The following is a 144,179-nucleotide window of genomic DNA, read 5'->3' as shown; positions in this document are numbered from 1 at the left end:
TTTAGCACTACACAAACGTTCAAACAGAATACACAGAACATTTATAACCAAATCAAAATGATAAATGAATATCTTTAAGATTTATAAAAACAAAAGCGGAAGTGTTGCTTGACCAGTGTTTACATCTTGTGAAGTGGTCTAGCCTATTTAATGAATTTAAATGTATAATTAATTTATTTTTAATAATTTATTAATTTATTAATTAATAATTAACTAGTGCCAGTCATTAGCAGTAGTAACTACAAGCAGCTCTAATAATCATCAGTTTTAAAAAATGTATTATTTGCTTGGATATTTTAAAAAGTTCATCTTAATGCAGTAAATACAGACTATCAGACATCCCACTTTTCCAAAAAACATCTTTCTTTGTGTCTGGGGCTTTTGATGGGAAAGCAATACAAGTAGTTTTTCTCAAGCAAGACTTCTGAGACTGTGAGCTGAGGGCAGGGTCTGAACCAGGACTCATAAATGTTTGACTCATATTCACAATGTTGCTGGCCCGTGTTAGTAAGGCAATATCTGCAAAAAAATTTAAGGTATTAACAGATTTTTTTACTTTAATTCTAAATATAAGTAACTTTAGTTATTATTGATTTATTAATTTAATTAGGATTAAATATTCAGTAACTTTTGGTATTCTTATACTGATGAGTTAAGAATTTGAACCTATTAACAAATTATTTAGTAACATTTGGCATATCGTAGTTCACATTGTGAATCTTTGTCAAGATGATGTTTTGAGTACTGATAAATAATACATTTTAAATAAACCTACTTATACAATAAGCCATTTGTAGGCTGCTTTCCTTAATAGGTGTAAAGTTATATTTTTTATTTAATTTAAACACAGACTTTTTTGCAATTACTCTTGGTGATGTTAATGGTACAGAAATTACATAGCTGTTGTTCTCCTTCATATATAAAGCTGCCTTTTGTAGCATCACTCTCGATGTAATGAAATAGATTAACCTTCTCATAATTACATTGGCCAGAAACTGATTGGGGCACGAGTACACAACGCAGTCTGCACAGACTAAGACATTCAATTATTTTTAGCGCCAGCCTAAATTTGATTGCACTGGCTTTTTTTCCAAGCACTGCACAATATCGCAGTGGCCTCGAAAGTAATTTTGCTGGAACTAACAAGAAGAAGGAATGAGGAGGGCACTCCTCACTTCAGTTAAAACAGCTTTGATGAACGACCACTGTCCCACAGCACACATTGTCATTAACCTGACACCAGATAGAAGTGGAAAATGGAAAAATGTATTTAATTGAAATTTTGTCATGGAGCAAACGGTTAATTCCATACAATCTAACCCCACTGCACGAGTGTTGCAAGAGACAATGGCAATTGTATTTCTCTTTATCTTTATTTAGCAGAAATAACAATTTCATCTGATGCTGGCTGGATTAGCTAACAAATTAGCATGCATTAGCAATGAAATGCAAAATGAACGACCAATGAACAATTAAAGCTTTGGAAGAGATACCGAATTTCTACAGCCAAATAAATAATTGGGCAAAGTTCTGTGTGTCTGTATAAACATAATGGGTTTGCACTTTGTAAAGTGGGCAATGAAAAAGAAAACGTAGATTAATCGTGAAATAGTGTCGGGGGAGAGACGTGACAAAGACTAGACAAGACTGGGCATTCACAACCAAGGTTGTGACAAATAGGCTGGTTTCGGAAAGTTACTGCATATTGGTGATGGGAAGTCCAATTCATTTTCAGTGAACCAACTCACCAGACTGTTCAATTCAATGAAAGATTCAAAAAACCTTTTTCGTTTGTCCTTTACATAATCACGCAATTAAGTCACTATGCATTTCTTTTCTAACAACTCAAGTGACATGGTTGAACCGTTTAAATCAGTTATTTGCTAATTCAACATATTGATAATTACTGCCTTTTCATTGTGTTTGAGGTCATTTTCATTCGCTGATACGACAGCCTGCAGCCTACGGACACAGGACACTCAGGGGCACGGCAGGGTTTCTGGGTCCCCTGGCTAATTTGTATTCCGAGCCCCAGCACCAAACGTCATATCTTATTTCCACATTAGTAAAAGACAATAATGTTGTAGATTTGAAAAGTTTATTAAATTAAATGAAAGTATGGATTTATAACTGTATACAAATAATTATATACTGTAAACAGTACATATATTGTTATTTAGTGAGTGGATAACAAGTTTCACACACCAGCACCTTCAGTAAAAGAAATGTGGAAATGGGTTAAAAATTTGTCAGGATCATTGAATCAGTGATCTGCTCGAGAACCAAATCAGTTCTATTTGTTAATGAATCATACAGACTGGTTTTATCAACAACAATGTCGAGTTCACTGAAATGAACAAACTGAAAAAAAAATCAGGATCAGTGCAACAAGTGAAAGGGTAATAAACAATGCAACAGTTCCATCTAGTGTTTGGTTTCAAGAACAGAAAGACAGAAACAAAGATGCATATAGAGAACCAACATATTTAACTTGAAACGTAAAAATCTTACAGTAGATCTTATGGTCTTTCAAAATCATACTTTTAATTATAATATTATTATTTTGCAAATGCAATTTAATGTAGGTGTAATTGGAAGACATACTATGTAAATAATAAGAAATCACACATTTATTAGACATGCAAGTTGTTATATAGACTAATATAAAGTAGGCTACTAAGTATGAAAAAAAAGTTTAAACTAGAAGGAACACATCATATGTTATGATGCAGTGGTGACTACAACATCAAAGCTGCTATTAGGAATTTAGAAGGCACTGGTGGTGCTTGGCACAGTTACGTTTATAATGCCTTCGCTAATGTTCACATTGCCAACAGTCAAGTGGCACACATTCAAGAGCTTTTAACCTCTTTATATTAATTGTACATTTGCCGTGCCTTGTTTCTAGGTGTCATGCTACTGTGGGCTGCACAACTGGAGGCAATTGGAAGTCAGAGGCCCTTGGCATTTGCTCAGTTGGCCTGGGGCCTTAACTATGACATATGTTTTATTGTAAATGAAATAGTGTCAGACTATTATTTTTATTTTATTATCTTGGAAGTGTTCTTGCTGTAACTGTTTCTCTATAAGCATAGACTGAAAAAGTGAGACTAAATTTTGAGAACATTCTTTGACTTCTTGGACTTTCTAAAAATTTCTAAAAGCAGAAACAGCAAATCTAGATCTTCAATTGTATTTATTTCATTCAAATTATATTTATAATTAATTTTATTATAATATATTTTATTATAATTTAATAGTTACATCTGATTAATTAGGTTTGTATTAAATTAATTTAATAATTAAGAATTTATTTTTAAGTGGCAATGCATCTGAATTTGTGGTACTGCAGGCTAAATTGATATCTAAAGTATTAAATACTTATTCATATTTTTGTATTTATTTTACTTCGATGGAATTTGGATAAAAGATACAGCTTATTTTTTATTTTAGCTAAATACTTTTTTGTCATGATTTTTTAACCTTGTTTTTTAGTAAAGTATTTTTCAAGGCTTTTGGCGTGTTGATAGTGGCGACGTATTTTTTTTGAAGTCTTTTGTTATGACGGTGACGTGACCAGGAAGTGCTTCACTCACACTGCCAACGCCACACTCGAGCAGTTAGCGATCGGTGTTGTTGCTGTTTGTATACTGCGGTGAAGATATCAAACTATGTGAGTTTACCGCGTGAACAATTTAGTAATTATTTTGCTATTTAGCACAGGCTTAGTTGAGAGAAAAGGATTATGACCAACTTTACCAAGATGTGTTCATATGCGTGTTTATTCGGGTGCTGATCGTGATGGTCTTAGCAGTTGCTTAGCGTGACGTGTTGTGTGATTGAAGTTAAGCAACATTATTCAGATAATCGATCGGGTCAGTGTTACAAAAGGCCAAAACCGCTTTCATATAAGATTTTTGGTGGAACTCCGGTTTTGCTTTTATGAAGGGGATAGATACAAGCGTACTGCGCTCTAGCTAACAGTTAACGTAACTGGCTAATACACCAATCCACGTAAGAAGGAACTGTTGACATAAAATATTGACGGGGTTTGTTGGTAAACTTTTCGAAGTGACCCAAAGCTGTAGGATCTGTAGTGGTTTAGCAGCTCTCACTGGTGATCGGGTGAAATGGATGACTTCAGCTCCATCAGTCTTCTGTCTCTGGCCATGCTGGTTGGCTGTTATGTGGCTGGAACTATTCCCCTGGCTGTCAACTTCTCTGAGGTAAGCTGGTCTCTGGATTGATGAGTTTATTTAGGAGAGTTGGGGGGCAAGATTCTGCTCATTGAGATTTACCGTGCTGGGGGGTTTAGTTATAGATGGTTTGGGGGTTTTATTATGGTTGGAACTAAACCTTACAGAAACCTATGTCTCTAGGTGCAGAATTGAGCACTGTGCGCTGAAGTTGAACAAACGTTTTAATGTTGAATGTAATGACAAACATTACAGTTTTTACTGTAGACATACGCTGTTTAATTATGCTACCACCCACAATAGTCTAGTTTCTGATGGTGGGGGTGTATTCTCTTAAAAATGCAGCTTAAGCATTTGATTTTTGGACATGCTTTGAAAGAACATTAGAAGTATGGCAAAATAGTGAATTCAACCGAAATTTTGACCAATTCAAAACTAAAGGGGTGGTCCAAAAATAATTAACCAGATTTCAATCGCCAGTCAGTTACTTACTATTTAAATCCCCTATTGATCAACCAGAGGTAGGATCATTCAGGGGAGCATTGTCTCCCTCACTATAATTATTTTTCGGGATTTGAGTGTATATCTGTTCAGGCCTTATTTGAGGTATTTTGTATTATCTATCTAGCATATACATGAAAGAATGTAAAACCAATGACACATTTTTATTTTATTTTCAGGAGAAGCTCAAGTTGGTGACTGTGTTGGGAGCAGGACTATTATGTGGCACTGCATTAGCTGTCATTATTCCAGAAGGAGTTCATGCACTGTATGAGGAAATGCTAGAAGGTGAGCTTTATGTGATTTAATGTGATTTACTCTTTAAAATCAAAAAGCCCAAAACACATTGGTTGCTACCAATATACGCCGGTCTCTGCGTAGACATTCTAAAAGTGTTGTGTGACTGCTGCGTTGTGATGTGTTTCATGTAAGGTTTGAAGGGATTCCAAAGCTGTGCTCTTTTTGTTATGGTGTAGGTGGGCACCATCATGGCCATGGTAAGGTGGAGGCGGAGGTGTCTGATCCGAAGGTTGCGGAAGGAGTTGTAGGACCCAGTAGTGAACATGGCCACGGTCACGAGCAGCTCCACGCATATATTGGCGTCTCTCTGGTGCTGGGCTTTGTCTTCATGTTGTTGGTGGATCAGATAGGCAGTTCGCATATGCACAGCGGTGATGGTAGGTTTGCTTGTCCTTTAGCTCACTGTAACATATGTTATACTATACTAGGGTTGCACGGTGTACCGGTGCTACGGTAGCATCGCAATGCTAAAGCTTCAAAATACCCGCGATGCCTCTCTATTTTTGAAACGGTACTATCCAGAGATGGCAAAAGTACACACATCCTTTACTTAAGTAGAAGTACAGATACTCATGTTTAAAAGTACTCAAGTAAAAGTTGAAGTACTGACTAAACTTGTTTACTCAAGTAAAAGTATAAAGTATGGGCTCTAAAATGTACTCAAGTAAAAAGTAGCCAATACTACTACTAGGGATGGGCGATATGGCCCTAAAACTATATCACGATAATTCCTGGTATTTCTTGCGATAGCGATAAAAATGACGATATATCCATAACGCCATCCACTGCTGTATTTTGCGTCAAGTGATAGTAGCTGCATGTAGTCTAAGCCCTCAGAAAAACAAATATTATCAAAAAGTAAAACTTACCCCAAATCAAACAGCTCCTAAAATATACCTATAGTATTTTTGTAAATATAAAATATAATAGTGAGATTCGACTTCAAAAGGTTGTAGTAAAGAAAAGTTAAATGAACTAAAGCTCAATAAACACATCATGTCATACCTAAAACTGTATACATTCTATTGTTGGGTGGAAACGATCGATCGCATCACGCTGTCAATCACTCTCTCTTGAACTGTGTGAACCTTCTCTTCTCACAGCAACATACACTGAATCTGTCTATGACTCGCGCTACAGAAAGAGAACAGAAAAATGCGGATAAAAGAAATCTAATTAAATAATCCATGCTTTTATACGCTCATAAACGTATTTAAAATAACGTAATACAAACTCGCATGTGTACTGTATGTGAACAGGCAGCAGTGCTGTGAGCGCTGTGTCGAAAGCACGGGACGCTCCGTTCATCCTGTATATAACAGGCAAGAAATCGTATTAAACAATTTGCGCACGCGCGCATAACATCTAACGAATGTTTAAATAAATACTTTTAGCCAAACTAAATGTTGTGGTGTAACGTATTATGACTATCAACGAATACTTAAACGAATTAAATAAAACGAAAGTGAAACTAAACATTAACTCGGATGCATCTACAGTGCCAACCTAAACGAGATTTAGAGCTCGTCTTTTAGTGCAAACTCTTTCTCAGCTTCACGTCCGCCCTCCGCTATACCCGTTTTCACTTCACATATGAGCTGTGAATGGGTCTCACAAAGAAATACGTCATCAACTAGAATTTATCGTTTATATCGCGGGAAGACTAATTCCTATCGTGTGGAGAATTTCTACCGGTATATCGCAAACGATATAATATCGCCCATCCCTAACTACTACCTGTTTTAGAGTCACGCTCGTACCTCACAACTGAACTACCATTATGTAGAACACAAGCATAAAACAGACTGATGGAATAAATCTATTTGCCACTACCTAGGTAGTGGAAAAAAACACAAATTTATAATACAATTATGATGTAAGATAAGAGTGTAAAGGACAAGCGTATTGATAATAATTGTGACAGAATTCCCTTTGTCTCAAGTTCTCAACCATAATTTTAGCTATTCTTTGTGTTGCCTTCCGCCTTGGTCCGTGGCAGCTTCTTAGACTACTAGCCTATGTCTGCGATGCGTAATAGCCAGGAAATGACTGTTTGGTACTGTGATTGTCAAAACATTTTATAACAGAATTTCACTGCTTTCAATTTTAGATTAACTGTCCCTTTAAATTTTAAGCACAGACCATTCATGGACATATCATTATACAAAGGTTGTAGACACTTGGGAGATCTTGTCAAAAAGAGAAAACTGAGAAATAAAGAGATAATTAATTAGGCAAGTCAATTTACTTGGTAACCATTACTGTTTTTCTCGATTGGTTAAACACATTTCTTGAAATTATGCCTCGCTTTAAAATATTAAATGTTTAGCCTCTTACATTGTACGTTACACTCGTTCAACATTAAAACTGATGTCAGTGTTGCTAGATTAGGTGGACGATTTCCAGCCCAAAGGCTCACTAAAGCCTACTCACTCCAACAAAAACCAGCCCAAAATTTTAACTGCCAAAATAATGTGATAGTATTTTATTGCAATGTCAATCAACGTTGATAAGGATCGTTTTTTATTTCCTTATAATTTTAATCATGACAAGATGAAAAATATAATAAAAATCAGGAAAATAGATCAAACAGATCAAACAAGGCAAATGCATTAAGAAAATTAGAAAATAAGACTAATAGGATATGTCCAGAAACCACTTCAAATGGCAATCAGGAAATTAGCGCATTTTTGTGCAAAAGTGCCCACTATAATTAGTTCATCGAAATTAACGCAATGAGCAGGTATTTTTCACTCGTTCATGAACTTAACGCACACACCACGATAGCAAAAAATATGCAATTAATACATACTAATGAACAACAATAATGCGCTTACCTTAACGAGCTGCCTTAACTTCTGACAGAACTACAGTACATCTTTCGTGAAGTATATGTTTGTAGAACATGCGAATAGCTAAATAGCTAAATTACATATTTAAAATCTGGTCCTTTCGCACTAAAAAACCCTACCATTCACGAGTCACCACATGATGCAGAATATCACGCTCGAGATCTGAGAACAGTTACTCCGTCTTCTTTGATTTGATTGGTCACCGCTTTGCTCTGTAAACAGTAACTCCCGCCTTCTTACATTTGATTGGCTAGTGGCCACCTCACACAGCGCTTCGGCTTTTAGGCAGACCTATCATTAGGTTGAAAAAGTCACGCAATGACAAGAAATAATATTGATTGTGCATCAAATACAGAATAAAACTAAAGTAACGAGCCTGGTTTGAAAATGTAAGAAGTAGAAAGTACAGGTATTTGCGTAAAAATGTAAGAAGTGAAAGTAAAAAGTCGTCAGAAAAATAAATAGTGGAGTAAAGTACTGATACCAGAAAAATCTACTTAAGTACAGTAACGAAGTATTTGTACTTCGTTACTTCCCATCTCTGGTACTATCGTAGTGCCGTAGTTAATGTTGCATATGCACATTAATATTTATTTAAACACTTGCATCTGCCTTTTTGCGGTGTTTATCTCCAAAATGAATGTGTGTATTGAATGTCTCGGACGAGTTAAAGATTCAAATTGGCAATTTGAACCAGTTGGTTAAATGATTCACTAACTCAGTGGAAAATTGACGCCACCTACTGGCCGTTTTAGTTCTGCATTAAAGTAAGCCTAATTTTTCCCTTTATAAAGACTGCTGTATCAATTCAATTTGTCCAACATTTGAATTAGTTCCTACGTGAAAAATGATCTAGTGTACTTTAGTATTTACTACAGTAAACTACTACAACTCATAGATACTAGTGTTTTTGAGTCTTATCATAGTAAATATTTCAGTATACTACAGTATTTATAGTATTCACAAATGACTAAATGTAAATGTATTTGCTACAATTTATCCAATTACTACAGTTAATACAACAATATATTCTAGTGTATAGTACAGTTTACTATAGTAAATACAAAATGTTTCATCTAAATCTGTGTTTTTTGTATAGTTTTGAATTATATGGCACAGCATCGTGATACTACTTGGTACCGAGATACTTCAGCTGGTATAGTATCGTAAGACATGTTTATGGTACCGTGACAACCCTATACTGTACTAGTTACTTCACTTACCTATAATTGTGCTAAATCTATTCTCTGTTAGATCCAGAGGCAGCAAGGTCTGCTAGCTCTAAGGTCACGACCACGCTTGGTTTGGTCGTCCATGCTGCAGGTAAAAATGAACCTTGAGTTGCATTGATTACATGTTTTACTTGTGTAATGTTGCATTCACGTGGAATGATGGCAGGACAGGGCGTCAGATTGTTTTTAATCAAATTTATCATGTTACATATCCTGTGTTATGTTAGAGAAGAGATAAACATATCTGATTCCTTCTCTGGCTGTAGCTGATGGCGTTGCACTTGGAGCTGCTGCATCCACGTCTCAGACTAGCGTTCAGCTCATTGTGTTTGTGGCCATTATGTTACATAAGGTACAGTAATTCTAAATCTGTTTCGCCCCAAATATCCTGTTAAAGTATTGTTAAACAAGTGTTTATTTTGAAATACATTTCTGATGTTGCATCAGCTAACAGATTTGTATTTATTTATTTTCTATTTATGTCTAAAATCAGTTAAGTTGTAAACATTCTTTTTTTTACATTTGTGTGTTTTTTTCAGGCCCCTGCTGCATTTGGACTCGTCTCTTTCCTCATGCATGCAGGCTTAGAAAGGAACCGGATCCGGAAGCATCTGTTAGTTTTTGCTCTGGCAGCTCCTGCTTTGGCTATGCTTACATATGTAGGACTCAGTCAGGTATGGTATGAATAAATTTGAATAAATCATGGTATGAATATTTAGAATATCAGTCTAATTAAGTTGTTTTTGATTTGGGCATTAGTAAAGTTTTACCTTTGATTTAATATTTAAGGGGTGCATATTTAATGCAGTGGTTCTCAAGCCCTGTCCCACAGCTTTCTGCATCTTTTAGGTTTCCCCTTTTGTTTAACATGTCCGATTCAAATCATGAGCTCATTAGCAGAGATATTTGAACTGAATGAGTCAGAAAAGGGAGACCAAATGTTTAGTGCTCTGGGTCCCCAGTATGGGATTCCTTTTGTGCCAATAAAAATGAACGCAAACTTTTAAAAAACGAACAAAAATATACAATGAGAAAGAAAAAAAACACTTTGATAATGAAAACAATAAACTCAGTTGCAAGAATGTGACATGATTTCTTAACAATTTTCTAAGTTTCGTTTTAGCAAATAATAGTTTTGAATTCGCTGCTAGATTTTTCATTTGCGCTTTCCGAGTTTTCGTTTACGCTTCTCAATTTTTCGTTCACCATTCTGGCACAAATCTCACATGTGGGCGGGACTTATGGCCACTTTACTCTCATTGGTTAGTGAGATTTGGATTGACAGCTCCCTGACCAGGAAGATGATACTGAAGACAGTGCAGCGGATTAGAGAGCAATCTGTTTGCGGTTTTCTGTATTGTATTGTTTTAGTGTTTGTACTTAAATTACTTTCTTATTTTGTAAGTATATTAGCAGGGTTGCCAACTTTCACGCACTTAAAAGTGGGACACGCTTCCAGGCTCTATGACGCCGTAACAACAAGCCAACGTCGAGCAAATACAGGATAGATAGCCATATTCACATGCACCTTTACGTGGGTATAGAGGCCGTCAAGACAGCAGTCTATAATTTATAATTTCAATGATATCAGGAAAACGAGATGCCTAGTGAGTTTTGAGGAGATATACAATAAAGTGTTATGCTTCCAGTTCATATTTCTAATTTATAGATTATAATCGTGGTGGCATTTTATGTATCGTTTCTATCTTTAAATGTTTGTTTATAATTTAAGAAGTTTCTCTTCTGCTTTTCTTTAACCTGTTTTATGTAGGTGTGTAAATACGTAATGAAATTGTTGTTTGCAAGAGGCAGACTAAATTAATAAAACATTCTGAAGGCCTCTAATTGTGTCACCTTATGAATTTGTGTTGTTGTAGCGTTTAAAAAACATAAATGCCATTTGAATGTATTGGTAGTGTTTTATGAGGTGTACTTTCTGTGAATGTAAAGAAAGGGGTATTCTACTGTACATTCACCATGAGTTTAAAAAGAATGATACAGTACTTAACTTATACGTGGACTTAATTCTTTAAAAGGAGACTGTATGCAAGAGCGACATCGTCATCCTCCTCCTCAGCTGGACACAAGTCACCCTCAGGTACATTTATGTAACCGAGATAATAAAATCGCTAAAAGTTTCTCTGTACAGTAACTATGCAGTTTTCATTTAGCACGTTAATTTCTCACAACCCAATAATCTGTAACGTGTCTTTATTGGATGTTATAATGCAAGTTGTTCGTTCCTTTTTAAGAATATTATCTTAATAGGCCATAAAATAATACCTGACAAAAAATATAAAGCACACAATGAACGCGCTTAGTAAAGACAAAATTGCTACTGTACAGGAATAAAACTAGTGATTTTCTTTATTATCTGAATTACATTTATTTACCTGAGGATGGGGAGGATGCTTGGATCCACACCACGCATGACTTACCTACTGCAAATACCAATTACTAATATACCAACTAAATAAGAAAGTAGTTTTAAGTACAAACAATAAATATAACAGCATGCAGATCGTTCTCTAAGATTCGTTGCACTGTAATGTCTTCAGTATCGACTTTCTTGTCAGGGAGCTATCAATCAAAAACTCACTGGCCAATCAGCGTAAAGCGGCCATAAGTCCTGCCCACACGTGAGATTTGTGCCAGAAAGGCGAACGAAAAATTGAGAAGCATAAACGAAAACTCGGAAAGCGCAAATGAAAAATCTAGCAGCGAATTCAAAACTATTATTTGCTAAAACGAAACTTAGAAAATTGTTAAGAAAAATGGCAGTTTATTTGAAAATCATGTCACATTTTTGCAATTGAGTTTATTGTTTTCATTATCAAATTGTTTTTTTTCTTTCTCATTGTATAATTTTGTTCGTTTTTTAAAAGTTTGCGTTCATTTTTATTGGCACAAAAGGAATCCCATACCCCAGGACCAGATTTCAGAAACAGTATTTTAAAGACATCACTAAAAATTCTGATTTAGATTATAACGAAAAATGTATGTTTGAAGTGTTAATTGTGTAATAATAATAACAACATTTGCATTTGAAAGGTCCACATGTTACCCAAAGGGTTATTTTATTCCACTTTTCCTGAATAATTTATGTTTTTTAGAATAAAAAGCATATATATTTTCACATCTTATCCAAATGAATTATTTGTCCATACATTTTTTAAATACGTTAAAGCTATTGCTATTCAATGGATTAAAAATAATCAAATATTTAGTGACTAAGGCCGTGTTCACACTTGACTTCTTTTTTGACAAGAAAAAGTTGACAATTGCGCTTTTTAGTTAAAAAAGTTAAACTTTTTTCAACCTCAAAAGACGCTCTGAGCTGCATAAAAGACACTGGCGTTTAAAAAAAGTGCTCAGGACTTTTTTTGAAAACACGGTTTACTCCATAGGATTATAATGTAAAACAGACGCTAGCAGCTTCAAAAAAGAAGTCAAGTGTAAAAACTTAACTGCTTTCAAAATGTCTCTAATGCAATAAACCACATCAGTGTTATTGTTTCAACAAAATCTCACAAATAAAAAAAGCACTAACTTTCAATAAATGTGTGAAAATTATATTTAGTAGTAAAAATAAAGAAGGGGTTAATTATAAAAACACACTTGCATTAGTGTATTACCTCATTGATAATGTAATTAATCAAATAGTACTTACTTTATTTGGATAAACCATCACCTTCTCCCCAAATAATTGTGCATTATCAATGCCATTTATATTCAATAATATTTGCTTTTGTTGGATGATTCATCCATGACAAGTAAAACATGAAGTTACTATAGCTTACACCTTTTTGAAGATGCTACAACTGAATAAGGAATAAGTGATGATACAAAGAATGGTTTCCATGCTCATTGGGCTAGTGAGGTTTTAAGTTTGAGTTTTGACTTATGTGAAACTATGTATGTGCTTAATGCTCCTGAGATTGATTAGTTGTTCAGACAAGCAGCAGACTAGTTGATTCTGCAGAATAATTTGGTTTTGTACATCCAAAGTAAAAACAGTTTTCTCCCTAATGTAACATCTGAAGTTACCCGAAAATCTTGTTGCAGGAGTATCATGATTAATTTATGTCCTCAAAAAAAAATGTCCTCAACGTTTATTCAGCAATAGCTTAGAAGCTTGACAAGAGTTACATAACAAGCATTGAGACTTTTCATGCAGGCATCCCATCGCTATAGGAACAGGTTGCAGCAGGAGATTACTCACCTCAGGCTCACCCACTGCTAAATACAAATAAATTGTGTTTTTTTAGACACCATGGCATTTACTGAGATTTAGGAATGCAATGTGTTTGTACTGCTGGCACACGTGAATATCCCTTTTAACAATCCTAAATATTGTCCCTTTTAACAATCCTAAATATTTAAAGTCCTAGAGCTGTGTCCTAGATTTATCCATGATCTAATGCTTTACTTTCATTCTTCCTCCTTTCAGAGCAGTAAAGAGGCACTGTCAGATGTTAACGCTACTGGTGTGGCCATGCTGTTCTCTGCCGGCACCTTCCTGTACGTGGCTACGGTGCACGTCCTACCGGAGGTGGGAGGAATGGGCGGCCACAGCCACTCGCCTGGAGGAAGTGGTGGGAAAGGACTGAACAAAGTGGAGGTCGGAGCTCTAGTTCTAGGCTGTCTGATACCTCTAGTGCTCTCCATTGGCCACCAGCACTAGTGTTCTTAAAGCAGCTTCGGAGTTAAAAACATACCTGAAAGAGTGTGATTGAACAGCATTGGCCAAACATGAACCTCATATTACCGGTTTGAATTATGTCTCTGTCAGTGTGTTCGAGTTGACAACTGAATTGAATATTAAACATTTGAGTCGGGCAGGAGTTGGGATGCATCTGTGGACTCCCAGAACTGGTTGCTCTGGTGCCCTCACAAAGCACTGTGTGCTGACATCTTCAAATAAATCATGTATCGTGTGTCCAACTCTATTTTTTTCTTCAGTGGTGCTGGTTTTAGAAATTTAAAGGATATGAATTAGGGTTGTCATCTAGGCTTCATATTTGGTGTTCTCTCATTTTTTATTTGGAAAATGTACATTAATCTTTTAATACAAGAACTAATACCCGAGTTGCCATTTGCAGTAATGAAAACGTCAATGTTTTTATATTGTCCAAATATGGTAATTACATTTGCCCTGTAAGACTGTATATAACTGCTCCACCTGTACATTTTTTGCACATATCTGGGTTGATTTGTCTTATTAAAACAGTGATCAAATTACAAGGTGTTAAACACCACACAACTATTGTTAATCTGACAAAGAGATTATTTTCTTTATTTAATATTTTCTTTGCCTCTTCTATGATTTTTTTTAATTAGACATTGACAGAATAACAAAGTTTGTTTTTCCACAAACTTTTTACTACCATAATGGTTAATGGGTTACTCATCGAGATGTATTGATAAATATTGGAAAACGTGACATCTATTTTTGGTGGTAGAAACTTCGATATTGAAATCTTTGAAAGGACTTTTATTTTGTTATTTCTTCTGAGGGACCACTAAAGGATCAACTTTCCAGGAGTTTAAACCGTTGCTTTTGACTGTCCTTTTCCAACACTTCAAATGTTATTGTCCAAAGTCTAAGCTGGGTTGAGAGTTAAGTGCATGCACAGCTTTTTTTATTTGATTTATGCCATTACTGAAACCTGATTGGTTGTGTTATCTTGGAAAAAGGATCTCATTGGTCAATCAGATGTTTTGTACTGTGACGCCTGCTCACAGCAGAGCCTGTGTACTGTAAATATGTATTCTCTGTATAAATGACAAACAAATTCTTAAGACAAAAATGAAAGCTCCTCAACAATCTGACATCTTGTTTGAAGTTCTGTAGTAGTTTTTAGTCTCACTTTAGTTTATGGAGTAAGAAAGATAGTAACTAATGACATTGGTTCCATTTTATACGCACATTTTTCTTGTTGTCTTAACTGATCTTAAGGTCAAGGATGAGAAGATAACGTTGTGGATCTGGTCTTATAGATGGTTGCCCATTGGTTACCTACGTTCCTTGAAGGAGTGTTACATGAGCTTGATGTTCATGTTTATGAAGTTACTGTGTCCTTAATTAAAGGTTACAAAACACAAAATAAAGTGTTATGAGGCTTTTGAGGCAAACCTAGACACCAGTAATGCTCATTGGGCTGTATAAGTGAAGTGGGTGGTGAAGATGTAAATACTTTGTCCAGAAATATAAGGGCTCTATAAAACAGTGTCGACCTCAAACATGTAATGTTAAAGACACACTGATGAACAGAGACTTTATGCTGACTTAGAATCATTAATTTTGTTGTTCTCTTTGGAATAAAATGATGTCACTGACATATACATAACAGTTCGGTGAAATTTCGGTGCCATATTGTTTTAAACAGGAAGGTTTTTATGATGATGGAGTAAGAGACTAAATGTGTAAAGGCATTCTGTATATACAAACACACACACAATCTGTAAGTTACTGTTTGGGTTCATTTTAACAGGGCTGTCTGTAGAGAACAATACTACACCATTCTTTTATTATCATGCTATGGAAGTAGGGAGAAGAAAGTATGTGATAGCGCTACACACACAAGTACAGAACAACAAATAGCTTCAAATTTCTTAGTGCTATTTCCAAACAGAAGAGAGAATTCCCTGCTCCCTTCATAGGGCAGAGCTCTTAAAGTAAACTCTGGGAAGGATGTATTAGGGCATGCGTTTGGAACTCCCTTTGTAAATGGACTCAGACCAAATATTAACTAATGTAAACTTAATAATGCCAATCCAGCAGTCACTTGTTGCAAATAAATTTATTTAAAAAAATGATAGTGTCTCATTTTGAAAGTATTCATCTTCTCATTGTTTGGTTAGATTCATCATTTGGCAACATTCAAAATATATTCTTTTTTGTTCTGCGGAATAAAAAGTGACATGGGTTTGAAATGGCATGGGGGACAGTAGGCCTAAATGATGACAGAATTTTAATTTTGGGTGTCCTATCCAGGGCCGCATTAACGCAAGGGCTTACCGGGGCTTAAGCCCAGGGCCCGTCACTGCAAGGGAGCCCGGCCTTTACACAAATATATTTTTTTAAATACGTATTTAAAATAATTATCTACGTCTCTGAGTTGTGACGCGCGGCGCAGCCAGCGGTGCAGTAGATCGTGTGAAAAAAGTGCTGGCTCCAGGCGCAAACCAAACTGCGAAAAGAGTGGAGGTGATTACTGGATGCGAACATCCTTAGCGTGCCAATCATCCCATATGCAGGTCATTCAAAAATTAAAGCCATTTGATTGGTAAAATCAGATTGATCAGATTTCCAATGATTGTGTCAAATTTACATTTCATTTCTTAACCGTGGGACTGGGAATGATTTTGCTGGAAAGTTGAAGAGCTGCTAAAATGTGAGGTTTTGCCAAAAAATGTGAGAGAGGGGCTCAAAAAAGAAAAAACTTAAGAGACAAGCAGCAGCGAAGGCGGGAGTTACTTAATAAGATTCCAAAGTTATCAGGATATTTCACAAAAGCTGACGAAAACGGGGTTGACCGGGCCCATGAAGGGTCATTCTGCCCGCCAATTTTAGGTTAGTTTGGTAGTTAACTTAATGCATAGGCTAGTAATTTTGTGTTTAAACAAACTCTATTATATATATATTCGCTATATACAAGCCAAATTGTCTTAATCAAATGGCTAATGCGTCAATTTTTTTCGAAATCGCCCATTTCAGAGAATTTACAAAAAATGAGACAAACAAAAGTATTGTAGCATCACCTACTAAGGAGAAAACAACTGCAGTCGGTGTTTCCTGTAGCTCAGTGGTTAGAGCATGGCGTTAACAACGCCAAGGTCGTGGGTTGGATTGCACATAATTAGAAACAAATGTATAGGATAATGTAATGTAAGTCGCTTTGGATAAAAGCGTCTGCCAAATGCATAAATGAAAATGTTTCCAAATGTGGACATAGTTTTTCGTATTTTCCTGACATTGCCTCTTACTAACGCCAGCGGGGAACGTTCTTTTTCCAAACTGTCTTTAGTCAAAAACAGTCTTCGTTCAACAATGTTGCAAGAATGACTGAACAATCTAGCATTGATGTCCCTGGAATGTAACATCATCCGATCCCTGGATTTCAACGACATTATCAAGGACTTTTCCTACATCAAAAGCTGGAAAAAATGTTTTTAAGCTGATTTTTTTATTGGAATGTTATAGAATTTACAGCCGTTATTTTGAATGCTTGAAGTAAGGTTTTTGTCATGACTCATGTTGATCTCTTTGTGTAAGTCGTTAATTATTATTTCTTGCCATATAGTTCGTACAGCAACTGTTTTGTTATAAATAGCGCGTATCGAGACCCTCGCGTTCTGCGTTGCGCCTTTAAAAGACATTCCTGAGCGCTGAATTCGCATTTTTAAGCACAGAGATGCGTTCCACATTCTATGGAGGGCCTGTGGTAATTCATAGCCCCGGGGCCCATGGAGGTCTTAATACCATTGATGATTGACGATTGATACGAATGATTTTCTTAAAAACATTTGGATCATCAAATGTCCTTTTAATTAATTAAAAACAATGTATGACATGATAAAAGCATTAATTTAAAAACTTGTACTGATAGTTTAACACAATTTGTATTTATTTTACAATAAAGGCCTTAAAATCTCATTACCATAACCATTTAAAAACTGTAAATCCAAAAGCATGTTTTGCTAAAAAAGAGATGCCAAGTTTTTATTAATCATACATCATTAGACAGTCATGAATTATATTTTAATAGAAAGTTATACATGTAACAATTTTAATATGTAGAAAACTAGCCTACCTGCATTGGTAATGAGAATCAAAAAGTTGTGTACACAGCGTGACAAGACAATTTTGATGTTTTTAGAGAAATATAAAGTAATCTGTTAACCTGGTTCAGGGCACACTAATGACAGATAATATTTAAAATAAAATACAAAATCTGAAAACAAGGTAAATCGAAAAGAAAAACAACACATCTGAAAACTAATGTCAGATAACACAAAAATTCTAAAAACCTATGTTGTTCATGCTGTTACGTAGCACATTTTGATATGTGCATATCCCCTGAGATACATTGTCAGATGAAGCATAATAGCCTACATGGATAAGCAATGTATTTTGAATTTAAAAACTGAAAGTTAATATTTACAAGTTAAACTGAAATTAGTTTACATACAATGAGCTGTGCACATTACATATTACAAATGACATAACTGAGTTGTCTGCAGCACTGATTCTTGGTCGGTGTGAAGTCAGTCACATTTTTTCCCTTAAAGACTTACCTTGCTTGTGTAGGTTTTATGTACATTGAACTGTACAAATCACATTAAAAAAAAACATACAAAATGTGTCATGATCTCAGTCTTGTCGTGGCCTTTTTGTCTTGTGTGAGTGTTTGTTTTGTTTTGTCAAACTCTTGTGGAACCGTCTTGACGGCTCTCCACGTGTTTAGTGTCTACGTCACTAGCCCCGCCCCCGTGTCTCCCCTTCAGGCTTCCCCTCACAGGGTTTCCATCACCTCATCATCTACACTCCTGTAGCTCGTCCCTAATTAGCAGTCCCCCCTGGCTCATTATTATTCACCTGTTGTTCATTCCCCACTGATTAGGTCCCCTCTATTTAATCCCTCTTGTTCTTTTGTCTTGTGTCAGACCGTTGCGTGTTATTGCCAGCTCTGACTGCCTCAGTCTAGCGTGTTCTAGTACTGCTATCTCAAGTCTTGTCTTAGTTATCTTGTCTTAGTTTTGTTTGTTTCTTCATATTGCTCCAGTGCCTTTTGCTTCTCTGTCATCTACTCCTGTGTCCCTCAGTACCCATTGGCATCTCGGACCACTGCTCTCTGCACTACCCGACACCACTTCTCCAGCGATCGCCTCTGCTGTTCGGATTCTGGCAAGGGTCGAGCCTTCTCCCCGCTGAGCGTGCACCTCGGAGGAGCCAGGATTCCCCATTCGTAATTTGTCCGCTGTTTCTCACCGTGAGTGCCGTCGGGTCGAGCTAGCTCTCCACGGACTCACGTGGTTCCTGTTCTCAAGGCTGGTGTCGCCTGGTGATTCTGTTGGACTATTACAAATAAAATCTGTTTCATTACCCGCAATTGAGTCTCCGAACCTTTTGTTCCTCTCCGAGTCATAACAAAATGTGCAGTAACTGCAGGTATCCAGGGCCAGAGCTGAGAACCAATGGTCTACTAAAATAATTTTGATGCCTCATATGTGGGGCATAAAAATATTATACATTTTAAAGCTAAACTTTTTTTAAAGCTAAACTTTTTTGTTAAGAGACAAACAGACTGTGTGTAAATACTTAAAGTGAATCAACAAACATGCATGACTTGTTTTCAGTAAGTATGAAACAAACTTATCTTGACATTCTTGATAAAACACCTACTGCCCTATTAAGACTTACAGTATATCTTATTAGGGCAGCGTATTCTATGGAATTCAGTTCCAAAATATATCCGGTATTAAAAGCAACACTTGGGAGTTTTACGACTTTAAAATAATCTCTCTAAAATTATTTTAGTGGTAGGACAACTCTTAACTGGACGGATTTTACTGCCGCTGCTACCCAGGGGCATAGCCAGAACTTTTTTTTTAGAGGTGGCCAGGTAAGACCCAGTGATTTTATTAGGGTGACCCAAAAAATCCTTACAGACAGAAATTCTTTAACTTCTACTGTAATTTACACCAATTCTTCAATTACACATAGTTTGCTGGTCAAAAGCATACACAAAGAACGTAAAGTAAACCATTTATTTGCAATGCTTTCAAGTGCTAACATTATTTTTAAATAATTTGCTAGCTATCATTTGCAGTAAGTTAGCTTTTTTTAATAGAAAATAATCATTGCAGAACCCCAACTTAAACGTTTGCGAAAATGTAATTAATGAATGAAATCCAGTTAAACAAGACTGCTTTTACTGACCTGATCCTTCTGCTCGTGATGAACTTCCATGGTACACAGACAGTACACTGTCACGAAGTGGTTAGCAGCTGTTCAGCTATAGCGCTCAGACTGTTTGCGTCAGTGCGTCAGCGTATGACATCATAATAACGCGAGAGTAATGGTCTCGCATTACTTTCAATGCATACGCACTCCGTAAACTCCGACAAACATCTTAAAACTGCTTCGCACAACAGAGGTGGCCAGATAGGTGGCCGTCCATCATTCAGGGGTAGCCGTCGCCACCCGTGGCCACCATGTAGCTACGCCCCTGCTGCTACCTAAGCAGCCCTCTATCGGCTGAAATCACACTTGTAACTTTGGTGTGCGGGTAGGCACACAAGCCCCGCCCATCACCTGCTTTACGGTATGTCACGTTTTACTCGTAGCCTGGGTGAAGCTAGCCAACAGCTAACAATAAGACGAAATGATCTAGTTTAACGCAAGTCTCCAAACCATCACCATGGCAGAGCCAGCAAAAAAAACAAAGAGGAAAAGAGATAGAGTAATCGAACACGAATCAATATCTGACGGACTTACATTCGGTGGAGCGAGCTGCATGACGCAACGGGTAGCAAAACAGATGGATACCTAGTCTTCCTGCTACTGTATTTGAAAGTCTTATATGTGTGGCCAGGACCGTGCAAAAGCAATGGCACCGGACACAGGATGAAAAGTCAAAAAGGGGTCTTTTATTCCAGACTACACTTTAATCTGTGCAGCGTTAATTTTGGTACAATTTGGGAATCAGAGAGAGGGCGTGGATTACCACAATCGAATAATGTACGGCTAACATAGACAACGGTAGCAGCCTGCTGGAAAATAGACAAACAAGAGTGTCAAAACAAAAAGTAAGCTGCTGCAATTCCATCAGAAATACATGAAAGTAAAATCTCCACAACATATTCAACTCTTCAGAATGGTCGATATATTACGCACATGTTAAACATGAATTCCCCATTTAACTAATAATTGCTTCAGTAACACTGTACACAAGCATATTACACAACCATACAAATGAATTAATAACAACTCACTGTTGTTTCTTCACGCTGGTGCACAACACACTAACACAGCATGTGACAAACTCGCCTCTTTCCTGTATATAGCATAGCAGACAAAGTACAAAACTCCGTATGAACATTTAGAACCCGATTACATTCAGATTACACCATTTTGTACACATTCCCACAGAACATGCATACACATGACCAACAAACAGTTTTCTTACAAGAGAAATAAACAAATTAAAAACACTCACTCTTGATGTGTCTCACGGTTCCTGGAGCACACACGAGGGCCTTATGAAACACTTTCTACACTCTTAATTCAGCAAAATAACCACATATTAATGCTGGTACCGCAAGTTAAACACACAATACGCTAGAATTTTACACTGATTTTATAACATTGAGTCACTTACGCTCTTCAAAAGCATCCCTTCTTTACCCCGCGAGCACTGTTCGAGCTGCCTGATCAAGCGCGCTGCTCACCGGAGGAACACAAGAGCAAGACTCCTCAGCTCATTATCACCTCTTAAAGGGCCAGCGTAACATTTCTAACAGCGACTAAAAAGGATCGGATAACCCATACCCCTCCTAGGGATCAATTAGTTTTAGAGGTTTCTAGGATTAAATTTGTGACCCGGTTACATATGTAATTAGTGATGCTTTGAAAAAGCATAACTATTGTTATTCGAACATACATACTTCTTATAATTATTCTTGTTCCGCCAAAAGTTTGGCACGCTACTTGTCCCGCAGCTTTTGACGTAGACCCATGAATGAATACATCACATCGACGGGCCTATTCGGGAATGCTGTGCTATGACTTTTATAAGTGATCGGGTGGTGCGATGGGGGGAGAAAAACCACCCGAAAAATCCCATTGACTACACGATTTGAAGGGGTTATCAGACTCTATAAGAACATCACTCACAATGGGGTGTAAGTGGCACCCCTGGGGTATGAGAGCCTCCCAAAATGTCTGTGTACTTATAATGGCGCCCATAGACTCCCTTTCAAAACCTAGATACCTATATATTCACGCGTTATTTTTTCGCTTTGGACCCATGAATGTTACATCAAATCGAGCTGCCCATTGAGGAATGGTGTGTGATGACTTTTGGAAGCGATCGGGTGGAGGGGGTGTGATAGGGTGGGCGAATAAAAACCCGAAAAATCCCATTGACTTAACATTGTGCCCAACTTTGACGGGTCGTAGCCGAGTGAGGATATCGTAGAAACATGAAAAAATACACGATTTGAAGAGGCTATCAGGCTCTGTAAGAACATCACTCACAATGGGGTGTAAGTTGTACCCCTGGGGTGTAAGAGCCTCCCAAAATTTCCCAGTCACAGGAAGCATGCCCATATAAGGCGTAAAACGTCCCGTGTTGAATATCTTAGCAGTACAACCACTTAGAGACAAGGGGGTGGGCTCATTTTACTCAGGCTACCAATCAGTGTGACATGATCATTATTAAGTTATTAAGCCACGCCCATAGCAACCATTTACAGCAACCTAGCAACCGACCCCATAGACTCCCATTATAAAAAGTCCATGTGGATATCTTTGCAACACAGTGTCATAGAGACAAGGGGTGGGAACATTTGACTCACACAACCAATCAGTGTCACAGGATCATCTTGAAGCTATTAAGCCACGCCCATAGCAACCATTTATAGCAACCTAGCAACCGATCCCATAGACTCCCATTATAAAAAGGTTCAGGTGGATATCTTTGCAACACAGTGTCATAGAGACAAGGGGGTGGGCTCGTTTTACTCAGGCAAACAATCAGTGTCCCAGGATCATCATGAAGCTTCTAAGCCACGCCCATAGCAACAAAACATGTCAGCCTAGCAACCGTTTAGCAATACCTATATCTCTGCATCAGAACATCGTAGAGACACGGGGGTTGGTTCTTTACACTCATAGCTTAGAGCATCATCAATTAGCACATGCTAAGCCACGCCCATAGCAACCAAACAGGTTATCCTAGCAACCGTTTAGCAAAACCTATTTCTCTGCATCAGAACATCGTAGAGACATGGAGTTTAGTTTGTTTGACTCATAGCTTAGAGTATTATCAATTGCAGATGCCATGCCAAGCCACGCCCATAGCAACCAAACAGGTTAGCCTAGCAACTATTTAGCTACACCTATATCGCTGCATCAGAACATCATAGAGACACGGGGGTTGGTTCGTTTCACTCATAGGTTAGAGTATTATCAAGTACAGATGCCAAGCCACGCCCATAGCAACCAAACAGGTTAGCCTAGCAACCATTTAGCTACACCTATATCTCTGCATCAGAACATCATAGAGACACGGGGTTGGTTTGTTTCACTCATAGCTTAGAGTATTATCAAGTGCAGATGCCAAGCCACACCCATAGCAACCAAACATGTTAGCCTAGCAACCATTTAGCAACACCTATATCTCTGCATCAGAACATCGTAGAGACACGGGGGTGGGTTCGTTTCACTCATAGCTTAGAGCATCATCAATTAGCACATGCTAAGCCATGCCCATAGCAACCAAACAGGTTAGCCTAGCAACCGTTTAGCAAAACCTATATCTATGCATAGGAACATCGCAGAGACATGGGAGTTGGTTTGTTTCACTTGTGGCTTGAAGCATCATCAGTTGGCAGATGCCAAGCCACGCCCATAGCAACCAAACACATTAGCCTAGCAACCGTTTAGCAAGACCTATATCTCTGTATCAGAGCATCTTAGAGTCATGGGGGTTGGTTAGATTCATTAGTACTTAAAGTGTCATCACCCTAGTGCCGAGTTCCGCGGTTTGCCACGAAAGCATCACTCACAGTTTCTTTAGAAAATTTACTATCTAGTTTTTTTCTAACTGTCCTGTACTTTTGATCTTATTAGTTATTAGGCTGTGCTCAGGTTGTTTATTGGCGCACTAACGTTACTGGTTCACAATTTATAACCGTAAGGTAGACTAGAGATAATGTGATGTTGCCGGGTCTCAATAGCTTACATAGCATGATCGTGCCTCGTCACAAATTTAGTGTTATGCTTGTAAACAATTACTACCAAACCACAATAAATGTTTTATGGTCAAAAGTTGCTGATTCCTTAGTTCATGCACGTAGACTATTATTATCGGTATCTATAGTAACTATACTATGTAGCTAGCACGCCATGCACTAACGGCTAACAACCAGATGCTACCTTAGTATCTAGTTTGATCTATTAGTATAGCCCAGTAGTATACCCCGCTGGAGCCAAAGGAGTGCTTTAGTACATGCACTGTGTAATACAGTTCAATAGAAGGGAAGGAAGGAGGCGGGAACCGGCGAACATTTAAAAATATTTAATAAAAAATAAATAAACAGCATTAAAACAGGCCGGCAGCCCCTCATGGACGACTGCCGGCCACACGAACATAAACAAAACTTAACAACTTCCGGGCCCGGTCCTCTCTCGTCGGCAGTCCCGTCGCTCGTCCTCTTATGCTCCCGAGCTCCCCCGTGAGGCATGCGAGACTGATGTGCATACAGCTGATACTCATTATCACTCACGCCACCGGCCCCGCCTTCCTGCCCCACGGTTCTTGTCCCACCTTCCTCACTACATACCCCCATCGCCCCTCACAGGCCGGGGGGTACCACCGCGCCTGTGCTTACTCCCCCCCGGGGGCCCCCCCTTGAGAGCCCCAGTGCTTGGGGGTACGCACCGACGAGATGAGAGAACGGAGCCGGGAGCACCCCGAGCGACAGGGACGAGAAAGGGGACAGAGGAAAAAAAAAAAAAGTCTGGTTCCCCAACACGCTGTCGTTCGGTCCTCAGCCAGCCGAGAGGCTATTCTTCGCAGTACCATGCGGTGGTACTGGATGCTTGGTGGACATCCCGATCCTCCTCCGCCTCCTGGCGGCCGGCGATGGCTCCTCCGGCTGAGGGCAGCGGGTCTCCCGTTCCCTGCTCCTCCCCTTCCTGGAGGATGGCAGCAGGCTCCGGCCCAAGGCAAACGGCGCAGACCCTTGGCTCCCTCCCGGACGGCAACCATCCCACCTCGGCCCACGAGGACGGTCGCGAGGTCTTCGTCCCACTCGACCGACGATCCAGCACCACCGCCTCGGGCAGCCACTCGCGGACTTCCCTCCTCTGCGCTGCCCGAACTCCGCAGCACCGCGATCCCACTCAGCGACGAGGACTCTTTGACAGCATGTCCCTCCTTCCTCCCGGGTTTCGGCACCAATGTAATACAGTTCAATAGAAGGGAAGGAAGGAGGTGGGAACCCGCGAACATTTAAACAAAAATAAATAAACAGCATTAAAACAGGCCGGCAGCCCCTCATGGACGACTGCCGGCCACACAAACGTAAACAGAACTTAACAACTTCCGGGCCTGGTCCTTTCTCGTCGGCAGTCCCGTCACTCGTCCTCTTATGCTCCCGAGCTCCTCCGTGAGGCACACGAGACCGGTGCGCGTACAGCTGATACTCATTATCACTCACGCCACCGGCCCCGCCTTCCTGCCCCACGGCTCTCGTCCCGCCTTCCTCACTACACACTGTTTATGACATGATGTAACAGCGGTTTCTCTTTTGTCAACAAATTCACGTGTATTGGATTGTCCACGGGGAATCTTATACAGCGACAGTATTTACGACACTGATAACAGACAATTGCGCTTATCATGTGGGAACCATAAGCAAAAGTTCTCTATAGAGTTGCTTTAAAAAAAATACTGAAGTTTTACTTCAGTGCAAATGAAATTTAAAAATTACATAAAAATGCTCTCTTTTTATGTAAAAACGAGGTCTAGATTCACAAATCCAGAAAGATCAGACACCATGAGTGAGGTAATCTAAATAAATTAATAGCTTTTAAAATATTGCATTGACATCGCTCAGATTAAAAAAACACTATTCCAAAGCCTCTTGGTCTAACCCTCTCCAATCCCTCCCTCCCTTTCTGATTTTATTTCCACATTGCTGCATACCAGCTGATGCCTCTATTGGCAGATACATCATTCCATATTGTTGAACTACTGGAGGATACGCTCACATGCTTTGTTTGATCGATGTATGTGGGGGATTACTGGAGCGTTTATATGCGGTTATTTTAACTATATTGACATTTCACCACATCTCTTCGTCCCCCATTTCCTGTCAGAGTGTCTGCTATGTTCTCCTCGTCCAAACCCTCCCAACTCTCGCCCCGGACCTCCATGGAGCAAGCTGACTCAGACACTCTGGACATCAGCACTAAAGTGCAACTGCATGGGGTTCTGTGGAAGAGACCTTTCGGGAGGCCCTCAGCAAAGTGGGCCCGCAGGTAATTTTGTGAATATTGTACAATCCATTTAAAAAGTAAGAATTATTGGAATATTGTTTTTTGGGGGGAATAAATTAGTTATTGCATTTAGTATGGATTTACAACTCCCATCTCTTTTTTAAACATATACTTTCAACATATATTTTATTGTGGTTTTCGAAAATAATGAGGTGTTTTATGCTGAAAGTGTTGTGACAGTGGTAACCAAAACTGATGACAGGAAGTTTGGTTGCATGAGTGAATGCTGATAGTGATTTGTGATGTCAAAGTTTCAAACAAATGTTTGGGCTGATATGACATTTTCATTAAAAAAAGTTGTTAAATTATGAAAATAATTTCAGAATTATATGAAAACGTTTTGCATCACTGTACCCTAATGTTTGTATATTGACAACATAGTAAGTCATAAAGAGCGTTACATTTTATGATTTCATTGCTGTTTCTGCTTCACAGGGAAATGTATGTGTTAAATTTAGAACAGTATATTTTGTGTGTTGCTTTGTGTTGTAATGCAGTTTAAAAGCTTTTATAGCTTTGGCAATATCCAGGAACCCATCATTATATACAGCAGCTTACCGAACAGAGATGCATTAAATGTGCCTGTAAGCAGTAAGTTAGATCAGAGTAAGTTAGATCTATGAGAATGTTCTGTACTGTTGGTGAGTTTAGGACACGCAAGATCAATTTATAGATGGTACACAGTTATATCATCTTTATCAAATCAGTACTGTACTGTCATAGGAACTTCTAGCTTTTATGATTATTTAGAAAGTTAATCATAAACGATCAGTAATGGATTTAAGATAAACTTTGTGATCGCAGTATATTTGTTATCTGTTATGGTTGTGTGTTACTTTTGGTTTTGTGCAATATTATAAATACGTTTCTGCTTCTGTAACAGATTTTTCATCATCAAGGATAGCTTCCTGCTATATTATGCAGAAAATGAGAAAAAAAACTTTGAGACAAATCGTTACTTCAACATTCACCCTAAGGTACACACACAAGCACGCACACACACACGCGCACACACACACACACGCACACGCTTTGGTTGACTATCCCCGTGGGGACAGTCCATAGGCGTAATGTTTTTATACTGTACAAACTGTATATTCTATCCCCTATCCCTAACCCTATCCCTAAACCTAAAGATCATAGAACACTTTTTGCATTTTTAGATTTGTAAGAAATATTGTTCTGTACAATTTATTAGCTTTTTTGCCCCTGGGGACCTCAATTTTGGTCCCCACGGTGACAGAGTCCCCATGTGTTGGTGTGTATTCAGGTTTAGGTCCCCACAGGGATATACAAACATGAACGCACACACACGCACCATTTACATTGGTTACATTCCACAAGAACATATTGATTTTGTATTTCTATTGCCTGTGTATGCAATTCTGTTAAGTGCACATGGAACTAAGTAAATAGGCTCAATACATCATCATGTATTAATCATGTGTGTATAAATATGTCATTAAAATTTTAATAACAATTTTTAACTCAAAAATTAAATTGTGAATGAATGAATTGATGAACGTACAAACAAACGAATGGCAAATGGCAATTCTTTATCATTACTGAAAAATGTCGCGCAATATGGCATATCCTTAACCATGTTTGACTGTTTTCTGAATGTTTTGCCAAATTATTTTATTTATTTATGTAAAAATACATTTGTTGTTGAATTGATTTTATATTATATTTTATATTTATATTAATTAAAAATGAATTATATTGCATTGTTAAATATACCAGCGTATTCATATAGTGTACCATAGAGAGAGAGAACAGGCCCGTTTGATATACATACAATTTACAGATTTACATGTACACATTATTAACATATTTCTGTTTATATCTCCTGATAAGGGCGTTATCCCATTAGGTGGATGTGTCATTGAGCCAAAAGAAGATCAAGGCATGCCGTTTGCCCTTGTTATCAACCATGAGGACTTTACTGTAAAATATAATTTTTCTATAGTTTTTGATGTAATTGCACTGTTTTTAGCAATATGCACCCTTTTTGTATCATCTGAATCTTCATATGGAATTATACTTCAATGTTGACAAACAAACTCTAAGATTTTTTTCTGCTTATACTGTTCAGGGAAACATTGTTTTCGCTGCTGAATCGGAGTCAGAACAGAGTCAGTGGGTGGAGATGCTGCAGGAGTCCGGAAAAGTGTGAGTGATGCCACCCTGTCTCCAACTATACCACTGTGTATGTTTAAACAACATGTGTAGTTGCTTCAAGTTAAGGCATTCTTAAAAGTAATTAGATTTGTTTTAAAATGTTTTTAAAAGGCATATTTGAGGCTATTAATGTGCTACGTGAGATTGTGGCCTAGCATTAGTATTGCCATTCTTATTGTGGCGTGGTTTGCATTTTGAATCCTCCTAAGCACTTGGAAGAATGCTCAGCTGGGGGAGGCTATGATCGAGAGTCTGGAAGCTCAGGGCCTACAACTGGCCAAGGAAAAACAAGAATACTTGGGTAAAGATCACAGCACAATACTTATTCATATAAATGCAACTTTTTAATAATGCTAATATTATCTATATTATGTATTTGTTTGTTTTTGTTAGATAAGCTCATGGAGGAGACTGAGGAACTATGCTTGCAGAGAGAACAGAAGGCGGTAAGTTATATTATTTATGATAAACTTGCACCCAAAAATGTTTAAGGGTTTAGTTTGGTGGAATAATGAGTAACAGTATATTTTAATAGCAGCAGTGTAAATTCAAGCATTTGAGGTAAAGGGAGGAGTACTATTTCACAGGCCTGTCAGCTTCGTGTCAGAGCATGATGTTTGGCCTTTTTCCCTTGTGGTGTCAGGAAATTAACTCATGATTTTTGTCTTTTGTGAACTGTGTATTTTTATGTGCATAGTTGATTTTCTTCTGCCCTGTGTAAGCACATGGCCACTGTTTTCTATGTGCAATGCGTTCTGTGAATGTGTGTCTAGGAGCTTGAAAGAATGAATCAGCTGCTGGAGGACGAAAAGCAGAAGTTTGAGGAAGTTATCCAAGAACTGAGATCAGAACAAGAACAGATTAAAGTGTAAACGCTCTCATTCAATTAAGACTTTTTATTTGTTTGTTTCCTTTTTTTAATACCTTACAGCATATTAGATAAAGTGTAAAAGTGTATTTGTATGCAAAATTGTATTTGCTAGGTCTTTAATCCATGTATTCACATAGGCTGCATCTGAATTTTGCTATTGCTCTGTTGGTAGGGATCTGGATGGTACTGCTCAGTTTATGAAGGGAGTAGAATCTGAGAAAGAGGAGCTTCATAGCCTCACCACACTTCTGCAAAAATCTTTAGAGGTATTAAGGAATATTCAAACAAGTAATATTCTAATATCAAGTCATCCTCATACTAGTTTTAGATCAATATACTAGTTTTAAATTATACAGATGAATGAATTATTATGTAAGGTAAAATAAAGCCACAACAGGGAAATCAGACTACAAAGTAGTCTTAGATCATCCCGTAGGGATTTATTTTGCAATGACTGGCAGATTCTATATTAACCTGCTTATTGCATGGCTTACAAAGTAAACAAACAAACAAATAAATTAATGGACATGAAATATTGATTTGAGTTTAAATTATTTTATTAGCTTACTTGTAGTGGCTGCTGCAATATATATACATATATACAAGAAAGGCTACTGTATTGAGGAAATATAGATTTCCTGAATGAGGTTTCAATGATACAGTATAATAATAATTATAATATTAATAATAAGTTTTCATGTGTCTTGCATGTTTATAGTCTTTCACATTGCTGTTGAATGATTTTATGTCACTCTAGAGTTTTGATTTTGATTAAATTCAACAGACACTGGACTTCAATGGCCACAATATCTCTAGAAATTCTGATTGGCCTGATTTGCCAATGTGCCATGAGTCTGGGTTATTTTTCATGTGAAAGATATGTCTTTTCAGGAGCTGTCCCAAGAGAAAGAGCGGACTCTTGAGCTGTTGAGGGAAAGGAAGCAGGATGGTAACAAAGCGGGAACTGATCATCAGGCCTCCTTAGACTCCCAGCATCCAGAGGTGCAGCTTCAGGTGAAACTGCAGCATATCGAGGAGCAGATGAGGAACCTGCTTAAAGAGAAGGAACAGGCAGAAGAAAGGTGAGAAAATCTTTTTACTAATGATCCTTTCTGCAATTAGAAGTCGGTTTTGGGCAAGCTTTTTTATGAGATCTTTTTTCTATCAGAGCATTTGTTTTACACACAGAACTGATCATTTGTAAAGCCATTGTCTGGCCTGAGAGCTGAGTTAATGGAGTGTTGAGACCACGGCAATGGAAATGTACATTGATCCCTGAATAAGCCAGTCTATTGATCAGAAACAGTAGTGACACAAAAGACAAAGATTGGATAGACCAGTGGATATAAATGACCTCAAAAGTAGGAAATGCATAAATGGTTGCTATGCTGTAAGGACCATTACGCAAGAGTCAAATCAAGTCACACCACAGTTTTCTGTTGTACACTGTCATGAATTACGCTGGAAGAACCCAATAGCAGGCAGCCGTGGTGATGCTTTAACAGAAAACGTTTATTTAAAGACAAGAATAAAACAAAAACCCACAATGGGGAGACAAAACACTATAACCAAAGACTTCTTAAAAGATAAACAAAAACTTCCCACAAGGGGCAAAAACGAGAACTAAACAACATAAATCAAATCAATTAACAAAACGGGCAAGGCAGGACAAGGCAGGAATACGAAACTACAGGAACATAAACAAGAGACTACGTGCAGGAAACAATGAACCGACACAGGACTAGAAATACACAAGGTTTATAAAGGGGAAAACAAACGAAGGATGATAACACAGGGAGGGTGACGGGCAGGTGACAGGGATCAAACACTAAGGAGAAGCTAACGAGGTAACGAGAGGGCGACACCGGAGAGAACGCATATTATTGTCAAAAGGACAATAATATGTTTCTCTCCACATATAACCAAAGGCTTTGTCACTTCTCTGCCACAGGACAAAGAAAAACACGACTAAGTGAGGCAGAGCCATGACATACACAGTATAAAAACAAAGTTGCACTGTTTATAAAATTTATTGAATATTTGAAGATTTTAGGGCCCAGATCCACCACCAGATCCATTTACGCATGCAGCTGAAAAAGCCAGGCGCTGGCTGAAAACGCTGGTTGCAGGCGCTTGAACTGCGTTTTTTTTAAACGGAGGCGCATTGGTTACTATGATACGATATGATAAGCGTGAAAAAAATGCTGAGTGCCAGCGCTGAGCCTGTGGAAAAGAACGCCAGCTAATGCGTTTTCAAAAAAAGTGGCGTTTTTACGTTGGAAACAATTGAAAAAACACGCTGTACGCCGGCAGAAATGCCTGGTGGACACAGTCCCTTAGTCTAGGCCACAGTCTGTAGCTTATCACATAGCACACTGTATGGTAGCTATATATTCTCATACTGTGGATAAAATGCAAATATTCTATATGCATAATCAGAATCAGAAGGAGCTTTATTACCAAATGTGTTTACACACACAAGGAATTTGAGTTCGCGACAGGAGCTTAGTGCAGAAGAAAGTGTACACATGGTGCAAACATAGTGCAAATATGCATTAAGATAGAAAAAATGAGAATTAAATAAAAACAATAATGCACTATATACAAAAAGTGAAAATATATAGACAAAAAACAACATATGATTTGATTTTTGAGTGTACAGATGTGTTATTTACAGGTTTAACCTATTGTTTCTTACAATGTACAGTTTCCAGATGCTATGTGCAATGTGCAAGTGTGCAATAAAAAGTCTAGATTACAAAAAATATTAGCAAAATTTCAAATTAGCCTTTAGTGATAAACTGTAAACAAATTCATGTGATTTTTCACGATATGACATCAGAAGCACATCCACTCACAGAATTTAACATATAACATAAAAAGTGAATGTCAGCAATATACATAGCATTATAAACATTTATCACTGCATATCGTGTACATACCTCTTCGGATGACGTAAACAATGCTGATTCAACGCTGGTCCTGTTTCAGTAACAAAAATGTTTAAACAAAATACAACCAACAGTATATTTTAACTGATTTAAAATGTTATGCAAATATTTTTAAGATTTAATAATAAGAATAAAAATGGAAATAGCAGTGCTTCCGGACCAGTGTTTACATCTTGCAATGTGGTTTATAATAGTATAAAGAATATTGTTAAAAATAGTCAGTAAGCAGAAAGTTGTACGCTAATTTTCTAAACATTTCTCAAACTTTTATGAAAAACCAATGAAATGACACTCCGAGGACAGCATCTCTGCCATAGTTTACACAAAAACAAAAATTCTTCCATCATTACATTGTCTTGATCTTTACCCAAGTCGTACCCACATGCCATTCAATATATATGTTTTCCTTTTTCCAGCTGAACACAAAGTTTTTTTTCATTTTGACTCATTTAAAAATCACTTCATGTGCATAAAATGTCAAAGCTCCAACATAAAAAATAATCCAGAGGACTTCAGTGGGTGTGTGGAAAAAAAGATTAAATTAAATAATTAAATTAAATTAAATTATTATCATTAAATTAAACAGAAATTTAGCAAATCTGAGAACTGTTAAATACGGAAATATTGGTTTTCACGATGTGTTATTGGTTTGACATCATTTTCATTTTGGAGTAAACTATTCCTTTAATGTGTAATTCCTTCCACAAATTGGTTTATTCCCTGCTATAGTTAATGGGATTTCTTTGTCGCCCTCTGCAGGCTAAAAGAGAATGAGCTGAGAGCCAACGTTTTGCAGCAGGAAACAGAATTTTATTCTTCTCAAGCTCACACACTCCAGCAGTCCCTCATACAGCTCACAGCAGACAAACAGCACACTGAGGAGGAGCTGAAGGTGAGAACCTAACACCTGAAGGTGTTTCCTTTCAGTGATAAAAGCAATTCAATTGAAATTCTTTAACTGATTATTTGTCCCTCTCCTGATCTTGCAAGTTTAAAATGTATTTCATTCATGTCAGAACTTCATAATCTACATGATATGTTGTTAGTCTAAATGTGTTCTTTTTTGTGTTTGTCAGGCTGAAATGGAATCTCGTGTGGAACTGGAGTGTAGGCTGAAATTGGCAGAGGAGGCCCTGCGAGATCTAGAACAAGGTCTAAATGCAGTCGAACGCACCAGTGAGAGAGATGAAAGAATGAGAGGGGATGTCAGCCATCTCCGCAGTGAGTTTAATCAACATGTACACTAAATACTCCACATATGTACCATGGCCCGTGTTCCAATATTGACACAGTATTAGTTTAATAGTCAAATGTTCTGAATTTGAAAAGGAAATTAGTGTAATAGTTTTGTACTGAGACATATACTCAAGCTTAAACCACTGTATGGGTTTGACTGAACTGGTTTGTGAAAAGAAATCAGCTAAAAAAGACACACAAAAAAAGAAACCCCTTAATACTGTTAAACAAGCATCTCAGAATGCATCTTATTAAATTGATTTGAAGAGAATGCTTGTACATTGTTCTAATCCATGTACTGTAAAATGACTACTTCAAAGTGTTTTTTAACATAGTCCCTACATAATTTGCATATTTGCATTTGTGTTATTTCAAAGTTTTGATGACTAATCTTTTATTAATTAATTATGTATTATTCATTATTATAATTAATTATCTGTAATTATTAATTAACGTAACACCTGGCCTCTTATATTCCAATGTAAATTAATAATACAGGTGGGTTACTAATGGCCCACCAGTAGTTAGGGGTTTGAGCTAAAATGTTTTGCTTTGTGCTCCCAGAGTTCTTTGAGGAATGCATCTGTGCTGCAGAGATCGAGGCCAAGTTACCAGCTATCATGAAAAATGCAGTGTATTTGCACAAAGCGGCTGCTCGCCGCATTAAAAGCTGCCGCATACAGAGACGGGCTTCCAGGCAGCAGTGGTGTAAGTGTTATATGGACGTGCACACGTCCACACATTATACTGTAACAGCACTATTGGGAATCTGGTTAATATACATTTCACATTGAGCTGACACATGCAACGGTTGAAAGGTATTCTGGGAAACCATTACCTGGCACAACAATCAACTTTGCTCTATATTCAAAGTTAAATTTCATTTCTTAAACTAAATTAACTCACTTCACCACCTCTCTGTATATGCTCTGTTTTTCCCTGTGTGCAGTGAAGCACTCTCAATCATTTGCCTCCTCTCATGGTGAGGTTCACGGTCTTGAGGAGCTGAGAGAAACCGCTCGACGTCTGACTTCAGACAGCTGTTTGAGACAGCGGGCCAATAAGATCATCACCCGACAGAAGACCGTTCAGGCTGATGACTAAGAATAAGAAAAAAAAACCTGAGGAAGGATTTTGTCATCCTGCTCTTTTTAGTTTAATAAGAAAATGTCATCTTTGGGACAAAAATCTTTAATAAAACCGTAATATGATATAACTAGACAAAAATAATATATAAAAAATATATAAAATAAGAATCTTACATTTATACAAATAAACTGTTGAAAGTGAAGTCTATCCCTTCTAAAGACATTACAAATAAATTGACACAAGTTATTTAGTTTTTTTCTCAAAGTGTTTTTATTCCGCCATCTTCAAATTTCAACCTGCAAGTCCTTTTTACCAAGCTGCTTGGTAAAAAACAGCGCTTTTTGCCATCAGAAAACATTTTAATGGTGATGATAATTAACCAAACCAAACTAAAATACATAAACCATAATGTAAAATCTTTGATAAAACTTTTACACTCCAACTAAGAATGCTACAATCATCATGGCATGGCTGGCAAAGTTTACAGCTAAAATCAGTATGCAGACATTTAGCATAAGACCTACAGCATACAGGTCTTAATCTTCTAACCCTTAATCAATCATTGTGTTATAAACCTGTAGTTTACTATTTCTTAGTCATTGGTAGATGTAAAAAAAATATGATTCATGCATGAACCTGTTAAGGTTCCACTACAACCTTGAGATGATGAGTAATAAAACCTAGGCAGGAATTGTTGATCATTACTGATTAATCGGCATCACTGTTTCATTCTCATTTTTAAAAGCCCTCTAATTTATTCAGTGATACATAAATGTACATGACATGACTTATTTGGGCCTTTTATGCTCTTAAAAAAGGGTGTTGATATGTTTATTTGGAGATGCTGGAGGTAAAATGGCTTCAGTGTTATTAACACTTCCAATTACGTCATGCATAGCTGAGTCATTGCCACAAGGGAATTAGGGCCTGTGATCAAAGTGAAATGTCATTTGCAGTCTATGAGGGGTTATTAAACTGAATCGGCCCTCAGATGTCAACACCACCTTCGTCACTGCCAAACCTGCATTATAAGAAACAAATAAAAAAGAATCAGATACAAGTTAATTATTTAATAGAATATCAAATAAAAACTATTAAACAGGGTTATATGGTAATAAATGATAACAGTAAAATTATACCATAACTTAGTTTCATTTTAATCAGACAAAGAGAGGATTTTATATTTTATATAAAAATATTTGTATAGTTTATATATTATATATTTTTCTTAATCTATTACAGGTAATTGCTGTTCTCTTTTCACAACAGAAATGTTGTAAAGTAATAATTGCAAAAATTGCTAGCACAAAATATAAAATATAGTTTTGTTAGGGTCTGAACTGCTATATAGTGGAAAAAAGCCTGTGGCAGGCATGACAGGCATCACTGTGGCCTAAGCTCTCATAGAAATTCATTGGGAGGTGTGTCCAAAACTGCCTGCATTGCTTTTCTCACAGATCTCAATGTGTGCTCTCCTCCAATACTGTTCTCTACCAGGATATTGCACTTTTAGCAATATGGGAACTTGCTTATATCCACTTTCAATCACAATATTGGGTGCATTCACACTTGGCTTTAAATGGAGTTTATTTAACTAAATTCAGGAGCATGACAATTTAATCCAACCAATCAGCGTGGAGTAGACGCTATATAAAGCCGTCCCTCACCTCTGTACCATGACAGTTTAGCAGCATCCCTCCTCCACCCCATTGCCTCACTCTCTACTTGTATCTATCCCAGTTTGAAGGGGGGAGTACTCTGGGTTCGGGCCAAAATTTTGAGCTTGGAGCCTTCCCCTCGGACAGCACGCCAAATATGCTTTATGTTAATGCTTTTTGTTAATGCGAACTAGTGATTGTTTAATCTGACAAAGTCCATTTTTTTACATTTTAAAATACAAAATAACCACATATATTTTCAAGATGATGACTGGATGCCACTGGATGCCAACAACGTGATAAGGTTATGTGACAACAATGTAGCTTACTATGGTTTAAAATGTTGTTGTCACATAGTACCGTACTTGCTTAGTAAGTGTTTTACTCATATACTGTAGGCAGTATACGGTGTATACTGTACAATATTCAGTGTGTAGTAAGCAACATTCCATTCCTAACATATTCATATATTTATGTACAATGCTCAAAATAAAGTTTGTTATGAGAAAATTGTAAAGTAACAAGCAAATGAACACACCTGAAGGAATGCAGGGGATGTCAGTGTGATTTTGTGAACTGACGGTTCTGTTGCTGACCAAAGACTCCTGTGCTTTATCAGCAGTTACACTGTACTGACATAATTTGTTGACATGTTCTTATTCTAGGGTGTAACGCTTATTCAGCATTTCACTAGTCTGGTTTACAGACTGTCAAGTCAGGGCTCACCCTACTGCAGCCTACAGATACAGTAGATTCAGGAGAACAGGAGTCTCCCACAAACAATTTATTTTTGTTAAAGAACCCTATCCCCTCTGCTTCTTCACTGCCACTATAGAGAGCATTCACTGTTGCCATAGTGCCAAGCTTGCTTGTAAACAATGAACTCTTTATATACTGTACAGTTCTCAATGCAACACGCTTGCCAAGTTACGAAAACAATCATGCCCAACATAAGACCATTCACACATAAGCAGAAAGGTCTTCATATAACATTTAAATGATAAAAATACAGAAAACAAATCTTTAAATGAGATGATGAAAATGATCCAGCATCAGGATTAAAGGAATAAATATATGAATCTCTGTACAACACTTGAGGGCATGACCGTCTTGTTGTAGTCTAGGGATGAGGCAAGCATGTAGGCTGAAGCACAGCTTATTTCTAAACATATGTGCACGAAAAGAGTGAACGTTTCACTGCTAAAGTGCTCACTTCTCAATTAAGTTTGCTTTTAACTGAGCCTCCAGGGCCATCTTGTCAAAGGTGCGCATATTAGTCTCTTCGCGAACGCGATCCCGCACGTGGAAAGAGGCGCGTGCCACCAACCGGGCACTTTCCAACACCGCTCGCTTTTCTCTGAAAATCTGTTCACTTTTTTCCAGTTTGCGTTCGATAGACTGCAGCAATTCGAGTCGCCTCTGTTTTTCCTCCTCCTCTACACGCTGACGGTTAAGCCTTTGAAGTCGTTCCTTCTCTTGTCTGCTCTGCACTGCGCGTTGGGCCTTCTCCCGTGCCCGCTCTTCGGCTATTTGTGCAGCTTGTTGTGCTCGTTTTTCAGCTTCTTTAGCCTTTGCCTCTGTCTGCTCCTTCTGCTGCTGTTCACGTGACTCGGCGGCCCGCCGTGCTTTCTGGATCTGCTTCTCTTCTCGCTTAGCTTTCTCCTTTAACTCTTGCCCACGCCGTTCCTGTATCTGTTCATAGTTCTCCTGGGACCTGTTCAGCTTCTGTTCTGCAATTCTCCTCGCTTCCTCTCGCTCGTCCACTTCACGTCGTGCAATTTCTTGAATGAGAGCTGCGTGTCGTCTCTTTTCAGCGCGGTTGAGTCCGCGACGCTCCTCTTGGATTTGGTGCTCTCGTTCCTGACGCTTCAGCTCGGCGATGGTCAGTTTCTCCTTCAGGAGAAGTTTCTCCTGCTCAAGTGTAGCAGATCGCTCCTCCTCCAGAGATTTGAGGTTCTGCTCCTGCAGTGCCTTCTTGTGTTTTTCCTCACGAGTGGCCTGTTGCAGCTTCTGCAGCCTGCTGCGCTCTTGTTGCTCGGCCAGCTCTCGCCAACGTTCCTCACTTTCCGCCACTTGACGAAGTTTTGCCTCCGTGGCCTCTCGCTCCTGCTGGTTGAGCCAGCGCTGCCGGGTAGAAACTTGTGACTGCCAAGCTCGTTGACACTGCTGTACAGCTCTCTGTTTCTCACGGTCTTCACGTTCTCGTCGTAGCTCCTCTAGTCGCCGCTCGCTGTCCCATTGCAGATGTGCTACGTAGCGCGTCTGGCTCATTATGTCCTCCTCTTGGTACTTGGCTAGCATTAATGCAGCAATCTTTCGGTCACGTTCGGGAACAGCTTTAAGTCCCCTGCGTTTGACCTCCTTTACAATGCGTTCCACTTTTTGAGTTGTCTGTAAAGAGTGACTAAGGTCTCCCAAGCTCAGACTGCGACCCATCAAGGAGTTAAAGGTGGCTAAAGTGCGGGCACGAGGGCTTGATGTCTTATCCCAGTGATCTCTTGTCCCATCCCAGCTATAGGACGAGGAAGCAGATTCTGAAGAGGTACATGTGGTAGTTGTAGTGTTAGTTGTTGAAGCAGTAGAGGAGCAACATTTTTCTCGTCTCCTTTGCAAAGACTCTAGAGAGTGGCTTCTGCATCTAACCCTTGATTTGGAAAGAATGTGTCCGTTGTGCTGTGCAAATGGACTGGTGATGCCATTGGCTGGACTTTGGATAGCAGATTTTGACACTACTGGAGCAAGTGAAGTCGCTGTTCTTGGAAAAGAGGAGGGTTTAGGTATTGATCTGGGGAAAGTATTTGCAGCTTTTGTGGGAGTACTGGAGAGTCTCTTGGGGCCCTGACCTGCTGGATCAGACTGTACTGACCTTTGGATTACTGAAGCCTTTGCTCCTTGAGTTTTTTTATCAGATTCAGTTTCGAGGGACTTGGATTTTTTTGCAGAAGTTACTTTAGCAGTATTAGCAATGTTTACTGTACTAGGTTTTGAGACAGGAGGAGAGCTGGATGTGGACACTTTTGTTAACTGTCCTTGTTCTTGTGTTGTGCTTTTAGATATTACGGTTTTCTTTTTGGGTACACCAGTGCAAGCAGATAGCTTTTGGGGGGCTGGGTTAGAAGTTGTTAAACTGTTATTGTTCTGCTCAGACAATCCAGCATTTACAGTTTCCTTTGACTTCTCTGAACCCAGTGGACTACTATTATTGTTGATAGCAGCCTGCAGAATTCGTCTCTTCTCTTCTCTGATAATCCGCTCTCTCTCTTCCCTGCACTGTCGAAGTTTAGCATGTCTATCTCTCTCGTATATCTCGAACATTCCTGTGGCGACACGCATGCTGCGTCCTGGTGCCTCCCGGGCAAAATCCGACAGTGGACGTGGCAGAAGTTCCACAGGTTTCACTCCACAGCGTGCGCATGCCTCAAGTGAGCGAGGGCTTGTTAGTACATACCGACTGCCTTCTGCTGCTGGAGTATCAAAATTATAAAGATCCAGATGTAGTTTTTGCTCTTCCGGTTGACTGTGTTGTTGACATAGGTCCTGAGGGCTTGGTACAGGCTCAGAATTGACCTCTGTCTGTGGGCAGGGATCCAGACTAACATCTTTCTCGCTGCCATCACCTGTATCAGGTAGAGGAGGGGCTTCAGAGGCTGCAGTAGGGGTTTCAAACCCGGGCCCTCTGAATTTGCTCTGGTCATCAGGTTCCAGAGGGTCCACCATGGTTTGCTGTATACAGGAGAGAGAGAGAATGAATACTGCAGTGCTTCAATGACACTGCTGGATGACCCTCGCACAGAGTTTCTAAACTGGAATCACAGGGATTATTGTGTTCTGATAAGAGATCAAAGCTTAAGAGTGCAATATGAGGTTGAAGGACGCTACAAAGCTTGCACATGCATGCATATTTTTACACTCTGCTTTAGTATGTGATGACTTTTCCCTGCTTCAGGCTAATAACATATGATTACACATCTTATGTGCAAGCTGGACATCAGTAAAAAAACGTACATAGTATCGTTATTTTTGGAAGCAGTGATTCAGTGAGGCAACCATGCATGCATGTATGCATCTGAGACCATTTAAATATCCATAATCTCTGCATTATCTATCTATCTATCTATCTATCTATCTATCTATCTATCTATCTATCTATCTATCTATCTATCTATCTATCTATCCCTTCCTGAAAATGCAGTTAACAGAAGGTCTTTCATAATATAATTTCTATTTTTTACTGTGTTATGTCCAGCCTGTGTTGCACTGTATGATGCTGCATGTAAACATAAGATGTACATTAGCCTACATAAAATACAAATAGATCTCAAACTAAATTAATTAATTTATTTTAAATATATATACTACATAATTATAAGCCTACACATTTATACTAATAATACTATGGGTTGTTAATTGCACGGACCGAGATAACATGTATACATTTCTAGGCCCCAAAAAGACAGATGTTGTTTCTACGTTATAGAAACGTCACACACAGGTATAACTCACCCAAATAGCACAAGCACAAATCACGTCCACACCAGATGCTTTGATTTTAGGTTAAGTATGCGTTCTCTAGCACACCCTGTGCAATAATATCTGATTACATGAATGCGCTAGAAATCAGCTAGCCCCGGCAACGCAGTGCAAGATGATATTTTGCCAAAGATCTTGCGTCTACAGGTAAAGATGCTCACCACTATCGAGTCCCGTGCATTCAGAACCGACCAGGTCACTGATAATTCATGTTTTTCCTCATCAAATGTGCTGTAGATTTTGTGGTCGGTTCGCTTTCTGTCAGTTTCCACCTGCTGTCTGACACTCGCATCCGTTGCCGTCAAGCATCCACGCTCCGCCTCCGTGTGACAAGCTGCGCTCTAAAAATAACGAACATATTCATCCCTTTGTCCCCTTGTTATGACTCTTGCCTACAAGCCTATATATTTCACATTTAATATATAAATATATGTCATATGTTTGGATTTCTCTTTTCCTCTTTCCCTTTATTTGTGTTTAAATGGTGAAACATTTTATAGGCTTTGAATTCATTGAAGATATGAAAATTTGGGCAGAACTGTACCAAAAAACCGTAAAACAGTATAAATAATAATAATAACAACAACAGCAACATCAAAAATGAAAATTATTTTATATTTTCTTGTGGAATTAATATTTTGACGGCGTCAATCTATCGTAGTAAATACAAGCAAACACTAGGGGACGCCAAAGGCATATAGATGGGACTAAGCAGAACGATGCTGCCTAGTTGCCTGAAAACCACTTAAATCAAGAATTACTTAAATCAAACATCGATGTAAAACATAAATCCTTACTCCTATGTTCACGCAAGTGATCTAAATAACATATATTAAAAATCTTCCTCTGGTTATACATTTTACTCTGTGTCTAAGTATCATGACGGCTGATTCTTTTATTTATTTATTTTAGCAAATGCAAAAAAAAACATTAAAATGATTAGATATTATATTATTAATAATCAATAATTAATAATTGACACCCTGCCTTTGAAAACCCAGCTAAGTCATTTTTTAGATGTGAAGTTTGATATGGAATCATCCTACATAATGTAAAGAACATTCTGTAAAAATTTGCTCTTGATATCTTTAATATTGACTGAGTAGGGGCGTGTCAAACATTTAAATCATTCTGAAATTAATGCTTGAAATCAAACTTGCTCGTTATCTCATAATAAGATGTTGAGACTTTATAACCTGGTTTTCACAGGCATGGTCACAATGAATAATAATTAATAACAAATTGCTTTAATTTGTTTACAGAAAACATGCATTATTAGTAATAAAAAAAAGAAAAAAGAAAGGGACAGCAGTTCTCACATACCTTATTACAAACAGATACAGTACATATAAAGTCTACTAGAAATCTACATGTGTGTATTTTATACAGTTAATTACCTTATTACCTGATGTTCCCCCTCAGAGCAGAGCTTATGGGCGTTTATTATATTTTTAGTCTTGTTATTTCTGTTCTGTCTAATCAAACATCCATCAGATAAAATAAAGCATTTTTTCAGACACTTAGCATTGTAGCCAAATATGCCAAGAAAAAAGTCCACCTTTATAAGTGTTTAGCTTTGCATACATACTCCAAACATAAACATATTCCTGTGGCATCAAGCAGCCAGACAGGTCATTGTGCCTGATGAAGACCTGACGGTCGAAACGTTGCGCTATTCAAATAAACTTTGAAGCATATTATACCAGTGTGCGGACAACCCATTTCTTTATTTAGCCAGACAAGTCTTCTCAGAAAATGGGATAAGATAACTGGATGAATCAGTGGTGGTGGTGGCGGCGATAGTGACCCACTAAAATTTGACCCAGTGCAATAACAGTGTGAGTAATTGACCCTGTTCATGGATTCTATCAAAAGCCTGTGACATCAGGCAGTGTAATGGCTGCCTTGTCATTGCAGGGCATGGGCATCCAAAATTGGGGTGTATGGGAGTGGGAGATGTAGTCACAGCACAGTTCATCAGTGCAGTGGGATGCCCCCCAAATTCTTAGGGTGGGGGTCAAAGAGAGTTTTCTTGGTGAAGTTATGGAACACTGAAGCTGGTTGGAGTTTGCTGATTAAGACAACACATATGGAAAAGTTTCCATGCCCTAATCAAGACACAAGAGTTATTTTTTTAAAGCTTGACTTTTATTTTCATCTGGATTGCATTTCAGTTGTGAAAACTATTAACGGATTGAATGACATCTCCTTCATTAACCATGATGTCCAGATTCCTGCTAAATGACAGTGGGATACAAAAACCTGATATAGTATAAATGGCACATATTAGTAGAATCCTAGAGGTTACTTGATTCACATTGGTGCAGTAATCAACAAGTAATCAAATTATAATTGTAATTTTACTTTTGCAATTTTAGAAGTGGTATCAAGTGTTGGGGCACTTTTGACTACCATTGTCATTTTTCTTAATATGGTAGTCAATGGGGTCCAAGAACTGTTTGGTTACAAGCATTCGTACAAATATCTTTCTCTGTCTTCAACCAAACAAAGAAATTGATACAGGCCAATATAGGGACCTAGGCCAGCTGCTCTTCAGAAGGCATTTTTTAATAGACAACAAAAAAGGAGGATGGAATCCAAAAATAAAGGATGTGTATGTAATAATAAGAAATATAAAAATGAAATTTTGCTCAAAAGGAAATGTTATTCTCCACTCTCTCGGAATAAAAAAAAGTAGTCTTCACCTAAAAAGTACAAAATTCTCAATTTTAAACATTGTTTGTTACACTACTTAAAAAAGTCAATGCAAAGTGGTAGGATGATCATGATAATGTTATATATGCTTAACTGTCATAAAATATGTCTAAATGTCCCTTTTTAACATTGATTCTTATTTGATGTTGAAATGTAAAAATGTGACCTGGCCATGAAATTCGTCCCTTGACATATTTCATGAGACACTGTGTGAAAATGACATACTCCAGCCAGCTTTAGGACCCAGTGTTCGCAGGGCAGGCCTGTCCTTCCGAAGACCGGGACCTCTGAATGCCCCCAGTTCACATTTCTAGCTTGGTTTCGCCAACAGCAAGGGCCACGCTTTGCTGATATTTTGACAACTTCCCGCTCTCGACCCCTTGCTCTTCCCCCCTCCATCAGGCTGGCACAGAGGGAATGAATCCCCCCTTTACGGTGGGGTGAAGGTCCCTGGGACCAAGCTGTTAATTCAATCAGTAGGGTGGTATGCTCAATTAGGCACTCATAAGGACCCAGTAAGGGTCTGAGGCCACAGCAGCGGGCAGGCAGCCCTGCCCCTGAGACCCATTAATTGTTGATGACAGTGTGTAAACACTTGGGTGAATAGGCAGTGCAGGTGTTGGACACACCAAGCATTGGACACGGTCTCAATAGTTTTTCACACCCCACTTTCTTCGGAATTTTCTCTATTTATGGATCACTCAGGGGCGTAGCTACATGGTGGCCATGGGTGACCACGGCTACCCCTGAATGATGGAGGGCCACCTATCTGGCCACCTCTGTTGTGCGAAGTCGTTTTAAGATGGTGTCAGAGTTTATGGAGTGCTGCGCAGATCATTTAGCGTATGCACTGAAAGTAATGCGAGAACATTACCTCGCGTTAATATGATGTCATACGCTAACGCACTGACGCAAACAGTCTAAGCGCTATTAGCTGAACAGCTGCTAACCGCTTCGCGACAGTGTACTGTCTGTGTACCATGGAAGTTCATCGCGAGCAGAAGGATCAGGGTAGGGTTGCACCAGCCATTCGTAAATTCTTTCTTAAACGTGAACGTAAAGTCCACAGTAGAGGCTTAGTAACTACTACTATCTAGTTTGTAACTAAATCTGTAATCTGTATGTTATTCGGTTGCACCATTTGGTTTTAAGGCAGAACGTAGCTAGTTCGTAAGCTCTCCGTAAAGTAATGCATAGTCGCATATGACGTTTACCTTCAACAGTCCAATAGCAGCCTTTAAATTCGTGAGAAAAAGTTGTGTTGAAACGTTGTGAATTTCAAAACATTCTTGATTTAAACTTATTTTAACTCACATAATAACGGTAAAAACGCTATATAGAATACTACCTTTCATGAATAACAATTAAAAGTAGATTAATAAACAAATGCTGTTTAAAACAATACAGCCTAATGCAATAATAAATGACATGCAACATGGGTGATTTCATTTTACTGCCAACCGCCAATTAAATAAAAATGAGATTATTTCATTTTGATGTGCACAACACAGGCAGATATACACACACGGAGGCGCACTAGGACAGTTCGTGTTAGAGCAGTCAAATTAAATGTAATCACATAATATTCTCTTTTTTAAAAGGTAAGTGACTGTAAATGTCAGCATTATCATGTGTAAATCATTGAAGAATGTCGAGTGAAATAAGAGCTTATTCCGTTAGTTCAGAGAGTAGCCTATGCTATTTTATTCCTACAGTTATTCCTGATAGGAGGCTTCCGTAAATATTTTGTTTATACATAACATTACGCTTCAACTAAGTTGAATGGTGCAACTCAAAAATATTTTGTTGTCACGAAAACACTAAGGAAAGAACCCAGATGCAGGCAGGCAAGGGAGACGAGGGCTTAACAGACAAGACTTTAATAACACAAAACAGGGCAAAACAAAAGACCCGCGATGGGGTACAAAACTAGGACGAGAAATTAATAAAGATAAATCACCACACGAAGACTCACTGAACACTAGACTAATAAACACTAGACGGAGACTAAACTAACACTTACTATAAAAGAAGAATGGCAACAGGACCAGTCAAAAACAGGAAACATCAGACCACAGAAGCACAGGTACAAGGACCGTAATCCACATCGTTGAACGCACACCATACACAATGACCGAACACAGGACAATGAAACATGAGGGCATTAAATAGGAAAGACAAACGAGGGATAATTAACACAGGGCAGGTGTGGGTAATAAAACACTCAGGGAAAGATAACAAGGAAACGAGAGGGGCGGGGTCAATGACGAGACACTGGAGAGAACGTATATTATTGTCAAAAGGACAACAATATGTTTCTCTCCACACATAACCAAAGGCTTTGTCATGGCTCTGCTACAGGACCAAGAAAAACATGACTAAATGAAGCAGAGCCATGACATTTTGTAGTGCGTAAGGTAACTTAGTGCCCGTTTAAAGGGGTCATATGGCGGAAGTACGTGTTTTTCTGTGTTTTTGGTGTGTTATAAGTTGCCCATGCATGTATTAGACACGTAAAATTGCACAAATGAAAGTGTGGGAACAAAAGATGCATTCTATCTTAAAGCGAATGCTCAACCAGACTTGCCTGAAACGCCTCGTGTAACCACACCCTGGCGAATCTACGTAACTTAGTAACATGATTTGACTAAGACCGCCCAAATCTACACGTAGTTAGGGTGGGCGTCATTGTAAATCTCATTGTATCGCGTGTCAGTACAATTGCTTTGGACCTGATGTTCCGAATATGGTAAGAGGTGTTACATTTCCGTGAAATGCTTGCAGTATTTGACCAATCACTACGCACTGGTGAACTGGCAAATCATAGCACACCTCGCTTTTCAGAGCGATGAGCTTTGTAAAAAATCTGCACGTTTCAGAGAGGCGGTGCAAAGAGGAGATACAAACATGCACAGTATGTGGAAAATGCAACGTTTTTTTAAACTTTAAATTGTGTATACACATTGCGTTACATCTAAAACAAACAATAATATTTGTTTTAGCCGTGCAATATGACTCATTTAAGTCAAAACTACAGTAGGCTAAGTTGTAACTTACGCACAGCTGGTGCAGCCGGTCCCAGGTCAGTAAAATCAGTCTTGTTTAACTGGATTTCATTCATTCATTATATTTTCGCGAAAGTATAAATTGGGGAACTGCAATGTTTATTTTCTATAAAAAATGCTAACTTACTGCAAATGATAGCTAGCCAATTATTTTAAAATAATGTTAGCACATGAAAGCATTGCAAATAAATTGTTTACTTTACATTCTTTGTGTATGTTTTTGACCAGCAAACTATGTGTAATGAAGAATTTTTGTAAATTACAGTAGAAGTTAAAGAATTTCTGTCTGTAAGGATTTTTTGGTCACCCTAAATAAAATCACTGGGCCTTACCTGGCCACCTCTAAAAAAAAGTTTGGGCTACGCCCCTGGGATCACTCCTCCTCTTTTTGAAAAGGTGATTGAATGATATGTCTGAGTGAATGATAAGTTCAATAACTGGACCATCGGACTCCTCCAGATACGGGAGCTTGTGAAAACTGCAGCCAGTACATGTAAAAGACATGGAATTCAACAAATGAAATCCAGATGAGGGATTTTAAAGCAAAAGGGCTCTCCATCTGACCTTGCATTTCTTGTTTGAAGTCCACTCTCTGTCCATATTCCTCCTGTCTTTTCCTTATTCTTCTCCGTTAAGGTCAAAAGGGTGCTTGTGAGAAATATGGACGAAGACATAGACACTCTTCACATCTGTAATTTATCATTTATGAGTCCACAAACACAGCCCATTTTAAACTAATATGCCAGTAAAGAACGCTCTAAAAAATGTCGGGTTATTTTCAACACAGCCCATGGTTGGGTCAAAAAAGGACGAACCCAACCATGGGGTTAAAATAACACAAAAAATTTTCATATTTGACCCCACAATGGGTTGAAACAGCCCAGCATTTTGGGCTGCATGGGTTAAAAATAACCCAGCATTTTTTCAACACACACACACACACACACACAAACACTCAAACACACACGAAGAGCAAAATAAATAAATTCATATTTAAAAAAAAGGTTACATGTTTTTCTCTCCAAAACACTAATAAGATAAACAGAGAGAAATTGCAGACATATTATTTTTGCATCATACCATCTCCTAAAAAAAAACTGAGTAAACTGTCTCCGAACAGGTTTTAGAAAAGAGCTCAACAATACTACAAACTGTGCACAGATTTACCAAGACAACAAAAATCTGGAAGAAGTACATCAGTTCTATTTTAGGACAGATTTAATTTCATACTGTAGATCTCACTTAACTAACTTTAGGTCATTTTTTTACTAGACAATAATGGATACTTGCATGAAACATAATTTCAAATTCTGTGCAACAGACTCTGAGCAACAGGATTTGTCTCTGGCCACACATTCTCTGGGAACACACTTACCCATTTACTCTGAAGAGAATGTTACACACTTTATTACACACATTTACACACATATTAATTAAACGTCTGGTAAGAATATGTGCAGAAGACAGCAATTTCTGTCAAGGCCAACTAAAGAACCGGCCTTGGAACATTAATCTCAGTACTGAAGTTGAAAATTCCCCTTTTCTTGGTGAAACCACAATAAAGCTCAGTCCAGATGTCTAATTACAAAACCTGTAAATGGGTTTAACAGCAGTAAGAGCCACACAATTTAAAGTACAAAGGTATTAAGGACACTTAACATGAAGTGGGCCTGTTATGGTTATCTAAGACATCATAATAATACATGGGTGGGGGCGGGGGAGACCTCTCTTCTGTACTGATGTGTTGAATAATGCCATGAAATGTGCAAAGCCTGGCAATAATTGTGTTTTGAGTCGGCAGGGTGTCCGTTGGTTTGGGCTGGCTTGTCTTGTCTACAGACACCTGCTAATTTTCTGTCAGCTTTGCTTGCTATAAACAGACAGTGAAACGCTATTGAGGATCTGTCGAAAGGGTCGGTGTGATAATTGGGCAGCACAACCCTTTTCAGCTTGTTTGCCCTCTCTTGTCTCTCTGGCCCTTGTCAAACATTTGTTTCAAGTTCAGCCAAATGACAACAGCCATCTATGTTGGTCAACGTTTCTCCAACAACAAATTTTCACACACCAGAAAGTGTCTTTGTTTTGTATGAGGGCACGGTTAAAGGAGAGGGCAGGAGGAAAGTGGACACAAAGTGATCTCGTTAACATTCCATTAGACACTCCTTTGCCTGTCCCCTCCCCCAGAAAAACTTAACACAGTCCTGGCCGGGCAAGGACCAGCTGGCACAGCCAGGCCCCCGGGGAGAGATCAGACAAAAATCTGACTGCAGATCTTTGGCACATCCCACATCGCCATGTCTGATAGCAGTGGAGGCAGTAGAGTCAAAACTGAGTTCTGCTTATCTGTTAATCTCATGCAAAAGAATACAATGATCGTGCTGCGTTGAGATTGTTATTGCTTCACATTTTTTCCTTAAAATTGGATTGTGTTGAGTAAGTGAGAGTAACGTTCCAACCAAACATATAGACAGTTGCCTGATCTTTGATTTTGTCGGCTGTCTCGTTCAGCTCCTGCAGATAAATCTAAATATCATCATTTTACGCTTCATCTCTTAATCACATATCATGAAAAAAATGAGCGATGATGATGTGCAGCTAATTTACATTTTAAATAAAATCGAATAAAATCGCTTTATTGTCACTTAATCATATATACGTGTGTGTGCTTTTTTGGGCAGCAGTCATGACAATGATGAGACAAATATCAGTTTACAATAGACATCACATATACAAAACAGCATTTTAATTTCTCTATACACAAGATTCCAGACAACACAATACTCAAATAATAATATAATATAAAATACATTTTATCCAATGTGCCATTTGTACAATTTATGTGCAAAGCTATTGTATTTTTCTTGTATTTTATAGCTATACGAATGCAAAGTGTTTAATATAAAATGTATTGTAGACTTATTTATAAAGTCAACTTTTTATGTAAACGCACCATAAAGCTGTTCACCCAAAAATGAAAATTCTGTCATCAGCCTCTTGTCATTTCAAACCTTTATGACTTTTTTCTTTCGCAGAACACAAATGAAGATATTTTGAAAAAAGTTTGTAACCGAACAGTACTGGACCCCATTCACTTCTATTGTATTGTATGCAAGTGAATTGGGTCCAGTTAACAACATTTTTCAAAATATTTTCTTTTGTGTTCTGCGGATGAAAAAAGTCATAGAGGTTTGAAATGATAAAAGGGTGAGTAAATGATGACTGAATTTTTATTTTTGGGTGAACTATTCCTTTAAAGTCTTGATTACAAAAAAAACGCTATATTGACCAGGAAAAAGATACAATTCATACAAATCATATAGCTGTATTTTAAACATTAGCAGATGTTAACAGTTATCTTGGGTTACAATAATACAACTATTGATTTGGCCAAAACGAAATGATCAGGTACAAAAATACACATAAATCTCTGTTTTAATACAAAACTGTCATACTTCAATAAATATAAAACACGAAACAGGTAATAAAACTGCGTAAGAGAGCCTCAAACGAATCCACAGGGCTCGTAGAGCTTTGTGCGTCATTAGACTTGCCGGTAACCAAACCGATGATCTATCCGCGGACTTTTGCACCCCCCACCCCGTTAAATTGTCATTGGACTGTTGAAATGTCAATCTCACCGAATAATCCCTCCTCCTATGGTTTTAAACACTTCCCAACGTGTACGCCACTATTCAACCTGTAGCTGTAAAAAGGACCGTACGTCCCTCGCTGTGGAAAGAGTGTATCACTTCGACTATCACCATCTTGAGTCCTCCTAGGCACTATGAAAACGAATACTTATTTACAAATGTAAAGGAAAACCCCACTGAGGACGAATACATTTGGGAACAAACTTTTGGAATTTCTTGCAAACTTGGGACCCTGCCTGTTATAAAGTTTTATTATACAGTTTTTATATTTCACGATCAGACAGAATGTACTCCCACAATCTGGTCCTTTTTGTACTGTTATATTCCCTCACCTTGCTGCTGACGATGATGTGCGTCTCGCCAGCCTCAGCGCAGAACTCGAATGGTCCGAGGGTAAGTCAGCGCGTAACTCCGCTCTCCACCGCATGATCAGCTGCGCAGATTTGCGCATTTCGAAAGTGCACTTTTGATAGCTTACCTGCGTTATTTAAAGTTGTCAGCGCTTAGCTATGTATTAAAACCTTGAAACGATGTTCAAAGTATTGCTAAACCAGGCATCAATTTTGACGTTGTGCAAAATCAATGATGCCAATAGTGTTATCAGGTGAATATCTCTGTTTCCATACACAATGTCGTTACATTAAATTAAACTACGGTATATTACATTGTGTCGTTAATATCTTACCGTGATTGTCATGTTTTGTTTAACCCTCTGTACTAAATTTTTTATATGTTTGTATAGAATGCATCTTTAAGGTGCCATATAGGGTAAAGTACAGTGAGATGCAATTAAAGTTACCACAGTTTATTGCATTGCATCCTAAATATTATACTTGCAATCCAAGTCATTTCACTCGCTAAGTTATGAACAATAAACTAAACATTGAATGCATAATAACCCACTAGCAATTTCACAGCATATTTTAGTGATTCAGCTGAATAGTTGGGTTTTGCTTGCTGAGGCACATTGTGCTGCAGGATTGTCAGCGAGACTTGAGTACACCCATTGACCTTTTGTCATAAAGGTCTTTTGCTTCCTGTGCACCCCTCTGAGCCCAGAGAAAAGAGGACCATTGCCTTTCCAATGCAGCATTTCATACGATTTCAACAAAGAGCGTGTGGAGTATTTCTTTCTGCAGCTGAATAAGTTTGCAGACAATGTTGAATAGTACTGCTTTACGGTGTGTTTAAAATTGATCTCTCACACAAAAACGTAAGACTTTGTTTTAGCATCTGTTGGGGTGTCACGACCATAAGTGGGATGATTTGTGAAAGGCTGATGAGCTGTTCCCTTTTTAATTTCATGTGGGCCTTATCAGATTAGTAAGATTAATGACAAATAAATGAGTTCGTACAAACTGCCTAACACTTGCCAAGATGTAAGAAAACCTTCCCCAGAAAAGCTTTCTTTTCTGCCCTCAGGTTTTTGAGCAATTCAGATGGCTTGTCAAGATAGCATCAACGCAATAAAATGTCCATTCAAAGCTCCACTCAGACCATTGAGATTCACTAAATATAGTGGAATTGGAAAAAAATGAGAGAGATAGCAACTGAGAAATTTGTGAATGCAGCTGAGATTTTGTCATAGTTGTGTTCGGCTGGTGAGTAAGGTTAATAATCAGTTATCTGTGTGATTCTCTGAATGTCACATTTTTCTGAAAAAAGTTACGGAGTTTAAAAAACGTTTCCAGTTATGGAGAAGAAATGTGTCTCTTTATAATTTTTAAGTATGAAGTAGTTCATTAATTAACTTGATTAACGTGATGCTTACTTGACACTGGCTGCTAAGAAATACTGGAAAGCAATGACTTTGAGCCTTTTCCTTTTTTGAGCTTTTTGTCTCTTTTTGACTCAGCTTACTTTATTTTATACCATTCCAAGCTTTAATCTCTTGTGATATAATATCTGTTTACCTGTGTTCTATTGGCAAGGGTTATACAGCGTGAAATGTAATAGTATCTACTTGGACCGTTTTTTTTATCACCTCCATCTAATAATTACAGGAGGTTAGAAAGGTTGTGTTAAAAAAGCTATTAAAAATCTCAAATTAAATACTTCAATGGAGTTATACTCCCTATAGTGGCTCATTTGTAAAAGCTTATCTCTGTACGTAGTCAGCTCCAAGAACCAAATGCTTCGTGAGGATTATGGATGCTGAAAGATATTCTTTGGCCAATATGAGAATCAAGGTCTTTTTTGAAAGCCAACTGGGTGACTGCATTTATTAAAAGTATAACGAATTCAAAGGAAAGAAAATCTGAAAGGAAAAAAAGTAGTGTCTCTTGACAGCAGAGATATTTCACATTTCTCTTTCCACATTTAACACAAATTTAGCACACTGTTCCATGGACAGAAATTTAGAGCTGTTCTACCAGGCCAGTTCTGATATCCCACAGGTTTGGAAGATAATATTTGTTTAGGATTAAATGTCAACAAGCAGTGTTTGGGAACAGTGAACGTACCAACTTGTCAGTAAGCATTGTTTGGTTGTGTTCTTTAAAAGAACTGGATAGAACTGGAAAGACAAGGGAACTTTTTCTGTTATTGACCTGTTAACAGTTTAATAAACAAGATTGTAGTGTTATTATGACATCATCTTTGCTTTAAAGGAATAACATATGAGAACTTAAATAAGATGTCTACTCTGATGTTATTACTTATATGTGACCCTGGACGACAAAACCAGTTTTAAGGGTCAATTTTTCGAAATTGAGATTTTTACATCATCTGAAAGCTGAAGAAGCTTTCTAAGCTTTCTATTGATATATGGTTTGTTAGGATAGGACACTATCTGGCGGAACAACAACTATTTACAAAGCTGGAATCTGAGGGTGCAAAAAAAATCTAAATATTGAGAAAATCGCCTTTGAAGTTGTTAATCTGAGGCACTGTAGCAGGCCATCCACTCACAAAAATAAAGTTTTTATACATATACAGTGGGAAATTTATCAAATATCTTCATGGAACATGATCTTTACTTAATATCCTAATGATTTTTGGCAAAAAGAAAAATCGTAATTTTTACCCATACCATGTATTTTTGCCGATTACTAAAAATGTTCCCGTGCTACTTAAGACTGGTTTTGTTGTCCAGGGTCACATATGGCTTGAACAGGTGACTGTTTTTAGAGCTTAGTATACAATAATGTGAAAATGTGATCTACTTTGAGTCAATCTAGTGAAACTAGTCTGACAAGGTCGTTAGGACAGATAATGAGCAAATTAATATTATAAAATATTTGTATATTGCTACAGTAGTTACCATTAGAAACATATGATTTAATCACCTATTATACCAGGGCTTGCATACATTGACAGAAACTGGCTTGTATGTTGTAAAATTGTTATACTCATTTTTTTCTCCCTTAGTAACATACACCATGAGTAAGAGATCATGTCACACACAACAAAAAGCAACATTTTTGATATATGGAAAAACATCAAGACCTTCATGTGTAGCATTTGCTCAACATTCAATTAGAGGCTGTAAAATGAATAGCATAAAAATATAGACGAACAATATTTCAAATTAGACACATCTGAAAAACTCATCAGTCAAAAAAATGAAATGCTTCAGATGATTGTTTTTGGCCCTAGAGCTAAAAAATGTGATCCTGTAGCAAATGTTCTTTTTAATTGCTTATAAGATTACAATTGTTGTGCAATTATGAAAAACTGTATAAATCAATACATTGATATTATTTCCACGTACTGTACTATAGTTAACAGCTAATATTACAGTGTATTACTGTATGTATTGGCAACACTATCCATCGGCTACCCTGCTCTCTGGATATTAATTGTTTGTGGCATTAAAAACATATTATTCGACTACAGTTATAAACCAGAAAGTTACACCATTAGTTTCTTACTGAGGTGCACTAAAACGTAAAAATGCACACCCATGACTGCTAATGTTCACATTGCCACATTGCTTGATAACCATGCAGTCTACAGGCTAATGACCTATTATTTAGTTTTACTCATTAAATTCTTCTTAGTAAATTATTAATTACTCTTTTATTCAAACAATTTGTTTTCATTTTGCTACCATTTTATACTGCAATAAGTGTGATTTTGTTTGTGGTTAAATGGGAACAGCGATGACTGCTTGTCGTTATTTCTTTAATATAGGCTGACTGTTTCATAATTGGCAGATTTGTGAGCTATTTGCACATGGAAAAACTTTAACCGTTGACAAGAGTTCTTATATTTTACAACTTTTTCTCCATTATTTGGGTCCTTCTCTCACGATCCACACAAGCCCTGCTTAGAACACTTCATTATGTCTTTTCCTTTGAAGTTTGGACTTAATAAAGTGTGAACTTCTTTCAACATGACAAAGCATAGTCAAATCTGTTTTCATTCAGTAGCTGAATTAAATAGATGACAAGGAATTCCCCCAGCATTTAGAAATTCAGAAATAGCTGTCATAATGAGCGAATGCTTTCAAGACTGATTCAGTGCTAGCCCAGGTCTGTCAAGTGTTTCATTACACAATTCATGTATTGCTCATTTACATACTGAATCTGACCTTCAACTCTACTATACATTTTGTGGTTCTCTACTATGGTCAAGCTGTCTGGCAAATGTAAAACCAATGCACAGTGTGAGTGACCGAGAACTTCACTTAATACTTGAATGGTGGGCAAGGGATGTAGGGCATAAAACATACCTTGTTGAATGCATCACCACAACCTCATAAAGCTGTGTAAAGAACAAATACAGTGAGACCAAGTGCCAAGTGCATTCTCCCAACTCTGCAGATGGGAGCCAAGCCCCCTGCACCCCTCCACTCTGCTCTTTTTATTAGAGCAGCGGCCCACATCACACCCAAAACTGCAGGTGTCAGTGAGCTGTGTTTTAATGGCTGAGAGTGAATTTATGTGCATGTCACAAACGAAATGTCTTGATATTTAGTATGAGATCGCAGAGTAATTCAGATCATTGTGCTTGTTCTGAAAAGCATCTTAACGGCTTTTCAGAACAGAGTATGTAAGCGGTGTAGAATCAGTGTTGTGCAGGATGCAGAGTGGTCTGTAGGAGAAAGTTTTCAGCACTTCAGTGCTTCCACCTGCTCTAGAATCATTTCAGGTTTCTCTTGCTAGTTAGCTGAAATCAGAAAATGGAAAACCCAGAGTGGATCTCAATCTGATTCATTGCAGATTAATTGTTGTCGCTTCACTGTACTCATATACGCAATTCTATTAGTCCTTAGTTGCTTGGTTAAAGGAAAGCTTAATGCTGTACCCTATTTTTATTGGCAGAGAAGAAATATATGAGCTAATTGGCCAATTTTGAGGTGTGAATTACTTGTTCAATGATGTCTATCATTGCAGCCAAACTACAACTGTGGTGACATGTGATATTGCTTAAATAAATTTGGCTGTTACAAGTCATTAGCAACAAATTGACACAAGCCCAGTGTGTCAAATAGTGAGCAGAACTAATTGGCTTCTGCAGCTTCTAGTGCATGTGTGTATGTATCAACTAGACTATACTTGTTGTGCACCATTTAGTTATCATGGCACTGTTTAAATTATTTGCACTAGTATTGTTTTGATTCTTTTTCAAAAATAATTTTCCTTGTGCATCTATTTTACAGTATTTAGCATCGAAATAACCAATGAGCATTTTCAGGATAAATTACACTAGGCAGCATAGGCGTAATTTGCGGGTGGGACAGGTGGGAAATGTCCCCACCACTTTTTGATAGAAATTAAGAAATCCTTGCGGAAGGTGTGTATTATTTAGGGGCCATTAACATCTAAAACTCGTGGAAAACTCAGGAAGCGCCACTTTCTCACCATCTCCTATTGCTCACACTCATAAGTTATATTTGTGGAAGACCGAGAGCTGCGACTCCAGAAACGCGGCCAGTATAAAACATGCGGGTATCATCCGCGCTTGCTTGTGCATCCAGTGTCCAAGCACAAACACGCGTAAACCAATGAACAATGACATTTTTAGTCATAGGAATAAACTGTTTTTAAGTGTTTTAAGTGTAAACAGCCAAGTGACCTTCCCCAAATGACCGTTTGGAAACCACATACTGTGAGAGCTGAGACGAAAAGTGGAGTAGCCAATGGATGGACCGCCCACTATATATGATAAATATTCCCAACGAGCTATTACAGAAACAATTTATTAAAGTTTTGTTTTGTCATCTCTGTCCCCACCACTTTTCATAACAAAGTCATGCCACTGCTAGGCAGACACCAGACCTGGCCAAGAGCAGGAGGTGACAGCAAATAAGAGAGATGGTGAGAGTGAGACAGAGATGGATAGTGAAATAAAAAGAGATACATTTGTGGGTGAGAGAGATAGAAGGAGAAGTAGGCAGAACAAGTTGGAAGACAGAGTCGGGGCTGTTCTCCTTGTGTGGGCCAATACAGTCAGGGACAGCTGGGATTTGGATAAGGAAGGTTTTCTGATGGGGGAATGTGTTCGGGGTCAGTGCTGAGGCATCTCACTGTGGAGAGATAGCAGCGGCTCTCAGCGTTTAATGATATAGGTTACTCTGAGAAAATACAGCAGATGACCAGCCTTCCAGAGGCTTCAATTACATCCCGATAAAACTAGTGTCTCTTTATCCTCAGCGGACAGCTGGGATTCATCAGCTGAAAATCATGCTATATTGACTATTGAATGGGGATGTTCTCTTCTCTGAATGTTTTTGTTAACTACAGATCTAATTGCGCTACTACACTGGACAAACAACGATGCCATTTATTTAGTCTGTGCATGGTTTTGTTTGTTACTACAAGCTCAGGGGAAATCAAAAGCAATTGTTCAACAAGCTGAAGTCAATGGACAGCATTGTATAGGTGGACCACATGGAACAACGTTTACACTGTAAAAAATGACACAGCTATTTACTGTTACCTTAAATTAAGGTAACAGTATTACACAAAATATTTTTAAGTACTTTAAAGCATATTTTTAACGCAATATTCCACGAATAAATCAAGTAAAATTACCTAAAATATTTAAGCACGTCACATGATAAACTTTAAAAAATCAAGAAGAAATACTAATTTGAGCATTGGAGATAACTTCTTGATCTTTTTTAACTTCAGTTTAACATTTATTATTGTTTATAACATACAGTATATGCTGTACAAGTAAGCTGAGAGTTGACTCAGTACTGACATTAGCAGCATTACTGTTCACTGTGTGAAAAAACAAACAGCTTGAGCTCTCCCACAACCTAAGCACAAGCACCACTCTTCTGAAAGATGGTAACCACAAAACTCAGAAGTACAAACAGAATATCTTCTAAATCTTAAAGACAACTGAACAGTAAACACTATCAAGTCTTTCATTTTATTCTAAAGCACATAAAATAGCACTTTTTCACAAAAATGACTCTCCTAATGCTGTCGCATGCAGAGCATGCTGGGAACTCTAAATTCACTGCTCAGTTAGGGAAATTAACTTAAATAATTCATGTAGTTCCACCACAAAATAATTAAATAAAGATCCTTTATACAATTTTAAGTGGGTTGAACATGATAAAATTAAGTTGAATACACTCAATTATTTGTGCATTTAGAATTCCAAGATATTTCTATAATTTTAACTTAAATTTTGGTTAAAGAAACAAGGACACAATTGTATTAAGTCAAGTTTACTCAATTAATTTCATGAAATCTACTACGAAACAGAATCATTTTTACAGTGTACTATATTGTGCAGTTTAAAAAAAACACAGATTTATTGTTTGTTTGTATGTTTGTCTTTAAGATAGTTTGGCATTATTAATAAACCCGGGATTTGTTGGTGTAGACTACTGTATGTAAGTAATAATGGTTAAAATGGTTAATGGTTAAAAATAAAAATGGTGGCTAAACAAGAATTTTTCCATGATGGTGATTTTAGATGTACTCAGTGCTCCAGGCATCCTAAGACCTGCATCTAGACCAATACCAGACACCATGATACCTAAACCAATACCAATCCCATATGGGGAGCAGGAAATAGTGTGAATTTGGAAGATGTTGTCTGTATTATGATGCCAATAGCGGCCTTTTATGTCCACCTAAGTTGTGGTTTCCTTTTATAAATGTTTTTGTGGGTGGTCAAACAATCACGGAGGTTCATAGAAAAAGTATTGATTGTTCCGCAGCCAAGTTGTAGCTTTAGAAGGACAAAGCAGATCTCCTATTAGTCTGGATTTAATTAGTTAGTTAGGATTTAATTAATCTGACAGGTGTTACTGAATCATTCAAAGATGTTTCAGAAAGCTATATGAAGCATGAACAACAATGTTCTCACATTCTGTGTAATGAATAGTCCATACTTTGATCTACTGTAAAACACTGTTTTAAGATTTTACTTTTTGCAAAAAAGTACCATTGTGTACTATTTGAGGAAGTATTTAAGAAACTTACAGATAACTTGTTTAATGCTAAATAACTATTGTAGTGGTGTATATACGTATGTAGTTAGAGGTCAGGGTGGCCTCCAACCCTAAACGTAACGCGACTGTCGCGAAAACAAATCATATAAAAAATGTACCGTAATAGTTTTGAATTACCGTGAGATTATGTAGATTGCGGAAATGTATTTGTTACTGGTTTGTTCAGTAGTAGATATTGGGACTGGGAACTCTGGAAATTATTTATGCAAATATAACACAGCTGAAAATCTATTTTATGCACATTTTTAGGTTCACTGGCCTTAGAAGATGAAAATCTGCAAATTCCTGTTTGAAACTGAGTTCTAATTTGAAACAGAATTCTCACCTTTTTGAGAGGTGCCAGATGTACTCGGCTAGCTAATTCCATAGTAGCCTATCAGAAGTCAGCTTTTGCCGGTTATTTTTTGTTGTTGTTCCTCCTAAAGGTAATGAGCGCTTCACACGTTACAGAGAATAGTTCTGGCATTGCCTGTGAATACCACACACATACGCACACGTGTAACGTCTGCCAAGAATAGAAATCCATCTGTGCAAAGAGATTTCTCTTATATCTTTAGCTCTTCCAGAAATGTTCTATTGTGAGGAATCCAGGCCAAACTTAAGAGTAAGAGTATACTCATTCTCCAAATAGAATACTAAAAAGAAACATTTGTAGAAAACCTCAAATTGAAAATTGAGAACATGTTTTGGGGTCACTTTTGATTAGAACAATATGCTTGACATATTGTTTAATCAAGAAGGACCATTTCAAATCATTTACACAGAGAGTTTAGAAAACTTTTGTAAGAGAACTGGTGGTGGTTAAGGATTGTTGACTACTGTGGACATTTTGCTGAATGATTTCTGGGAAGAAGTGGCTTGTGTGCTGGTAGAGAAACCTAATAATATTCAATTATCTATAGTGTTTAAGAATGGGACAGACTGTGTAGGGTTAATATAAATGACACTGTAAACCCAGATAAGTTGAGTGTACTTCAACATTTTGAAGAAACCGATTGCCTTAAAAAATTAAGTAATGTGTATTTGATATTTGAGTAAAGTGAACTTAAAATGTTCAGCTCATCCAACAAAAAAAAGGGCATTGAACTAAATTATAAGTAGACTGAACTTAAAATAATTAGTAACATCAACTGCTCTGTCAAACTGTGAAATGTAATAAGTTGACTTTACTAAAAATAAATGAGTAAACCGATTGCACAAATATTTTTAAGTAAAGAAGTGTTTTAATTTTACGTAGTAGAACTCAATAATAATTGTTGTCTGAACTTACTGATCAAGTATAATTAAGTACTGCTGACTCAAAATCATTACTTAAGTTAACTTATTATAATAGTGTTCACTTTACTAAAGAAATATTAGGAAGTGAGTAAACTACCATTATGGTGATCAGTGTTTGCTTTAGTTGGGCTCTTGACTCTTGGCTTCTGTTAAGTTAATTTCTCTGTCAGTGCTTATATGTGTTTCAGAAATAACACTTGCGCATTGATTAAAAAGAGATCTTTAAAAAGGTCAGTTTGGAGTAGATTTCACAATAGGTGTCAATTTTTAATAAAGTACAGAAGCTGTTGTAAATAGTAATGAGTTTGATCCTTTTCTTATTGATGAAAATGTTTCAGTTTATAAATGCACAAGGATTGTGTCAAAATAAAGGATGATTTAATGACACATTTAGACATTAACACTCATACAAACCTCAACAATGGTGACAATCATCAAACAAATTCAGATAAACAGATCAACTGCAATGCATGCTGGGAATTATGTACTATGATGTTACCCAGCATGCATTGCAGCATGAAGTTTCATTTTGTTGATTGTCAGCATTGTTGAGTTTCATACACTGATTATTCATGTCTAATTTATTTATTAGTTAAATGTTTTTTTTTAGCATATTTAATTTGTCTCTGAGGATATGACAGTCATAACACTAATCTGTAATATCAAAGCACTTCGCAACGTAATAACACAACACACTCTTAATCAGTGATTCATAAAGATTAAATCACCAATTGAAAACAGCTACCAGATTTCTTAGCTTTTTACCCCAAACAAACGGGTTTTTAACTCACTGTTTCAGTGGTTAAAGAGAACCTAAGCAAATGTTCTAGTGGTAAAACACAAGAGTCAAGAGCCCAACTAAAGCAAACACTTATCACAATAATGGTAGTCTGGTTAAATTTGAAGCTTTTAAAAAATTTAATTAAATGGTTGCTTACTATCTGGGACACTTTAAAGTTTTAAGTAGAGATGCACCGATTGAAGTTTTCTTTGCCGATTCCGGTTTCTGATTTTATTACAAGTGAAACCTGCCGATGCCGAACTTTTCTTCAATACACATTTTTTTTTTTTATTACATAAATGATTTAACATTACAATTTCCCCAAATTTCCCTAAATGCAGTTCTCCAAGCTGCATTAAATTACAGAATCTTCTCTTTCCCAAACAACTCTTAAATTAAAGAACTCTGTGACTGAAAAGAAGTACAAATAATAAAATATAACCAAACATGTTACTTAATTTACCTTTCACATTTTTGTACTCATCTCACAAAAGTCTAAGATAACAATAAAATACTTCAACTTTATTCTTGTCTGTTTCTGTTTATGAAACTAACATTGCTTTATTTCATTTTTTCTGAAATGTAAAATAAATTGTCTTTATCTTGGGTCTGTATTAAAAGAAGTGGGTTGATTTTTGCTGCAACTTCAATAAAAAAGTTAAAAATCTTATGAGTGAATTCTACTCTGAAGATGTATATGTATTTGCTGGTTTTTGTTAGTAAAGAACTCAATCTATATATCACATATATTGGTTGATTTATTCATTTTTTATATTTTGGATTTTTAAAAACAAGTAGAAGTCGTGTTGAATGTCATTTTACCTAAGTGAAATGACCACAGTTTTAACGTAAGACAAGCAATCAGGTTGAATGGAATTTACGTTTGTTTTACACAGAGTGAACGACTTCAACATGAGTTTAGCATGTGTCAGAGTTTAGCATGATGCTAATAGCATCACTGTTAGCATACATACCCCATGTAGACGGAGCAGCGAGAGATGAACTACAGTGCACCTTTTTGTCTGTACAGTACATGATGCGTGTGCACACACGTGCAGTCAGCGGACATGAGAGATGCGCGTCAGTCAGCAGAGACACATGCGAGCATAAACTAGCCGTGAAAGACAGGCTGTGCGAGCGCACGTTTACATGTTTACTTGCGGCTTTGAGTGTATGACGGCTGTGAGTGTGACGGCAACAGAAGATCGGCTTGGAATCGGAGAGACGTGAGACTGACTGGCCGGTCACCGGTCCGGCCGATCATACGAAAAACTGGCCGATTCCGATCTCTTTCAGTTTTTAGTACTGTTAACTCATTTTTAATGAGTAGATTGTACTATTCGGGAATACAGTGTATAATAGTTTCCTACTATTCATTAAATTAAACTTCTGTCCACAATTACACAATATATGTGGTTAAATTAATGTTTACATTTGAGATAAAACGTTACCATACACACATGTACTAACACACATCAGTATGCAATACTTTTAGTGTAAGGTGATGTATTGATTGTGATTGTATTGATCATCTACACCATGTCAGTGAGGTGTGGCTTTTAAAATCTTGTTTCTTAAGTCTACTACATTATCACTGGGAGATGTTTGTGCCTGTAAGATAACCCAGAGATAGAGGAGAAATAGAATCTGTGTTAGTGCCTTTCTGTGATTCCCAATTTTTTTTCAGATACCATTATCTCCTAGAGCCATAGGAGGGAGATTGTAATAGGGTTGTCATGTCATTGAAAAGTCCTCCTATGTACTGCAAAAGCTCAAATAGCATAAGTGAGATTGTAAGGATAAGTGTTGGCTCAAGAGTTCACAACCCCCCCCCCCCAAAAAAAACACATTATGTGTCATCATAATTCACCCTTATGTTGTTTCAAACCTGTATTTTCTCTCACAGAACTAAAAGGTTTGAGATTGCAAAATGTCCTGGCTGCTCTTTTCCATGAAGATCCATATAAATGAGAACCAGTGGTGGTCATTACAAAACCATGTAATATGTGTACTATGTTTATGCTGAATGTAATGCCATTTTTGGACCATACCAGTCAATAGCAGTTGTGACATTTATCTTTCTGTTGCGTGGAATAAAGAAAATGATTAGAAATGCACAGATATATCGGCCAATAATCAGTATCGGTCGATAAAAGTAATTCTTTACACAATCAGCCAATAGTTAAAAAACAGCTGATGATCAGGACCGATATATCCTGTCAATCAAAAGAGGACAGATAAATGCAATTAATTTGTTCTCTGCAGAGAAAATGTTAAGAAACATCACCAATTTGATGTTCAATATCATTATATAAATTAATAACATTCAGAAAGTTAAGAAATACTGATTTAAACTTCAGAATCGGCATATATATAATAATCGGCTATCAGTATCGGTGGAGGAATTTTCTAATTATATGACAGATTTTTTATATCCACTAACTCTTGATGAAGATTAAGTGTCTTTTATCTTATATTAGAACATTTTAAAGGCAAATTTCAGTATAAAATAATCAGTTAAGAATTCTTGTTAGCAAAATGATTTATAATACTCAAAGTTTCCTGAGAGATCTTCACCTTGCTTGTCTGTGGAAGCTTTGGCCCTTGCTGCTGCATTCCTTTTCAATATAACTGTTTACCATGTGAGACTAAATGTGCCTAATGTATACTGTATGTATAAATTAATAATTATACAAATATTAGATACCTGTACAAGTATATACTTTTTTTAAGCTAAGTGCGAACCTGTTGAAAAGCAAATGTCAGTACAGTTTTAACACAGGTAAAGGTTTGTTAAAATCAACAAGTTTGCTGCACGTAGGCCATCTTCAGTGTGATCTATTGCTACATTGTCAAATATTAAGCATGGATTGATCAAGCTCTTTATTGATAAGAGAACCTGACCACAGTTGTTAAACACACAGTCAAATCTACAAATGCATTACACAATGCTGCACATAAGTCACATTTTCAGACTTAGAAACAAATGAAGAAACAGAAGCTGGAATATTGTCCAAAAAGAGGAGTTTTTTTTATTTATGTACTTTTAAAACAACACAGCTCTTCATCAGACATTAACACAGCATCAGGTCACGTCTGATGTATCAGTAACATTTGGTCCCATTTGACTAATAGCCTAACAACTGATCTTAAGAGACTTAATTCTAAAGTTTGTCATGTGTGTTTAATGAGAAATGTTCAGTTTGTTCAGCTGGGTCACATTAAAATGGAAAATGTACCCCGTGTTCCTGCTGTGCTATGAGCTGCACTGCGTGATAGGCCAGCAGCTATCTGCATGTTAAGTCTGACATCATGCACTATCATTTCTGGGTCCAAATGCTCTATCAGAAGCCAAAAGCAACCAGCAAACGATGCTTATATTTACTTATGGTGTGAAGGAAAACTATAGAAAAAACAAGATTGTAACTTTTATCCCCACAAGGAAATCCCAGATGGGCCAATATAAAGTGCCCCTAAACAATCCTGAACTGGTTTCTCTTTTCATCCTTGTACCACCCATACTGGCCTTGTATATGTCAAGGTTTGAGAAAATTGAATGTGATTACTGTTAATACAGTGGTTTAAAGGGAATTGGATGTCAGACAAGTATGTAATGTGGCGTGGAAACAAAATATTTTGTTGTCTGCTGGGTGATTTTGAATCTTTCAAGTCAACATTCTTAAAGATGTATATCTATTCTGGTTATAAAATGTAAGTTTGGGGCAACTATTTTTTTACACTGTAATATTATGAAAGTAAAATGGGTTGCGAATAATGTTTCATATTGATTTTGGACCTTTTGGATCCATATTAAATATGTATTTCCATATATATCTGGCTTGAATAGATCCCTCTCTCTTCTCCCATTAATTCTGTCTTTTTATATAATTTTAAATACAGTACATCTTCTCTAAGGCTGTATGGGATTTGACCTTATTCTCGCAGGCACATAATTCATTTGAATAGCAATTGCACCGAAAAACAACGAGAGCATCTTGATTTTTCCTATCAAACCTGTGAAACTCATTGAGTTGTTTTAATACTCTGTAGCTGTTTAATTTATGACACTGTTATTATGGGTTTAGTCAGGCTATTCTGTCAAGTGCTTCATGGCTTATTATACTGACATGCCTTCCTTGCTCAGTAAAAATCTACTTTATATACAGTATGTATGCACGTGTTTGCAGTGGCTTATAGGGGACAGGGAGAGCCACTGTGCCACTGTCTGCTCCAAGACCCATGGCAAACCTGTGTGTGGTTCAGACGGACGCAGTTATGATACCAGCTGTGACCTACAGAGGGCGAAATGCAAGGACCACACTCTTAGCCTTGCCCACAGGGGGAGATGCAAAGGTTAGTAAAAATCAGCCATGTTTGATTGGTTTTAATAACAGGCATCAATTTATATGAGAAAATGTCAAATGAATACTATGAAACGAATAGTTCTGATCATGAATCCTGATTTTATACAGTTTAACTTAATTATTGAGAGAAACCCAAAGTAAAAATTAAATATTTTTAAGGAAACATACCTTAAGCTTTTTTATGTTATATCTGCTCATTTGGGTAATGCATGTTTAAGTATTAGCATAATGGCACTAGTAAAATAAAACATAGCTAAAATAAAAATGTGTTGATTTGTATAATTGTCGTCTTGTTATTGTTATAACTTCAGGAAAAAACTTTGTGAGAATAGATCAACCTCCCATCCTCCCAGCACCTACACTTGCTTCAGAGAGCAAAGGGGTGGAATTGAAAGGTATGGTCTACAGTATAAGTTTGTAGAGGGTTTAAAAACACATACAGAATATACAAGACACAAAAGCAGGGAACTTTGCACACGTCTGTTCCATTGTGTTCCATGTGAAACAAAATTGCATAATCAACAAGATAAAAATGTAGAACAGGACTTTTATTTATCTTGAATTGTTTAGATTGTGAAAAGAGTCCATTACAAACCATAATTGTGTGGTTGAATGGGAATTGATTGTTCTTTCAGAGGCGGATCACATTTTGATGCCATTTCAAGATTTCACTGTAAATTGATTGATGAACATTGCAAGAAAAACACCAGAAAAGGGCATTAAAGTGATAGTTCACCCAAAAATAAAGATTCTCTCATCATTTACTCACCGTCTTGTCATTTTATACCTGTATGACTTTCTTTATTCCACAGAACATAAAAGAAGATATTTTGAAAGATGTTGTTAACCGGACCCCATTCACTTGCATTAGTGTCCATACAATAGAAGTGAATGGGGGCCTGTGCTGTTCGGTTACCAACTGTCTTCAAAATATCTTCTTTCATGTTCTGTGGAAGGAAGGAAGTCATAGAGGTTTGAAATGACAAGAGGCTGATGACAGAATTTTCATTTTTGGGTGAACTATCACTTTAATAAAGAACATGACAGCTTCTACCTCACACTGCGCACCATTTTAAAGTTTTAAAAAGAACCATCACACACATTTCCAATTCTGTTGCTCAAGGGATTCTGGGCAGTAACTGAAAAAGCATGTAAAAAGCACCAGATTTAGTAAACAATCCAGTCACCTTTATATATAAGTATAAATACAATACTAGTTTGACTATGTACACAAAATGATTTGGAACACAACAATTTAGCATATTTAGAACGGGCTGTATTATTTGGTATTGTAAAGGTGGCTAATCCCAAATCAGCTCAGCAGAACACAATGTGTGTGTGTGTCAGTCTAGAAGAATACAATCCCCAGAGAGAACATCTAAGGAAACACACAATGCCCACTGGTATGCATGTAAGTTTTTGCAGACCGTGTTCAATGCCAAACCCTGAACCAAAAGACAGATTGACTGGCCTGAAGTCAAGGTCAGTCTGCTTCAGTTTCTCAAAGCGTCGGTTAAAGGTGCCAGGTGATGTTGTTGTCATTTTTGTTTTTAGGAAAAACAGTAATTAGGATCTACTAACAAACTTTCCCTATATTTTAACTTGCTTAGCACTTAATAGAAACCTCTGGTAAATTACTGTGATTTACCAAGAATGACGCTAATATTTACAAAAGGCCAGCTAACCAAATAAGTAAAACAAGGTGTAATGGAAAGTTAGGCTTCTGTGTTTTGACTTGGAAAAAAGGAAAAGGTCAGATTAAGATTTAAAGGGATAGTTCACACACAAATGCATTGCCAAAATTTTCTTCTGCTGAAGACAAAAGAAGATATTTTTAAAGAATGTCTGAACTGATGTTTTATCAATTGACCCTTCGCAAAACCCCGCCCCCCTTCGTTCCTGTTGCTATGTCAGACAAGCTTTTGGTATCACAATTTGTGCACTCCCCGCATGGGGAAATAGAGAAGAATTTCTGGAAAAATGACACGGTCTGCAATATGCATTCAAGGGATACATTCAGGGTTTGAGATAACTGTAACAATAATTATACCTATATTTGTGTCCACACCAGCAGATGATAACATTACGTTAATTTTAAATTTGCACGATGCAGTAGGCTACTAACATTAATGTCACACAAATAGATGTATAACTAACCTAAATGTGGTGTATTAAGTGTGAGAGAGAGAGTAACTTCGGGCAGTTTTTGTCGGCCGTCACGTGATCCTTCTTTGAAAATGAAAGTAAACTTTTAAGTATTAGTTCAGTGTAGAAAAGAATAACAGTCCAACAGTGTCTTAATCTTTATTTGTTTTAAATACAACAAAAACAGTACAGCTGTTGCTTTACGACGTCATTGCTGAAAACGTCTTTCCTGAAAATGTCACTGCAAATGCTGCTCTCTGAAGGCTGAAGATGGGCTCATCATATCACAGGGAGCAACAGCATATCTTGCCAGGCTCGACCTGATTTTGCCAAGTGGTTGATGTCCTCAGGGCAACATATTTTGTTGACCGAAGGACAACATTCTTATAAATAAAACCTAAACCCACACCAAACCCCAACTCTAACCATAACTTACCCCGATAAGTTATGATAAGAGGGAAACGATAAGTGAAAAACAATGGTCTAGAAGCACCTAATCCTGCTTGGAAGATTAAACTTAAAATAAACTGTAAACTTATTTCTGAAATCTGATTGGTTGATTTAAATGTTGTCGCAGGGTCAACATGATGTTGCCCTAAGGACATCAACCACTTGGCAAAAACAGGAGAGCCTCATGCCAGCTTGCTCATACATGTAATATTTAAGTAATATATCAATAAGTATTATATCAGCCTTAAAACACCACTTCCCGAACGTACATTAATGATTTCAACAATTTTGTTTCTCGTATGTGTATTGGTATAACTGTTAGTTGTGATGTGAACTCCGCTATCCTCCTTCATTTAGAATGATTTTTAAAAGTTATAACTTAGTTATTGTTTATCTGTCATGGTTCTTCTCCATCTTGTCTTGCTTTTCTTGATCTAGTGGCAGAATCATGACAGAACCTCTTGTTTCATGTGGAGAGGGGCATTTTGGCAGTGATGGCCTTCCATACTCTCCGGTCTCGTCATTGTTCCTGCCCTCTTGTTTCCTCGTTAGTGCTCTTTATGATTTCATGCCCCACACCTGTCCCCTCTTGATTTTGATCCCTTATAATGCCCTTGTGTTTTCTGTCCTGTGCTGGTTCATTGTCATTCGTTTGATGTGGGTGAGTCCTTGTCTTGTTAGTGTAGTCTAGTCTTTTGTAAAATATGGTGAATGTTATTTTTAGTCTTGTTAGTGTAGTTCGTCCTTGTTCCTGTTCCTGTGTCCTGTTATATCCATGTTCTTGTTTTACTCCCTCATGGGTTTTTGTTTTGTCTTTGTTTTATTTTATTATTAAAGTCTTGTTAACCCCTTACCCGCTGTCTGCACATGGGTCCTCTGTCCTTGTTCCCTCACCGTTCATGATAGAATGAACCAGCCATTCCAGGACCCACCAGACAGAGGATCGTGAGGGGGGGTTGATGCCACCGAGTTCCCCTCCAGGGTCAGGGCCGCCGGGCTGCCTGTCAGAGTCAGGGCCGCCGGGCTCCCTGTCAGGGTCGGGGCCGGCAGGCTCCCTTCCAGGGTCGAGGCCGCCGGGCTCCCTCCCAGGCTCGAGGCCGTGAATGAACCAGCCATTCCAGGACCCAGCAGACAGAGGATCATGCGGGGTGGTTAATGCCACCGGGTTCCCCTCCAGGGTTGAGGCCGCCGGACTTCCCTCCAGGGTCGAGGCCATCAGACTCCCTGTCAGAGTTGGGGCCGTCAGGCTCCCTTCCAGGGTCGAGTCCTCCGTATTCCCATCCAGGGTCGAGGCCGCCGGGCTCCCTTCCAGTGTCAAGGCCATCGGATTCCCCTCCAGGGTAGAGGCCGCCGATGTCCTGTCCTGCCACAGATCCCTGCCGGCATCCCAGCCGGCATCCAGTCCAGTGCAGCCAGCGATCCAGCCGGCATTGCAGCCGGCCTTTCCAGTCCATGTCAGCTGGCAATCCAGTCCGTGTCAGCCGGCAATCCAGTCTGTGTCAGCCGGCAATCCAGTCCGTGTCAGCCAGTAATCCAGTCCGTGTCATTGTGTGGACTTTTGTGTTTTGCCCTTGTTTGGACTTCCCCCTTGGATTCTTGTTCCCCCCAATTTGTTATGGTTATTGTTTTATCATGTAGCCCTGTTTTTGTTAATGTCAAAGTCTGTCTTGTCTTGTTTGTGCCTTGAGGAGCGTCAGGTTGCCGCTCCTTAAGGAGGGGCTTCTGTCATGGTTCTGCCCCATCTTGTCTTGCTTTTCTTGATCTAGTGGCAGAATCATGACAGAACCTCTTGTTTCATGTGGAGAGGGGCAATTTGGCACTGATGGCCTTCCATACTCTCTGGTCTCGTCATTGTTCCTGCCCTCTTGTTTCCTCATTAGTGCTCATTATGATTTCATGCCCCACACCTGTCCCCTCTTGATTTTGATCCCTTATAATGCCCTTGTGTTTTCTGTCCTGTGCTGGTTCATTGTCATTTGTTTCATGTGGGTGAGTCCTTGTCTTGTTAGTGTAGTCTAGTCTTTTGTAAAATATGGTGAATGTTATTTTTAGCCTTGTTAGTCATTGTTCCTGTTCCTGTGTCCTGTTATATCCTTGTTCTTGTTTTACCCCCTCGTGGGTTTTTGTTTTGTCTTTGTTTTATTTTATTATTAAAGTCTTAACCCCTTACCCGCTGTCTGCACCTGGGTCCTCTGTCCTTGTTCCCTCACCCTTCAGGACACTATCGTTATAGTGTGAACATCCATAAAGGCTTGATATATCTCTCTGTTTTACTATTACAATAATTAAAAGCTTATTTTTCATATTAATCACCAAAGCTCTACTAGTATGCTAGCTTGTCGGACTGGTTTGTTTGTCGGACAAAATGGCGGTCAGTCACGGGGGCACATAATATCGGCGTTATGATTGGTCAGATCGCCTGACCCTTGCGAAGGGTCAATTGGAGTCATTTTTACCACAATCCATTGTTTAGAAAAAAAACTTGTTTTGTAGACCTCACAAGATTAAACATTTGAATTTGAAATAAATATGTGAATCAATGAGCACTTTTCCACCATCACGCCGAATCGTTCTTGTTGCTTAATCATTCCACACCGTGCCATTCCATGCCAGCCGGTGCGTAAATGGTTTCATTTTCCACCGCAGGGCTGATAACGGAAATTCTTAGAATGTAAACACAAACACGTCACGCGCTGCCTGGTAACACAAGAGACTGAGCTATAACGGCTCTGCGCGCATTCATTAGCACGATTCAACCGTGCTGAAAATTCCGAGCTGAGAACAGTTTGTAATCGTGTCGTGTCGAACCAGGCTCACGTGGAAACATAACTGTAACCGTTTCAGACTGTGCTTAGAACGATTCGGCGCGATGGTGGAAAAGCGCTCAATTATGACAGAAGTGTGTGGGTAGCGCTTTCCCCCTTTAATTAAAGTTTTAGTTTTGATTATTTCATAAATGTCTTGACATGCACTGGGGGACTGACTGTAGCCCTCCTATCCGGTCCAGTCACGGTCTTTACAAACATAGCGGGTGTTTGTAAATTCTGCATTGGCTCACAGGCATGTTTATCTGTCTGAATGCTGATATTAATACATTTTAAAGTCGGAATGCAAGTAATTTTAGTTGTATTTTGTGAATTTAAGTTAAAAGTGCTGATGTTGCACGGCAGTCAAACCACGCAGTCCAACTAAGTGTTGTCAGGCCCGGATAACGAATTCAGGGGCCCCTGGGCACAAGTGTCTTGTAGACCCCCCCCCCATACGCACGTACGCACAATAAAGTTTTGAAATAGCCTACAGGGTACTACGTGTATAAGCACCTCTATCTTATACAGGATTACATTGGCAAGTTACAAACTATGATCACAACCTGAAGGACAATATCAACACCTGTACACATCCTCCATCATACAAGATTTACACCACAACAATGCTTTTCTGGACCAGCAGCAACAATATCAAGACATTTCCCTGCATAATGAAACTCACTGGCATTTGCAAGCACACATGCCTCACATCTACCTATTAATTCAGTTCTATCAGATTCTTCCATAATTCACACACAAACACGCCGGATTCACAAAACTGTTCTTAAGAGAAAATATAAAAACTTTATTAAGATAAATTATAGGACGTTCTTAAGAATATTCTTAAGTAATATTTTCTTATAAACATTTTAATTTGTCTAAGAATAAAAGGGCAGACTTTGTCATTGATTATACTATAAGAGTAATTTGTCCTTTGGTTAAACATTGTAAGCACCTCGCGACTCACGTTCTTATGTAAGCGTTTGTGTTAAACGGCATTAACGAATATTATAGGTATACTTACACGAGTCTGTGTAAGTAAACATTTTGCAAAGCACTCTGGATTTTCTAATAACGAAGGCTAAAAATCGGTAAAGTAAGGCAGTTAGACCTGATCATATCAAAATTCATTATTGGCGAAGAAACACCACCAAATACATGTAAACAACTGTTACCTTTTGAGATTTTAAAGACAACCGTGAGGGTATTCTAGCCTATGGATTATATTTACAACAATAAAGCCGTTTTCATTTACATATTTTCAGTTTAGTGACTTAGCGCGACATTTAACAAATCACCATAAAAAGCGGCGATTTTGGCTACATTCTTTCACACAGCCTCTGTCTAGGTAACCATACATATTTACAGACGAAATGTGTTCATGTTTATACCAGAACAAGGCAAAATAGCATGAGAGCACAATTTAAAAAAAGTTCAGACTAGAGATGACATTTCTGTGAGTGATTTACTAACAAGGTGCACATAAAAAAACACAGGTGCATATCTCATTCCCATAATGACCAACACAATCTACTAAGAGCAGCGCAAATTACCGCAGGGTTTAAGACCGCTACAATACCAATAACATGACAAGAGCAACTTTAGTAAATCGTGTTGCATGATTTAATTTAAATACTCTTCTCCCATAAAGTTTGCGTCTGAAGAGGAAACTCCTACAAATGCATATGCGATAAGGTCAGTCTCCAAAACAGCTGTGTCCACGCATTTTTTTGCGCTAATTTACACTGCGTGTCTTTAGTAAATACCGGCAATAGTTTTTTTTTTTTGTCAAAAGAGGCGTTTGAGCTGCGAAGCTTTTATTAATTCTGGCCCATTCTTCTTTTTAAAATAGCCAATAACAAAATAATAAATGTCCCAAATACAGACTTTGCAAATGTTTTGGAGCACATTAGTTTATAGATATTCTAAAACAAAACAATATATATATATACACATACACACACATATATATATATATATATATAATTACTTTTCACTTGAAAAAGTAAAGTAAGGGATTACTCTTATTTTTCTGTAACAGTTACTTCTGATGTAATTAAACTAAATACTTTGTGTAATATGTGTGTGTGCAGAAGATAAATTTACATCAAAATTCAAAGTCTAACTTTAAAATCTGTGCTTTAATGTATAATTCTCACATTTGTAATTAATAATAATACTTTATGTAGTATTATATTATTTATTTGAATGAATTAAAAGAGCCGTTTCATGTCTATCCTTGAATCACTTAGCTAATCAAGGTTGATGTAGGATATAGAAAGTAATTAGTAATAAGTAATTAAATACTTTTTGAAGAGAGTAACTTGTACAGTAATCTAATTACATTATCGAATGTGTAATTAGTAACTAGTAATTAATTACTTTTTCAGAGTAACTTACCCAACACTGTATACTTTATATATATATATATATATATATATATATATCATTATTATTTCAGGAGGACTTTAACATTTATTTAACTTATTACTACACACTCTTTTTTGGTTGTGCATGCCAAATAATTGTATTTACCATATTATGCTTTAAATTATACAATATGAACAAGTGTACTGATGTAGTAGGTTATATCAAACTGAAAAAAGACTGATAAAAAAGGTTGGAAGTGTGCGCATTTGTTAATGTCCCACGGAAGTTCCCAGTAATGATTATTTACAATTACATTTGCTGTTTGTTTTCATTTATATTTTTTAAACCTATGACATTAGCATTAATGTTTATAAGCACCATGCTCCACTATTTAAACGATAGTCCATCTATGTACTAAACTAAACATGTTCTCAAACTGAAATGACGTGCATACTTCAAATATGTATGAGTTGTTTTTGTGTCCAACAGAAACAGGCCAATCCAAATGTCGACTGGAAAGGAGCCAGGCTTTGGAGCAGGCTAAGAGGCCACAGGAATCTATTTTTACTCCACAATGCAATGATGATGGAACATTTGCACAGGTTAGAGTCAGAGTGGGACCACTGCGTTTTATACGTTGTAACACTATTCACATTACTTACATTAGTGAATCCTATATAGCATTGCTTGGTGGAGAAATTACCCATCCAAAGTCTTCCCCAGACCTGATCTAAATCCAAAAAGCATTACATGCCTGTGTTTCTCATCAGTATGGTCACAATTCTGCTTGTTAAAGTGGACATCCAGTCTAGGCTCAAAAAGGATTGGATTACCCATACATTTTATTTCTATCATCATTTATTCTCACTCATGTCAGTTTAAATTTGTGTGACTTTCTTACTTCCATTAGACACTAACACAAGGATTTTAAATACGTATACTGGTCACTGTTTGTCATGCAATTGCAATGAATGGGTACTAAATCTTTTAAAAGTTCAAAAAGAGCAAACAATCAAAAATGCAAACATTTACATGAAGTTTCATGAAGTCTTATATGATAGTTAAGTTAACTCATATTTCTAGTTGCAATGTATATATAATGTAAACAGAATATAGTACACAGTCATGGACTATATGACTTTGTTGCTTCTATGAAAGCATGAGTCCCTATTTATTGTAATTCAACAGAAACACTGACCAGCACAGTTAATAATGACACTCACATTCATCATTAAATGCCTCATCATTTACGAGAGCCATTTTTCACACCGGATAGCTGTAGTCCCTCAGCACAACTGCTGGGGCGTTTCGTGAGGGTCATCCAGGAGATACGAGAACAGTTACAAGAATTTCCTCTCACCTCTATCTGTCTGTCTCTCCTCCAGGTCCAATGTCACACACTCACAGGGTACTGCTGGTGCGTGACAACAGATGGCAAGCCAGTCAGCGGTTCTTCTGTCCAGAACAAAACGCCAGTGTGCTCAGGTACTGTATGTTTGCTGATAACATCTCTAGACTGTTTGCTTGGATTATCGCTTTGTGTTTAGGTCATGCTGAAAAGCAGAACCCCCAAACCTTCAGGCTGTACTCAGGTGCCTTGCTCAAGAAGTTGTGTCTGTAGTTCATCACTTTCAAAGCTATTAGACTTTGTTTGATTCACATTGTGCTCTTTGTTTTGATGGAGTCAACGTGATGTTAAACTCTAGCCACTGCTCTGTTTAGTTTACTTCTACTGTGTTTGTGCATGGAGCCAAAAGGTGATGGATTGTGTCCTGAAGGACTTACTCCGACTCTGAAAGTTCATGCGTTTTTCTCTACTCTTTGTCTGCTTTACTCTCTTCCTGTCTTTTTCCAGATTCACACTCAATCAATCTTTTATCTTCATCCGTTGGAGTCTCTATGGCTTTTCCCTCTTCTCCATTTTTGCTTTTGCTCTTCTCTCTTTCTCTCTTTCTCACCCTCTCTTTCTTCTATAACAGTGGTTTCAGTGGAAGGTTGGAACGAGGGAACTGTTCTCTCCGTAAATGAATGGATACACTTTGCACTAATAGCCCTGGTTATTCTGTTGGAGATAACAAGACAGACTCCTGCCAGATTTGGATTACATTTTGATTGGAGCACCTAGTTCTAGTCTTCTAGGTTTTTTCATTTGTCTTGACATTTTATGATTACATAGCATCACTTTCTTACTTAACCTTGATGCTACATTTCTACAATCTTTCAGTTTATCTGTAGCAAATTGCAGAGACACCTGTGGAACTTTTATTGTTGCCTGTTTCACTATAAATCACTGTCATTTTGTTTCTTTATGAATTATGAAATATTTTAGCCTAAAGCTATTGTATAGAATAAATAAGCTGCTAGTGATAACAAATGGAATTGCTAAAGTAATCATACTGGCAATTTCCACAAAGTTTTTTTGCAAACACACCCTCATCTCCCTTTGTTAAACAGACAGTCCCACCCCTAACTCACACCAGTGGTTGAACAACTGTGTCGGGCCGCTCATATAAACAGAGCAATATTTTGATAGCACCACATGTGAAACAGCATGCCATACTACATCTTACATCTGTATTCACAATATGCATTTGTGTATTGTTTTATTTCTGTATTTTTTACATTTTTCAAAATGTAAAGTACACAACAGGTCATACCTTCAAATGCAATGCGCTTGACATGACCTTCCATTTCCAGCATGTCGAATGAAGCTGCAATGACTATTACCTGAGATTCCTAACATCTTTTTATTAAATCAGACTGCAAAATCTCATTTTTACACTGGCTGGGTTCAGCCCCTATATTTGTGCCCTAAACTCCATGAATTCTAGCAGATGGATTTTTTTTACATATTTTTCATTTTAAAGTCAATAAACAGTATTTACGGCTCTGTGTGCTAGTTCTCTATTATATCAGCAAATTAGGCTGGGATAGGAGAGATGTGTTTTAAAATCAATAAAAATATTACACACATTAGCTGATGAGCATACGTTGATTATTGTGTAACTGCCTGTATCCTGCTCTTTTTTTCTCTTGTTGTCTTGATTCTATCATTTCATTATTTTTTCTTGCATAAGTAAAAGAATCACATTGAAGTGCCCACAATGATGTTTGATGTCATAACATCGTGTCTACACCAGACACGTGTGTGACATTTAAAAACCATCCCATACAATACATTTCATGCATATTCACATGATGGGCTAGTCCTGTCCCAGAAGTGAATCCCATGAATCACCACATCACAAATGTCTCACACACGTTTGCAGGAAACTTCCGTGAATTTATGGGAACTCAAGCTGGGACGAGTGGATTATCAGGTAGTAGATTCCATTTCAAATATACTTTTTGTTCACAGATCTGCCCCTCTCCAGCATTTTAATTGGTAACGTCGTAATCTTGCATTTATGCATGCCTTTAATCCAGAACATTTGCACGTACTTGAAACAATGTGATTGTGAATTGTTTGTGTATGACTACTTTAGCAACCCTCGTATCAATATTCTGTTTTGTGTCAGTGTGCAAGGATACTTGATATTGGAGATCTTTCTTCATGCAGAGTTTAGCAAACTTATCGAGCAGTCTGCATAGGGAAAACAGTCATGCACTGGCCATTAGGACCAAACCCCCCAAAATCTAAAACAAGTTCTCTTGTGAAGTAGTCTGGGGCCCTATAAATTAAGTTAAAGAACAAATGACTGTTATTTTGGTCCTACTGTATCTTATAATCCTCTGAAGCTCCCACTCTGCAGGGCAATACTTTTATGGAGAAGAGAGCATGGGTTTGGTCACCCACAAACAGAACATATTGAGGGATTCGCTTAATAGTTGTTATGTTAAAACAATGTTACACTAAACTCTACAGAATGACAGGTCTCCATTAGGGCCGAACATCAATATGAACAAATGCACGCAGCGCATCAAATTGACATAATGAACTTATTTTTGGGGTGGTTAAAGCATTCTTTCATCAGTGATTTCAGGGTGCACTGTTGGTTTTGGTTTGGTATAAACACTGGGGACAATATTTATTGTTTTTATGTAAATGAAGATTTTAGAGTTATTGCATTTTTTTCGTTGTATGTGATTTTCCAAACTGCATGCTTTGTTTTACAAGTAAAATATTTGTACAGATGTCAACCCGCTCTACAGAAGTACTGCACTGTGAAGCAGTTTCTGTACTGTGCTGTAGAAGTTGTGTAAACATTTTGTTTTTCTCTCTTTAAAGGGTCAGTAACCGATAAGCCACCAGGACCTCCTAGTTCTGGCAGAAAAGGTGAGTTGAGTTTCATGGAAATGTGTGTGTGTGTGAGAGAGAGATTTTCTAGATATACTGAAATACACAGTTTAGAGATGCTAAACTAGAAAACCACCAAACGTTTTTTTGCGATTTTATTTTGTAAGATGAAATGTGTTTTAGCAGAACATCAACTTGTACCTTGACATATTCATTGGTCTGACCCAACTCGGTGTCAAATTTTACTTGAGACTTAGCACCGTACAGAATGAAAACCTAGTCTAGATGTTTTGTTTTATAGCCAGGGATCATTTCAAAGACTGAGCTCTACCAATGCCGCACTGGTCTCTATTACAGCAGTGAAATCTCAGCTAATATAGATGTTAACCGCAGTAATGGCAGGTAGCTACTTTTGAGGCCTGTAGCTCAGGAAAGCCAGATTGGCATTTACAAGTCTCAAGGGTGGTGTTGGTAAAGGTTGCAGTGGGAAGGGGTTACTGGGAATGTGAGGTGATATTGTAGGGTCTTCAGTATGGAGTGTGCATGTGGTTTGGCTTTGGTTCTGTTTTTTCCAGATCTTGTTTCAGTTCTGCTGCACTGGGCTGCACTCAAGACACACACAACAGATGTTTGTATCACCAGCAGGTGGATGGTGCTCATATGTTACTGTAGGCTTGCTCTCAGCCCTATATAGCTTAACATCATAGGGTTCAATAAGTAAAAGTGCCATTCATGTATCTTCACACATACTTATTTTAGGCAAAAACACATAAACCTCTCAAGACAGACCTACTGCGAGCTTTGATGTACAATACAAAGTAACAAAACCCAGACTGATTCGATTACAGATACAGTAAAGGATTAATTAATCCTCTCTAAAAGCTGCCAAGTACATTACTGTTACTATAATGTGATTTTTTTTTAATCCAATTAATTTGTTTAATGACTTAAAATTCTTAATCAAACAGTTTTGATATGGACGCAATGAATGTGTGGCAGTCACTGTTGCTCTGTTACTTTGATCTAGACTTGTTCTTCCATTAAAAAACATACAGTAGGCTCTTTGCCAGTGTATATCGCATAGCCACCACTTATTATGAGTGTATGTAAAAGACAGAAACAATAAAATAACATTTCAAAACTTTGTAAATGTAGACAGGGGCGGTTCTAAGGTGGGTGGATATCCGGGGCTTAGCCCAGAGACCTCTAAATATGTATTCAAATACAGTGGCGTAGCAAGTCAGGTCCGGGCCCACATGCAAGAACGTTTAATGGGCCCCCTCCGTCTGTTCGCAACCGCATTGCACATAACTGGGCATCGGTTGTGTATTCAGGTTTGTTATTTAAATGTTGATGCGCATCAATCATGCTCAAATAGTAGCAGACCTCTAGAGAGTGTAAACTCCCAAGCGCCAGAAAGAGTGAAAAAGTGACGCAGCCAGTGTTTTGCACGTGTTTTCACATGCGACATGTGAACAGCCCGAACATTTCAACGCTAAAACAGTTGTCAAACATTAAACATTTAGCTACTTACATTGCGCTGGCTCTTTCTCAGTTAAAGCGGACTTTAACCTCGGCTTCTATCCATAGCAAATCCCGCCTTCCTTCTGTTTTGCCACCTCAATTAGATTGATATTGACGAGCTCATTCAGAGTCCATATAAATTAAACTTAATTCCGTTTCAACAAAGCAAGGTAAACAAAGTAATGTTGTACATTATACATTATAATAATAAGAGAGTGTAAATGATTATATGCATTAAAATTATGAAATAGATGACAACTAATTGGGACAATAAAGAACGTCTTGGTTACGGATGTAACCTCGGTTCCCTGATGGAGGGAACGAGACGTTGTGTCGAACCGACAGAATGGGGTTTGTCTTGAGAACCTATCATCTTCTGAGTATTTAGAAAAGGACAATGAAAATTGGCGAATGAAATTTGCATGCTCATTCATTCACCTGTTGGTCTGAGGAGCCTAAAGCATCCTCCCCCGACCGCTGGGGTGGGCGGCCAGTGTTGTGGCATGAGGGACACAACGTCTCGTTCCCTCCATCAGGGAACCGAGGTTACATCCGTAACCAAGACGTTCCCTTTCTGTCGGTTTCTCGACGTTGTGTCGAACCGACAGAATGGGGTTCCTATGGAAAACGCCACAGCACTGAGCCGCGTCACAATCTCTGCGGAGCGACGTTGACTGGCGTGGGCGAGTCAGAAGAAGACGCTAACACGAAATTATGACCCTCCAGTGGAGAGGTAGGGGGACCCAGAGCTTTACACAAAGTTGGGAAGCCCCTATCACCGGCCGTCACGGGCGGAGGCCAAGGCACCGTAAGGGCCACTGGGTAAGCATTATTCCCCCCTGGGGGAAAAACGCTGCAGAGGCCACTACCTACCGTAGGGAGGAATTAGTGGAGACACCACATGGTCTCACCATCAGGGGAGAACTCATGGGAGGAAAGTGCGGACTGCAGGAGTTAACCGCAAGGTGGGAGTCCACCTGGGGAGGTCATGGGTTGCCAAGGTGGGAACCATTCATGAGGATACTTCAGACGGAACAGCCCACGGAGGGGGGGTTACCACGTCTGGAGCACTAGGTCCGGTTAGAGCTATGTGGGAGATAACTCAACTGTTCCCCGGCCTAAGGGGGCAGGGCTGCTCTGCCCAGCCTGTCCCCTGGAAGGGTGCTTAGTGATGGATGGAATGCCTGTTCTTTACCCGAGGGGAAAGAAGTGAGGCGGGATCGCCACTGCTCCCCCCGGAGGGGGAAGGGCTTCCGCAGGCGTATGCCCTACCGGCTGCCGGTCCCACACCTTGCCAGGATGCGGGCTGACACCGGTTCCGCGCGTAGGTATTAGAACCTCACGGAGTTGTTGGGCATAGCCCAACCCGCAGCTCCGCAGATGTCTGCCAGAGAGGCGCCCTGAGCCAGCCACGAGGGGTGTGCCTCACCCCCAACGGGCAGGAAAAAAAGATCGGTATGCCCTAACGAGGGCATCCACGATCCAGTGCGCCAGCCTCTGTTTGGAGACAGCCCTCCTGCTGACCTCCGAAACAGACAAAGAGCTGCTCAGAGCTTCTGGGCTCTGCGTGCGGTCCAAGCAGAGGCGCCGTGCGCGTACTGGACAAGCACGGATAGGTTGGGTCTTCCTCCCCGGTGGGGAGCGCCTGCAGGTTCACCACCTGGTCTCTCGGGAGAGTGGTGGGAACCTTGGGCACGTAGCCGGGGCGGGGTCTCAAGATAACGTGAGAATCCCGGCCCCGAGTTCTAGGCAATCTGTGGACACGGAGGGTGCTTGTAGATCCCCTACCCTCTTGGAGGTGAGCGCCATGCGGAAAGCCGTCTTTATCAAGACTGAGAAAGAGCGGCAACCCCGAGAGGCTCGAAGGGGGCGGGGCCTCTTGAGGCCCGCCACCTAGGTCGCAAGAGGGTACGGAGCGCGGATAAGGTGGTCACCCTCTCGCGCCCCTTAGGAACCTAATGACCAGGTCGTGCTGTCCCAGAGGCTACCCAGCACTTGGGTCATGATGAGCGGCCGTAGCGGCTACATACATTCCCAGTGTGGAGGGGGAGAGGTTACTCCCCCGTCTCTCTTGAGGACGGGACAGCTCGTACCCGACCGAGCAACTCCGCGGGTCTTCTCGCCGAGAAGAGCACCAGGACGAGAAGAGGCGCCACCTATGGGCGTATAGCCGCCCAGTGGCCGAAGCCCTAGCCTGAGTGACGTCCCAACCGGACCGGGGGTGGGTCACTCAGGATCTCCTCGTCCCGTCCAGACATGGAGACCAGGTTTTGCCTGGGATGCCGTAACGTGCCCCTTCCCCTGGGGAAGCCGTTCGCCAGGGGGAGCGGCCAGGGGGGAGTTGTTGTCAGAGCCTCAGCTCCGAGAACCAAGTCCTGGTTAGGTCAAAGGGGCGTAAATAGTACCACGTGATGCTCCTCTTCCCTGGCCTTGCACAGGACCTGTGCAATGAGGCTCACTGGGGGGAAGTGTACTTCCGCTTGTATCGCGGCCAGCTGTGCGCAAGGGCATCCGTGCCGAGGGTACCTCGGACAGGGAGTCCCAAAGCGGACAATGCCCCAATTGAGCCGGCTGCGCGGGGAGGGAGTCGCCACTCTCCGCGAGGCGTCGACTGACGAGAGAGCGCATGGGCTGTCTGGTTCAGGACACCTGGGATGTGTGTGGCTCGCAGGGAGCTGATCACCTGCTGACTCCAGAGGAGGAGGCGTCGGGCGAGTCATGTTAGCTGCTGTGAGTGCGCCACAGCAGCTGTGCTGTCCGACCGGACCAGCACGTGCTTCCCTGCATGAGAGGTAGTGGCCTCCTCAATGCAAGTAGCACAACCAACAACTCTAGGCAGTTGAAATGCCAACGCAGGCGGGGGCCCGTCCACCGCCCCGACACTGCTTGCCCGTTGCACACGGCACCCCAACCTTGCAGGGAGGCATCCCAAAGGGGACCCCTGTCCGCAAGAAGGTCATGGAGACCAGGGGGTTAGGGTGTGTCGGCAGAAAAGCGTGTGACCATACGCCTGCTGCCGGTGTGCCACGCTCTCCAAGGAACTTGACTCTGCAGCCAGGGTTGGAGCGGTCGTATGTGCATCGACCCAAGGGAGACCACCCCCGCCGAGGATGCCATGTATCCCAGGAGCCTCTTGTTACAGGGGGACTGCTGACTGTCTGATCTTCAGGCAGTTCAACACTGATCGGGCACGCTAGTCAGTCGCGCTGGGCTTCCTCGTTGCGGGTCTCGCGCCTCCCCCCCGGGGGGTGAGCGGGGCCGCTCGTGAGGACAGAGTCGAGTTCCATACCGAGAAAGAGGATGCTCTGCACCGGGGAGAGCTTGCTCTTTTCTCAGTTGACCTGTAGCCCCACCGATCTAGGTGCCGGAGCACCAGGTCCCTGTGTGTACACAACAGATCTCGAGATTGTGCCAAAACCTGAGCCAGTCGTCGAGATAGTTAGTACCCGCACACCTCCTTCCCTACGGGGAAGGAGGACGGCTTCCACGACCTTCGTAAAGACTCGTGGAGACAGGGACAGACCGAAGGGGAGGACCCTGTACTGATATGCCCGTCCCTCGAACGCGAACCGTCGGAACGGCCGATGTCGAGGGAGGATCAAAACATGACGTACGTGTCCTTCAGGTCGACTGCCATGAACCGGTCCTGACACCTGATGGACGTCAGGATGCGCTTCTGCGTGATCAACCTGAAAGGCAGCTATAGTGTAGGTGCCTGTTCAGAACACACAGACCCAAGATAGGGCGCAACCCCCTGCCTTTCTTGGGGACAATGAAGTACAGGCTGTAAAACCCGTTGAACATCTCGGCTGGTGAGACGGGCTTGATCACTCCCTTCACCAGAAGGGTGGTGACCTTGGCCCGAAGTACGGGAACATCCCAGCCCCTGACTGAGGTATATGGCATGCTGAACTTGGCGGGCGTGAGGCGACTGGATTGCGTAGCCGAGACGGATCATCTTCCCTAGCCAGTCTGACAGCCTGGGAAGCCGGACAGGCTCCCAGAATGAGATGGGGACTAAGGTACGATCTTTTCATCGTCCCCCTGGGGGGTGGTTCGATGGCTAGCAGTACGGATTCCTTGCCGGGGGAGGTCCCCCTGGGAGGAGATCGGCTCTGCTGTTTTTCCTGCCTGGCGACTGCGCAGCTCAACGCTCAACGTCTGACTGAGAGTGCTGAGGGCTTGTGTTTATACACGACATTGCGCTTCGCCATGACGCAACGTCGAGTTTGCCGTTCACCGTCGTGCAGAGGGTGAGAGCGGCTGTGGTAACCCAGAGAGAGAGGAAAATCTCCTTTTTGAGAGTAAGTGGGCGCTAGCCCCCCGGAGGGGGCCAGCAGATGGAGAGATGGGGCAGGATCCGTCCCTATCCGACTTCCCAGCGATGTGGCTGGGGTCGGGCCCAATGGTAGCCTCGATACCCCTGAGGTCTTCCCATGACAGCCGCTTCGCCGCGGCTGCTGATGGGGCGATGGTCTCCTCTTCGCTGTCTCCTCCAGGGGAGCCGCCTGAGTGGGGGGCGCCAGAGCTGGAGGGCATCGAAGAGGGCCAGGGCTGCTGGGAAGCAGACAGTGCACGGGACTCGACGGCCGAGGTGGCCGAGTTGCGGCACGGAGGACTGCTTCTTACTGTCGAGAACCCTCCGGTGAGGCTGCGTGCGGGTCTCGCGCTCCCCCCAATGGGCGGGGGGGGAGCGGTGCCACTGCGGCTCGACAGTAACACCAACCAGCCCCCCCTTGCGAGACGGGTGCGTCGAGAAAGTGGACCTTCTCAGCGTAACTCATCTGCGCAAGGATCGGCCAGAGGAGTTTCTCGTGGACCACAAGTGTGGACATCGTCCGACCCAGGGCCCGCGTGGTCACCTTGGTCGCCCGTAGAGCGAGGTCGGTGGCGGCACGGAGTTCCTGCATAAGCGCTGGGTTGGTCTTACCCTCGTGGAGCTCTCTCAATGCCCTGGCCTGGCAGGAGCCATAGCGTGGAGAGAGGAGACAGCTTGGTCCATCGCAATGTAAGCTCTCGACACCAGAGATCCCGAGACACCACATGCTTTGGACGGGAGTCTAGGTCGAGCCCCCCCACGGCGGCATACTCCACCTGGGGGACACCGACGTATCCTCCAGCTGTCTCAACCTCTAGGGAAGAGAGGGTGACAGAACTTTGTTTGACGTGAAACGTGCCCGGAAAGGGGCGTTCCAGGTCTTACAAAGTTCCTCATGCACTTCCGGTAAACACGGCACTGGGGGCGGGCGCGGCTTGGAGCCGCGCTCAAACCCGAGGCGCCATGTAGCCAGCCGCGAGCGCCGGGAGAGGCAGTGCGGGCACTGCAACCCAACACTCACGGCGGCCCGGGAAAGCATGGCCGACATCTCGACGTCCGCTTTTCCCTGGGCTCGACCCCCCGAGAGAGGGAGCCCGAGGAATCGTCAGAGTCGGATGGCAGTACGTCACCCCCCGATGGTGCAGGAGACATCTCATCATCACGCATCGTGTCCGAATACGTGATTGAGGAATAAGACGGCGGACCGTCTCCTGGGGAACGGTCAGACAAGCGAGACGAGGTGTGAACAGTCCGTGAGCCCGTGGCTGGCGGATTATCGCTCACAGTAATCCCCATATCACCCTCGCTGCTTGCCGTAGCGGACGGCAGGGCCTTAGTCCTGCCGCCATGGAACGGGGAGCAAACGAGGTGGTGGCTGAGTCCCGTGGGAACACAGCCACCTGTGACGCAACGTCTGAATCGTCACCGCCCGCAGTGCGGGCAGGACGTATCCACAACGTCTGCCCCAGCGTACTGGAAGCAGGCATTGTGTCCGTCCCCCTCCTTGATGAGTGTGTTGCACCCATGAGAACAGCGGGACAAGCCACGCTTGAGAAATTTGCTCTTTTAGAAAAGGAAATTTGCTCGAACACCTCTGGAACTGCCGACACGCCCAGGGGAGAGTCACTGCAGGAAGGGACCGTCCACTGTCCACGTCGTAGATTCCAGCAGAAAGAATGATCACCAAGATCGTAGAGAAGCTCATCAGATGCGTAGGCTCTGAAGAAAAAAGGTGAATGAATGAGCACGCCGGCTTCCCCATTCTGTCGGTTCGACACAACATCGAGAGACCGACAGAAAGGGATCTCTCTACTACCCTAACCTCACCATACACTTTATTATTAACACGTGTTAGCCATTTTCAAATATTTTCTTCATTTTGTAGAAAAAAATGCCTGTATGATCTAATATGAGATGTGAATGTAGTTCGGCAAAAGGTGGATTCATTTACGCATTTATCCAAAGCGACTTAAATTGTTTCTAAGCATACACAATCCCTGGGATCGAACCCACGACCTTGGCGTTGCTAACACCGTGCTCTAACCACTGAGCGACAGGAAAGCTTTCAATCTTGCATTCATTTGTAGCATCAGATCTACTTTTCACGCGACTTACTCATTATACCACAGAAGCTGCTGGGAAAGTCACGTTGTTTTTACACTCTAAATTGTTTACGGAGAAGGAGCCACTCATGTTTGTCCATGGGTAGACATGCAAAAAGACACAAAATGTAAACGGACCCTAAGTGATTCGTACACGGCATAGTAATAAAACATTCAGGGCTTTACTGAAAACTTTCGGGGCTTCAGCCCCCTTAGCCCACCCCTAGAGCCGCCCCTGCATGTAAATACTTGACTTTCAGTAGTGGACAGATAAAGATTACAAAGATTACAATTGAGATCATATCTGAGCTCAGATACATAATTCCATTCCTTGACCTGGCTTCCACTGCCAGTAGTATTATAGCTTCCCCCCCTCCACTGCTAGGGCTACAGTTACCCGATGAGGGCCACAAAGAAATCAGCCAGAATGCAATAGATCATAAGAAGGTAAGTACAGTAGGAAGCTTGAGATTTCTCGGTAATCGTGACTTTAATTGACTTTTATACAGTTTTATACATTTATGTACAATTAAATGCCTCTTTATCTAAACCCCAGCATTAAATACAGCATTAAACATTATTTACAGTATAGTATATATGTGTTTGTTTTGTGTGTGTGTTTATCTTATCTGAATGAGTGAACACTCAATTATCTCTGTCTTTTTCAAAACTGTATTTTCTCTCTTGTAGCCCTCTATTGTCAGCCACTTTATTTTCTGTGCTATTGGCCGGGCCATGTGCAAATCCCAAAAATTCAACAGTTGTGGAGAGTAGATTGTATTAACCTCAATAATGGTAGTCTCTTTCCGTTTCTTTCTCACCCTCAATCCAGACGATGGCTCCAAGCCCACTCCCACTATGGAGACACATGTTGTGCCAGAAGGTGAGGGTAAGTCTGCTACTTTTGCAAAAAAAGCAACACCAAAGTATTAAATATATTATGGCTCTGGACTGGAACAAAGGTAAAATGACAATTTTATATTGTGTTTTGATCACAGAGATTACAGCCCCCACATTATGGATAAAGCAACTGGTTTACAAAGAACCCAAGCAAAACAGTACCAACAGTAAAAAAACAGGTGAGGATCAATCTGTCTGTCTATATGTTTCTGGTCATGTTGCTTTTTCATCTATCAATGTAACTATGCCAAGCAAATTGCTTAAACACCCAATGGAATGCCTTGATATTTTTCACATTTTTGTAAAGAAAAACACGATTGCCAAAATACACATAAACAAATACATTTAGATGCTTTTTATGTGCTGACACATGAAAGTGTTGTGGTTAATCTACACAGTTGTACAGAAATATTTAAAATCATCGCCATCGCAGCGTCCAGGTCTCTGCATTCCAGTGCCACTCGATTGTGCAACAGTTCTGCTCCAGTTTTAGACTCAATATTCAGCATGTCCAAGAATGAGAAACCTAAAACCGATAGAATTATGGCGCCCCTCTTTCTTTATTTGTCTCAGCTCTCCTCTGTGTAATTTGTTTAGCTTTCTGTGTCTCCTTTACAATTTCCTTCAAATGTGTCGAGCACCCTCTGGGCATGCTCAGTCAACTCTGCAGAGCTCTGTGTCCAGGTGTGTACTTATTGCCAGTGTGGTTTGTAATTGATTGGTATTACAATTCATTAAAAAGAAATTACAACTTGAACAAAGGAGGGAATATAAAGTATACTGCGAGTCTTATTGTAACAGTACTGTATAGAGCCATATGCTTTGTCCCATTATCATCTGCTGTGCATCGACAATGTGCACCATACATTCGCAGTCAAAACAAGGGGACTCAAGTGTTTTTTTTGTTTTGTTTTTTTGAAGAAGAGAGTTGGCATCAGGCTACTTTTATAGACCTTATTCAGCCTTCTGCAATGTTGATTTCAAAACGAGGCTGGGAGAGATAGAAGTCCAGAGTGCTGCATTACACAGCATTGATTTGTACCGGGATGCCAGCTGTTCAGCATAATTTCACTAATTTCCACAGGACAGAGAATTAAGGAAAACATGGATTATTTAAATAAGAAGGGTCTTGGCACCTGATTTTGAGATAAGAGTAGTACATTTTGTGTATAAAATCGGTTTTGGGCTGACTTCTGATGGTGTTAACATGTTCACATGTATTTAAAACACTAATCTAATGTTACAACATTATATCTTATGACAACAAGTTTACATCTACAATTCGTATTGATTACAAAGAACGCAAGCGTGTGTCACTTTTTGGTCTCAAGCAAGTTTTTCCATTGCATCGAAGCTGAGGGTTAATTCCTAAATAATAGCACCTTGTACATGACTTTGAGGTTTCAAACGGGTTCGTACACAACATTGTACATACACAACACAAGCTATCACATTCGTAGCTCGTTATCAGCATACCTTACAACACTCCCGGTTCTCCCGTCGTTTCTCCCAGTAAACTCCCGGAACGTGGGTGCGAACAGGCGGACGCTCTCCGGAGCTCTCCCCTTGGACACAGAGCAATAGCAAACAGATGGGGACTCCCCCAAATGCTATTGCATAGACAGGGACTCCTGGGAATGTGAACGTGAATGGATGCTCCTAAATTCTATTACCCAAATCTTGACAGGTATTAAAAGTTCATGAGAAACTTTTTTTTTGGAACACTCTTGTATTCTTTGCAATCTATACAAACTGGAGACATGTATAGCCTACATAGTTGATGTAATAAAGTACTGTAGGAAGATAAACATGTTTAAAACAATAGAATGTAATGCAGCGCACCGGGCTGCTATCCATCTCAGCCTTGTTTTGAAATCAACATGGCGGCAGGCTGAATAAGTTCTATACTGCCCGTGCGCGCATGTGTGGGGCCAATAGTTTAAATTGAAATACTAAGACATTGTTTTTATTGCTAAACATCTTGAATAAAGCCAAGTTTATATCTCTCCGTGCCAGTAGCGAACCTTGACATTTGAGCCTTGGCCCTCTGCACACGCGCAAACTCCCCCCCAACAAACACACTTACCACAGTACAGTAAGGTATTTTACATTACTGTGCTTTCTTATAGAAGTGCGCATACATCATTATACCATCACACTTACCACATGATACATTTACAATGCTACTCCAGACTGGAAACACAACAAGCCGAACAGCACAGCACAGCAAGAGAGTTATCACCAAAATAACACTCAATACAAATACAAATCATTATTACACATGCATTATGATCGGCGTGCCGGTTGTATGTGCTCTTCAACGGAATAATGAACCTGGTTGCACACACGACAGACACTGCCTCCCAGTCTGATCATGAAACCAACACAGACTAACATACACAACACCTCATGAGAGCGCTCTCAGCAAAGAAAACCGGTGACTACACCAGCAGACAGTAAACAAAGATTCATTAGCGAATAAACTATGATTATAATAAATCTTAATATTAAACTGGTACAGTGAACTAAACGTATGGAACTGACCATAGTAATTTACAATTTTTCTGATAAAATGTCACTGTTATGCAGAATAACAGCAAATATGCAAAATATGTTAAATTTAAGATTTAAAATCACTCGATCAAATGACTTGATAACAAAGTCTTCCTCCTGTTATTTTTATTGAACAAGGCTTATCAGCTTTTCTCTTTTTTTCCGAGACTTGATAACAAAGTTCATCCACATGCTGTTTTGAATGACGTTTTCCACATTTCTTCTTCCTCTTGTGAAGTTTTATGGTAGTTGGCAAACCAACTTCTGGTGCTTCTTCCGCTTTACAAGACTGCTGGTGAACAACCCCCCAGATGGTGGAAAGTTAGCAAAAAACAAAGCGTGCCTTTTAAGAAAGCTGATATGATTGGTCAGTTTTACTGTCACTCAAAATTAATCTCTATCATTGATTTACTATTGTACTGTCAGCAGTAGCCTCATTGAAGGCCCCTGACGTAAGCACACGTTCGACTGCTCCGTGATCTTGAATTACTCTCGTGAGACTTGGAATCTTACTTGGATAGAGTCCGCATGTCATGAAACAGTTGAGAAGAACCCAATTGCAGGCAGCAGTGAAGGGGTTAACAAAAACAAGACTTTATTACATAAAGCACAAAACAAAACCGACGATGGGGAAAAACTGATAAACAGGAAAACAGGATAAACGGGACGAAGACTAACTGACACTAAACTGAACTAAATCAACACTTGACATAAACTAAACTCAAACACTTACTAAGACTTCACGGGACAATCCACACAGGAACACGAACTTGGGAGAGACAGGTAGCCAGGGTACATCAACACATAGAACGCAGCAAGACACACCAAACACAATGACCGAACACAGGACAATGAAACATGAGGGCATTAAATAGGAAAGACAAACGAGGGATAATTACACAGGGCAGGTGAGGGTAATGAAACACAGACGGGAAGCAATACATGAAACGAGAGGGGCGAGGCCAATGACAAGACACGAGAAAACACATGAGAAGTAAAAACATAGACAACTCGTGGTTTTCTCACATAAAACATAAGGCTTTGTCATGGCTCTACCGCAGGACCAAGAAAAACATGACTAAATGAAGCAGAGCCATGACACCGCATTGATCCAGGAAGTCAAATAATAATCTAATAGGGAAAATCAGCCGACTTTTATTGAAAATAATAATTTAAAGTTTTAAATATTTTTTAAGATAGTTTAGGTCATCACAGAGGGCCTAGAGGGCCCTGAGGGCTTGCTACAGCTCAGTGCATTGAGTGGTAGGCTATGCATCAGTAATACGTTTCACACATCAGCTGGCAAAGTTCTTGTATAAACCCTGAACATGCTCATGTGAGTGTAAATGATGTGTGACTACAGTAATGGGGTAAATGCACACGGAGTGATAACTTCCTTCCGCTAAAATCTCTGCCAGCTCTGTTACATCCGGCGCCATAGGGAACAATGGCGTTTCGCTTCAGGATGCACATAGGATTACGATCAACAACGTGAGTCTAATTATTCAAACACTTTGCCATACGTTGACAACCAAAAAGGAGAAGCAGGCCAATCTTGAAACAGGATCTGTTTCAAGGTACATCAACAAATATGAAAAAAGCAAAGTGAACTTTTGCACTTACTAGAGGCATGATCACAGAGGCACTTAACAATGCTCACCCGTAGTGCTGTCGGTTCGCCGCAATTTGAATGTTTTCTTACTAAACACATCATTATCACTTGGTGAAAAATCCCCTTAGTGCTATGAGAGTGGAAGTGACCTAGCAGGCAGAGATTTAGCGGAAGTACGTCTTCGTCCCATGTGCATACCTATTGTGGTCGTTCGTTTATGTATTCTTAATACTTAATAGTCTGAACAACCACAATTAGCAAGCAACATTTTAGTTTCCTTCATATTTACAGGGGGTTGAAGCAGTGTTAAGAATTTGGACTAGCTATGGTCGGCAATTTAGTCATTCTCATGAAAAGCTGCTAACATTTCAGGGATTTTTATATTAATTATAAAAAGAGATCTGACAGTGTTACATGTTAGCAGCCTAACCAAAATGTTAAAGAAAAGCTAACGCTCTACAATACTTACTCACAATAAATATCGTAAATTGTTTGTATTGCAATAAATCATACCACAATACACTATTTAGGCCTATAATTACTAACCCTTAGCTCAACCCTACATTTCAAGCTCAGCACAGATTTTGGTGGGTGTTGGAATAAATTTCAGTATGCTACTGCAAATGAGCAACGGCATGAATCTCCACATGCCTTTTGTTCTCCCCTTTGTAATTTACAGTAGCTTTAGGAGAACATGTTTCTCCTAAAATCTCCTCCTCCTCTTCTGCCTCATCATGTAGGCTACTCTTCTGTTATTTTATGTACGCAAAATGCATAGATCCAAGACAGAATTGATTATTCAACAGCTGAAACCAATTGGTAGGATAGCGAAAGATAGAAAGCGTGAGTGAGAGAGGACAAGTAACAAAATAGTAAGTGAACGACAGAGCAGAATGTTGTGTTTACAGGAAGCTGATAAGTCTGAGCACTTCAGAGTTTCAAGCTATTTTGTTTGGCCAGATCTTGGCGCGATGAGAAGCATGACGCTCTGATTTAAACCCAGATAGCAAGGAAATCAGCACAGTTTACCTACATCATACCACGCATAAACTAATCAATACCAGCCTGTAAACACTGAGAGGCAGGCAACAGCAAAGCATTCTGGGTAACAAAGAGCTCTCACCTCAGCTGTACTCTCGATTATGTCTGTTTGTTTAAACACCACTTGTGCGACTCACTCGTCCTTGGAACTAAATAGAGAGAACACATCAAATTGACTCAGCAGAGAGAGAGGAGCATAGGATTACATTTTATGATCTTTCAAAATGAATGCATAAAAAAGGATTAGTATTAAAGAGAATGTGTCACCGTCCATCCTTTTCATTCCTATTTTATAGTGTTAGGGAGAAAGTGAGACAGAAAAAAAACTATTTTCTTTTGAGAATCCCAGCTGCTTGGCGCCAGAGTACCCTCACTACAATAAACAGTGTTAAATAATTTAGATATGAAGCAACCTTGACGGGAAGCGCGGGAGTCATGGACTGTGCCATGAATACTTGCGAGTGGATTGTGAGCTTGTGGAAAAGAAGACATATTAATGCTCCTTTAGCCTGTAACTCCCCCCACTCGTGCTGTCTTAGCAGTCAGGTCCCACTTAAAACACTCCGGGCCTTGTTCCCGATCACGCCAACGTCATCAGTCCCCTTACCAGAACTGTTTTGTAATAGAAACAAAGCAAAAACAGCAGGTTTTGGTTACACTGAGCAAGGTTATAGCTCATGCTTTTCATTTGGAGTTTCAGACAAACCCTTTGACTGGGCAGAGCTGTTCTCTCTCGCCACTGTCTCACACCCCACAACATCTCCTACCTCAATACCCCACCTCTCTTGGCTGGAAATTTTATTTTTTGGTTAAAATTCTTTTGGAAACTGATTTGGAAACTGTTAGATATACTGTATATTTTTTATCTAGCAAAAGTAGGGAACAGGCTGGAATAGTGGCCTTGTGATTAGCACAAATGTAAAAGGCCCATTAAGCTGTGGTGCGCATGCAGGCAATGAAAATTCAAAACAAGGATACCTTTTTATTGTGTTATTTATAACAACATTGCTAAAAGAGTTTGAGCCAGGCATTAATAATCTTTTATCAACTGACAATTCTAACATATATGAAGTAGGCTGCTTATGCATCTGTGCAGTCCATTCTTTAGGTTTTGGCAATGCGGTTATTACAGTTGGATATTTAGAAAGGTGGGGTTACAGGATAAATCTTCAACTGTTGATGCACCATGATGTTCAGCAAACTGATTAAAAAAGGACATGAATCAAGAGTGCTAGAAAGCTATTCAGCACCCTGCTAGCTGGATTAGCCTCAACATGTGGCGCTGTTATACTTGGCCTCACTACAAGTGAGCAATGTGCTAAATGGATTTCAACATAAATAGAGATTTATGAGACAAGGCGTTAAAACATTTAAAAGACTGTTTCTTAAATGTCCAAGTGTTAATAAATACAAGAAGGCTGAAATCACAGGATAGGGACCCTTCAGTGAAGGGGAGAAGACACCTTTCGAAAGTATTTCTGTACTTTTAATGTGCTTTAATATACTGTACACTTACACTTTTTTGTGATATCGTTTGGCAGCTTATTGGGCTCTTGTGAAGCAGGTTCAGCTCAGTCTTATTACTGTAAATAATGGCCATTTACAAAACACTTAAGCCCGGTTTCACAGACAAGGCTTAAGGGTATAGTGCCAGACTAAAATTAATGTTTGAGATGTCTAAACTGCCCTGACATATCTTCAAAATGTCAGTGCCATTGTTTTGTCTCAAGATGCACACCAGTAATGTTTGATTCTACTAAGAATGTTTTTAAAAAGTGACTTAAATATCCTAATTTAACTAAGGCATCGTCCTGGCTTAAACTAAGCCTTGTCTGTGAAACCGGGCCTTAGCTTTCTTGTACCTAGCTGGTAATTCAGACACTAGCAATGCTAATATCACTGGTTTGATCCCCAGGAATGCACATAAACTCATCAAATTTATTTATGTCAAGTTTAACACTAAAGAGTGCTGGGTTATTTTTACCCAGCGTTTGGTCAAAGTGCTGAACCCAACCATTGGGTTAAATTAACCCCAAAATGTCTATATTTAACCCAGCAATGGATTAAAACAACCCAGCATTTTGGTTACTCAGAATAGGTTAATTTATTAACCGTTAACACAACGGTTGGGTTTGTCACTTTTTGACCCAATGTTTGGTTGAAAATAACCCAGCATTTTCTAGAGTGCACCCTAACTGCAAAGTATGCATATATAAATTAAGTCTATGGGCCAAAGCATTGTACAGGAATAAACATTAAAGTCCGGGTAAAGAGAATTCTGAGAATTGTTTCTAAACACATGATAAATGTTAGAAATGTATTGCTGAAACACATTACTCAGAAGTATGTAGTACTGAATTGTGGAGTTAAACGTTTAAACAGTTTTTCACCAATTCTCTTTTCAGGATTTTTTGGGCGGGGCTAAAACAGGGATCGATGACGCAATGGAGCGTCCGAGCATGCATGGCCCCTCCCCTATCACTAGAGCGCCTAGCATCAGGTGTCTGCTCAATCACAAGCTCAGGGTTGTAAGCTTTTCGCACACGCTTTCAGGCTCTCACTCTGCCCAACTAAACAAATCTCACGCCAAATAACAGACAATCCACCCGGCTGGTTCGCTATCAGCAATTTCAGCATCTACCTTATCAGCTCAAGAGAACCACTACAAATAGACAAAGCTGTCTGTGTTCAGAGCTTGACTTCTTTATTGAAGCTGCTAGTGTCTGATTTAAATTATAATCCTATGGAGTAAACCGTGTTTTCAAAAAAAGTCCCGAGCGCTTTTTTAAAACGCCAGTGCCAGCGTCTTTTTCTGCAGCTTGAGTGTCCTTGAGGTTGGAAAACAGTTCACCTTTTCTGAAAAAACATCCTGTCAAGCATCTTTTTCACAGCTAACCAGTGACGGAGACCTGTCGTTTCCATAACAACATGCCAGGAACGTGATTGGTCGAGAAGGCTCAAGCTCGAAAAATAAAATGGCGGCCGAAACGCCCATTGGAGCATAGTTTTGTATAAATGTACATTTAATTTTAACTTTCAATAACTTTTGATTGCATTTCTAGCGAGAAATTAGTATTGTAGTTTTTAAATATTTGATTGGTTATAGCAAATATGCTCTCTGTTTATAATTCAAATGGACTTCCGTTACGCTGCCTATGAAGCCTGTCTCTCTAAGCTGCCTCCGTGCACATATGCTATCTTGAACATTGCCGGGTGCTATTTGTAACCACAACGTGCTCTGGGTTCGGGCTAATACAGTTCGGTCTAATACATTTTATTTACTTGGATGTTTTTTTCTCCATTCAAATTTGGCTGGGTGGTTAATAACACAATTTTCTGTTGTGTGACAAACTCAGAACACATATTTCAATGTCACTCTACTCGGACTTTAAACTGTCAGGTAAGTGCTGTTTACATGGAGCAAAATTAAAGCAGAGGCATTACAGCAGTAATGAATAACTAAAAGTTTATCGGCCTAGAGCAATAGTCTCACTTTAGACTACAGCTTAAATTAATAAGTATTTCAACAAATATTGTAAGTTAAGCATCTCCATAATTAAACTGTGCTATGTCTTTGAAATATTTCTGAGTGTGTTTCTTGTGGCTTTAGAGAAGATACCTTCTTGTGACCAGGAGAGGCAGAGTGCTCTGGACGAGGCTCGTCAGAACCCACGGGAGGCCATCTTTATCCCTGACTGTGGCCTGCTGGGCCTCTACAAACCTGTCCAGTGCCACCAGTCCACTGGTTACTGCTGGTGTGTGCTGGTAGACACTGGACGACCCATACCTGGAACCTCTGCAAGGTTAGTCTGAGAAAAGGTTTTCTTATCATCAATTTGATAATTCTGTCAGTAGCAATGCTTTTGATTCCTGAGTAAGAGCATTTATTAAATGTTCTGTAACTGGATTATATTCACAACATATTTATGGATGAAATGGCATGTCCTAAACATCTCTAAATGTTTAAATATGAAAATGATTAGAAATACAATCCATTGTGACTGATTCGTTTAGTTGTGGAATGTGTTATGACAATCAGCTTTCTCTCCAAACCTCGGCGTCTCTATTTTTCCATGAGCAAAGCTGTCAGAGCCGAGTTTTGTTTAAAAAGGACTTTAAACTGAAAGCGTGACATGTCTTGATGCATTTTTTCCCCTACGAGCGCTGATTTATTTTCCACTTCAAGAGATGTGCTGTATATGTGTAAATCACTGTCCTTTGCCAGTTTTGCCCTGGAAATGTTGAGACGACTTAGGCAACTAGTTCCTGCCCTTTTCTTGCTGTAAGAAGTTTGCAATTTGAATTCAGGCACTGAGCCCATCTGTCTCTCCTCAATGCTGGGTATGACCATATGTTGTCATTGTCCTAGTGTGAGTCTGCTTTTACGTATGTGAAGTGCTTATCTTATTTGATTTTTGCCATGAAAACTTGTTCAAACAATGAAGCATTTCTCAACCTTCAGAAGTGGTTTGCTGGTTTTTAATTGACAGCTAGGACAAATCAAAATTGGCAAACAAGTTTAAGAGTAGTTTGTTTATTGTCTGACTTGGTCTTCTTATCTGACTGTTCATTTGTGATAAGATAAAAAAATATTTTCTTGTTTATAAAACTATATTAAAACTGAAACATGAGGTTTTTGTAGAAAATGTGTGGTCTCTTCTATAAAGAAAATATATTTTTCTACAGTATATATGAACTGTCAGTATATTACTGTACATAATTTACAATAATATAAATTAGAAAATATACATTGTTAATATGTTACAGTATTAGAATATACAGTATTAAATAGCTAAAACATAAGGAACTGACACTTTTAATATATTGAAAAGTATAAGCACTTGGTTCCAATATATGGAATTGGATTATTTAATATATTGGATTATATTTTCCAGTATTTTCCCACATATTTTTTTTGTTTAGTAAGGGTTGCTTTGCCACATATTTTTTTTTGTTTAGTAAGGGTTGCTTTGCCACCATTATACAAGGGTATTATTGGGCGCCAGGGCATTGCTTTAGAGTTGTTAGGGTTTTCTGCTAGTTTAAATCCATATGATATGTTGGTTGTTCCATCTATGTTTTTCAGATATAAGAAACCAGAATGTGACAGTGCAGCTCGTTCTCGAGTCTCAGAGATGGAGGATCCTTTCAGAGACAGAGATCTGACAGGTAAGCACAATGGTTATCTACTGTAAAACTAGCGCTCTCTCTTGATCACAATATCACTCATACAGTATTTGTGTGTTTATAAACACCTGTGTTTATATATACACAATAAAAAAATCATGCTGATACGGTGTACACTGCTAAAATACATAATAATGTCTTAAAGGCCCACCCACATTTGTATTTCAAAGCCAAAAGTCCCCAAAACCCTTACCTTAATAAATAAATAAAATGTGCACCATATGAACTATCTGTAATTTTTGATCGACAGAGCTAATATGTTTCTTTGAACAAAATATTTTGTTATGTTTCACATGTCCTGATTATGCTTACAAAAACAACATTATGAATTTTCTGTGCTTTTGTGCTTGCTAACAATGTTTGACAAATAGTTACAAGAACAAGCACACGAATATACAGTGCCACATGTAATCATTTAAAGATGGTTTTCCCTAGAAATATTATTTGCAAGGTTTACAGACCCTTTGGCTGCTTTCTGTCTCTTGCTTCTTTACTTTGCGCTCAGAATTACATTGTAACTCCTTTTTGATTTCCCATCTGGCAAGTTTACCGAGTAAAACATGGCTTCTTACTGTGCAACAGATGTGTGGGGTAGTTTACGACGACGTGGACCACTGGGGAGGACAGCAGTGGGGGGGGAGGGAGAGGTGCTGTCAATGTCCGGGGGGAGTTTAGTGAAATTATTTTTATGTACTCTACATGAGTGCTACCTGGCACCAAAACAAACGATCTCGGCTTCATTCTTAAAACATGAGAAGGGGTAAAACAAGGAACCTTTCGAAGGATGCAACTCCACAGGCCAAATTACACTAAACACCTGCAACATTACCATGCTAGTACTAACAAACTAACTCAAGACTGATTCACACGAGAGCTTTCCAAATACTGTCGTTTTTATACACTGCACATCTGCCGAGTACAGTAAGGGAAGACTGAGGATATATCTGATACCATATGTTCTAATTTAACACTTGGGCTAAAAAGTACTGAGCCGGCATGTCATCACACTTGTCCAGACCTTACAGATAGCTACTAATTAGAGTCACCTGGTGAGCTATAACAGCCAACCTCCCATACTGCCCTTAGCCAGCCAAATAAGTGAGACAGAGACAAAAAAGAGGGGGGTTGGGTGGTCGGTTATAGAGAACCAAACTAAACGCAAGTGAAAATGTAAACTGATATTACTTTATTACATTCTCCTGTTTTAAGTTGGCCTTAAAGAGACACAATTAAGGCAGGAACACTTGCTTAAGTTGAGCGTGCCATTACAGCCACGCATCTGGGACAGTTCAAACAGTGCTACCCAAGGTGTTCCTCAATGTGTCGTAAAGTTAATGGGGCTATGGTGTTCTGCGAAAGCACCTCATCACCTCGCAACTCTACACTTTTTGCTACCATACATTTACACGTACACAAAAGCATAGATTGAGCTGGTGAAGTACTAAAATTTATGAAAATTCACTACTCTACTCTCTTCCTCTATGAAATGAACACTCAGCTCAGATTAACAAATAAAAGGAATCAGTTATTAGGCATACAAACGTACAACATTGGACTGTCTTTTGTTTGGTCTTTAAAATATGACAACAGTGAACCCAATCCAAACTCAAGCAGACAACAGTAAAAATAAGCTCAAATTGCATGTGGCCATCCCTATTTCATCAGCTGATAAAGCATTAGAATACTGTACAAGTGGGTACTTCTAGGTTGCTGTGAGTAACGGCCGAATATAGATACAACCTTTGATAACAAGATTTTAAAGTATTTTATAATGTTTGGATTAATGCAAGACTAAAATAAGTAGAGCAATTTGACACAACTGTTGTTATGGCTTGGTTGTAGAAATACTCTTGCATTTATGCGCAATATATTTTATAGTGCTTTGGGTAAAAGATTAAGGTAAATATGAAATGTTATGACCCCTTAAAGGGATAGTTCACCCAAAAATGAAAATGCTGTCATCATTGTTATCTCTTGTTATTTCAAACCCGAATTACTTTCTTCTGCAGAACATAAAAGATGATATTTTGAAGAATGTTGGTAACCAAACAATGGCGGTACCCATTCATTTATTGTACAGACACAAAACCAATGCAAGTGAATGGATACCGCCGTTTTTTTGGTTTCCAACCAGTGTTGTAGTCGAGACCAGCTCATTCAAGTCAAGACTGAGTCCAGAGTAGGTTGAGTTCGAGTCAAGACCGAGTCCAGAGTAACATATTTCACTGACACACACACTGACATCAACACTCATCATACAACCCTCAACAATGGTGACAATCGTCAAAATAATTCAGATAAACAGATCAACTGCAATGCATGCTGGGAGTCATGAATGAGTTTTGTACTATGTTGATACCCAGTATGCACTGCAGCATGAAGCTTTCTTTTGTTGATTGTCATTGTTGAGTTTCATATGCATATTCTTGATGGCTTTGTGTGTTAAAGTGGTTTAGCAGATTGTGAATATGTTAATTCCTAAAAAATCACAGTATATCAAACTACAGATCCACAGAGCTGACTGATCCAAACAACTTAAAAATGTATACATTACCATTCAGAAGTAATTATCTCTTTGGCTGAAGGAAACCTAATTTAACATTAAAATAGAAGAGCCAAGAGCTCAACTAAAGCTAAAAAAGATCACAATAATGGTGATTTTTGAAGGTACAAAAGTGATACTGATTCAATGCAATGAACATTACAAATCATCAATTTTTAACCTTGATTCAATGGTTGCTTGCTATCTTACTGCATTCAAATCATTCAACTCAGTTTATTTAAAAGAGTCTCACTTCATTTATTTCTATATGCAAATTGAAACTAGTCTGATAAACTCAAAACTTCAACCAGTTTTTACTTTGTACAGACTGGACATCAATATTAGACAATCAGGAGACGCCATGAAAAGCCGTAGAAACAACATTCATGTTTGGCCCATAAAGGGACGTCTTTTCAATGTGTTTCATATTTTTGATGGGACTCGAGTGGACTCGGGCATAAGTCCAATTCCGAACATGTTCGAGTACGAGTCAAGACCGAGTCAAAATGCACACAAGTCCATGACAAGACCAAGACCATTAAAATAGGGTCTCAAGACCGAGTTCAAGAATGAGTCTGAGTCTCGAGACTTCAACACTGTTTCCAACATGCTTTAAAATATAGGAATGATTTCTGTGGTTATGTGGATATTTGTTTAAATGTTTCAGGGTGTCCAGAGGGAAAGAAAGTGGAATTCATAACCAGTTTGTTGGATGCCCTTACTACTGACATGGTACAAGCTATCAACTCACCAGCCCCCTCTGGTGGTGGGAGGTAAGAGTCTTAAAAGAATCACAAATGTTTCATTCAGTCAGACGAAATAAAATGTTAACTGTAAGTCTTGAAAATACACCAGCACTGATTACAAGGGAGAATGCCATGACAAGCTTTGTGGATTTCATTGATTACACAATTTTATTAAATTTGACAATACTTAGATTTTTTTATTTTAGTCATTATTTATTTTAACAAAATTGAATTAGCGGAGCATGCTAGAGCAAGTCTAACTCAGTATCTCTAAACAAGTAGGAATGTATCTCCTGCAGGTTTGTTGAGCCTAACCCAAGCCACACACTGGAGGAACGGGTGGTTCATTGGTATTTTGCCCAGCTGGATAACAATCGCAGTCACGACATCAACAAGAAGGAGATGAAACCCTTTAAACGCTATGTGAAGAAAAAAGCCAAACCCAAACGATGTGCCCGCAAGTTTACAGACTACTGCGACCTCAACAAGGACAAGACTATCTCTCTTCAAGAACTCAAAGGGTGCCTAGGAGTCAATAAAGAGGGTGTGCAGTTTTGCAGAATATTTTATTATATAAACACAGAGATTTACGATTAGATCTGATACTGAGAGTAGGAAATTGAGAGGCTATTTTGTTCTGAGGTTGTAGAATTTAGCCAACTATGACATTGTAAGGGAAGTTACTTCATTTCCCTTGGCACTTCCTGACTTAGTGAATGCACAATATACACAGTGTTCATATAAACTTCCTACCAGTTTGATATGGTGAAAAAGAGGGTGATATCAAGATGTTTACAAAAAATATGGTTTGAACAAAAAGTATACTATTGTAAGCATAGAAATAATCCAAACCAAGAACAATGAAAAGCTGTTCTTTTCCACATTTTAAGTTCCTGTACAATAAATCGAATTCAGCAATGCAGTTTAAAAGAAGCTGAAAGCATTCAAACAGAAATCATAAATCTTCATGACCTGCTAAAATTGACCACATTTTTTTATGTTTGAAGTCCCAGAACAAAGAATGCTATGATACACAGTTTAACTTAAATGTAATAGTAATACATTTTAATATGTTTCTTTTAATTAAAAGTAGACTAAACCAGTAGACACAATTATTAAAGCTCCACAGCTTAATCTTTGATCTTCTGTAGCACAGTGTAAACATGCACTTTTACAAAACCAATGTGTTTTCTCTGTTTAACCCAAAAGGAATCTGTCTGAGGTCAGCATGATTCTAAAATAAAAATGAGGAAGAGTAATTGAGTATTAACCTGATATCTATATGCAAGTTTACACTATCAAATCGTGTTTTATGGTCGTGACCTAAATAAAACATGTCACACCCCAAAAAAACTTTTTGTTAAGGGATTTAATGCAGTAGTTTTTAAGCTTTTAAGAGAGTCTCTGAGGCCCCAGATAGTACATGATGGTTAAGAAATCTGATGGAAAACAACTGGAAAGATACTTTTTAGGCCCTTTTTGGCTTCTGAGAAGTGACTGTATAACACGAGTAAAAAAATTGGACCAGTGACATTCTTGTTAGAGTTGATAGAGGCTTAGTGCTGGAAAACATCAGTGGTTGAAGCATTGACAGGAGAGGAACTTGTCTGGAAAAACATGTTGCTCAGATGCCTCCCTCAGTGTGTGTTCCATTGTTAATCTTTGTCTCTCGTGTGTGCTTTTTTTGCAGGTAGTACTACAAGCAGCAGCAGTCAGGGTGCAAGGCAAGGGACCAATTTGTTCAGTAAGGCCTGACTAATTGCTTTCGCACTAACATTTGCCTCAGCAGCTGCAGAGAGCAATTATATAATATATTAACAATACGAATAGAGTGCAGGCGGTGTAATGTAGTCCCTTTCACAATGGAGATGACGCCAACCACGACACGGATGATACATCTTGACGGCCACCCACAGCGTGTGCATGCATGTATTCATTGTGAGCTAGATTCAATAGATGATTACTTTAATCATAGGTTTTCACGGCCGACGTGGTGCTCTGTGTAACTGAGTCAGAGGTGAGCTATTCTCAGACAATAATCAGGCAAAAAATAAAGATAAACAGAAAGTGACATCATGATGGAAAGCATTTCTGAGAAACATACTCTAGAGCCTGTCAAACTATCGTAAACTTCATCAGCCCTGCTAAATTCATCTGGAGCGAAGGACATCTGTTGGCATTCCTATTCACTTTAATGTCAGTTGAGTACACTGGGAGTATATGCAATCACAATTCGTCTATCTTTGCTTGTGGGTACTCACATCCACATGCAATTTTTAATCCAACCTCCTAATACGTAAATGCATGAGACCGAAATTTAATAAGACAGAAAAATGTCTGATAAAGCTGATGGCACCGTGAACACCATGGCACCTTTCTAATATAAAACTGTTCATTTCATCCTCCAAGAAATATGCTCCAAAACAGTGAGTATAAAAACAGTTTTTATGAAATCCTTGCATTTTATGCTCTTTCAAAAAAAAAGAACTGAATTAAGTTTCTTTGCTTCTAGAATAATGTAGCTATAGCTAACCAGTCAAACGTTGACCCCTTGATTGGGAATCATTTTTTCCTCAAATGACCAGGCTTGCAGCCCACAATTCACTTGATCCTAAAATACAATTTCATCCTACCATCATACGCTCATACAATTCTGCCACTACATCACAGACTGAAATACTTTGCAACTTAAACTATTAGACGGGATGTCTTCTTGTAGTATGTTGGACAAAACTTCCAGGTTAAAAGTTATTCACTTCTCCTTGCACACATAATTTGTTCTGGTTTATAGATAAGCAATGACAAGTGCATTAGTAGGTCTGTAAAATGTTTCCAACCTCATAAATCTAGTAGAAGAATATACAGTTTCCAATATAACCACCAGAAGTCACGACCCTTTCTCTTTTCCGTTTTATTGTGAATATAATGGCAAATATATATTCCTGTCATAAGCTCATTGTATATTACAGGGTTGTGAGTAGGAAAGTGTGGTTTTGATATTAATCCTGATGTTTTTCTCTGTATCGTCCTGCTCTGGTTTGTGGTGTGCTAAAGTGAAACTTTGGGGAAGAAATTATTTATCCGAATGCTGTAATTCAGTGTGTCCAGACCCACCTGTTTCTCTTTGCTAAATTACAGTGTGAGGCTTAATTCATCGGGCTCCTGTGTGTAGACGTGCACAAGTCATGCGCAGCTTTATAATTGAGTTGAATAAGACTTTGTGGCACAATTTACCTCACATTTGATTAGTGGTAGTCTTCAGCGATATTTTCTTTAGCTCCACAGAACAAAAATGCACTTATTTAGAACTATGACTGTTTACTTAAAATGATGATGGCAACCGTAATAGCACTGAGACCGAGACTGTCTCACTTGTGTTTTTTTAACCGTCTGAGAGACAGAGACACAGAGCAGAAAGCAAAGACGCTCTGTCTCATAGCATGATGACAACTCATCCCTTTGCTCCTCTGCACTCACCCTCTGACTTTAGTCTGTTTTTCCCAGCCATAATGTTTTGCTCGTAGTTAGGTGTTTAGCGTTTGATGACAGGCTTGCTAGCCTAGCGCTCTCCTTTGTTTCTCGCCAGCTAGCTCTCCTACCAGTGGGATTCCCTTGTTATTAGTCGCATAGCTGCTGTTTACCCTGGCTTGTGGGCTCTGGTAGCCTAGCAGAGACGCACCGAGGGCCCGTCGAGGGCTGAGCTCATGTGTTTACCCTGGCTCTGCCCACTTCAACCTAAAAACAGTGGCCGGGAGTGGGCAAAACGGCAGGCCCAGTGGATCGTGACTAGCACTGCCAAGAGAAACAACTGGTTCGTTTGGAGAGCTGAGGGGGCTTCTCCTGCCCAGAGCCAACGAGTTTGCTTTTCGACATCCCCTCCTGTATACACACTTGAGGGTTGATGGATTGCACCAAGCTTCTCCTAAAAGACAGTTTTATGTCTTGTCGTGCTGTGTGCTGGCATTAAAATGGATGAGTCTAAGGTGGTCAGGATTTGGGACTACAGACTGCCAAAATATCTAAGATGAGAGCCAGTGGATATTTTCTTGATTTGGCTATAGTTTGTTTAATATGAATGTATGACAAATGGATTCACATGTATGCATTAATAAAGAGATTTGGTTGCATCACACTGGATCCGTACTCCTTATAAGCAGTAACTAATGCAGTACATTTATTTATGTGCACATTAAAGTACATTATCTTTTTATTAGTTACAATACCAAAAAAAACCCATGGAATTTATTTTGAATCATGTTTCAAATAGAAATGCCCGTGCTTTGGGTGGGAGAGTTTAAACTAATTTTGCTCAACGATGCCAGGACCTATAAAATGCCCCTGTCCATGGGTTTTTATTACGTTTCAACATTTGCTGTTAATCTGCTTACAGTAAAAAATCATAACACAGTCTTTCAGAGTCATAAAAAGACATTCCTACAGTAGTTTTCTAAACATTGTACTTGACTGTCAATAATATGCAGTACAATCTTCCTAAATATGCTTATATTAACCTGGAAATATGCATTTTTCGTAAGAAATTCATTGCTGCTGGTTGAAGTTGCATTCGCAACATGTTTAGCAGATTAGTAGCAAGTGACAAGTAGAACACTAAGTAGTAGACACACACATTGAGAGCATGTGAATTTCATTGTTCTTTGGTTAGGCCAGTTTTTGTTTTATGGTTGTTTAAGTTATTATTATTATTATTTGCACTAAAAGTACACACTAGCTAGATAAAATGTTACCTGTTTAAAATACACAGTCAACAAACTACTTGTTAAATGCTAGATAAAGAAAATAGTTTGAAGAAAATGTCTAGGAAGGAACAGTATCAACCTTAACCTCTTGAGACCAGTTCGTGGGCGGTATTGACTTCACTATCTTTAACGTTTTTTACAATGACTATATATATAACGGTCTGCACACCCCCTTCAATGGTAACTTCAAACAAAGGTACTACCTCTACGAGCCACAAAATTTTGCCCATAATCTGTCCACTTTTTCCTTTGCTCTGTATTTTTGTTATTACACTTTGGTAACATTGCATTGGTCAATCCCAGGTGCACAAACTGTGAAGTATTGTGAAATAGCCTAATGAAACCCGCTATTAAACAGGCATTCTTTTCATTGTATGTAAGAAAATCTGAACCGAATTCACCAATTATGAGCCTTTAATGCTTAGCTTTTATGTCTTTGTTAAAAATTAAAAGAGTTCTTAAAACAGGTGGACCATTCTTCTAGGCTAATTGTTTAAGAGGTAATATCACTATATGGGCCCCACCTGCTCTGCACATTTTAAAGGATTCTGCTGATGGATCGTAATATTTATTTTGGTACTTTCTCTCATTAACGCAGCATTATTTGAGCTTGTTTAAATTAAACCATCAAACTGATTTTACTGTTAAAAGTTAAAAATGACCAGCTGTACACCTGTACTTGTTAGACAAACAAAGAAATAAAGACGCTGGAGAAGATTAAGTTAGGTGAAAACATATTTTTCAGTTTGTTTACATGAATGCTGACAACAGATTTTGTCTCGCTTTCAACTCTTGTTACATGTGTAAGAAAGAGGCTTTGTGTGTAATTAGCCTTGTGGAAAAAAACAGCTTTTAAATGTTTGGCTGGGAAAATGTTGCAGACACACTGATTGTTGCATCTTGGTCATTTGAGATAATTATAGATGACATCATGGTGATGTTTTCTATGGAGTATGTAAAAATGGAAGCAAGCTTCTAGATGTCTTGGTTGGGAAATTTGGCACTGCCTAAGAGTAAATTGCTCTCTCTTTTCTAAAGCCCTTTATATTCAAGCAGAAGTCTGTTGGTGTATTCACATAATACTGTATAGCATTCACTTGTAATTTCCCGTTTTATATGATCCTACATTTTTGTAAGACGTTTTTCTGGATAGTTGTGTCTGTAGTGCCATATTCAGTACTAATAGATATACATAAAACCTTTTTTTTAAATATCACTTTATGATTGCTTATACAGTATATTCAGTTTTAAGCCATTGGTTCTCAGGTGGTGGGTTTTATTCTCAGTTATTTCTAATAGGGGTATTCACTGCTTGCGAATAATAAAACGAATGCAATACATATATACATGAACTATATAGATGCAGATAAACAGTTTAATAAACATTAAACAATAAATGCAATTTAAATGCTTCCCATATTGTTTGTTTTCTTGGTAGAAACTTGATTGTGTAAAATACCCTTGTTTTCCATTGCTAAATCGTAAACAAACATTTCAGCCAAACTGCTAAGACGATAAACATAATATGCACAGGGCAGTTTTGTAAGTGGCATACAGAAGAAGCCATGCGAAATCATATATAAGGTTGTTGAATCAGCATCAATGATACCTCATTGCACACCTTTTCTGCCACCGGGCACTAGCTTGCCATTCCAGGTCTCCGGTGTACCACCTAATCAGAGATCTGCAGTCAGGTAAGCCTGCTCTCAGACAAACTGGATCTGGTTTCCTCTGCCTTTATCAGATGAGGGGGACAGGGGTGAGCAGGGAGAGGCATAATGTTCTTAATGGCACAGTCATTTTATCGCTTTACCCCTCTGAAAGAGTAGAGGCCAAAGTGGACCCTTTTTCTGGTGCCTGTTAATTACCGAAGGGAATTGAGCTTTTTAGGAGAATGAGTGCACAGACACTGAGAGCTAAAAGAACTCGTCCCGTTAGGGGACAAACAAGGCAAACTCTCAAATTCGCTCCAAAACTTTCTCTGCACGACTGAGAGTGACCTCATGACTATATGGCTCTGTCTGATAACAGTGCCTGTTTATGGAGGACTAAACCTGCAAAAATTATAAATAAATAAATGTATAAATAAATAAATATATAAACGAATAAATATAATAATATGAAAATAAATAAAGGATTGATAAAACTGTAATAAAATCATCAATAAGTGCATCTAATCTGAATGACACACAGTCGTTTGATGCATGGTTATCGACTTCATTGGCTAAATGCTGTAACTCTCTAGCTAATTGTGAGCCCGCCATAGTTACTTAACGTTATACACGAAGCAAACGATCAGTGAGTAACGTGACGTTAGTCCAAAACAAGTAAAGAGTAATCAATCAAACGCTTCAATCTACGCTGAACCAATAGTAGGCAAGTCCAACCCATCTAATTATCATACAAGACACAAAAAAGTAAGAATAAATTCAAGAATAAATAAATAACAGTGGAAATAAATTCATGCGATAATAAATAAATATAAAAATAAATAAACGTATAAATAAATAAATGGAAAAATAAAAGGAAAGATAAATAAAAAAATCTAAAAATAAAAAAAATAATTAAAAATAATTAAAAAATGGACACAAAAAATAATAAATCAATTTAAAAAATGAAAAGAAAAGTTAAAGCTAAGATCAATAATAGCTAAAACGAATTATTTTGTTTTATCAAAAAATTCATTCCTTTATTTATTTTCATATTAATACATTTATTCGTTTATATATTTATTTATTTATACATTTATTTATTTATAATTTTTGCAGGTTTAGTCCTCCATACCTGTTGCAACAAATTCATAATGTGTCTGTTTCTACAATGTGTCCAGTTGAGCTAACGGGAAATTATGTACTATAATTAAGTGGTTAGCAAAGCTGCAAGTTACTAACAGAAAGTAACTTACCACAATAAAACCAATGGGGTATATGCAAACGGGGTGATGTACTTCCTCTAAAATCTCAGCCAGCTTTGTCACATCTGGAGCATGTAGTGTTTCACTCAGTCGCTTCAAGATGCACCCACAATTACGGTCAACGACGTGAGTCTAAATATCCAAACATTATGTCATACATCTACAACAAAAAATCAGAAGGGCTTCACGCTATACAGTACGTTTCAAGCTACATCCACAAATCTGAAAATAAACTAAGTACACTTTTGTACTTACTCTAGGCTTAATTACAGAAAAATTTGAACGTTTTTGTTATGTCTTGCACTTTCATAACATTGTATGATGTATTAACACTTGGAGACCAATCATGACACATCCAACTTCAAGGTCACATTCTTATTCTGCGTTTATTTGCAAGAACACAACGACTAACGATGAGTGGTAGCAGTGCCCTCTACAGGCTCTATGAGGAATAACATACATACATAACATTTCCTCCCCTTCTAATCAAAAAGCAAAACACAAAGCATACTTAACAACTTAAACATTCTGGTTGCATACAATGCATTTTCATCAAGACAAATATTATGATTTCAACTAAATGCATTTTCATCAACACAAATATTCTGATTTTTTTTAGTCTAGCGGTAGAGGGTAGACTGCCTCTTGCCTCGAGCCAATTCGGGGATTATTCTGCCCCACGTCAGAACAGGCTCACTAGCATAAATAATTGCAGTTCAGTCCAACAGACTTTTATTGGTTGAATTAGTCTATAATGTCAGACGATCAGGAGGTTTGATCACTCTGGCTGGATAACGTCTGACCTGAGTTTTGGGAATATCAGGTATGTCCGGGTCGGTCTTAGTATCTACTGGGGTGCCACTGTTACCATCTTGTTCCTTTGTTGATGGTGCAGAATTGGCACTTACAGAGGCCTGTACTGGAACAGACACATCACTGGCGTTAGGCAGCTGAGTGACCTGAATCTCAGCTCTTTGCTTTGGAATGGACAACAGTTGATCGGCATGACGTCTCTATTCCTCAGAGGCTCCTTCATCCACAGTGTATGATACTGGACCACTTTGGGCAGTCACCACACCGGAAATCCATGTCTCTTTCCCCCTGTAATCACGGGCAAGCACAGCCTCGCCGACTCCAAATTGTCTTGGCTTTGAACGACCAGCTCGGAGGTTTGTGAGAGTCGTACAGCAGCTGTAACACTGGGTCTTAATGCATCGAGACGCGTGTGCAGCTGGCATCCCCAGACAACAGGAAAGGAGTCTCCCTGGTCATAAGATATGGTGTATTGCGATAAGTCAGCAAGAATGTTTCAAGCCGTTTATGCAGCGTAGAACAACCCTTAGAGGCCTTTAGTGCTTGCTTCAGAGATTGAACAAATCTTTCAGCCTGCCCATTAGTTGCCGGCTGATATGGAGAGGATCGAATGTGTTTCACATGATTGGCCTTCATGAAGGTTGAAAACTCCTGTGCCACAAATTGCGGCCCATTGTCAGTGACGAGGACTTCTGGCAACCCATAGTGACTGAAAAGATTTCCCAAAACTTCAATTGTCTTTTCTGCCGTCGTTGACTTCATCAACTGCACCTCCGGCCATTTTGAATGTGCATTGACCACCACTAGTAACATGTGGCCTTCACATGGCCCAGCAAAATCAACATGTATGCGCTCCAATGGTTTGCTCGGCCACTCCCATGGGTGGAGGGGTGCTTGGCATGGCGTTTTCTGTATCTGTTGATGTGACTGACACATTTTCACTTGTAGTTCAATGTCAACATCCTGGCCACCATACATAGCGGAGTGCTATGGGTTTCATTTGGACTATACCCGGATTGTCAGCGTGTAATTCTTCCAGCACTCTTTTATGCAGCTTTTGGGGAACAACCACTTTCATGCCTCGCATTAAATACCCATGTTGGACAGACAGTTCGTTGCACCTGGAGATGAAAGGTGTGAGCTCCCTTTCATGACCAATTCGATGACTGTAGATAAGGTCAGGCCAACCATAGTCTCACGGTGGATATCGGCTGCACTGACAGGAAGTTTCTCCATATGTCCAAGGTAGAACAAATCTACAGCATCCTTTTTCTTTTTGTGCTCCACATGTAACGGTAGACATGCATGATGTTCAGCTCTTCTGTACTCAATGGTGCAGTTATGTGCAGACAAAAGTAAGGCCCACCTCTGCATTCTCGCCCCTGCAATTGATGGAATTCCTTTTTGGGGACCAAAGATTGTGGTGAGAGGGCGGTGATCAGTAAGAAGCGTGAACTTTTGTCCGTAGAGATACTGGTGAAATTTTCTGACCCCAAAGACTATTGCCAACGCCTTAAGCTCAATCTGTGCATCATTTTGCTCTGCCTTACTTAGTGTGCGGGATGCAAAAGCTATAGGCTTTTCTTCACCTTTGGGTAACACATGGAAAATGACGGCACCAATGCCATAAGGCGATGCGTTGCATGCCAGCCGAATGGTATTTTCAAGATCATAGTGTGTCAAGACATTTTTTGACACCAACTGTTCTTTTGCCTTTTTGAATGCCACGTCACATTCGGGAGTCCACTGCCAACGCTTTCCTTTACACAGCAGAACGCTCAAGGGATTAGCTGTGGTTGCCAAGTTTGGTATAAATCTCCCTTAGTAGTTTAACAGGCCTAGAAACGATCTCAGCTGTGTGATGTTGGATGGTCTTGGGGCATTTATAATTGCACTTACATTTTCAGGTGACTTGTGTAGACCTTCAGCATCAATTATATGACCTAAGAAAAAGTCACATATGCTTTTTTCAACATGCAAACCAAACTGCTCCAGGCGTCCAAGGACTGTGTCCAGGTTTTCCTGGTGTTCAGCTTCAGTCTGCCCGGTAACTAGAATGTCATCCAGGTAGCAATGGATATTGATACCTTACAGAAACGTGGCAGACCTTGCAAAACGTGGTCCATAGCTCTCTGGAACATGGCTGGCACCAACGCGATTCCGAAAGGCAAGCGGTTGTATTGGAATAAACCTTTTTTGTGGGAAATTGTAAGATATTTCCTGGATTCTTCATCGACATTCATCTGTAGTTAAGCATGTGATAAGTCTAGTTTGATGAAGCACTGTCCTCCTGCTAATGAAGAAAACAGATCCTCAATGCGTGGTAAAGGATAGTGTTCGATGTGCAGGACAGGGTTTACAATCACTTTAAAGTCACCACAGATGCGCACTGATCAGTCTTTCTTAACAACAGGGACTTTTGGAGTAGCCCATTCGATGTACTGAACTTGTGACAATACCCCAATTTAGAACATATAGCACAATTCTGGGCTGACAAAACTTTGGTTTGTGTTCCGCTTTCAAAGTTATTTTGGCTTTGATGCTCTTCATTTCCCCCAACTGCTTTGAGAAAACAGCTGCATGTTTTTGCAACCCGGTTTCAAGTGTCTTTAACTTAACTGTTCTTATTTCCTTCCAATTCAGTTTGATCTGACGTAACCACTCTCTGCCATAATGTGGTGGGTAGTGCCTCTGCTCAACATACAATGGAAGAACAGCTGTCTGTTTGCCTATTTTCACGTGCACATAAATTACAACTTCAGGACGTAAAGTCTGTCATGTGCATATACCCCATTAAGAGAGTGTGTGACCAAACTATTTTACGAGGTGGCTAATTCATAAGAACCATACAAAAACACAGAATTATTAGAACAAACAATGCCAAAGCCCCTCCCCTAACCCCACTTCTAAACCTAACGTCACTAGCATGAAAGCAAACTGTACTAAACTGTTTGAATTAGATGGTACGAATTCATACAAATTAGCCACCTCGTAACATAGTTACGAATTCGTGTGAGATTGCGTTGTAGTGACAACATTTAACTCATAATATAGCAAAAATTTCTAAATTAAGTTGCTAGTTCTTACATAAGCACCATTTACAGCTGAAACTATTGCATAAAAGGTAGTCGGGGAAATAGTTTCTTCCCAACACTGGTTTCAAGTTTGTATGAGTAGTAAAATCAGCATGTCTAATAAAACAAGACCTTTGGACTGAACATCCACCTGCATCCCCACCCCCAACATGCCTGCTATTGACCTCACACAGATACACACACATCTGATGGACTCTCCAGCGCCTAGAACCCCTTCTGTCTGTCAGGCCCTTCCCCCATTGGGTAGAAGAAGGGTTCTTCACTGGAACTCTCATACTCCCTTCCACAGCAGCCATCTGCAAGCAATCTGTTTGCTTTACCCATCTCCCCAATTCCTCAGTCTCTCCCTGATTGATTGCCCCAAAAGGAGTCTTACAGCTCAACCTGAAGACACTGGATGTGCCTGTACCCCTCCCATCATGTTTCAATTACATGGCACATCAGTCTGTCACAGCTTGACATGAACTAAAATGTCTTATGCACAATATATTGTTATGTTATGAAAGCAAGCATAATTCTGCACAGCAGCAATTTGCATAAAGCAGCAATGATTTGTGGGATAACGTCAAACGTCCCGACCTCAAAGGCAAAATGGATCAGAAGTACGAATAGAGGTTGAATAATACATAAAAGAATCACACATCATCCGTAGGGGATGGATCTGTTTTCCACATGAATTTCAAAAGAGAGACCAAACACGCTCTCTCAACCTCAAAATCCACATTTACATGCTCACACAGGCAACATATTTTGAATGAATCCCCTGCATCTTGGGAGCTGACATTAAACATATAATCCTGAATGTGCTTTGTGTTTTGTACATCTGGAGAGGCTTTGCTTTCAGGCGAAGCCTATTCTCCCACGCATCCACCACGCAAATTTAGCTTTGCCCAACACGCTGTTTGTCCCATATATCTCTTCCTATTTATCATGTGTGTGTGATTTACTCTGAGACAAGATCTACGACGTATGTACGTTTGCATATTTGTACGTGTGCATGCATGTTGCAGATATCTGCAAGAATGCTGCAGTCTTGTCACGCTATTGCTGTGTGTTGGTACATCTGTTGGCCAGCTAGCTTTGCGAAGATACCTTGCCAAGCATCTCACCAATTCTGTCTGTTCTCCAGTAGGTCGTCTGGTTTGAAGACTGAAAGTTCCAGAAGATGAGGCAGTTTTGCAAAGCACTGTGGGAAGGCATCTGTTCACTGCTGGGGGAGTACAAGGAAGGATTCTGATAAATAATTGCGAGGTTCCTGAAGAAAAGTCAAACGATGATAAATGATAACAAGGAACCAAAATATTTGCACTTTCTCATCCCATTGTTAGACATTTTACTATGTCCTTGTTTGTGTTTTATTAAATGTTTTATTAATATGACAAAAATGTACAGTATGTGAGAGAGCACAGACTAAGTGTGAATGACTACCTGCTACCATCCACATCCATGCTCACCGCCAACTCAATCAGTATTATATAGTTGTGTTTAATGAGACTTTTTAAATGGGAAATTCAAAAAATCCAAGTTAAAAAACTAATTTAAAATCAATCAAACACTCCTTCAGTTGATATTTGGTTGTCCAGAAATGCGGTTTTGCAGTTGTTTTTGTAAATGTCCACTCAACCAGTTTGTATACCCTTCTGTTAACCTTGGCAACAGAACTAATGGAGCATTGATTGTGAACAAGAATTGGAGCGAAATCGTTTCTGTCAACAAACATTAGCTACGGTCTCCCAGACCTGCACCTCAGGACACTAGTAATATTTACCGAACCATCGCCTGAGAATGAGCCGTGAGTTCCACATGATTTATTCAGAAGTCAGAGGTCAAAAACACTATCACCCAAAATTAGTTTTGTAAATGTTACACAACACTTCGCTAAGCTTCACTTAATGAAATTAATTATTCAGTGGGTACATTTTGCGTGAGATATTACTGCTTTTTACAATCCTTTAATGAAATCCTATTCTTTCCTAAGAGATTAACTTATGATCAATATCTCTCTTCTGCATAAAAGGTTTATAGCATTCATAAGAAGTAATGTAGCTATCTCATTTACCGTATGCTAATCAGAAAGTGTCATAGTTCAATCGTAATACAGCACAGTACTTCTGTACCTGGTATACTGATACCATGGGATATGCCTGTAAATATTGTAATAATTTGTACCACCTTACAGCATGTACATGGAAAATACTGTGGTATTGCAATACATCTGGCGTCACAGTACCCTGTGTGAGGGTAGGCCTTCATTTTGAGGCTCAGGTCCTGAAACAAACATACTTGCAAACTGCTTTTTTGTATTTCTTAAGGTATGTTGCATACCTTTACACTTCACTTGGTTTTTCGCCCCGTTTGAAAATGTTAGCTGGAATATTTGATTTAACATTTTTTTTCAGTGATATTTATGCTGTAAGAGCAAAATAAAAAAGACATAAATCAACATTGAATGTTAAGACAGTGACCCATTCAGTGAGTTTTGGAAAGAATTTTCACTCATCCATTATTAAATATAGATACATATATTTACTCTGAATGTTAATGACATTATCTTTCTGCTTTAGGAAGGATGTGGTTTGTTGGTCTTCATGTGTGGTTGTTTGTTTGTTTGTAATCATGTATGTGTTAATGTGTAAGGAAGATTTTAGATTTTTTTTGCTTATGGACATACTTGGAAGCCTTTATTTTGGCTCAAAAAGTAAAGTGTCAAGTTGTGAATATTTATCATCATACTGTGTGTGCTTTTGGGCTGTTCACAAAGTCTTAAACTCTTTTAGTGTCAACATCAATTAGAATATATTTTAGAGTAAAGTTTCTAAGTAGCCTGTTGCATCATAAAATTGCTGTTTGTGAAGTCTGTTAATCACAATGTAAAAATGACAACCAGTGACAATACACATTTAAAAAGAACTTAACTGTGTCATCTTGATTTTATAAGACATTCATCAAATGTGACATTCTGTGGTAACGCTTTAGATTACGGCCCACAATGTACCGCATAATTAAACAGGATTTACAGAGTAACTACTTGTAACAATAATGTACCTCTACAGTACATTTATGTAGATAAAAGGGAACAATATGTAAAGATTGGGGAACTGAATGAAAAAAATCCAAATCAATCCGCTCTTGAACTACTTGATAATAGTCTCAAAAGATCAACATTGATTTTGCACATTTTACACATTAAAACTCATCAAAATAACTCATAGTGACCAATGATCATAAAATCAATAAAATAAAAATGAATCCTAAAGTTAAAACTCTGTCAAATGTACAGTTGACAGACAGTCTGTCATGCTGTATTGCTTGCGCAAAAACTGAACGCATCAATTCCCCTTATGTCATGTTTGCTATGATAATAAAATAAGAACCCCGTACTTAATGGATATCCACAATAGCTTATTTATGGGTATATTGTGATTACAAAAATGTAGTGTATGTTCATGCTAAGATTGTTGTATAGCAAACTGCAGGTCATGCATACCACATTATATTAAAACAGTTACCCCTTAGTTTTAAAATAGGCTACTTACAGTATAAATAGTATTTTCTTTATTCCCCAAACTTTGTATATTGTTCCCCCTTACCTACAAATATGTACTGTAGAGGTACATTACTGTTACAAGTAGTTACGCTGTAAATGAGTAGTTACATTGTAACTATAAATTACGCAGTACATTGCGGGCCGTAATCTAAAGCGTTACCCATTCTGTTTAGTGGAAAACAGCGGGTGTTTATCTCTTTGTCTTTTTATGAGTTCTTTTTTTAATATAAATCAAACCCGGACAGAACATCTAACAAGTTTAAAGTTATGTGCAAAAGTCATTGCAGTAAAATTTTACCAGGAGTACAGACAATGTAATTTACAAACAATAGCATCAGATTGCATTTTACAGCTATAAAGTATATGTTGTTTGATCATAATTTTTTGCATACTTTTCTGTAGCATACATTTATGACACAATGATCAGCTACAACAAATTCTAAATTACACACATGCCTGTAAGATCTTAACCACCATTAAATATTTAAATGGACTGAATGCTCTAATAAAAAGTCCTTTGTGATGACTTGGGACATTTTAACCATTACGTTATTTGTGGTCAAAGTTCATGAGTAAACATCTGACGCTTGTAATAACCCTTTTGTATTTTTTATCTTCAGCAACTTTCCTCTCAATTCCCACTATATATGATATTTAATACCATAAAAAGTAAATGTAGCAAATGTAATTTAATGGTTTATATCTAGCAATAATTAAAAAATGTTATGTAAGCAATTGTTTTGAGACGTGAAAAGTGTGTCTTCTGACAAGTAAACACACACTTGTTCACAGCTGCCCCCTATTTTCTCTTTTACGGCCACCTGAAACCCAGGGCTGTATGCTCCCTGAAGTGCTTCCAGACCTTTACTGGGACCTCATCATGTTTTAAATGTTTCAAATTGTTTGGCCAAGATGGAACGGCCATAATCACAGCCAATCAAATGAGAGAACCAATCTGGATTGAGGCACAGATTACAGTTAATATCACAGATAGACAGAAGGTGCCTCAAAAGAGAAGCGATTAAGGCTCGAATTGACCTAAACTAATTCCATTCCAACATGGCCTTTCCGGCAGCAGTAAAGTCAGTGCCACATGTTCGGAATGTACAGAACGACAATGAATTTATTTAAAAGAGGCAACTTCCATTTCCCAGGTGCACAACTAATCAGATGTCTAGCGATACATATCGAACAAGGACAACAGCCTTTATCCAAAGAGAACATGTGACCATTTTTTAGTGTTATCTGCATGGAGATAAGTTCTAAGGTGTCAGAGGTGGGGTCAAGGATTTTGGCGGGGGTGGCGAGATGAAATAAGGGTTTTAAGGCAGCTGCAATACATGTGTCTAACACTGACACATGTGGCATTTGACTTCCAGTGTGAAGTTCAAAATAAATGTATAATGACGCAGCTGCTTAGAGATGTGTACATAAGAGAGTGTGCTGTTCTCTAGAGAGGAAGATAATGTATTTTCATTGTGCCAAAAAAGCTTGACTCTACAGTAAATGAAATGCTGGATTTACGCAAAAATGTCCACACATTTGTATTAAGTAGCATTCAGTGAACGTTAATATATACAGTATACTGTGTCTGCACTATATATTTTTTCATACATTTCAAAATATGAGATTGTAAGATATTATGTAAGGTAGTTAACATGCGTTTAAATTTGAATGTAGGTGTTCTTATTGATTTGGAAAGATTGTTACCTTACATGGCCATTGGTTGGACACTATAGGTTGTAATGTGATGAGTTATGGTAAGACATACATTTTTTTGTTTTTAATACAAACAGCAACATATTAATTTTCAGCACAAATAATGTTTAATGCAAATGGAATAAAGCTTTAATGCAGAAGTTACAACAGATACAATTGTCTGCCAAATATGGGTAAATGTACTGTAAGGGGGGACTTGTCATTTTTCTGTATATTGAATCCCCTCCAAATGCATATATCTAAATGACTTCTGATCTAACAGAACAGTTTACCATTAAAGTCTTAAATTGTTTTACAAATACCCCATCTGAGAAAAATCACAAAGATTTGGTGAAAAGGAAAAGAGCAGGTTGCAGGTTGTTTTTATTGTATGCATAATTTAGTGCAATTCAATCCAAATGGTATGATTCACTTGTTTTAGTTTTAGTGTGAAATAATGATCTTACATAAGCAACTCTGCACATGCATTTATTTATTTATTAGATATTATTTATTATAATGATCTTGCTTGGTCTATAAACACCATGCACTGTGCTGTGTTTTACCTTTCTGTGTTTTTCTTATTTGCTCCTGTAAAGCTGCTTTGGAACAATGCACATTGTGAAAAGCGCTATATAAATAAAATTGAATTGAATTGAATGTGAAAACTCTGTATTTTATTATAAAGCACATTTATTTAGTCTATAATGCACTTAATAGTTCAAGTGAAATACCATGTGAAATTGGAAAGGGTCAGATTAGGTCCTTCAATGTGAGCCATTTGTTTCTGACACCCTCCAATCTGTCTGGAGCAGCACCTGCCCAACAGGCCATGCTCTTCAGGGCCAGGGGTCATCTGCCAGGAGGCCTAGGTTAAGGTCAAAGGTCACGTCTCAGACAAGCATGTGTGATTGAGAACACAGCTGGGCTAACAGTGCAGGTGTCTGTCTGTATTTTACTCCTCATCTTGGGATGTTCACAATGGAATAAAGCATACCTTTTAGTGTGTATATGTGTACTCTTATGCTGTTAATGTAAACCACGTCTTAACAGTAGTGGTTTTACATGTTTAATCCAATTTCATGTTAAAATGTCTTAAAAAGAGTGTTAAATGTATTCAATGTGAGCATAGCCTTGGTCTTTTTTTGGGGGGGGTGGGGTAATATTATGTTATGTAGATACATTATGTGCTGTATAGAATTATCTGTTTTTGCATTATTTGACGTCTAGGAACTCAAATTTATCTGGAATTAGCTTTAAAACATCTGTATGTTATGACGTTAAACTCTCATTTGCTGTCTTGGATGAACAGTTTCATTGATCAACAGCATTGCCACTTTGTAAAGTATAAAAAGTTTCCTGTTTAAGAATATCTTATTGCTTATTTGGATCATAAAAATATATAAGGGATTAGGTCACGAGTTTAAATTTACATAATGCTCTCTCTTTTAAAATTATTAACCTTTCACCAGCCTTATTCTAAATATAAGAATTCTAGAAATTCAAGATTAAAGAGAGAAAATATATGCCTGGAGGTCTATGTTTATGTTTATTATTGTAAACAAGAGAAGCAAATGAATGTTTTGAAATGTTATGGTCTATTAAAAGTTTATAATGACAGATTTTCTGTAGTTCTGTGGCAAGTCATTTTGTGTGAATGTGGGCCCCCTGTTGGGGGAAAATGAAAAGGAAATGTCCCCCCAAATGGACCCCAGCATGAGTCAAAGTGTTGAAAGTTTCTCTTTCTCAAAAGATTTTTAATGAAATAAATTAGACAGTTTAACTTAAAGTTAAGTAAATTAAGTAATTTAAACACAATGATACAGTATATACTGCTGTATGATGACACAGATTATGTTATTGCACATGTTATTGTAACAGCAGCTGTGATGTGGGCTATGGATGCGAGATGTGGTTTACCTGGAACTCAGCATCCCTGAGGGCATTTTAACTCTATAGCGTTTTTATCCACTTTTATTGTAACAATGTTACTGCTGCCTCCTCTTTTTCATTCCCCTAGATTGGCTGTGCATATGAAGTACCCTGAGAATTCACCTAATTGGCTTCATTTCCTCTGTCCATTTGAAGTGGACAGTAAATCATGTTCTGAAATCATAATGAATACTATTAGTGTATTAAGCTAACATTTAATTATATATGGTCTCTTGTTTAATATTTCAGACACAATTTAAGAATGAAGCCTAAGTAAAGTGTTACCCTAAATTCTTACAGTAAATGCAGATGTCTGTTTTTTGTCCAATTACAAATAAAATCAAATGCAAGCTTATACATTTTAAATATATTTATATGATTACCTTTTTACATTTCAGCTTCACATCATAACAAGGACCATCTGTGTCTGGAATTGTATGGCTTTTATTTTCCTGGTAAACCATTTTGAATTCAAAATTGCTTTGATTGTATTACTTTGATTGCCTGGCTTAGTGGTGACTGAAATCTGATTACTTAAAGCCCCAGTGAAATCAATATGAATGTTTTTTCCTTTTATTAAAAATAAGTTAGCCTTAAGGACGTCAATAATCTGATATGCTCCTACGCACTGACAAAATTCCCATTTAGAAGATATACAGTATGCGTTCAAAACTGACAGTCTGGCACATGTGCTCAAAAAATCTAGAAGTTCCATGACATCACACTACACTTCAGCCTCTAGTCAAAGTTCTCGTCCATTCAAATCCACTTTAGAATCCGAAGAGTCCCACCCACTTCCCTATGAGAGCTGCGGAAGCGGCTCCTCAAATCAGCCACTTGTTCGTACATTTATTATGTCCTACATGGTGAATGATGCATAATGCATTAGATGGGAGAAAGGGGAGGATTCAGATAGTGTAAACGTTGACAATAAAATCTTGATTTCACATTAGTGTCACGTGAGCAGTTGCACGTTGAGTGTCCTCCGGTTCAGAGACATGATAGCACAGAGCAGATCATAGCCGTCGATCATACTCGCTTATCCGCTAAGAAAACTAAAAATATCTGACTCGTTTCAAGTCTACACAGAATATGGAATGTTAAGGCTCATTGGGAGAGATCACACATCGCAGCCTTGATGAGTAAAGGATAAGACAACACCAGTGTAACTTACAAACTTAAATAACAAGCTTCAAATGATACATCACTCATATCTGTCAGGAAACGTGGTGAGACACAAGGACAGAGGACCCAGGTGCAGACAGCGGGTAAGGGGTTAACAAGACGTTTAATAAATAATAAAGACAAAACCAAAAAACCCACGAGGGGGTAACATAAAACAAGGGAATATGATAACATGACAAGACAGAACTAAGAATAACTAAACTACACAAGAACTATAGTTTACAGGACTGGATGCCAGCTGACACGGATTGGATGCCGGTGGACACGGACTGAATGCCGGCGGACACGGACTGGACAGCGCTCTCTGGCGGCTGTGCAGGACTGGATGACCGGCTGTACCGGACTGGATGGCCAGCTGCACCGGACTGGAATGCTGGCTGGGATGCCGACGGGAGTGCCGGCTGGACTGCCGGCGGGGATCTGTGGAGGGAATGGGATACCAGCGGCCTCGACCCTGGAGGGGAACCCGATGACCTCGACCCTGGAAAGGAGCCCGGTGGCCTCAACCCCGGACGGGAACCCGACGGCCTCGACACTGGAAGGGAGATTGGCGGCCTCGACCCTGGAAGGGAGTCTGGCGTCTTCGACCCTGGAGGGGAACCCGGCGGCCTTGAACCCTCCCGCTATGATCCCTCTGTCCGCTGGGTCCTGTTGTGGCTGGTTCATTCTGTCAGGAAATGGGGGGTGGTGAGATACAAGGACAGGGGGTAAGGGGTTAACAAGACATTTAACAAATAATAAAGACAAAACCAAAAAACCCAAAAGAGGGTAACATAACAAAACAAAGGAATATGATAACATTACAAGACAGGACTACGACTAACTAAACTACTCAAGAACTACAGTTAACATTGTAAAAATGTAAAGGGCATTGTAAAGGGGATAAATCAAGAGGGGAACAGGTGAAGGGCATGAAACAATAAACGAGCAATAACGAGGAGACGAGGGGGTGGGAACAGAGACGAGACCGGAGACGGTGTATAGAAGGCCATCAGGGCCAAAATTACCCCTCTCCACATGAAACATGGGGTCCTGTCATGATCCTGCCACTAGACCATGAGAAACATGACATGATGCGGCAGAATCATGACAGAACTAGTACTAGGGTACTAGGGCAGAACCCTAGTTCTGATCTTACTATTCTTTTCAAGAGACTTTAACACCACTGTGGCTATCACACTGTTAAATGCAACTTTGCCAGGCTGACTGCCGTAAATGAAACGCTATAGGTTAATTTAAAAGGGGGTGGAGCCACTCTATATGCCTCGCGCTCTCTGCATTTTTCAGTAGAGATTATGTCCACACATCAAATAATGCTGTGCGTTCCAAGGAGTTTCACTGGGACTTTAATGTTACTGTGATTGAGAGTTGTCAATCTTTATGCAAACCAATGAGAGAAAGTAAATAAAAATTGTGTAAGGGAAAATGTGTGCAATCCCTGTGAGACTTGCAGTTACTGTCAAGACAGTTACCCCGCCTGCCATTGTTTGGTTAATAAGGTCTATACAGTGTTCGAATTGTGTCAAGGCTCTTGGGGGGTCCCCTAACCAGTCCTCAAAAAAAAAAAAAATGACGGAGCTGCCAGTAGATGGGATCAATCACATGATAGTTGCTGGCTAACATTCAGTCACTGGACAACAAACTCTGTGAACTGCGGGCATGCATCTCATACCAACGAGAAACAAGGGACTGCTTCATTATTTGCCTCACAGAAACCTGGATGTCTGCAATGGTTCCAGACTCAGCCATCGAGCGTAAGGGGTTCTCCGTGCACTGCTCGGACAGAACGAAAGAGCTCACAGGGAAAAGCAGAGGTGGGGGCATTTGTTTCTTTATCAACAACTCGTGGTGTGATGAAAGGAACCTACACTCTATTAAAACCTTCTGCTCCCCTGATCTGGAATTTCATATGCTGTGTCGACCATTCTGGCTACCGAGGGAATTTACAGCGATCATAATCACAGCTGTTTACATTCCCCCTCAAGCCAACACAGACCTGGCACTCAAGGAACTGTATGGGAATATAAGTGAGCAGGAAACTGCGTACCCAGATGTGGCGTTTATTGTTACAGGGGACTTTAACAAAGCCAACTTCAGAACAATAGCTCCGAAATACTTCCAACACATCACCATCAACACGCGTGGTGATTGTGTTTTGGACCACTGTTATTCTCCATTCTGGGACGCCTACAAATCGCTCCCCCGCCCACCTTTCGGCAAATCGGATAACTCTTCTGCTCTGCTCCTGCCTGCTTATAGGCAGAAACTGAAACGAGAAGCACCTGCCTTGAAGCACCCGAGCATGCGCATTCCAACTAGCCGGTGTTTTCACAGACATTTTCAACCTCTCCCTTTCTCTGTCTGTGGTTCCCTCATGCTTCAAAAAATCCACCATTGTGCCCATACCATAGAAAAATAAAATCACCTGCTTGAATGACTGGAGACCCGTTGCTCTGACACCCATCTTCAGCAAGTGTTTTGAGAAACTCTTCAGATACTACATCTGCTCTGTCCTGCCTGCCTCACTGGATCCGCTACAACTTGCATATCGCAGCCACTGTTCCACAGACGATGCTATTGCCTTCACCCTGCTCTCTCCCACCTGGAAAACAAGAACACTTATGTGAGAATGCTGTTTGTGGACTACAGTTCTGCATTTAATACCATCGTGCCTGCCACACTGGTTGCGAAGCTCCAGACTCTGGGACTAAACAGATCTCTGTGCAGTTGGATCCTGGACTTCCTGACAGGCAGAAGTCAGGTGGTCAGAATGGGCAACAAAACTTCATCCCCGCTGACCCTCAACACTGCTGCTCCTCAGGGTTGCGTTCTCAGCCCACTCCTGTACTCCCTGTACACACATGACTGTGCAGCCACACACAGCTCCAACGTCATCGTCAAATTCGCTGACCACACAGTGGTGATAGGCCTGATCACCCACAACGAGACGGCCTACAGAGAGGAGGTGAGTACCCTGACTAAATGGTATCAGGAGAACCACCTCTCACTCAACATCGACAAGACCAAGGAGCTGGTAGTGAATTTCAGGAGACAGAGCAGAGAACACACACCCATCACCATCGACAAGACACCTGTGGAGCGGGTAAACCGCTTTAAGTTCCTCGACGTTCACATCACTGAGGATCTTACATGGTCCGCTCACACAGATGCAGTGCTGAAGAAAACACATCAACGCCTCTTCTTCCTGAGATGGCTGAGGAAGTTTGGAATGAGCCCCAGCATCCTCAGAACATTCTACACCTGCACTGTGGAGAGCATCCTGACCGGCTGCATCACCGCCTGGTTCGGAAACAGCACCGCAGGCAACCGTAAAGCTCTGCAAAGGGATGTGCGAACTGCCCGCCACATTGTGGGAGGTGAGCTTCCCTCCCTCCAGGACATCTACACCAGGCGGTGTATAAGGAAAGCCCGGAGAATCATCAGTGACTCCAGCCACCCGTCCCACAGACTGCTCTCTCTGCTGCCCTCAGGAAGACGCTTCCGCAGCATCCGATCCCGCACTAGCCGACTGAGGGATAGCTTTTTCCCTCAGGCTATTAGGCTAATGAACAGTCAGAACTAATACACCCCACAGCATACTCCCACTTTTCGGTATGCCACACACTGCACTTTAACTCTGACACAGTTCAAACTGGACTACACGTACACACTGCACTAATACAACAATCTATCTGCTACCACTGGATACCATCCAATGCACATCCATGACATTCGCGTATCCAGTTTATGTATAATCTGCTGCACCTTCGCATATTATTGTGTGTATATATGTGTACATAATGCAGAATGTGTAAATATGGTGTATAATGTGTATTGGTAACTGTATGTCTAATAGTACACTGTGTGTACTGAGTATACTGTATGTATGTGTACAGTATATTGCACACTGTCATGTGTATAAGTCTGTAGGTATGTAAATAGTACTGTCTATATGTAAACTATTTCTGCACTTTCTGGAGCACGCTCTCAAGAATTTCACTCACCAAGGCACTTGTGCTGTGGTGATGTGACAATAAATGTGATTTGATTTGATAGTTTGGATCATTGTAGTAATTTGACCACATTGCACGCATACATGTCCTTAACATGCTGATAATCCATTAAAAGAGATCCACATGAGGGAGAGATTAAAAGACATATTTCTTTGTTTTTTGCAGTGACCATCCCAAATAGCAGACGGACTCGGCCCAAATGTGGCCTCATAATGGCACTGCTGGCGCACTGCAGGCACTGGCATGCAACATGTCAGCCAAGTGTGGGCCATGTGTGGCAGTGATGGTACTGGATGCATGATGGCAGACAACAGTTGGGCCGATTGTGGATGGGAGGTATGTGGCCCAAGATCAGTATGGTGATTGAGGGCCAAATTTTAAATAAGTTGATTTACTATGAATAATTATAGAAATTTAAGGATTTAGGTTTGCTAAACCTTTTGAGAGAGAGTTATATGATCAGCTGATGATCTTCCCTTTGTCTAGAATTAGCATAAATAAACAATATTTTTTAAAGAAAATGGTAGTTTTGTAATGGTAGAAAATATTTTTGCACAGTTAAAAAAAATGCACAAGTATATTTTGTCTACAACATTTAGGTACAACATCCCCCCCCCACACACACACACAAACACCCACTCACACCCATTTTTTATATTATAATATATTATCGAAATGTGTAATAAACTGTAATTTAGCTGCCCTGTTAGAAGCACCACCTTATTCTGCTCTTTGAATTTAAATTTAAATCCATTTTGTCATTTGAAATTGCGCGATTTCCATGGTAGGACAAGTAAAATTCTCTTCACACTCCATCACAGTAGGTGGCGGTATGCACCTATAAGTTTTATAAAAGAAGAATTATTTCTGACCCAGGTAAGCAAATCTATTATAGTGTATGCTCTATCGTTAGATAGAGTACATAGCTAACGAGATGTTTTATATGTATACTTGAGCTTTGCTGTCCAAACAGTTCAGTATGTTTCGCGTTGCGCAAGATAACTTGGTTGTTGCGAAACACAGTTTCATCAGCATTTGGTTTCCTATTCAGCTCAAAATTACATGACAGTTATTGTGCTGCATTTCTTAACACACTGTAATGTACGGAATGTGGTTATGATGACAAAAAGTAAAAACGTTACATGAAGTTATCTGTCATAGCAGTCTAAGCGCTCGTCAATGTAATGGCCAATCAAATCAAATAATGCAGATGATACTGGCCAATCATATAAGAGAAGCTGGGCTTTACCGTTAACGGAAGCCGAGCAGTAGCTAATCAAAGGAAAGAAGAAGGCGGGCTTTCCTGACGATCAATGGCAATGCATTCAGGTTTAACTGTGCGACAAAAGGTGTAAGCTAAGTATCTAAACTTTAATTGTTGACAACAGTTAGGAACATTAAACATGTGACAGTAAAGTACCGGGATGCAAAATTTACGTGAGTCATGTGATGTAATGCGTTTTTGTAAGATGAGACAATGAATATAAACGGAGAAGTTTTCATCATATTAGACACAAGATTAAGAAATAATGTAATCTGTAATACTGACATTGTATTTGCTTGTCATATCTGTGCTCTTTTTTTGTATTTCACCTAAAAATTAACGTTCTCATATTCTGTTAACACTATTATGTTGTTTTAGAGTCAGTGACTTGTAAAAACAACAATGAAGATGTAATAATGAAGACAGACTATAAACATTTGCCTTGCACAAAGGTAAGATGACAGAAGTAGAAGTGCAGTGTATACACAATGGAAAATTGTAATTTACTTTTGCTCTACTGTTGTCAAAGTTGAATAAATGGATAGACACTCAATTAAAAATGTCAATGTAAAATGAATGTTGGGGGTTGTGTTCCTCTTTGTATTTATATATCAAAAGCATAACTCTAGATGACTGAATAGTGATATGTTGTGATTTCAGAGAAAACTTAGAAATAAGGAGAAGGACAGAGACCATGACAGAGGTGACAACACAAGGTGAGTGAGCATTTATCTTAAAGCAGAATAAACAAAATGTCCGCACACTGAAAACTGCTCCACAGGTTTAATAAATAACCAGCAACATTTCGACCATCAAGTCTTCGTCAGGCACAAATCAACAAAAGAATAGAGGAAAGTCTTTATAGACATCAGGTGATCACTCATTTAATGGTTTTTGTCCTGCACCTGAGCCCTTGTGGTGTGTGGATGAGCACACCTTTTTGTGTTTGAGAATTTATCTTAAACAGAGAGCCAATGTCTGGAAAACCGAAAACACTGGACTGGTTTATTTGTACCTTGCTCTAACATTACATTAGTTACTTGGTTTACATTGCTTAATTCATGTGTAAAAACAAATACTGCACAAGACCATGGGATATTTGGGAATCATTTTCTAGCAATCTTGTTTTCGCTTGCTGTTTCAGGATAAAGAGAGCAAGAGAGATAGGACAAGAGGATACTGACAGGCCAGAAGGAGCTGACATTCAGGTATTGATTTTTATTAATCTTGACAAACTGTATCACTGGGAAGTGTCTTCTTGGTTAAAAATTGTGGATATTCCATAATATAATATTCAGTTATTGTACATGTAATGCACATGGTCTAAACAATAAAACCAATTGTAAAGTGTTTTTTAACGTCTGTGCTATACATTATTTAATACTTTTTACAATTAGCAGAAACCTTTATCCAAAGCAACTGACAAAAGGAAGGGAAACAACCAAGAGTCATCCTAAATAGGCAATAGATTAAAAATAGCCAGTGTCTCGTTGATTTGTGTAAATAATATGCTGTGTACTGACCTGAACAAAACATTTTTGATGACTTAAGTATACATAAAATTTCTTCATTGATGAAAATATCTTCATATTATATTCTTAGCATGGTTAACCAAGAAAAAATACTGCAGTATTCCATTCTGCTCAAATTGTCTCTGAATTGGTCTTTCCATTCATTTCTGCTGAACTTTGGCTTTCTTGGCATATAATTTAATTGTCTAAACCCTACATAGTTTACTAAAATGAAAGTTTGAAATGTGTCAGTTTTATATAAACTGATAAATACTGATTTGCATCTGTTTTCTTCTATTTTTAATAACAGGGAGCTGCTGATGTTTTCAGATTTTTAGAGAGCAAAGGTGAGTAGAAGAGAGAGGCTGCAGAGCTGTTCTTCACTTGTTGAGGACAATCTTAAACTTTCTCAGCAGACACAGATATTAAAGTGTTGAATTGTTCATGTTATTAATTTTGTTGTTTGTATTTGTATATTTTTACAAAGTAATTTGTTTCAAGAATATTTATTTACTAAGGGTAAAGTTACCTTATAATTTAAGTTTTTACTGTACTGCCTTTTTTTAAACTAAAACGTAAATTTGTGTATAGCTGGCAGTTTACAGTACACAACTAGAAAGGTTTTCGAAGACACACACAACTGTAGCTGTCAATTGTTTTTGTTTAATTAATTAATTTTGATTCCAACTTTTATTTATCTAAAGATAACATTAAGTTTAAAATGGCAATGTTAGATTCATGTCATGTGTAGACGCCTTATTGACTTGTTGAAAAATAAAAATTCCAATTTATGAATTCAGTTTTCTTGTGAATGATTTGTTCACACAATTTGGGCATGATTGGACTCTATGGCTCAGTTCCGGGAGTTCTGGTTAAAAGCTGGTATTAATACGGTTTACTTATGGCAGAGATATGGTACCCATGCTAAAACCTGTTCTGGCCCAGTTCAGTGCCAGTTACGGCTTATTAACTGGCTGAGTCTCGGCCCATATGTGGCCCTCCACTGTAATACAGATTCTGGCCCACCCTAGGGCTGTCATTCTTTGTTGTATGTGGGCCGAGGGAAAAGGATTTGTGTGGACCGGAGCTGGGCCAACACATAATTGCTATGTGGGATGCTATTGATCTTGCTGTTAATTTTTTTATTTTGCATTGTAGCCTAGATATTTTTAATAAGATTGCCTAGGTTTGATGTCTTTCTTGCTGAGATTTTACTCATTGTAAAATCTCTTAAATTTATTTATAGAAATAAGGATAACAATTTTTTCGAAGTTTATGATAACATTTTTCTCACTAATTGAGATTTTCCTGTCCTCTTATTTATTATGTTTTTCTTGTCCTTTGATTCTTGTTCTTTATATTATTGTAATGCGGTGCTGTTCCCTTTTTTTGGAATATTAATACAAAATGAGTGAGGACGCGTCACCTTATATGCAGAAGCATATGTGCATTTTAAACTTGTTTCATCTCCTGATAATGTAGATCAAAGTATATGAAAATAATCCATATGAACCAATGCAGAAAAATGAATGTCATCCCTTTGGGCAAAAGGAGAAGCCTTTTTGTCAAAGTCAGAGCTCATGTTTCCAGAAGGGAGTGCAAAATAATCTCTGGGGAATGCGAAAGTTTTCTGAGGGAAAGAAAAATATTCTTGGGGAAACGCAAACGTTTTGCAAAGGAACGCAATGTTGGGGAGAGCAAAATATTTTAAATATTTTCACTCCCTTTTTTCCACCAGCTGTATGTCCCTTTAGTGGCTCAGTACCGTGTCGCATCTGTTTTGACAATGTGAGATAATATCGTACATAAAGAAAGACTTGCATATCAAAATGATACTAGCCTAACTAAAGTTTTAAGATAAACACTTTCAATATGAGAGGATCCGCACACAGCCCGTGTCTTCCTGCGATATCTCTGTACATGTCTTCATTGAACACTGAGTGGCGTGCTTGAGCATGCATGGATTTTTCAGATAAAAATGACATTTTAGTTTTATGAAATTTGTACAAATAATGGACAAAAGTGTTGTTTTAGCATGATAAATTGACAAAAAAGTTTGTGTTTTTAGTTGTCTAGTTTTAATAAAAAACCAAGGGACCCCCCAAGTTCCCTATTTTAGACCTTATGAGTAGGGCTGTAGTCAAGTCCACCATTGTCGAGTCCAAGACAAGTCCAAGACCAGGACTAGTCAAGACCGAGTCAAGTCCGAGTCCAAAGAGGTTCGAGTCCAAGTCAAGTCCGAGTCCAAAGAGGTTCGAGTCCAAGTCAAGACCGAGTCCAATTGAGACAGTCAAGACAGAGACAGAAAAAAATCATGACTACAAGACCACATACTTAACTATTGATAATTTATGTGATGCAAGAGACAGCATATCTTCTATTCTAAGATAATCATTTTCATTATTGTTTGTAATGATCAAAAAGCAGATAAAATAAGGTCATTTTATTTTTACTATATAGGTATAGCACTAAAGTCACAAAGCCGAAGTGTAACTGTTTATTACTTTTTTAAGGAACTTTTTTATCAGCCCTCCTAACAGCAAGGTTGTGCAGCAATGAACACTTTTGTGCGTGTGTGTGTGTGCGTGTGCGCGCCTGCCCGTGCACGTGCGCGTTCGATAGAGGAGCCGCTAGAAAGAGCAGAGGCTCAACGGCTCGTTTATAAGCACGTTTATAAGCACGTCGGTGCCCATCCTTAAATAACATGTTCATCACAATGACAATAAAATACGATCAATCTTATCTTTAAGCCCTACTTTCCAAACTGTCTAAAATACTCAAATGCAATGCTAACTCTGAAACATGGCATTAACTTACCTCTCTTTGTGATGCCTTTGCAGGTGTCTTACGAAATTGGATGTTGTCCCACATGTTTCGGGGAAAGTTTTGTTGCAAAAAGTTTCCTTTTAAGCGCACTGTCGATACATTTATTATGGTTTGTAAAACCAATATGTATTATGCCGCTGCTCGCTGACATCGTGCCTGATGAATGATTGACGCTGGTTTGCGCCGCGGACGAATCGTTCATTCGAACCGGTTCTTTCTTTTTAGTGTACCGGTCGAACCAGTTCAGCTGAATCGTTCCTGTTTAGCATCTCCCGTAAACACTTAATATTATCCACAAATTAATTCAGTTATTCACTTTCTGGCGCGCATGACAGTCCCGCGAACTTGAACCAATATACCGGAGTTATTTAATTACAACAACAGCACACACTGAACTGAACTGCTGTGTGAAAAGGAGTCCGAACCGGACTCGAGTACTACAGCACTACTTATGAGAGGTTCCTTAAGGCTTATGAGGGGTCCGGGACCGCCCCAGCCCCCCTTCAATTCGAACCCTAGGTCTGTAATACTCAGAACTGTTCTTAGCATAACCATTTATCTCAATGATAATTGTTCAGGTGACAAATGCACCACAAGAAGTATGTGACCTGGATGCTGCTACAAAACATAAATGCCACGAAGAAGCACTAAGAGCTGGGTGGGACCAGTGGAGAAGGAAGTCAAGCATAGTGGAAAGAATCTGCATGGATGCTGGGAGAAATGGGCTCAGAGTGGGACCAAGTTGTCCAAAGAACCCATTCGAGCAAGCTAGGGTAGTGTTTTCCACACCAACGCCAACACACCTTAACTGGCTTAAAGGTGAACAGCACAGAAGGAGCAGACTTCAGAAGGGACATAATGATCTCCTCCAACGTCAGGATGGACATAATGGGCTCAGGATGGTGGGCTCTGACTAAAGGATGGAGCCCGCACAGGAGCTCTCCACGCAGCGCACACTCACCTGGAAAGGAGAAACACCTATGTGAGAATGCTATTTGTGGATTTCAGTTCAGCCTTTAATACAGTTGCTCCCCATAAACTGGCTCAAAGCTAGACAGCCTAGGATTAGGCAGCTCTCTGTGCACATGGATACTGGACTTTCTGAGTAACAGACCACAGGAAGTCAGGATGGGAAACCTCACATCATCCACTCTCATCCTGAACACTGGATAATATGGACCTAAACATCAGCAAAACCAAGGAAATTATTTTGTAATTCAGGAAATCAAAACGTACAGAGCACTCCGCCCTCTGCATACATGGAGAGGAGGTAGAGAGGGTAGAGAGCTTTAAATTCCTCGGCCTGCACATCTTGGCCAACCTCACCTGGTCCACACACATCTCCCAGCAGGTGGGAAAGCCCAACAAAGACTTTACCTCCTCAGGAAGTTGAAACACGCTCGTCTACCTAAAAACCTGCTGACCAACTTCTATCATTCCGCCATAGAGAGCTTGTTAACTTACTGCTGCACGGTATGGTACTCCAGCTGTACAGAAGAGAACAGGAAGGACCTGCATTGGGTAGTGAGGGCAGCTGAGCGTGTGACTCGTATGTCACTGCCCATACTTCATGACATCTTCACTGGCCGACTTCAGAAGAAGGCCAACTGCATTTCAAAAGACCCTGCTCACCCTGGATATCATCTGTTCTCCCCCTTACCTTCTGGGAGAAGGTACAGACTGATAAAAACCAAAACCAAGAGACTGAAAAACAGTTTCTATCCCCAAGCAGTTAGATGCTTAAATACATAATCACTTACACACTCCCAACCAAACTAAAATGTGCAATAAAAACTCCTATAAAGGTGCAATAACCCTCCCCTACTATATTATTCTACTGCACTATTGCTTTACTTGCACTGTCACTGCACTACCTCAGGGGATTTCTTTTTTATATTATTGTGTGTATATATACCTTTGTTTATGAATGTATGTCTTGGCTGTTCTGACATTCAACTGTATATATTTTACGTCTAGAACTTTACAATCGTGAAGAGCTGCTAAACTGTATTTCATCGTATTCCCTAAACAGTGACAATAAAGTTTCTATTCTATTCTAAAGTTCTATTCTACATGCTGGGTGACTGTGACCCCATGGCTGGAGGTTGCTCAAACTCATGATGCAAGGCGGACGGTGGCTCAGGCTCTTGTTTTTATGGCGGACCCAGACAACATCACATAGTCAAAGGTGTTTTCAGGAAATACTCCACACAAGACAAAAAACAACAACAAACCAACTCAGGAAACACAGGAGAATACAGTACACAAGGGTAGGTTAGAAAAAGTAAACAAGACACAGGTGGAAATAATCAGTAATGAAGGTAACAAACAGGAACTAAAACAAAAATAAACTGGACTGTTAACTTATTAAAGTTATATTAAACTAAATTGGCAGGGAATAGAGTGATATTACTTGTGTAACTATACAGTGTATATGTTGCCTAGAGTTGGGTGCGCCAAAATGACACCAAAGTACATGACAGACCATTCTAACACAGAGAAATCGAAAGCTTGTGCGTTGTTTAATTTTTAAACACTCAATATGCTGTTAATTTACTTACCGTTGTGTGTATGCGATTGTTTCTTCAGTAGAACAGTAAAGAACATTTTCAGCTAAAACATGGTCCTTGCTGATTCATTAAATGTATGTCTATGGGTGACATTACTTTGAGACTCAAAAAGCATATACAGGCAATACAAAAATCAATTCCTGCCACTCCTGATGATTATTATTGAGGTCTCAGATTTTTTACATTATAATTGTCACACTTTAGGACCACAAGGGATGACGTAAACACTCCACTTACTGATCAACAGGTTTTAATGGTGCAAACAGGGGTAATTGACAGGCAGGTAACATCCACGGGTAAGCATAACATCCACGGGTAAGCATAACATCCACAGGTAAGTATAACCTCCACAGGAGAGAGAGAGATCACAAAGCGGTCTGAGCTAGCGACACCAACAGACAATTAGACCTGACGCAGAAAATGTGTCCCCTCCCAGTCCACAAGATATTCCAACCGGCCGCCTCGAGTCGAGGATCGGCTCCACACGATAGATTTGCTGAGTGACATCGAGGGGTGGAGGAGGGGGAGGCTCAACCCCGGCATCAGGCTCTGTGGAAGGAACGGACACAGGGTTATGGTTTGAGCAGGGACACATGAAATGACGTTGATATTCTGTAGTGTGGTGGGAGTCTGGTGCAGGATGGTAAATGGGCCGATGTACTTTGGACTTTTTTGCAGGGCTGCCACAAGCGCAGGACTGACAGAAGGAGTTCTGTGCATACTCGGCCCAGGCGAGAAAATGGTGGCAGCTCTGTTGATGGTCGTGGCAGTATGAGCTCAGGTATCGCTGAGACAACACTGCACCCACTCCAGTGTTCGAGGTGTCGACTTCGACGGTAAAGGGACGTTCTGGGTCAGGGAGACAGAGGGTGGGTGCCGAGCAGAAGGCATTCTTGAGGTGTTGAAAGGCTCGGAGGGCTTCTGGGCTCCAGGACAGAGATTTGGACCATTTATTGATCATGGAGGTGAGTGGCGATTGAGCTGAAATTTGTGATGAATCATTGGTAGAAATTGGCGAACCCCAGAAAGCGTTGCAGTTCACGGACGGTGGTGGGTTGTGGCCATTTTTTGACAGCGTCCACCTTCCCCTGGTCCATCTTGACTGAATTATTGCTGATATGGTAGCCGAGGAAGTGGATGGAGCTGGAGTGGAATTCACAGTTTTCAAGTTTGAGGTAAAGTTGGTGCTGACGGAGGCATTGAAGAACTTGAGTGATATGGTCTGTGAGATTATGGGAATAAATGAGGATGTTGTCTAAATAAACTATAACAAAATTGTTGAGCATGTCTCTAAAGATCTCGTCCATGAAGTTTTGAAAAATGGAGGGGGAATTGAATGCAGGTCCATCTTGGTGAAGGTGGTTGCATTTCAGAATTGTTCCAGCGCTACAGAGACCAGGGGAAGGGGATAGGAGAACTTCTTTGTGTGAGAATTTAAAATCCGGTAGTCGATGCACGGTCTCAAACCTCTGTCCTTTTTGCCCACGAAGAAGAAGCTGGAAGTGGCAGGGGAAGTAGATGGTCTGATGAAGTTCTGCGCCAATGCCTCACCTACATAATCATCCATGGCCCTCTGTTCCGGGATCAAAAGGGGGTAGATCCATCCTTTAGGTCTGAGGTCCCCAGGCAGCAGTTCAATTGCGCAGTCCCATGGCCGATGAGGGTGTTTGGTAGCCAGCTGTTTTGAGAATACGTCCTGGATCGCCCCGTATCCTTGGGAATTTTGAGCTTGCGCTGCATCTCTGGGCTTTCCACCATTGTCAAATTAATCGGGACAGGACTGAGATCTGTGCAGACTTGAGTGCAGAGAGATTGAGGCAGCGAGATCGGCAGGCATTACTCCAGTGTAGAATCTGGCTGGTATTCCAGTTAATGTGGGGCTGATGGAGTTTTATCCAGGGGCATCCCAGGACGATATCAGCAATCGAACCCTCCAGAACCCAGAAAGAGATAATTTCAGTTTGCGAAGTTCAGACTTGAAGGGATATTGTGGGGGAGTGCAGAGGTGGGTAGTAACGCGCTACATTTACTTTGCTACATTTACTTGAGTAACATTTTGGAGAATATGTACTTTTTAAGTAAAATTAAAAGTGTGTACTTTTACTCTTACTTGAGTAAATTTCTAATAGAAAATCTGTACTTTTACTTCGTTACATAACTTACATTGCGTGACGTTCCTTCGTTCCTTCATTTTAAAATATGCATTATAAAATGCATTGCTTATTTCAAGGTTGTCGTCTCTTTTTACGGGCATTCCCGAGTGATCGATTCTTTTGAGTCGATTCTTTTGAAAGCATTAATTGAACAATGGGCAAAACCATTTGAATAGGCTAATGAATCAGTTCAAATGATTTGTTCAGTTCGCAGCAAGATCTGAATCATCTGAAGCAGGATTACTCACTCCTCGTAGCGCGAAATTAAAGAACACGCAGAACACAAAGAGCGTTGGATGAAGTGGATATTAATCTATATCTATACAATCAAAACTGCAAATGTGTCATATTGTTTGCCAGCAATGATAAATGCCTGCCATATGCGCGCACCCGCGCGACCCGTTCGTCAGACACAGCAACATGCACGTTACCTGTCAGACACAGAGACTGGGCTTGCAGAAATGTACATTTGAAGAACAGAAGGAAGAACACTTGTTGATGGGCGTGTGGTTCATTGTTTACTGTTTGTTTACAAGTAAGAGCGTTTCACAACACACACGTGACACAACACGAGAAAACATGAGCTTTGTTCAAAAATGTGTATTTCATTTAAGAGAGCACTGCAGATGTTCTAGATCATCTTAGGGAATGCTCTGAGTTTAGTTAATGCTTTAGTTTGACATGGTCTATTATTCTAAATAAGTTGTGTAAACTACATTGACATCAGGACTAGATGAAATTTACAGAAATGCTTGTCTCTTCTGTGTTTGTCTATTCTTTAGTCTCTCTAGTATATTGCAAAGATATCTGCTTATGATAATTAAAAATATTGATTAAAATGTAATATTAAAATATTGGCATTAATATTAATTTTATGTAGTAGGCCTATATAATCAGATACAAAGTAACTAGCTACTTGAGTAGTTTTTTCATTGCTTAGTTTTTATTTACTTTTTAGGTAATTTTTAAAATAGTGACTTGTACTTTTACTTGAGTAAAGATTTTGGCTACTCTACCCACCTGGGGAGTGGTAGCAAACCCGACCTCAATCCAACGGCTTCTGAGGTAGGCTAAGGGTTTTCAACAGGGCAAGGGAGATTAAATTTCCCGCAGTCTATAAGGGCTTTAGCTGAAACAGACAGGTGAGGAGAGGTTACTATAACATTAGTATGCGAGAGGTTAAAGGAGGTAGCAGTTGCACCGTACTCACCGTGGGTCGTTGCTATCCTATGTCCCGATACCCCACAATACAGGCACAGACGTTGGCTGATCCGCCGAACTCGTTCTGCACGGGATAAAATAGAATGGTCCACTTGCATTAAATCTGGATCTGGAGGGATTGGGGGTGCTCTGATGGGGTTTTGTGGACGAGATGCAGTGGGTTTTACGGGGGGGACGCAGGTGGTGGGTGAAGGGAGTTGACCGTGGAGGATGCTGGCAGGTTCGGTGAGGGGGTCCAGTGCTGAGGGTGGAGTGGACATCGCATTTGGTAGGTCAGGTCTTCTGTCACACTTTAGGACCACAAGGGACAGCATAAACACTCCACTTACTGATCAATAGGTTTTAATGGTACAAACAGGGGTAATTGACAGGCAGGTAACATCCACAGGTAAGTATAACATCCACAGGTAAGTATAACATCCACAGGTAAGTATAACATACACGGGTAAGTATAGCATCCACTGGTAAGTATAGCATCCACGGGTAAGTATAGTTCCCTTTCTGTCGGTCTCTTGACGTTGTGTCGAACCGACAGATGGGGTTCGTCCTTGAGAACCAATCGCTTCCGACTACTTATAAAAGGCCAATGAAAATTGGCGAATGAAATTTGCATCATTGCTTCATTCATTCACCTTTTGTTCTTCGGAGCATTCGCTTATGAAGTACAAGGACTCGCTACTACTTAGCAACTACAGACTGCCGGTTCAACGACGTGGTGCAGCAGACTGTCCCTTCCTGCAGCGACTTCCCCTGGGCGTCTCGGCGGTTCCAGAGGTGTTCGAGCATTCTAAAAGAGCAAATTTCTCCAGCGTGGCATGTCCCGCTGTTCTCGTGGGTGCTGTGTCCTCATCGAGGAGGGGGATGGCCACGATGTCTGCCTCAAGTGTTTGGGTCTCCAGCACGCTGAGGCAGCCTTTGTTGACTCATCTTGCCCGCACTGCGGGCAGATGGTCATTGAGACGTTGTGGTCACGGGTGGCTTTTTCCTCTCGAGAACCAGCCACCACCTCGCATGCTTCCCGGGCCGTGACGAGAATGGCTAAGGCCATATGTAACCAAGGTTACCATGGAGTAACAGCAAAAAATATAGAATGTTATTATGTTATTCGTATACTTCCGGTGAGAGTACGCTGTGCGCGACATGGCTGCCACTTCTCATCGCTATCGTTGTTTTGTTTTATTATTTTGTTATTTGTTTATGTTCTCGTGTTGATGTGTTTTTCTGGGACTTAAAGTTTGGATTTAATAGAGGAGTGATATTTGGATGTAGCAATAATCATCAGTGATATCATCATCGCCTTCGCCGTTTGGATGTGTTTCCTTGGGACTTAAAATTTGGATTTAATGGAACTATGCTTGGGCGAAGCATCCAAAACTTTGGAATAAATAGCGACATCATCATATCGGAAAGTTTGGAACTGTTATACTGCTGGACTGCTGGTTTTCGACATCTTTGGGACTGCCTTGCACATTTTTGTTGAGCGTCTCACTTTTTGAAATCCCCGCGAGCCCTCTGTCTGTAGTTTTGCTTTACCACTCTGCACTCGCGGTGAGTAAGTTTCCTCTTTCTCATTGAGTAGTGTTTATTTGTGGTCTTGCATAGCCGGGCTTGGCTAACGTGGGGAAGTGTGGCCCCACTTCACCGTTTTCCGCGAGCCCTTTTGCCCTTACCTATTTATATCCGTTGGTCCCGTACCGCTTGATGCCTCCGGTAAAAAAGTTTCCACTTGTTTAGCGAGTTTTGTTTAGTGGTTTTGTCTGGTGTGGCTGTACAATTTTCTGTGAGTGCTGTCTTAAACTGTGGCAGGAGATGTATTTCACTATTAATAACTTTTTGGCTCTGAGACAGCTGGCTCTAGTCGTAGCCAGCTTTGTGTTGGTTCACATTAATAGCATTGATAGCATGGATCTTTGTCATACCTTATCGCAGCTGCATAACCTTAACGGTCCGTTCTCGATATATCTACATATGAATGTTGTAAAACCCTCGGAATTACTCGTCATCCGCGTTACATCCATCGGTCTGCAAAACGTCGGTGGATTTATGACTGTAACTCTCTTTCTTCAATACCTCTGATCTGGTCGCACAGATCTAAGCGTTACCATAGTGATGATGTGACTCTACATCACGTCCGTACTCTCATACCCTTAACCAGAGATATTTCTCATTCGCCATGGTGTGCAACGCATGTGCTCCGCAGACACAACTGTGCCCTTTTGAACACTAATTCCTTGAATGGCAAGGGTACACTGCTGAGTGACATCATGATTGAGAGAAATCTGGATTTACTATTTTTAACTGAAATCTGGCAAATGCCTGATGACTTCATTGAACTTAATCTATTAACCCCTTCTGGATATAGTTATCTGACAAAACCTCATCTTACTGGCAGAGGTGGTGGTTTGGCTGTGGTATTTAAGAACAATTATAAAATGACCAAATATGATGTTCTTAATGTTTCAAGTTTTGAATGGCTATCCTTTAAACTTGCTGGTCCTGCTCCACTTCTGATTTTGTTGATTTATAGACCCCCTAAACATAACCCGAATTTCCTCTCTGAGTTGACTGAACTTAACTCTCGCCTGTGCCCAGCATGATAGAATCATAATGCTAGGTGACTTTAATATACATGTTGATTCTGATTGTAATACTGCTAAAGATTTTTTGTCTGTTTTGGATTATTTTGATGCATCACAGCATATTGATTTTCCTACGCATTTACATTCTCATACTCTTCATTTGCTTTGTACTGTTGATATTGACGGTGTTGGTGCTCAGGGCCATGAAATGGGCATCTCTGATCATAAACTTATTGTCTTTGGTTTTCCTCTCCCCCATGTGAAACCAAAAACTAAAACTACTATTTCTTACCGTAACCTGAAACCTGTAACCATTGACAGTTTTTCTGTTAGCATTGCTGCCTCCCGTCTCTCATCCGCACTCAACCTCCTGAGCCCTGATGAGATACTCTCAACCTATAATGAAACTATTTGTAATGTTTTGGATGATCTTGCTCCACTAAAAACTAGAACTGTCCCTTCTGCTCACTCTTCTCCTTGGTTCACCCCTGAACTTAGAGTAATGAAAGCTGAATGTAGGCGTTATGAACGACTTCATAAAAAATCCTCCCTTGTAGTGCATGCTATTGCTTTTTCAGATTCAGTAGTGAAGTATAAAGAACCACTTAACACTGCACGCTCTACCTATCTCTCTACGGTCATTAATAAAGCTAAGTGTAAACCTAAAGCCCTTTTCTCTGAGATCAACAAACTTGTTAAACCATCATCTGCAGCTAATAATGGCTCTGTAGATCTCTGTGAAAGCTTTCAGTCTTTTTTCTTACGTAAAATTGATAACATTTACCAAGATTTTTCCCCATCTGTCTCTCACCAGCTTTCTCCATGTCTGATAGGTCACCCACTTAACACTTTCTTACCCACAAATATATCTGCGGTTGAACAGCTGGTTATCAAATCGAACTCTGCCTCCTGCACACTTGATCCTATTCCAACATACTTACTCAAAACCGTTTTGCCTTCACTCATCCAGCCTATTTCTCATATAAAAAATATATCCCTTGCCACTGGTTATGTTCCACAAGACCTAAAAGTAGCTGCCATCACCCCAATCCTTAAGAAACCTGGACTTGACAATACAGATCTGAACAATTTTAGACCAATTTCAAACCTCCCTTTTGTTGCTAAAATACTTGAGAAGGTAGTTGCAGCACAACTGCAGTCTCATTTAGAGAAACACAATCTTTATGAGCAGTTTCAATCTGGTTTCCGTCCCTCTCACAGTACAGAAACAGCACTTTTAAAAGTGGTTAATGATCTCCTTAAGGTTTCTGATTCAGGTGCCCGCAGTATCCTGGTTCTCCTTGATCTGAGTGCAGCTTTTGATACTGTTTGCCACTCTGTACTTCTTTCTCGACTATCTGCTATAGGTATCAATGGTGTTGTTCTTCAGTGGCTAACATCTTATCTATCGGATAGACAGCAGTTTGTTAGGATAGATAAGAATCGATCTTGCACTGTCACTATTTCCCGTGGTGTACCCCAAGGTTCCGTACTTGGTCCTCTTTTATTTCTCATTTATGTGTTGCCATTGGGTCAGATCATCAGACGTCATGGTCTCAATTTTCATAGTTACGCTGATGATATTCAAATCTATTTTACAGTTCAACCAAGCTCAGTTTGCCCACCCCCTTCTATTGTTTTCTGTCTTCAAGAACTTAAAACCTGGATGTCAGATAACTTTCTACAACTAAATGCAGACAAAACCGAAATCCTGCTGGTTGGCCCTAAATCACAGCGCTCCTCCCAGCATGACTTCTTCATAGATATCGAAGGTGTCCAGATTAGGCCCTCAACAACTGTGCGAAATTTGGGAGTGTTGTTTGACTCTGCGTTATGCTTTGATTCACACATTGGTCAGATAGTTAAATCATGCTTTTATCAACTGCGAAATATTGTTCGTATACGTCCCTCACTTAATTTTGCAGATGCTGAAACTATTATCCATGCTTTTATAACCTCGAGATTGGACTACTGTAACTCCTTATATAGCGGCTAACCTGCCAAAGTTATTAATCGTCTCCAAATGGTGCAAAACTCTGCTGCTCGAGTTCTTACATTTAATAAAAAATCTGCGCATATCACTCCCATCCTTCACCAACTTCACTGGCTTCCTGTGCCCAAACGTATTCAGTTCAAACTCTTAGTTTTAGTTTATAAGGCCCATAATGGCCTAGCACCTCAATATCTAGTTGAGTTAGTGTCACCATATGTTCCTGCATGGACTCTCAGATCTAGCAATGATAACTTGCTTGTTGTGCCCAAGTATAAACTCTCTACGGTGGGTGGCAGAGCCTTCTGTATTATAGGCCCTAAGCTATGGAATAAGCTTCCCCATAATGCCGCCTCCTCTCTCCAGAGACCCTTTATTGTTAGTTAACTATAGTTTCTTGTTGTCAACACTTGTTTGTATGATTGTTCCCTCTGATTGTTTGGTGTATTATGTTTGCCAATTGCTTGTATTACTTTGTAAAGTGACCTTGGGTTCTTGAAAGGCGCTATAAAAAATTAACATATTATTATTATTATTAATTTAATAACGAAATATAAAAACTATCAAACACTTTCGAGTAAGTTTAAGAAAGAACAAGTTAATATTATTTATACTTTATGTATTTATCATTTCTATTTCGTTGTTAATGTGACCACTGGTGTTTAATCTGGAAATTGAAATGGGCCAATGGCAGAGCAGAATGTTGTATAGCGGAAGAATTGACTTGCGGGTTTCGCACGAGGGTTTCACATGGAGTTAGAGGCTGCTCTCTCTCTGTTTTCATACATGGATTCCTGCTGAGCATAGCATTTGCTAACTCTCTAGGAATGTGAATTTAAGAAACACCCTAAAGTGAATTCTGTCAATGAATTTATGTAAGTGAAATGACGCTTATAATACCGCTACGTATGAGTGGCGTTTGTGTTTTTTTTGTGAAACAAGTGTTCAACCTATAAATATCTAAATATACAACGAGATATATACGCTTTATTAACCTTAAAGTATTACTTAAGTTTTTACGGAATGTATTTTGATTTAAAAAGGGTGAGAGAAGTATCTAATGGAAACGCTATACACCTCTCCCTCTCTGGAATTTGAGTTTAGCGATCTCCTTGGTAAGTCAGTTTGCCTTGTTAATGGTTACAAATCAAGTTGTTAGTGTTTTGTAAGAGAGAAATGTAATTTGTTTAATTGATTAATGTATGTACGAACGAACGTATAATGTATAATTGGGTATATGACTGTTTGATTTGATTTCATTTATGTGATAAAGTGGTCAGTCATGTATTAAGTGCCTTATGTTGAACAAAAACACAGACTATCAGGCAATTGTATATATGTCAGGGAAATATTCTTTATTTGATGAATGTATGTACAGATACATAACATATACACGCTCTGTGTAAAATGTATGATGATGTATTCACTTTCTATGATCTAGAAGCTTTAATGTATGTGGTTACAATGATGTTCATAATAATTTCTGTGACCTTGTCTGTCCAAGGTCAGGTTTTTGGTGTTGATCTGTCACTTTTGAAGTTCGGTCGATGTCTCCCGGGTGTTGTGACAGGGTGTTCTGTCGCCTGCATTCTGGATCTGTCTCAGCCTTCCAGTAGTTTTGTGGAGGATTTGGACTGGCGAACCTCCCTCGAGTTTGTTTTTTGGATTTTCCATGAAAGAAAGACCAGTTTCTGAACTCTGCGAATGGTAGGAAATTGAATGACTCTTCTAATTCTCATATTCTCCCTGGGATGGACAAGTTTCCTCATTAGTGGACAAAAGACATTGAAACATCCATATGGACTATTCACGAACTGGGTTTCTTGAGAGACTGAGCAATTAAGGTTTTGAAACTAAATGATCTTTTTGTGAAGTGTTTATTTTGTTTTCAGTTTTCAAATGTGGGTAATCAAGACATGGTGAATTAAGAAGAGAAGTATAAAATTATACTTTGTTTGCTGTGCGCGCTGTGTCGCTATGAAAGCACATGTGGGTGCGAGCTGCGCATGGGACACTCCGTTCATCCTGTATATAGGCAAGAAATCTTATTAAACAATTTTAAACAAATTTGCGCACGCGTGCATAACATCTAACGAATGTTTAAATAAATACTTTTAGCCAAACTAAATGTTGTGGTGTAACGTATTATGACTATCAACGAATACTTAACAAACGAATTAAATAAAACGAAAGTGAAACGAAACATTAACTCGGATGCATCTACAGTGCCAACCTAAACGAGATTTAGAGCTCGTCTTTTAGTGCAAACTCTTTCTCAGCTTCACGTCCGCCCTCCGCTATACCCAATTTCGCTTCACATATGAGCTGTGAATGGGTCTCACAAAGAAATACGTCATCAACTAGAATTTATCGTTTATATCGCGGGAAGACTAATTCCTATCGTGTGGAGAATTTCTACCGGTATATCGCAAACGATATAATATCGCCCATCCCTACCGCACAGCCACCGACCTCGCGGGCCCTGGGTAGGGCGATGTCCACTCTTGTGGTCCAGGAGAAGCATCTCTGGCTTAACCTTGCGCATATGAGCTACGCCGAGAAAGTCCGCTTTCTCGACACGCCCGTTGCGCAGGGTGGGCTGTTTGGTGAATCCTTCCCCGCCGTGACTTGGCCGCCCACAAGCCTTCGAGATCCCGTGCGGCATCTGCTCCTCAGCAGCCCCGGCCCTCTTCAACACCAGCTCCGGCCCCGGCGCTCCCTACCCAGGCGGCACCCCAGAAGAGGATGCTGAAGAGGAGACCGCCACCCCGTCAGCAACCTTCTAGGAAGAAGCGACCCTGATGGGAAGACCCCAGGGAGGTTGACAGCATCGGGCCTGACCCAAGCCATGCCATCGCTGGTCGGTCGATCGGGGACGGTTCCTGCCCCGTCCCAGCCCACTTTTTCACAAAAAGAGTTTCCAATCTCACTGGGTGTTTCTCACAGCCACTCTCACCCTCTGTCAGACAGTGTTCGGGGCGATTAAGCAGATTGTACCCTTAGTCCCCTTGTACACTGTCACGGTCCATGGGACCGTGACAGGGTACAATGGACCGTGTCACGGTCCATGGGAGCCTGGCTCGAGCTTCCCATACCCATGGTGGCTGAGGGAAACGATCTGTCTCGGCTATGCGATCCAATTCGCCAGAAACCTGCCCAAGTTTCGGGGCATCCTCTCTACCTCACTCAGAGGTCAGGACTACGGGCCGAGGTCGCCACCCTTCTGGCGAAGGGAGCGATCGAGCCCGTCCCTCTAGCCGAGATGTCCAACGGGTTTTACAGCCCGTACTTCATAGTCCCCAAAAAGGGCGGGGGGGGGTGCGCCCCATCCTAGATCTGGGTACCCTGAACAGACACCTGCACAAGCTGCCGTCCCGGATGGATTGGTTCATGGCAATTGACCTGTAGGACGCTTTCATGTCTCGATTCTCTGTCGTCGTCGCCCGTTCCTACGGTTTGCTTTCGAGGGTCAGGCATATCAGTACAGTGTCCTCCCTTTCGGTCTGTCCCTTTCCCCGCGAGTCTTTACGAAGATTGTGGAAGCCGCCCTCTCTCCCCTCAGGGAGAGAGGTGTGTGGGTACTGAACTATCTCGACGACTGGCTTATCTTGGCACACTAGCGAGATCTGTTGTGTACACACAGGGACCTGGTGCTCCGGCACCTAGATCGACTACAGGTCAACCGAGAAAAGAGCAAGCTCTCCCCTTTGCAGAGCATCCTATATCTTGGTATGGAACTCAACTCTGTCACCATGACAGCGTGTCTGACTACAGAACGCGCCCATTCAGTGTTGAACTGCCTGAAACATTTCAAGCAGTCAGCGGTTCCCCTGAAACAATTTCAGAGGCTCCTGGGACACATGGCATCCTCGGCGGGGGTGATACCCCTCGGGTTGATGCACATGAGACCGCTCCAACACTGGCTACAGAGTCGAGTTCCCTGGAGAGCGTGGCACACCGGCAGCAGGCGGATGGTAATTACGCCTCTCTGCCGACGCACCCTAACCCCCGCCTGCAATGGCATATCAATTGCCTAGAGTTGTGGACCGTGCTACTCGCACTGAAGTGGCTGCAGCCTCTCGTGCAGGGCAAGCACGTGCTGGTCCGGATGGACAGCATTACCGCAGTAGCGTATATCAACCGCCAGGGTGGCGTTCGCTCTCTGCAGTTAACACGACTCGTCCGACGCCTCCTCCTGTGGAGTCAGCAGGTGACCCGCTCCCTGCGAGCCACACACATCCCAGGCGTCCTGAACCAGACAGCCAATGCGCTCTCTCTCTTGTCAGTCGACGCCTCGCGGAGATTGGCGACTCCACCCCCGCGCAGTCCAGCTCATTTGGGTGCAGTTCGGGCAGGCTCAGGTGGACCTGTTCGCCTCCCTCGAAACCACCCATTGCCCGCTTTGGTACTCC

At 39.6% G+C, this 144,179-nt stretch overlaps 4 protein-coding genes and 2 long non-coding RNA genes across 21 annotated transcripts; 4 read left to right on the top strand and 2 right to left on the bottom strand.

Annotated features, from left to right (window-relative positions):
• Positions 1 to 3,596: 3,596 nt before the first annotated feature.
• On the top strand, positions 3,597 to 14,913 carry slc39a9 (solute carrier family 39 member 9). Of its 2 annotated transcripts, XM_057344243.1 has the most exons (8): positions 3,601 to 3,673; positions 4,073 to 4,226; positions 4,877 to 4,985; positions 5,174 to 5,374; positions 9,104 to 9,172; positions 9,348 to 9,433; positions 9,621 to 9,755; positions 13,532 to 14,913. In XM_057344243.1, exons 2-8 carry the CDS (start codon positions 4,131 to 4,133, stop codon positions 13,763 to 13,765), a joined length of 930 nt encoding a protein of 309 aa, XP_057200226.1. In that variant the 5' UTR covers positions 3,601 to 3,673; positions 4,073 to 4,130; the 3' UTR covers positions 13,766 to 14,913. The 2 variants fall into 2 exon arrangements, with proteins under 2 accessions (XP_057200227.1, XP_057200226.1); XM_057344244.1 differs by lacking the exon at positions 13,532 to 14,913 and adding an exon at positions 11,118 to 11,267 and having other exon boundaries at positions 3,597 to 4,226.
• A 2,821-nt stretch (positions 14,914 to 17,734) lies between these two features.
• Positions 17,735 to 21,623, bottom strand: LOC130560461 (uncharacterized). 2 transcript variants are annotated; one of them, XR_008963684.1, is made up of 4 exons: positions 21,468 to 21,623; positions 21,306 to 21,367; positions 21,082 to 21,143; positions 17,735 to 20,859 (listed from the first exon to the last, which is right to left on the bottom strand). It is a non-coding gene; the product is annotated as an uncharacterized LOC130560461 (long non-coding RNA). The 2 variants fall into 2 exon arrangements; XR_008963683.1 differs by having other exon boundaries at positions 17,735 to 21,143.
• A 4,412-nt stretch (positions 21,624 to 26,035) lies between these two features.
• Positions 26,036 to 34,932, top strand: plekhd1 (pleckstrin homology domain containing, family D (with coiled-coil domains) member 1). 3 transcript variants are annotated; one of them, XM_057344241.1, is made up of 14 exons: positions 26,036 to 26,104; positions 26,195 to 26,356; positions 27,258 to 27,351; positions 28,232 to 28,321; positions 28,470 to 28,546; positions 28,765 to 28,856; positions 28,949 to 29,001; positions 29,329 to 29,423; positions 29,599 to 29,692; positions 30,318 to 30,508; positions 33,137 to 33,269; positions 33,454 to 33,598; positions 34,178 to 34,321; positions 34,563 to 34,929. In XM_057344241.1, exons 2-14 carry the CDS (start codon positions 26,205 to 26,207, stop codon positions 34,715 to 34,717), a joined length of 1,515 nt encoding a protein of 504 aa, XP_057200224.1. In that variant the 5' UTR covers positions 26,036 to 26,104; positions 26,195 to 26,204; the 3' UTR covers positions 34,718 to 34,929. The 3 variants fall into 3 exon arrangements, with proteins under 3 accessions (XP_057200224.1, XP_057200223.1, XP_057200225.1); XM_057344240.1 differs by lacking the exon at positions 26,036 to 26,104 and having other exon boundaries at positions 26,124 to 26,356; XM_057344242.1 differs by lacking the exons at positions 26,036 to 26,104; positions 29,329 to 29,423; positions 29,599 to 29,692 and having other exon boundaries at positions 26,124 to 26,356; positions 34,563 to 34,932.
• Positions 34,933 to 34,966: 34 nt separating this feature from the next.
• ccdc177 (coiled-coil domain containing 177) lies at positions 34,967 to 41,205 on the bottom strand. 3 transcript variants are annotated; one of them, XM_057344228.1, is made up of 3 exons: positions 40,864 to 41,205; positions 37,574 to 40,083; positions 34,967 to 35,723 (listed from the first exon to the last, which is right to left on the bottom strand). In XM_057344228.1, exons 2-3 carry the CDS (start codon positions 40,075 to 40,077, stop codon positions 35,690 to 35,692), a joined length of 2,538 nt encoding a protein of 845 aa, XP_057200211.1. In that variant the 5' UTR covers positions 40,078 to 40,083; positions 40,864 to 41,205; the 3' UTR covers positions 34,967 to 35,689. The 3 variants fall into 3 exon arrangements, 2 of the variants coding, with proteins under 2 accessions (XP_057200211.1, XP_057200210.1); XR_008963682.1 differs by having other exon boundaries at positions 34,968 to 35,723; positions 36,899 to 40,083; positions 41,052 to 41,205; XM_057344227.1 differs by having other exon boundaries at positions 34,968 to 35,723; positions 41,052 to 41,205.
• Positions 41,206 to 50,380: 9,175 nt separating this feature from the next.
• Positions 50,381 to 114,182, top strand: smoc1 (SPARC related modular calcium binding 1). Of its 10 annotated transcripts, none has more exons than XM_057344235.1 (15): positions 50,381 to 50,713; positions 64,989 to 65,154; positions 65,477 to 65,560; positions 73,427 to 73,539; positions 74,323 to 74,422; positions 76,207 to 76,257; positions 77,166 to 77,213; positions 85,951 to 86,001; positions 86,117 to 86,197; positions 94,835 to 95,027; positions 96,311 to 96,393; positions 99,621 to 99,726; positions 99,999 to 100,243; positions 101,390 to 101,423; positions 112,408 to 114,182. In XM_057344235.1, the coding sequence occupies exons 1-15, from the start codon at positions 50,606 to 50,608 to the stop codon at positions 112,445 to 112,447; spliced, it is 1,503 nt and encodes a 500-aa protein (XP_057200218.1). In that variant the 5' UTR covers positions 50,381 to 50,605; the 3' UTR covers positions 112,448 to 114,182. The 10 variants fall into 10 exon arrangements, with proteins under 10 accessions (XP_057200218.1, XP_057200217.1, XP_057200215.1 ...); XM_057344234.1 differs by having other exon boundaries at positions 85,951 to 86,007; XM_057344232.1 differs by having other exon boundaries at positions 85,918 to 86,001.
• Positions 114,183 to 125,278: 11,096 nt separating this feature from the next.
• On the top strand, positions 125,279 to 126,846 carry LOC130559863 (uncharacterized). Its single transcript, XR_008963624.1, has 4 exons — positions 125,279 to 125,369; positions 125,578 to 125,633; positions 126,062 to 126,125; positions 126,739 to 126,846. It is a non-coding gene; the product is annotated as an uncharacterized LOC130559863 (long non-coding RNA).
• The last annotated feature ends 17,333 nt before the right edge of the window (positions 126,847 to 144,179 follow it).

This window comes from Triplophysa rosa, linkage group LG10, assembly GCF_024868665.1.
Source record: "Triplophysa rosa linkage group LG10, Trosa_1v2, whole genome shotgun sequence".
Classification (NCBI taxonomy): Eukaryota; Metazoa; Chordata; class Actinopteri; order Cypriniformes; family Nemacheilidae; genus Triplophysa; species Triplophysa rosa.
This window is presented reverse-complemented; position numbering and strand designations above follow the sequence as displayed.

Bases quoted from the DNA above. Each gene is read 5' to 3' on its own strand.
- slc39a9 (XM_057344243.1), top strand. From the start codon at position 4,131: ATGGATGACTTCAGCTCCATCAGTCTTCTGTCTCTGGCCATGCTGGTT. The intron at 4,227-4,876 runs GTAAGCTGGTCT...TTTTATTTTCAG, and splicing joins TGGCTGTCAACTTCTCTGAG to GAGAAGCTCAAGTTGGTGAC. The intron at 9,434-9,620 runs GTACAGTAATTC...TGTTTTTTTCAG, and splicing joins TGGCCATTATGTTACATAAG to GCCCCTGCTGCATTTGGACT.
- plekhd1 (XM_057344241.1), top strand. From the start codon at position 26,205: ATGTTCTCCTCGTCCAAACCCTCCCAACTCTCGCCCCGGACCTCCATG. The intron at 33,599-34,177 runs GTGAGTTTAATC...TTGTGCTCCCAG, and splicing joins GGATGTCAGCCATCTCCGCA to AGTTCTTTGAGGAATGCATC. The intron at 34,322-34,562 runs GTAAGTGTTATA...CCCTGTGTGCAG, and splicing joins GGCTTCCAGGCAGCAGTGGT to TGAAGCACTCTCAATCATTT.
- ccdc177 (XM_057344228.1), bottom strand. From the start codon at position 40,077: ATGGTGGACCCTCTGGAACCTGATGACCAGAGCAAATTCAGAGGGCCC. The intron at 35,724-37,573 runs GTGAGCACTTTA...CTTATAATGCAG, and splicing joins AAAGCAAACTTAATTGAGAA to GTTTGGCAGTGACGAAGGTG.
- smoc1 (XM_057344229.1), top strand. From the start codon at position 50,606: ATGTACTCCCACAATCTGGTCCTTTTTGTACTGTTATATTCCCTCACC. The intron at 73,540-74,322 runs GTTAGAGTCAGA...TCTCTCCTCCAG, and splicing joins ATGATGGAACATTTGCACAG to GTCCAATGTCACACACTCAC. The intron at 86,008-86,116 runs GTAAGTCTGCTA...TTTTGATCACAG, and splicing joins TGTTGTGCCAGAAGGTGAGG to AGATTACAGCCCCCACATTA.